Genomic DNA, 135,655 nt, shown 5'->3' with positions numbered 1-135,655 from the left:
CCACTTAACTTGATTGATTGTCTGATCGGAAAGTATTTTCATTATTGCATAACTGGAATTGTCAGATGTAAATGCCTTATTCCCTATTGTGTAAATAATGTATATATGGGATATCAGGGGTTAACTTATTCTTTGTTTCTTAATGTATTCATAATTCACCACTCCTACTCTTGGCTCCACCCTTTGTATATATAAGGAGCCACCTTCGCCATTTTCCTTGCTTCTATCTGTGAATATTCAGTGAATATAGAATGCCTACTATAATTAAAGAGAAATATATTTGAACCTCTAAATCTAAATATTATTATTGAGTCTGATCCTAAAAATATTGCAACAAACTGGTAGCAGAGGATGGTTAATTGACTCAATAAATAACTAAAAATGTCTAAGAAAGATAGGCCCAACACCAGGGCCTACAGCAAAGAAATAGAAACTGAACAAGAAATAATCAACGAATCCACAAACGCGATTTCGAGAGAATCCGAAGAATACACCACTGAAGAAGAAGAACTAATAAATGAAAATGATGGCCAGGAAGAAATCGATATAGAAAATAACGAACTCAGGTCAGAGATACTAAAGATTTTAAAAAGCCAAAAGAATGATGAAAGCCTCATCGCGAACCTCCAAGAAATGCTGAAGAACAGCGGAGCAGCGAGAGAGAAAAACATCGCTAAAGAGAAACCCAAAGACCAAAAAACTGTGAGTGATGTGACTACAGAGAAAGTCGTTATGAAAAAGAAAAGATGTGATCCCGCGCGAAATTTTGAATGGCAGCCATCTTGGTTTCAACAAGCCTCCAAAGTGAGCGAAGCAGAGCCAATCAAAATGCTCAGTTCAAAATTTCTGGCGCCAAAAACGTTATCAGACAACGAAAGTGAAAAGGAGGATTCAAACTCTTCGGAAGAGTCAGAATCAGAAAATGAAAACGACTTAACGAAATCCCAAGTAAAGTCAGCAATGAAGACGCTTTTTGCCGCATTCGGGCCAAAATTAAAAATTTCCAAAGCGCCAACGAAGAAGCAACCGAACAAGCCGATGCTTCAAGACCTGCACGCTCCCATCCTGACCTCGAGAACGACGACGCCCGAGCCCAGAGAGCCATGTCGATTCCGCCCTACACCGCAGACCGAAGCAAGTGCCAACGCACCCAAAAGAAAGAAAAGAACAGCCGCCGCCATCAGAACACCTAAGACCGAGCCAGAGACCGACTCGTCTGAAGAGGAACGGAGCGAGCGAGCTGCAATGGAGAGAACCTTCCACGACGAAGTCAAAGAAGAAATGAACAACGCGCATGTGCGAAACTACGTAGACGGTCCGGAAAGACTTGAACTGGCCAGAGAACAGCGCAGACTCGTTGCGAGCATTCCCATGCCGTTTTGCAATTTTCTACACTTGCGAGACCACGGACTGCCTCAGGTTGTAAGTAATGGACAAAATAATGTGGGTAACTTACCCAGTGACTTCCCAAAACTTAGAGTTGATGGCATTAATTTACAAGAATGGTATCAACAGCTCCAGGTTGTCTTTATGAAAGAAAATTTACTATTCTTTATCACTAGTCCCCCAAGAAGACCTTGGACTTTAAAAATAGATTGTTTACACCATAAGGCATTTTTCTTAATAATATCTAGCGTGTCTCCTGCAATGTATCATAGCATCAAACCAAATCTAACTGTTTCAGAAATAATTCAATGCATGTTTAATTTGTTTCACAGCGATAGTGTAGCTACCACCACAAGAATGTCTAAGGACTTCTTTTCTTCCAGAGTAAAACCAGGGGTTTCCATAAGTGAGCATTTAATATCTTTAAACAAAATAAGAGCTGAGCTGCATTTGAGGGGGGAAGTGATTTCAGATCAAACAATGAAAAGTGTTATTATCAACTCACTTGATTCATCATGGGATAGTTTTATGTCACACTTAGACACCATTAATCTAGGATATTTGTCAATAGAAAGTCTATCTAACAAATTGATAGCAGAAGACAATTCAAGAAAAAATCGTTATAGCAATCACACAGAACACAAACCTTTTAGGAAGGTAGCTTTCCAAGAAAAATATAATGAAACCTTTAAATGCCACAATTGTGGGTCCAGAGAACACAATAGAAGAGATTGCCCCAAAATCTCAAAAGAAAGACATAGGTCAGAATATAGGAATAAATACAATTATAGACAGTCTTCCACAGACAGACATAAATATAGAAGCCCACCAAATTACAGAGAAAGTAGAGGGGGCAGAGAAAATTCAAAAGAGAGAAAATCTGGTTCACTGAATGGACTAAATAAACAAGATAGCAACAAAACGCAACCAAATGAGAACAATAATTGGCTTATTGATTCTGGAGCAACTAATCACACCACTAATAACAAAAATATACTGTCTTCATTTACAGAAGATAAGTTTGTAATAAAAGTAGCTAATCAAGAAAAAGTTCAAGTACTAGGCAGAGGGAATGTGACCTTGCCTGGTCTAGGAAAAATAGAGGGGGTATTGTTAATACCAGAAATACCTCATAACATACTAAGTGTCATAAAATTAAGCAGAGATTCTGACATCAATATAGTTTTCTCAAAGGGAAAAGCAACTTTAGAGAAGAACAAAACTAATGTAGGCACTGTGATGATTAAAGGAGGCCTACCCTATCTGATAACAAAAGAAAGATGGTTACATAACATTGATTCAAATATGGAAGATTGCATTGAGGCAGATGATGAAAATATTAGTAACAGTGACAATGATGAATGTAAAATATCTCATGATCACACAGATACACACAATGAGAAGAAACCAAAAATAGGTAAACCAATACATGACGAGTGTGCTCATATCTTACATAGGAAGTTAGGACATGCAAGTTTTCCTGTAGTACAAAAAATGATTGAACACGCAGAAGGTGTCAAAATAAAAAATTGTGAAAATTATTTGGAATGCTCAGTATGTAAATCTACTAAATTAAAAACTAGTCCCAGGCCAAAAAAATCCACCAGATCAACTAACAAAATTTTTGACTTAGTACACATGGACTTAGTTGGTCCATTAACTCCATCAATCACTTATAGAAAACGTTACTTCCTAACAATAGTAGACGATTACAGTCGCTATGGTTTTGTTTACACATTAAAACACAAGGATGAAACCTTTCAAAAATTTAAGGAATTTTACAAACGCATAGAAACACAACATAATATCAGAATAAAACAAATTATGACAGATAGGGGATGTGAATTCATGTCTAAGGAATTCTCCCAATGGTTAAAGGATAGAGGAATGTTACATTACACATCTAGTCCATTTTCTGCGTTCCAAAACGGGATTGTAGAGAGAAAGAATTCCACATTACAAACCATGATTAGATGCACATTAGAGGATGCTGGTTTAGGCAAACAATTTTGGTCAGAAGCCCTACATTATTCAAATTACACTCAAAATAGAACTTGGTCCAGTATTGTGAATAAGACACCATATGAGGTGATGTATAATAGGAAACCAAAATTAGCACACATGCACATATTTGGGGTCACTGCAGACGTACACATACCCAAACAATTGAGGAGAAAGGGAGAAAACGTATCCAGAAGATTAAGATTTATGGGATATGAAACTGGCACCAAAGGGTACAGATTCATTGATAATAATAATAAATTTATAGTTTCCAGAACAGCTGTGTTCCATGAACAGGCCAACTGGTCTAAATTACATCTTAATGAAATATTTCCGAATAAATGCAAGGATACCAAATCTCGTGAGGAAGGGACGATAGAAAATCAAAATATTAACAGAAGCAAAAACAAAACCAAAACATGGACAAATAGTAAACACAAAATAAAAACAGACACATTAACAAAAAAGGAAGCAAGATATTTGCATGACTACCATAGCAAACCAGAAAGAACTATTAGGAACAACAGAAATCAAATACCAAATAAATACAAAGATTACATAATGCATATGGATAGTGAACAAATAACACCTAATACATATGAGGAAGTATTAAAACTACCTCGTGAAGAAAAAGAAAAATGGGAACTAGCTATGAAAAAAGAGATGGAGAGCTTACAAGGATTAAATGTATTCACACCTGCGATTGCACCCAAAGATAAAACAATTATTGGTACCAGGTGGATTTATAAAATTAAGAATCTAGAAGGAGGCAATACCTTATACAAAGCTAGATTGGTTGCACAAGGTTATGCACAAAAATATCCGGAGGACTATACTGACACATACTCCCCCACAGTAAGAACAGAGAGTGTTAAAACAGCTCTAGTAGTAGCATCCACACTCAATCTTGATGTATTCCAATATGACATACAGACTGCGTACCTACACGCAAAACTAGATAAGGAGATATACGTAAGAGCACCTCACAGTCAATACACTAATAAAAATGAAATTTGGCTATTGAACAAGAGCTTATACGGATTAAAGCAATCTGGCAAAAGATGGTACGATTGCTTGGTAAAAGTACTTAAAACCATGGATTTCAACGCTACCACTGCTGATAACTGTTTCTTTGTAAAAAAGAGTGATGATCACGTTGAGTTTGTATTGATTTACGTAGATGATATTTTATATATAGGAAAACACAGAGAGAGAAGAGAAATCTTTGTAAACAAGTTAAATGAACATTTCTCGTTGAAATCTCTAGGTAAAATAAACAAATACCTTGGAGTACAAATTAACAAAACTAGAAAGGGTTTCAAACTTACTCAGAAAGATAAGATTATTGAACTTCTAAACAAATGCAATTTAAACAATGCCAAACCCTGTGACACTCCTATGCAAACTGATTTCCTTAGAAATACTGATGAATCTTCCCCTGAATTCAAGGATAATACATTCTATAGATCAGTAATAGGTTCACTTCTTTATATATCTAATTGGACCAGACCAGATATTGCATTACCACTCAATTTATTATCAAGGCACGTTAGTAAACCAACAATGTATCACTGGGAAGCTGTCAAAAGAATTTTAAGATATCTGAAAAGTACATTGGACTTTTGTCTAGTATTAGAGCCTAGTGATAACAAAGAACCAAGACTTACATGTTACGCAGATGCGGATTGGGCTGGAGATACATCATGCAGAAAAAGTACTTCTGGTTATATCTTTCTGTTAAATGACTGTCCAGTTTACTGGTACACTGGTAAACAAGAATTGGTAGCCACTTCAACCACAGAAGTGGAGTATGTTTGTTTATCTAAAGCTGCAAATAACCTTGTATGGTTTAATGATTTAATTTCAGATGTTTGGAAAAAACCTACTTTGCCTTTTGTTATGCATGAAGACAATAAAGCGGCCATTGAAATATCTAGATCCGATGCCATTGGACAAAGATCCAGGCATATAGATATAAAATTTAAGCATGTGAGACAATTGTCCCAAGATGGATTTATCAAAGCAGTACATTGCGATACCTCTGAACAATTGGCTGACATATTGACGAAGCCTTTACCTTCTAAACAGCACAAATACTTAACTTCCAAATTGTATGTATTATATTGTCCTGAATCTGAATGTAATTGGTGTTGTATAGCGAACCGGCATTTAGAGGGGGATTTGTCAGATGTAAATGCCTTATTCCCTATTGTGTAAATAATGTATATATGGGATATCAGGGGTTAACTTATTCTTTGTTTCTTAATGTATTCATAATTCACCACTCCTACTCTTGGCTCCACCCTTTGTATATATAAGGAGCCACCTTCGCCATTTTCCTTGCTTCTATCTGTGAATATTCAGTGAATATAGAATGCCTACTATAATTAAAGAGAAATATATTTGAACCTCTAAATCTAAATATTATTATTGAGTCTGATCCTAAAAATATTGCAACAGGAATATTATAACCGGTAGGATTGAATAAGACTGATAATGGGGGGAAAATACCCTGAGCAAGCACAAGGTTAAGGGATATAAATAATTTAATAAAATTAAATATATAAAAGATGAAGTTGAGTTTTCAGAATTTACGAGACAAAGTATTTTAAATGTGTAACCATTATATTTCAATAGTTTTACATATTACATGTCCCCATCTACAATATTTTCTTAAGTTGGAAAAGAGTTTTTCTTGCTTATGTTATCAACAATCCAGAACAATAGTAACATTAAAAAACAAAGTCATCTTTTGCTTCTTCTTGCACCAATTTCTTATCCCAGGGCCCAAATTCATGGTCTACTGGAAATAGTAAATATGTACTCCCTGGTTAACTTGATTTCTGTTATTGAATGACGCTTTGCAAATGCATAATGCTGCATTTTCTTCACTTTTAAATGATGTTCAATCGTGAAGGTCAAATGCTTCATTCTGCAGGGTCTTTTTGAGAGTCTGTTTATCTAAGTAATAAATGTGTGTATACAGTTGCCTTTTGAAAAGCACTTTTGGGACAACCATGATCTCTATTATTGAGAATCTCCATAGACATTGTGGACTCTATATTGTAACTTAGTAAACTCCCTTTAAAAAGGTATATCCATGAGGAAAGGAGTGGAGATGGTTCCTTCAAGCTAAAAATGAATGAGTACATTCATTCAGAAGTCTATAAATTGAATAGGAAATCTCTGAACAAAATGTAAAAGTTTTGGAAAAGTTGAACTGCATCCAAGAGCCTCACCTTGGTGAACACAAATGCCACCTCTTCATTTCCTTTGAACAGTTGCCCCTGCAGGATGTAACTGCTGGAGGGCAAGCAGATACCTTTTGTTCAGTTTTGTCTTTCAAAACAATTTCATCACCCCCAGGCATGACAAGAAGTACTTAAGTAAACTCATTTCACTGTTTTAAATGTAATCACTACAAAAGAATTATGATTCCCAGGATGAAAAAAATAAAGGACAAAGAGGTTGTTGTACTTTGCTTGGTGTATTTTATTGTACATGGTGATTAATAAGAGGCATTTCTGGGATTGGTCTGGCTACAGTATATGCATATCTGTATTTTCATTTTACTTTGATTCAAGAGAACATTTTGTATTTCACCATGCATATCATTTGTTCTATAATGTACAAAAAAAGCCTCCCCCTCTATTTTGTTATTGGGAATAGTAAACTCTAAAGACCTTGAACATTTCAGAATAATGAATAGAACTAGTTTTGTCTCTGAAGCAGATAAAGAGAGTAATGCCTTCATCTGGAAAGTATCTACCTTGATTGCATGAACAAGAAAAAGTGCACTTATGACTTGTGGTTTTGATGATTAGGGGGAAAAAATTGGATAACAGAAAAAAGTAAGCTTTTTTTTTTAAGCCATAGAGTAGTAAGTGGTAATTTTGTAATTATATTTGCTGCAAAGGAAATTGGAAGCTTCTTTCTATTCTTGCTTTTTCTTTCTACACTTTTGTCTCTCTTTTTCTCTTTTTATTGCTCTTCTTTATTCTGTATTAGTTTATGTTAGTTTTTATGTTCCCTTTTAAACATACTCCCCTCACAATTAGAGCGTGTTTTACTACTGTAAAATAGAATTATTAAGCATGTTGCAATCAAATGTTGTTCCAGGAGAAATGGAATAAAGAAAAAAATTAGTAAGCAAAATATGTTAATTCCTCAAATTACTTGAAATGTAGAATATAAATGCTGTCAGGTGTAATTATGTATTGGTTCATTTACTACAGCAAATTTTAGAACAAATCTCACCACAAGCTAGCAAAGCAGGGGTGCTATTCAGCAGGTTCTGACAGGTTCTGGAAAACCGGTAGCAGAAATTTTGAGTAGTTCAGAGAACCGGCAAATTTCACCTCTGGCTCGCCCCAGAGAGGGGTGGGAATGGGGATTTTGCAGTATCCTTCCCCTGGAGTTGGGTGGGAATGGGGATTTTGCAGTATCCTTCCCCTGCCATGCCCACCAAGCCATACCATGCCCACCAAGCCACGCCCACAGAACTGATAGTGAAAAAAATTGAATTCCACCACTGTAGCAAAGTATGACAAAATCATAACGCAGGTTTCAAGAATGCTGCTTCTAGTCCTTACTGAGAAGGAACAGCGACAATCTGTAGATCATTGCCAAACTGTGCAGAAAGGCCTGTGACCTCTATGAGATAAAATGAGTCACTAGATGATGATGAATATGCTAATACTAGGCTGAAATCCACTCTCCATTTTTCCTTTTGAGACAGAAGCATGTGATTTTTTTACCTCATTCTCATGTTCTTTCAACCTTTCTGTTGATGTTTTCTTTGCTTTGTTATTCTCAGAGGAAAGTATTTGTTTCCCCCTCAAATACTTTTCCAACTCTTTATAGTTCTTTTAGGAGAGCCTTGGTTCAGTGGTGCCTACAGCAACCACAAAGACTGACATATGCAATGATACATAATGATCACCTGCAGAGACAAGGACATGCTGTAAGTTGCAGTGTTTAGATTATGATTTCATGACACATTTTACCACGTGGCCCCTTGCCTACTGCAGATATCCATTCTCTGCTTCCTGATCTGAAAAACCTTCATAAGAAAAATTGTCTTAGAATGAATGACTGCACAATAAAAGGCATGACACTAGCATTCATCCCTTCACTAAGACCCTGGATGGCCAGCCCAGGTGGAATAGGTACCCCTGGGTGAGACAGGTGGTAGTTTTGGCTTAACACTATGATATCTCAATCACTTCTTAACTTTTAACCAGGAAAAGCACCAGGCCCAGACAATATAACTCCTTGTTGCTTAAAAGTCTGTACTGATCAACTGGTCCTCATTTTCACCCACATCTTTAATACATCACTAGAGATGTGCTATGTTCCTTCTTGCTTCAAATGCTCTACTATCATCCCAGTACCAAAGAAACCCTCCATTGAGGAACTGAATGACTTCAGACCATTGCTCTAACATCTGTAGTTATGAAAACCTTTGAAAGGCTAGTGCTAGCCCACCTGAAAACCATCACAGATCCACTGTTAGACTCCTTGCAATTTGTCTATTAGGCAATTTGATCAACAGATGATGCTGTTAATATGACTCTGCACTTCATCCTACAACATCTTGAATCTCCAAAGACCTATGCAAGGGTCCTCTTTATAGACTTCAGCTCAGCATTCAATACCATCATTCCAGGTATTTTTCTAACTAAACTAAATCAGCTAGCTGTACCTGACCACACTTGTAAATGGATCATAAGCTTCCTAACAGACAGGAAGCAGCAGGTGAAGCTAGGCAAAATCACATCAGATACCTGTACAATTAGCACAGGGCTGTGTGCTCTTCCCACTTCTCTTCTCTCTATACACCAATGACTGCATCTCAAAAGATCCCCCTGTAAAAGTACTGAAGTTTGCAGATGATACAACAGTGATTGGCCTCATTCGAGACAATGACGAATCTGTATACAGACAGGAGGTTGAACAACTACCCTTGTGGTGCAACCGGAACAATCTTGAACTAAACACACTCAAAACCATAAAAATGGTGGTAGATTTTAGGAGAAACCCTCCTATACTAGTAGAGTAGTAACAGTAGAGACCTTCAAGTCTCTAGGTTCTATCATATCTCAAGACTTAAAATGGACACCTAACATCAAAAACGTCATCACAATAAAAACTGTTCTTTCTGCGCCAATTCAGAAAGCTCAATTTGCCCAAAAAGCTGCTGATACAGTTCTACAGAGGAATTATTGAGTTTGTCATCTGCACCTCCATAACTGTTAGGTTTGGCTCTGCAACCAAACAAGACAGACACAGACTTCAACAGATAATTAGAACTGCAGAAAAAACAATTACTACCAAACTGCCTTCCATTGAGGACCTGTATATTGCACGAGTCAAAAAGAGGGCTGTGAAAATATCTACAGACCCCTCACATCCTGGACATAAATTGTTTCAACTTCTACCCTCAAAACTAAAGGTCACTGCACACCAGAACAACTGGACACAAGGACAGTTTTTTCCCAAATGCTATCACTCTGCTTAACAACTAATTCCCACAACACTGTCAAATTATTTACTTAGACTGTATTACTATTCTTCTTCTCATCCTTCCTAGTACCTATCTCCTCCCACTTATGATTATAACCATGTTGCTTGTATTTTTATGATTTATATTGTTCTATTTGTTTCCTAGTATGATTTGATTGCTTATTAATAACCTATGACTATCAGTAAGTGTTGTATCTTATGATTCTTGATGAATGTATTTTTTCCTCTCTTTTTTTTTCCTTTTATGTATACTGAGAGCATATGCAGCAAAGACAAATTCCTTGTGTGTCCAATCACACTTGGCCAATAAAGAATTCTATTCTATTCTATTCTATTCTATTCTATTCTATTCTATTCTATTCTATTCTATTCTATTCTATTCTATTCTATTCTATTCATTAGAGTTTGAGATCCCCAAACAGAAGAGGAAAAGGTCTGCTAGCTTGTAGCTGTTTCTCCCCCAATAGCGGAATGGTCTTCCCAGAGAAGTCCACCTAAGATCTATTTTATTTTTATTTTTTAAAATAATATTTTTATTAAACTTTTTCAACATTTAAAAAAAACAAAACACAATTTTTCACTCATTACAGCATTTCCATATCTGCATCAATATCACCCATAACATCCTTATTTACATAGATTCTATTTCTATGATTCACTATCTTATATTATACAATCATTTGTATTATAATAATATCTACACACATATGATCATATTGTCAATATTATATAATTCGTATACATTAATTTTACTCCTATTCTCAAGCCAGGTATACCATCTACTCCAAACTTAATAATACTCCAATTCTTCTCTCTCTTTCAATTCCATGAACAACCTATCCATCTCTGCACACTCATATACTTTTCTTACTATCATCACCTCTAAAGGGATATTAGTCTGTTTCCAATTTTGAGCTAACACGGTTCTGGCATTCGGGTGAATGGTTTGAAAACATTTTGGCCAATCTGGCTGGTGGTAAATGCCAACAGTAGAACATCTTATAGAGAATTTCCTTATAGGCTACTGATCTCATTAATTTATAATTTTTCTCCCATAATTTATCCCAATGGTCTAAATCAATATTGTATCCGAAATTTCTAGCCCAGCTTATCATCGTCTCCTTCCATTTTCTATCTTAGGAAGAGATTATATGTTTTGGTAATCATTTTTTCCCCTGTTCCTAATAATATTTTATCTAGTTCCAATTGTTTTCCATAGATGCCATATTGTTCTAAATCTTTTTTATATCTTATCCTAATTTGGAGATAGGGCCACCAATCAATCTTTATTCCTTGATTTTTTTAATTCCTGATCACATTTTAAATCTCCTTGTTCATCTAATAGTTCTGAATATTTCATCACCTTATTTAAATCTAATCATTTGGGTAAATCATTGCCTCCATTGTTGATAGCCAACTTGGAATTTTCATGTAATGATTTTTCTTAATTTTTTCCCCAAATGTTTATCAAGTCGTCTCTGAAAGTATCCGTGGGTTTTGTTTTTCCCTTCCCAAAGGAATGCGTGCCAGCCGAGTTGGAGATCATGGCCCTCTAATGTTAATACCCTTTTATTGTTCAATTGAATCCAACTGTTAAGCCACATCACTGCTGCTGTATGATAATATAGTTCCCAATCAGGAAGGCCAAAACCCCCTTTGGTTCTAGAATCTTCCAAAAGTTTAAGTTTTATTTGGGCTTTTTTCCCCAACCAAATAAATTTTGTTATTATTTTATTTAATTGTTCAGAAAAAAAATCCCCCAATTTTATTGGTACCGTTTGGAAGAGTTACAAAAATTTTGGCAGTATATTGATTTTTATTGTGGCGATTCTGCCAATTAATGATATTTGTAATTTTGCCCAATTATCCAAATCTTTTTGTATCTGTTATACTAATTTATTGTAATTGTCCTCTTTTATCGAAGAGCATTTCACCATTAACCAAATTCCCAGGTATTTCACTTTTTTGGTAGTTTGGATCCCCAATTTCTCTTTCAATCCCTCATTTTGCCTATTAGTAAGATTCTTAGTTAGTATTTTAGTTTTCTCTTTATTTATTTTAAGCCCTGCTACCTTGCCAAATTGTTCTATTTCCTGTAATAATATGGTTCCCGTCTTTAGGGGATCTTCTATGATAAAGGCCATATCATCTGCAAAGGCTTGTACTTTATATTCTTCCCTTTTAATTCTCAGTCCTTTTATTTCCTGTTTTTGCCTAATTTGTATCACTCTATCCAACGATAGAATATATAAAAGCGGGGATAGGGGACAATTTTAATTCTTTCTTTAATTCTTTCAGCAGGAGGCAGAGATCCATCTTTTTCCGCAAGCTTTTAAATAATCTCCATATATAAGTATTTGTGATTGCTAAAGAACCTTCCATTTTCATATAATTTTACTGTTCGTTCCAGTGCATAAAACAGGAGCTGCATTTCAGCAGATGCATGAAGAGACCACAGGAAGGCCTTTGCATATATTTGATTATTTGAAAGAGAATGACAATAGTTACTAAGAAACAACAACTATGCATACGCCTTAGTTTCCCCCTTATTCTTGGTTGTAATCCTTTAATTTTTTATTGTTTTAATTGTTTTTAACCTGTAAAAACGAAGTGTTTTAATACTGTGTGTGACCAGCCATACGCTAAATAAATAAATCCTTTAATGAATCAAATAGAGCAATTAAAGAGATCTTTGAAATCTAAATTGGCATAAAAATGGTTTGGATTGTTTTTGCCAAAGTATCTAATGTGATAATTAAAACAAAGACCTCAGATTTAGGAATGCTTTGCCACACCTCTTTTACCCACAGCTATTTCCACTTTGATAAAATCCACATTGGAGATTGAGTTACCATTTTCAGCATGGACCTAAATCAAGTACTGGCTGAGTCATGCCTCAATACACATTTGGAACAACTGTGGAGGGCCTCCATCCTTCAAAGCAGGATAATTCCCATCATCAGCCAATAGAATATGTAGTCCCACATTGGAAAGCTGTAACAGTATATATAGGAATGATTTTAGGAAACAGTAAAAAGAGCCACAGTCGGCGGAACAGTAGGCAGTTACAATTTACAACTGGATTTTTTTTTTAAAAAAAAATTGATTTATATGCCGCCCTTCTCCGGAGACTCAGGGCGGCTTACAATGCGTTAAACAATAGCCTTCATACTTTTGTATATTTATACAAAGTCAGCTTATTGCCCCCACAAACTGGGTCCTCATTTCACCTACCTTAGAAAGGATGGAAGGCTGAGTCAACCTTGAGCCTTGGAGAGATTCGAACCAGCAGTAAATTGCAGGCAGCTGTGTTAATAACAGGGTGCTTAGACCACTGTACTATCAAGGCTCTTTTACTACTATCCTACTATCCTATTATCAAGGATTATGGGCATGACAAATGTCTCAAGAGACACCCTCTGGTTTCATGGGTTGTAAAGGTGATATGAGAAAAGGTTACTTCAGACTTGCAAGATTTTGTTAATGTAATCTTATAAAATAAAATATAGTTAGTTCATCTGGGCATGCTTTCTCTCTGGACTATCTTTCATGGCTGACAGTAAAGAGTGGCCAAGCAGCTCAAACAAACAAATATTATATACACAGAGACACAGGTTTTTCTGTAACTTTTGTAATTAGAGAAAAATTACAATGTCTTTATAATTATTGATGTTACTGGGACATGATCTGATATATTACAATTATCAATCCAATCAACTAAGGATCAAGTTACCAACAAATAATCTGAGAACAGATTTTTATATGTGTATCCACTTTTTATAAAACAGATGTACATGAGTTTGACTATTTTTACACATATGCATTTTGTAAATGTATTGATTGTTTGGAATGCCTTTAATATTCATAGCTGTCTTACTATTTGTATGTCATTGAAAAAGAAAACTGTAAAGCTTTTCGAAGTTCAAAGGTACCTTTGAGCATAAATGAAATATGATCTGTACGAAAATTATATAAAGCTTTTTTAAAGTTCTGAACTAAGACATTAAATCCCTTTACACCTTTGAAACAGAATATTCACTGAGTTACAAACATCAGATATATTGGGAACAAGATGAAAGACCAACAAATTACTAGCCTTTTGGCTGAAACAATAGGAAAAATGTAATATTATCTCTTCTATTAAGGCTGTTCAATGTAAAATATATAGTGACTTAATTAATCCACTCTTTTTTTTCTCTCTTAATGGTATAATACTGAGTTAAATAGAACTGAGGAAGAAATTAGTCTCTTTGATATCATATTTGTTTGGTGGATTTATGCATGATCAAACTGCCTACTTAACTACACTTTTATCTCAATATGTAATAATAGATATCATTACATCTATGAAATCAGGAAAAGCTCCCAGACTAAGTGATAATCCTACTGAGTGGCATAAGATATATATTGGGTTCTCTCACTCAATACATTTGGAAGTCTATAATGAAGTCTTTTAAAGTAAGGATTTCTTGTTTCCTTCAGTAAGCTAAATTCTTCCTGGCTGTACAGCCTTATTTGATTAGATTAAACACTAATACAAAATATTTGCAAAAATCTTGTCAATAGATATTTTATTACCACTTTTCACAATCTGGTTTCGTAAAAGATTATTGTAATAGTTATAACTAATTGGGTTTCTGGGTGCTTATTCAGAAAAATTGAAATCTGTAGTGATGGTTTCATTGCATGTAGAAAAGGCGTTTCCTATGGTGCAACAGAATTTTTTAAAACAAGTCTTGCCTAAATATGGATTTTCTCCTTTTCTACTACAAATGCAGTTATCTCTTCTTCTATCAAAATGTCTCACAGAACCTATTACAGATCTTTATCTCCTCTTGTTTTTCTTTTGAAATTGGATCCACCTGCCTGCTTATGTTCTTTTAAGGTAGGCAGGGCATGGAACAGACAATGCAAGGAATACAAGAACTCTATTGTTACAAAGCAGTATTTGTTAACCTCAGCAACTTTAATTTCATCATTCATAGAGAAAGGAGATGAATCAGTCATTGAGACTCCTTGCAGGGGATCCCCAAAACCATTTTTTCAACTTCTAAGAACAAGAAGCATTTTAGAACTTGAACGTTCTGTATTCTTTCCTCCTGCTGCTGCTAGTCAGAAATCCTGGCCCCTCTTTGCAAATCTGGTGCAAGAAAAAGTACTAATATTTTGAATCAGTTTATTACTAATACGTTTTAAGCAGGGGTGAAATGTAAAATTTGTTACTACCGGTTCTGTGGGCGTGGCTTGGTGGGGGGTGGGTAATGTGACTGGATGGGCGTGGCCAACTTTTTTTAAAAAAAACTTTTCAAAGCATTTTTTCTAATGCTTTGAAAAGCCTCTGCCATCAGGCAACTCAGTTGGGATCATCAGAGAGGCTTTTTAAAAAATACCTCTCTGCCGATCAGACAACTCAACTGGGATCGTCAGAGACTTTTCAAAGCATTTTTTACCACCTCTTCGGCCAAGAGGTTGCAGAAAAAAATGCTTTGAAAAGCCTCTGACTATCCCAGCTGAGCCGCGCGATCATCAGAGGCTTTTTTAAAAAAACTTTGAAAAGCATTTTTTCGTTGGGAGAGGTTGTAGAAAAAATGCTTTTAAAAGTAAAAAAAAAAAAGCCTCTGATGATCGTGCGGCTCAGCTGGGCATGGTGGGGGTGCAGGGATTTTTGCTACTGGTTCTCCAAACCACCCACCGCCATTGCTACCATTGAGTGAGCCGGTCCGAACCGGGAGCATTTCACCCCTGGTTTTAAGCCATTTATGTAGTAGTGGGTTTCAATTCCCATTGCTACTGGTTTGCTTGTGGATGCGTGTGCGCTTCCGCATGCGCAAAACGCTTCTGCACATGCAGAAGAGACGTCCAGGAGGTTGGGCGGAGCCTCCCGCCACCACCGCTACCAGTTCGCTCGACCCAGGGTGAACTGGTAGCAACCCACCACTGCATTTATGTCATTGCTAGAGAATTTAATTTATTACCTAAAACTGAGAAATGGTTGATAATCGCTTCGAAACAAGATTTTAGCAAATAAATTAAATAAATAAATAGTAAAAGTTAATTAATTAATTAATTAATCAATAATCAGTTATATCAACAGCATCTGAAATTCCCAAATTGCTATCAGTTTTGGAATGTATCTTGGGTAACTTTTCTGTATTTTGAATAAACAATGAAATGTCACAAACCTAAGAAAGACAAATAAAACCAACATTTCTTTTTCACATTACTGATAAGCTTCGAGATGCAATTCAAGATGCTGGTAAGGACATATAAAGCCCTTCATGACATCAAGTCTAGTTACCTGAAGGAGTACCCTTCTTCCACTACACCTGGTAAGAAAGGGCATAGTAGGCATGTTCCAGGGCTCATCCTTGAAATACATTGCAACTTCAGATCCCAAGAAACATGCTTTCTATCTTAGTGTTCTCTCCCTGCCAAAGGTTGGTTTTGCCCTGATGCTACTACCATCCTTTAAGTGAACTTTGAAGACCGGGCTCTTCCTCCAGGGCCTGAGATGAGACATGATTTTCTTTAGTTGTCAGCCTGCCCTTGTTCTTTTTAGGATCTTAATAGGTTTATCAGGTCATGACATCTTATTGTTTATTTGTTTTTTAATTAATCATTTTAAGCCATTCAAAGTTGATTTTGTTTGGCATGTCTATTCATTTGCAAAAAGAAACAAATAAAATATCCAGGTGCTTTAGAACAGTGTTTCTCAATATCAGCAACTGTAAAATGGGTGGACTTCAAGTCCCAGAATTCTCCATGCCGCTTAAGATCCACCCATCTATAAAGTCGCTGAGGTGAAAAACACTGCTTTAGACAATGTTTGAAAATGGTTGGCGGTCAATCTCAAAAAATTAAAAATGTAAAACGGGCAAGGGGATATGGGCTAGCCCTATTATTCTTCTTTTTTCATTTAATATCATTACATTTATTAATATGGTATTACAAAATCTTGTTGAAAGATATGAATGTACTTTAGATATCCAAAACCTAGAATAGATCTCTGTATGAAGAATTGCATATTTATTGATATGGGGTAGCAAAGTAGACTATATATTTGGAAAAACAATGTAGACACAGGTTTATAATCTTGGATCCCTATTGTGTATTTGTTTTTATCTCATGAATTAGTTCTTCCTGGAGGTCCTGGAAAGATTGAGCAATATTATTCTGTGAAGTCAAGGTTTCATGATGCGATAGGAAATAAGGCTGAATGATTAGTTATAAATGGCATATTTTCTGGTTTCCTTTCCTCTCTCTTTTTTCCTTTTATGCATGTGTGCGTATGTTTGTGTGTTCTCTTTTGTTCTTTTTCTCTTATTTCTTTATTCTGCCTGAAGAAGTTGTGAATGCCCCAACATTGGAAATTTATAAGAAGATGTTGGATAACCATTTGTCTGAAGTGGTGTAGGGTTTCCTACCTGGGCAGGGGGTTGGACTCCAACGTCCCTTCCAACTCTGTTATTCTATTCTATTCTATTCTATTCTATTCTATTCTATTCTATTCTATTCTATTCTATTCTATTCTATTCTATTCTATTCTATTCTATTCTATATTAAAGCCATAAAAGTACTTTTTAATTATAAAAATATCTATACCATTCTTTCTCTAAGGGGAACCCGGAACAGTTTTACAAACAATAAAAACATTCATAAACCAACTAATCAGTGTTAAAACCAACAGTCCTAAAAAGTGATATTCGAGACGATAGATAGATAGATAGATAGATAGATAGATAGATAGATAGATGACAGATAAGAGGGACAGGGAGAGAAAGGGAAAGGGAGGGAGGGAGGGAGGGAGGGAGGGAGGGAGGGAGAGAGAGAGAGAGAGAGAGAGAGAGAGAGAGAGAGAGAGAGAGAGAGAGAGAGAGATGCAATATAACATGCTAATGCTCTAGCTTGTTACTGTAATAGTTCTAGGCCTGAAGATGCTCTATCGTCTTCTATACAGAGTTTGGCGAAGTTGACTAAAAGATTAGCCACAAAAGATTTAGGATCAGATTATTGAAAAGGCCCTACTGAATTGTTGTTTTTTAAACTGCTGTTCCTATTTTCAATTGTTTTTATTTCTTTACACTATTTCATTACGTACAATTAAAAGAAAGCTATATAGGGATACAATACCAACAAAACAATAGTAGCAAGAGCTTTATAGAAGACAAGCAACACAGCAGCTACAGAACTCCTGAAAAAACAGTGTCTGAGGACAGACAGACACCCCTTAGGAAAACCAACATTTTAGATTGTTTTTTTATTTGAAATTTTTGTTTCTGTGCAGTATTAGAATGAAACAAAGGAATAACAATAAGATGACAACAGCAATAACAGCAACATTTGCAGGGTAGTCAATAACTTCCTGAAAGTCATTAGTAACTGGATATTAGTCTTCTTTTATAGCTGACACTGAGAATTACATACAAAAGTAGTTCTTAAGTTACAGGCTTCATGGGTGGCCTTTTCACACTTAGAGAACCTGTGCCCTATGCTATAGGGGTGTCAGGGGTGTCAAATGCAAGTCCGGGGGCCAGATCCAGCCCGCAGGGTGCTTAGATCTGGCCCATGGGTCCGCCCTGAAAATAGTGAAGGACCGGCCCACGGTGCCTCTGCCAGCGAAAACGGAGCTTGGGAGGGCCACACACACACAGGCCTCCTGGGCTCCGTTTCTGGCCATGACGGCCTCCTGCAGGCCTCTGCTAGTGAAAATGGAGCTCGGGAGGGCTGGGCTCCATTTTCACTGGCAGAGGGCTGCAGGAGGCCGTTGTGGCCAGAAACAGAACCTCGATGAGTAACGTTGAGCTGGCCACACCCACCCTAGCCATGCCCACCTGGTCCCCCAATGCGGCCCTCAACGAAATTGAGTTTAACACCGCTGCTATAGATGAAGTAACAAAACAATTATTCTTTTATCTTTCCATTTCTAACCTTGAAAAGACGATATGTTATTTTTTCAAAATAAAAATTAGGTACCTCATTAATCTTCCACCTTGCTCCTTGTGTTGCAGGAACCACCTCTGGGTGATCAATAGCATTGTGTACCCCAAGGTTTTTCAACCTGAGCAACTTTAAGATGTGCAGGCTTCAGCTCCCAGAATTCAGGGAGTTAATGTCCATACATTTTAAAGTTGCTAATGTTGAGAAATATTGGTCTACACCTACAGTTGTAGTTGTCATTATTGCTGAGCACAACAAAGGTGAACCGCTTTGCCTTGTGGGCAGTTTGCAAGAATCTGCCCACACCGCTTAGCACTGGTAAGAAAGGCCTGAGCCACTCTGACAACTGCTGCCAAAGAGAATACAGGAGAACAATAGCAAGGATGCACTACCATGTCTGTACATGCCCAGAGAACCTGCTTGTTCCAGGCTGTGTAAATAAAGGTTGTGCCTCTCAGAATGTTATGTGCAGATGTTAGACATCTTTATTACTGAATTTCCCATGATTAGGCATTTAATGTTATTTATATATATGTGCATTACTATAACTGGCATGATTTCTTTTGACCCTTTGCATATGCATTCTTTTATTATATGCCTCTCTTTAATGTAGATACAAAAGGAAACCTTGTCTCCTGTCCATCTCACACTTTCAAGTTTTCAGTGGGGAATCTTTGGCAGATCCTGAATCTGACATCCAGAATCCAGATATTTCTGCCTTTTCCAGGGCGGAATCTATAGAGTTACAACTAGTACATTCTTTGCTGTAGTTACAGGATGTATAAATATAAATATAAATCTCTAGTAGCAATAGCAGCATTAGTAACATATACTCATGTAATGCACATATTCATGATAACAGTATTTTTAAGATATTTTCTTGTCCCTCCCAATGGGTGTGAATGCATTCACAAAAAAAATAAGTGATGACTGTTAGGACTTTAGAATGGCATTATTGTATCATTTGGCTAAATGAAAGTAGACAGATACCTACCTACAGTACAAGAATTCTTAAAGGAGCCTTTCAAAGATGCTTACCATTGAAAAAGTATTCCATATTCTGATATTTCTGTAAGGTAATTTGCCATCCATAATTATTTTACATTCCAGCCTTCTATTAAAGGAAGGTAGTAAAGAGAAGAGAAGCAATTATGAAGTGAGCAGTTTTGTTTTGCTCCAGTTTCACAAAAGATCAGAAATGGCAATAGAAGTGAAAATCAAATTCAGGAAATGAATTCCAATACTTGATTACAATTGTATTAAAAATAAGTACCATACTTTTGGTAGAGACTAAAGAATTATGGCAAAAAAACAATTTGGAATACATTTGTTTAATCTTTGTATTAGAATCTCATTTGCTACTCAATGATGTTACAGTAATAATACATAGTATTTTGTATTTATTCTGTAGCATCCAGTGCCCTCCAGTTATATTTGAAAAATAGTTTGCACTTAATTATGAAAGAGCACAAAGCTCAGAGTATATTTCTCAAGGTATTGCTTTAAATGACTATCTGAACATTCCTCTACTTTTGGCACAGAACATGACAGGACAAACTATACAATTTCCTTATGAAATGGATTTGTAAGTGAGAGGGTCCCCATTGCAAAATACATCCCAGTATTTGGACAAGTATGAATATCAAACTACATCTTGCATTCTGATATATATAAGTTTCAGGAGATGATAGATAGACAGACAGACAGACAGACAGACAGACAATGTGCCAAATGTATACTCTTAGCAGCCACATAGATTTACCCCCAAGATTATCTGTCCTCTGTACTGGTTCTTCAAATGATGCATGCATAGCCACAGTAGCTGAATGCATCCACCTTGCTGCCAGTCAGAATAAAGATCAGGTTAATAGAGAATGTTACCTGTAAAACCTTAGACATGTCAATTAGGACATGGAAAATAAGAGGACTATCAAATGGGGAAACAGAAAGTCTGAAATTTTATTTGAGCTGTGCTTCAACAGTTTAGCTGCCTATATCTATATCTATATCTATATCTATATCTATATCTATATCTATATATCTATATATCTATATATCTATATATCTATCTATCTATCTATCTATCTATCTATCTATCTATCTATCTATATATATATATATATATATATATATTTTCTGAGGTTTTCGCGGGTGTTTGTATGTAGGTCTTTGGTTATTCGGGTTTTCTCCCGCGTAAAATTGGAGGTTTCTTGGCAACGTTTCGACGAAGTCTCATTCGTCATCTTCAGGCTGGTGTCTTCGGCTTCGTGCTTCTAGGAGCAATGTGTGTGATCGTAGCTGTTTCTTCCTTTTAACTGCCAGTGGGGGTGTGAACTGATTGGGTGGGAGCTTGGCTGTGTTCTGATTGGGTGGAGGTGTGTTCTGATTGGTTGGGGGTTTGGCTGTGCTCTGACTGGATGGGGGTTTGGCTGTGCTCTGACATACAAACATGTGCTCCCACATACAAACCCCTAAACACCTACCTGGAAAAAACCACTAAATAAAAGCCTCCCCCATCAGCGAAGAGATCCAGCAAAGAATCATTCCTAGAGAGAAATCATCCAGATGCCCTAAGCTCTATGGTCTCCCCAAGATACACAAAGAAGGAACCCCACTTAGACCCATAGTCAGCTCCATAGGCTCACCTCTACAAAACCTAGCCAAATTTCTCGCCAAACAACTACAGCCCTATGCAGAATCCATCAACTCACATGTAAAAAACTCATTCCAGTTCATAGAGATCATAAAGAAACAAAATTTACAGCCCAGCGACCTACTCGTGAGCTTCGATGTCATATCCCTCTTCACCCAAGTGCCAATCAAAGAAGCCCTGGCAGCTATCCAAAACAAATATAACCCCCCCAAGCACATCCTAGATCTGACCAACCACTGCCTATCCAACACATACTTCATCTATAACGGACAAAAATACAAACAAATAGAAGGAGCACCCATGGGATCACCCCTCTCACCTGTCATTGCTAACCTCTACATGGAACACTTTAAAACCCAAGCTCTAGAAAAATTTGATCACAAACCCAAACTCTGGCTCAGATATGTAGATGACACCTTCATAATCTGGCCACATGGGAAAGAAAAACTGGACAACTTCCTCACACACCTCAACAGCCTACACCCCAAAATACAGTTTACCATGGAAACAGAAGTGAACAACCAACTTCCCTTCCTGGATGTCTTAGTCTACAAAAAATCCAATGGCTCCCTAGGACACACCATCTACCAGAAGAAAACACACACAAACCGCTATCTGCACGCACTCTCACACCACCACCCAGCACAGATCAACTCTGTAGCCAAGACACTCATCTCCAGAACAAAACGCTTAGCTGACGAACAACACCTAAAAACCGAACTACATACTCTCACTAACGTACTAACATCCAATGGATTCCAAAGAAATAAGATTACCAACCTAATCCAAAAAGAAACCCCCACTAAAATCCAAGACAGTGAACAAGAAAACGGCAAAGCCCTCCTCCCATACATAAAAGGCACCACAGACAGAATCAGCAAGATCCTCCACAAACACAACATCAAGACAGCATTCTGCACAAACCGAAAAATATCCACCATCCTGAGAAACCCCAAAGACAAAATTGAGTTAGAAAATCAAGGAGTATATGAAATCCCATGCACCGCCTGCCGCACCACATACATCGGACAAACCAACAGAAGAATAAGTGCACGCATTGAAGAACACAAGAACTCAGTCAGAAAAGAGGAACCAACTTCTTCTCTGGTCCAACACCTCAAAGCCACAGGACATGATATTGACTTTAAAAAGACCAGAACTATCGCCAAAACTGAACACTTTAACAACAGAATAATCAGAGAAGCCATCGAGATAGAAAAACGTCCACACAGCATGAATAAACGAGATGATACCTCCCGCCTACCAGCCATTTGGAAACCCGCCCTTATTGACAAACGAGTCCCTAACACAAAGAATGACACCAGACCCACACTCACGAGAGCCACACAGGATGTAACCACCACACATCCATGCAGAAAGCAAACTCAAACCCACACTGATGATGAGGCACAACCGCGGACCAGAACCCAGACCACAGCTGCACCATTAGCCCCTTTAAACCCTTCCAATCCATACATGAAGCAGACTGACACCCACCATGAAGAGGTAGCATGGCCACGAACACGAAGCCAAACAACAACAACACAGCTCACCAGCTCAAATCCCCCTGCTACTCAGACTAACCCGAGCACAACCAAGCCCCCACCTAAACAGAACACACACCCATCCAATCAGAGCACAGCCAATCCCCCATCCAATCAGAGCACAGCCAAGCTCCCACCCAATCAGTTCACACCTCCACTGGCAGTTAAAAGGAAGAAACAGCTGCGATCACACACATTGCTCCTAGAAGCACGAAGCCGAAGACACCAGCCTGAAGATGACGAATGAGACTTCGTCGAAACGTTGCCAAGAAACCTCCAATTTTACGCGGGAGAAAACCCGAATAACCAAAGACCTACACACACACACACACACACACACACACACACACATATATATATAAAATAATAATAATAATAATAATAATAATAATAATAATAATAATAATAATTTTATTTATATACCGCCTTTCTCCCGAAGGACTCGGGGCGGTGTACAGCCAAGATTAAAAACATAAATATACAATATCATAGTTAAAATTAATTAAAATCATTAAATAGTTAAGGCCAAATTTTAAAAACGCAATATTAAAACCCAATTTAAAATCATTCAGTTAGACAGCCCGCCTGTCGGAACAGTAGGGTCTTGAGGGCACAGCGAAAGACCCGGAGGTCAGAGATGTTACGAATATCTGGGACCAATTCATTCCAAAAGGCAGGAGCTCCGACAGAGAAGGCTCTCCTCCTGGGTATCACCAGCTGACATAACTTGGCCGACGGTACCCTGAGAAGTCCCTCTCTGTGGGAGCGGACTGGTTGGTGGGAGGCTATTGGTGGCAGAAGGCGGTCCCGTAAATATCCTGGTCCTATGCCATGGAGCGCTTTAAAGGTGGTGACCAGCACCTTGAATTGCACCCAGAAGACCACTGGGAGCCAGTGCAGCTCACGCAGGAGAGGTGTTACATGGGTGTAACGAGGTGCGCCCATAACCACCTGCACGCCCGCATCCTGGACCAGTTGGAGCCTCCGAGTGCTCTTCAAGGGGAGCCCCATGTAGAGAGCATTACAATAGTCCAGAGGGCGTGAGTGACTGTGTGCAAGGCTTCCCGGTCCAGAAAGGGACGCAACTGGCGGATCAGGTGAACCTGATAAAAAGCCCCCCTGGCTATGGCCATCATATGCTCTTCTAAAGACAGCCGTGAGTCCAGGACACCCAGATTGCGAGCCCTCTCTGTGGGGGGCAAAGATTCACCCCCAATAGTCAGCGACAGCACCAGCTGACTATACCGGGACGCCGGAAGCCACAGCCACTCAGTCTTGGAAGGGTTGAGCTTGAGCCTATTTCTCCCCATCCAGACCTGCACGGCCTCCAGGCAGCGGGACATCACATCAAGGGCATCATTGGAGTGGTTTGGGGTGGAGATGTACAGCTGGGTGTCATCAGCGTACTGATGGACTCTCACCCCAAAACCACGGATGATCTCACCCAGCAGCTTCACATAAATGTTGAACAGAAGGGGCGAGAGGACCGATCCTTGCGGCACCCCCCAACGAGGCGCCTCGAGGTCGACCTCTGCCCCCCTGCCAACACAAACTGCGAGCGGTCAGAAAGGTAGGAGGAGAACCACCGTAACACAGTGCCTCCAATTCCTAACCCCCTCAACCGCTGCAGCATAATACCATGGTCGATGGTATCAAAAACTGCTGAGAGATCTAATAGGACCTTTGATAGGACCAGGACAGAGGAGCAACCCCTGTCCCGAGCCCTCCAGAGAGGGCTATTTTTAAAAGTTTAAACAATTCTACCAACTCTAAATATAGTACATTCACTCTTATGCAGTTCAATATATTCCTGTGTTTGTTAAGGGTCTCTTTTTGGCTCTGATTCTGCGGCAGTCATCCTATGAGTTCACACTTACTGGGAACACTATCATATTTAAATTGGATGATTAAGAGATCTTTTTCAGAAACGCCAAAGATGCAGTTATGGCAGTATTTGCTATTCTAAAAAGTTGTCGGGAAGTTTTTATCATCCCTTGAAGTACATAAAAGAAGAATGATTTAATTTCTGAATCCTCATGATGTGGATACAAAGATTTCCGTGAAACTCACATCTTTCTGCCTCTTTCATTATTCTATTTTTTGATGCTCGGCCATATTCAAGACAAGCTGCAGGGATACTATCCCAGTGGCAAAATCTAGACATTACATAAGAGTTTCAAAAACAGATGGAGATTGATCAGCTGAAGATGAGCTAATGGTTTACAAATACACAAGAAATACTGATGGACAAATCATCTCATGGTGGGTTATTTCTCACCTGTCGCAGTCTGAGAGAATAGTAGTCATGATCCATCCTTCTGTCACAAATCACTTTTTACTAAAAGATTGTGATTCACTTGCTAGATGAGTGCCAACTCATTAACTGAATGCATGAGTGAGTTCCCTACCACTTTCTTTGTTTGCCCAGAGTTTCCTGAAGCATCTCTTATCAGGACCCCATCTGCTTAGAGGAGGAATGACAACTATCCTCAGCGTGACACTGGCATCTCAACTTGTAATAAGCCTTCTGTTTCACCATGTTCTCAAAATCATCATGGAACCAGATGGCTCCATATAGGATGATTTCATCTCTTTTAAATACAGTCATTTCTTCTAGTGAATTCTGGGAACTGGGTATAAGTGAACTGTTATATTAAGTCCACAAAATGCTCCTGAGAATATATCAGCAAAGATCAATAATCAGGATAATTTCATCCAAAATATGACCTATATAAATGTTTGATTGGAATCTGATCAAAGGAAATACAAGTAGTTCGATCTTTGTACCAATGGAAAATACTTTTGCTTCACTTTGTATTTTAATTTTCCGAAATAGCTTGTGTTATTGCTTATATATGATATACATCTGAAGAAGTGGACTTTTAATTCACAAAATCTTATGCATAATAAGTATATCAGTCTTCTAACCCTATAAGACTTTTCTTTTTACAAAAGTAGGATATTCTAAGTATGTACTGTAAGTTATCTAAAAAGGCATAATCTGCAATTCTGATCCTGGAATGTATAGTGTGAAGAGAGAGGAAGCAATATTCAACATTACTTTTTGTTAAAATTTTCACTTTCACAGACTCCTACATCTCCTCCAAAAAAAATTTCAGACAGACCACAGAAGAAAGGCTAATACCTTCCCTTTATATGGGAATTATCCATATAAAAAAGACATTGCCTGAAAGAAAATGTTTCACTCATAAATTCTCAAATTGTAGGTTTGGTTATTAATTGTACCAATACCTATCTGCTATTAGCAATTAATGGATCGTTGATACTTTGTTCAGTGATGAAAATGGTTTCCTGTAGAACCTTAAACTACAATGTATTAAACAAAAAATAATATTTAGAATTATTGAACTCCATTAACGTCTGTGTAGAAAAGGATTGAAAAGAACACCATTTTGTTGGACATATAATGAGGACACTGCTTCTTTAAAACACATGTGTTTTTACAATGTCTTATACTTACTAAGCTTTGGAGAAAGTAGTGACTATATAAACATGATTGTGCAACAAAAGCTAAAATTTTCAAAGATTGTTCTCCTGAACTATATATCTAGTATATGGAATTTGACAACTGGACAATGTAAATAGATTCTCCATCCCCTTATTATGGCTAAAATACTAATATTGCAACATTGGAAAGATAAATGTATGCCCCCCCACACCATTTACTCAATGCATTGAAGACCTAAGTATACTTGCTACCTATGAGTGTATTGCCTGCAGATATAGACCCTACATGGATAAGTGTAATGAAATATGAGATTCTTTCATGCCAAATACAGGTGGTTACAAAGCATGATAATTATATACATGTATTAGATTTGCAACTGTTTTAGTGTTGTAATGACAAATACTCTACTTTTTTCTGTTGCATATTTTCACTTATTTTTAAGGACTTGGTAATGCATGCATCTCTGTATTTTGTTCCTTTTGTTTCTGTTTTCTTTCTTTTTCTGCTTTATTTTAAAAGCAAAAAACTTGTTTAAAAATTACTTCCTGCGGACGGCATCCAGGTTTAGAAAAGGGTAGGGGAAAATTAAAAAATATATATGAGTGATATCATTATATAAATGTTGCTAACAGACCTAATGCATAATCTGGAGGTCCTGCTGGACTCACAACCTGCTCAAAGGGCTTTTGCACACATTAGTATTGCGCACCATTTGTGCCCATGTCAGGATTGAACCACTTTGCTTGTTTCAAACCTTATCTCTATTCAACTTGTCAGTAAACTGAAGGGAGGGAAGGGTGAAATGCAGGGGTGGGCTGCTGGGGATTTGCAGGGGTTCGAGAGAACCTCTTGCTAAGATTCTGTGCAGTTTGGAGAACCCCCAAATCCCACACCTGGCTGGCCCCGCCCACTCCTCCCCTCTCAGGCAGTGGTGGGTTGCGCCCGGTTCGGACCAGTTCGCAAGAAACGATACTAAAACCAGCGGGAGGCTCCGGCCACTGACCCGGACTTCATCAGGAAGTTTCTGCGCAAACCCGTTGCAAACTGGTAGCAAAGGTAAGTAGAACCACTCCTGCTCCCAGGAGTCCCTACGCGGCCTGTTTTAGATGCAGGTACGTGCAGGGCATACATGGAGACTTGGGGAGGGTGAAAAACGGGCCTACTGGAAGTTCGGGAAGGCCCATTTCTAGCCTCCAGAGGGCCTCCGGCACCTGAAAGGCCATTTTCACCCTCCCGCAGCCTCAAGAACACCTCCAGAGCCTGGGGAGGGCAAAAATGCCCCCCCCTGCCATGGTGCAGGAGGCCAACTAGCCACAGCCACCATGGCCACGTCCCCCCAGTAACCGGGCAGAGAACCCCTTGCTAAAAATTTTGAAGCCCACCCCTGGTGAAATGGAATACTGAGAAGTTATGCAGAGATTGTGAGAGCCTGGAAACCATCAAGGTCATCACTGTAGATGCTTGAGAAGGAGGTACACTGTTCCCATAACAAAAGGACGTCTCATAATTGGACAATGTGATCACCCATGGGTGGGGAGAAAGGGAAACTATTGTTTAACTAGGCAAGCATTTATGCAGGAAAACCAGAGATGGTTTTGATTCTTCAGTACCAAAATGGTATTTCAATCAAGTTTTACTTTTGGGAATTCAAACTTCCAAGAGTGTTTCCTTATTTTGGGTTCACTAGTTGGACAGTTGACAGTAGATCAATGGGCCCCATTCACAGTCACTCATGCAACTGGACATCTCCCAGTTGAACTACTGTAATGCATTCAACATGGGGCTGCTCTTGAAACTTTAGCTGGTGTAAAATGTAGTGGCATGTGGTAGAACACACATTACACCCAGAGGTGGGATTCACTTATCTTCCCTACTGATTCGCAAATATGAACGTGCGCTGAATCCCACCACTGATTACACCTCTGCTTTGGAAGCTGTGTTGTTGTCAGTTTGCCTTCAGGTCCAATTCAAGGTGCAGGTCTTTAAAGTGCTTCATGGCATAGAACTGGATTACTTAAGGACCGCCTCTTCTGGTTTTAAACTACCCATCCCACCAATTCCAAGGAGAATATTGTTCTGAATCGAGAACGGCGGATAAGAGACCAAGATAAGCAACACGGTTTATTCCAGCAACAACACAAGGGTTAAAATATGTAACCTGACATCGGTCGCGTGCAGCCGCTATTTATATTGCAGCTGAGCTCGCGCGGCCAATAAAACACTTTAAAACATTCACACCTCCTGCCGGCCGAGCTATCAGCTCAGCCGATCAGGAAGCCTCCTGTTGCTGGGCGGCCGCTCATCAGATTGTAACACTCCTCCCCCTTTAGATAGTACAATAATCGTCCAGATAACCCGGGCGCCTACATGTACGCCCGGACCGGTGCAAATCGCAGTCCAAGCGATCAGGGGATGACGCCGTCTCCGGTACTTCCTGAAATGTCATAGACGGAGGTAGCTGGTCTGAAGACGGTGGAATATATGATGATCGTGCAAGAACATCTACGGGTACCTCTGGCAATGAAGGAGCTGTAATTACAACAGGTGAACGTGAAGACCCCAACGACGGAGCCTCTAAAGTACTATCGTCCACCGGATCAGCCGTCGGAAGTGCACCAAACATATCTGGCTCCTCATTACCCTGGGTCCAAGCCGTAATGCGACTGCTTAGCTGGTCTATATGGCGCCACCAGGTCCGGCCATCCTCAAGTTTGACCCTGTAAGAACGGGGTCCCGTGACTAAAATGATACGTCCAGGAAGCCACAAAGGATCACCCCCATAATTCCTGGCATAAACGCCATCACCAACCCCGAACACCCGGGGCCGGCTAGAGGAATCCACAGGTGCCTCAGGTGTATAGTCCAGATGTAGCCTGGCCCACAGATTCCTGGGTAACTCCCATTCCCTGGGTATGGCAGCCGGGGGCCCTGGCCGGGATGACTGACAAACTTGACACCTTGCTACCCAATCTATGATGGCCTGATCAAGCTTAGGCCACCAAATATAACTACGGCCTAAGGCCTTCATTCTCTCGATACCAGGATGGCTATCGTGCAGTCGTTTCAGAATAGTTGGCCGCAATACAGGAGGAACCACCACTCAGCAGCCCCACAAAAGGCATCCCCGGGAAATAGAAAGCTCGTGTTGGCGGATGGAATATGGCTTAACTCCGTGGGTAATGGCCCACGCGGCCATCCCCTACGCACCCAATCCATGACCTGTACAAGGGTAAGGTCCTTAGCGGAGTGTTTAGCTACATCCGCAGCCGTCACAAGGGAAGGAACATCGTCTATCAAAAGAACCAGCTGGTCCGGAAGGGGATCCTCTACGGCCAAAGGAAGGGGGCAGCGGCTAAGGCCATCCGCATTTCCCAAGGCGCTCCCAGGGCGATAAATTAGCTGATAGTTATAGGCAGCCAAGAAAACAGACCACCGCGCCAAACGCGGGGAGATAATCTGGGGAGTAGGCTTATTTCCAGCCAACAAACCCAAAAGTGGTTTGTGGTCCGTGACCAATTGAAAGGAACGGCCATAAATATAATCGTGGAACCGCTTTACGGCAGCCACGAGTGCCAACGCTTCTTTATCCAGTTGACTATAATTCCTCTCTGTCATCGACAGAGTTCTGGAATAATAGGCGACTGGAGCTTCGGACCCGTTGGGCAAAACACGATTCAGCACAGCGCCGATGCCATATGGGGAGGCATAGCAAACCACGGTGAGGGGTATATGGTCACTATACTGGACCAACACGGCATCAGAAGTAAGTAGATCTTTAACAGCCCTGAAAGCAGTAGCTTGGGCTTGCCCCCACTTCCAGGGGGCCGTTCTGTCCAATAGCCGATGGAGTGGTTCCGCCACAGACGCCTTATGCGGCAAAAATATACTATAGAAATTAAGCAAGCCCAGACAAGCCTGAAGCTTGGCCCTACATGATGGCGTTGGAGCATTCTTTATGGCATCGACCTTAGAAGGTGTATGATGAATGCCAAACTTATCTACAAGGAACCCTAAAAATTCGACCTGGGGAACGCCAAACTTACACTTAGATTTTTTAAGTTTCAGGCCCTTTTGTTGAAATCTGCGTAGCACCTGGTGAACACGTTTGACGAGGTCATGTTTGGTGGTAGCCGAGATCAAAACATCATCGAAGTAAGGAACGACACCAGGGATTCCCTGGAGCAACCGCTCCATAAGGCTCTGAAAAATGCCAGGAGCTACGCAGACCCCAAATTGTAATCGGCAGCACTTAAAAGTGCCCCGATGCATGACGATTGTTTGGGCGGTGGCCGTGGCGTCATCAACAGGAAGCTGTTGATATGCCTGGGACATATCCAATTTAGCAAAAATAGACCCTTGACCCAAAGAATGTAAGAGGTGCTGAACTACCGGGACCGGATACGGGTTGGCCTGCAAGGCCCGATTAAGGGTACATTTAAAGTCCCCACAAATATGGATGGAACCATCTGCCTTAGTGGGGATAACAATAGGGGTCTCCCATCGAGAATGATCCGTAGGCTCAAGTACACCCTGAGACAGCAACTTATCTATCTCAACATCCACCTTAGGGCGAAAGGCAAAAGGGACCCGTCGGGGCTTAAGGCGTATAAGTGGCACCTGGGGGTCTAAATTGAGAGATATGGGGGTACCCTTATATTTATCCAAGGTGCCGTCGAAAACCTCAGCGAACTCTGTCGTCAAGGTTTCGAAGTCATCACTAGACGTGGTATGGATGCCGGCAATGGAAAGCCCCAACGCCCCGAACCAGTCTAAACCCAAAAGGCTAGGGAGCCTGCCCTTGACTACCAAAAGTGGGAGGGGACCTGCAAACTCCCCCTACTCCACCATAAACTGGCTGCAACCCAAAATGGGAATGCCATTTCCCTGGTAGTCGTGAAGACAAGTAGAACAGGGTTGCAAACGGTCACAAGCGAAGGACGGCACCAGCTCTTTAAGGGTCTGCCAGGCGATGATGGACTTAGATGAACCAGTATCCACTTCCATCCTGCACGGTTTTCCTTCGATACAAACAGTCAGAAAGATCTTCTTGTGACCCAAGACAGCATGGCTGCCAGACGAGAGAGGATCACAGCGGGAAATAGCGAAACAAGAGTCCTGAGGACCGTTGAACCCTTCCCGGCCTAATTTAATGGAAGATGGTACACCCATGACGTCCGCGGAGGATCTCGAAGAGCAAACCTTTGCCAGGTGACCTTTCTTTCCACAGTGGCGGCAAACGGCATTTCGAAAACAGCAAAAGGCACGAGGATGTGAATCCCCACAACCCAAACAAAACGCTGGAGCCTGTCCTTTGGAGGGTGGGCGTCGATTGAAGACCAACGCCTTGAGGTGGTCCACCTCCTCTTCGCTATCAGCAACGGTATCAGAGCGTTCGTAGGACTCCCCTAGCTGTATGGCTGCACAACGAGAGGCCGGTAGAACGTGCGGAAAGTTTCGAATTTCCGCCGCAGACTGGTCAGACATCTCAAACGCATCCACTTCCTCAACAGCAGTCTCCAAATTGATGACAGATTTGGCCAAAAGGCGGCGCTGCAACCGCAAATCGTGCACGCCACAAACTAGTTGCTCGAGGAGGGAGTCATCAAGGTTTTCAAACTCACAATTTATCGCCTCAGTCCGAAGGGCGGCGAGATAGTCATTAATGGACTCCCCTTCCTTTTGCACCTGTTGTCGAAACATGAAACGGCGAAAAATGCGGGAAGGTGCGGGTGCATAATGGCCCTTCAATTTAGCCAGCAAAGTAGGCCAAGAAACGGTGGACAGCTGTTGGGGCGCTACAAGCGCCCACGCCATTGCAAAAATCTGCGGCCCACACACGTTGAGAAAATGGGCTCGTTTCCGGTCATTGGAAAAGTCAGTATAGTCATTTGCCTGCAAAAAACACTTGAAACGCTCAATATAAGTGTCCCAAGTTTCTGCGCTGGGCACAAAAGGCGCAAAGATAGCCAGATTACTCATTAGAAAGAGTTGCAGGCCCACAAGGAACAAGAGAGAAGAGGAAAAAAAATGTTTGCCTCACGTAACTACCTTCCGAAATGCCAACAACAGAACAATTCTTCTCTCGTGGCCGTACTCAGTGGGAGTCATCCCATCCTCGTCGCCAGTGTTCTGAATCGAGAACGGCGGATAAGAGACCAAGATAAGCAACACGGTTTATTCCAGCAACAACACAAGGGTTAAAATATGTAACCTGACATCGGTCGCGCGCAGCCGCTATTTATATTGCAGCTGGGCTCGCGTGGCCAATAAAACACTTTAAAACATTCACACCTCCTGCCGGCCGAGCTATCAGCTCAGCTGATCAGGAAGCCTCCCGTTGCTGGGCGGCCGCTCATCAGATTGTAACAAATATGTTACAAGTGCATTCAGCCTGGGAACTACATTTGGAGGGCACTAGTTGGTGGGCCTTTTCTGTAGTAAGACATGTGTTATGAAATCTTCTCCCATCTGAGTTGAGATTGGCCTCAACATGGTTGAACCCCCCTGCATGTGCTCCCCCCACATCTCCCCGCATGTGCCCCACCGTGCATGTGCACACACCTCCTGCATGTGCCATGCCCCCCACAGATGCATGGCAGAGACCTGATGACCAGCTCCCAGCGGGAGGCCCGCGCGCATGTGCAGCCCAGCTGAACTGGGGCGATGACTTGTGTGTCACACAGAGAGGGCGCTGCATGCCACCTGTGGTACACATGCCATAGGTTCACCATTACGGATCTATATCATCCATTATTTCCTTGTTTGCTTTCATTTTTAGTTTTTAATGTTTTTGTTATAATTTTTTTTTTAATTTGATTTATATGCCGCCCTTCTCCGGAAACTCAGGGCGGCTTACAATGTGTTAAGCAATAGGCTTCATACTTTTGTATATTTATACAAAGTCAGCTTATTGCCCCCACAACTGGGTCCTCAATTTACCTACCTTAGAAAGGATGGAAGGCTGAGTCAACCTTGAGCCTTGGGAGATTCGAACATGCAGTAATTGCAGGCAGCTGAATGTTAATAACTATTAACATTCTATTAGGCTATCAGGCTATTGGTCTGCTGCACCACCAGGCTCTTTTTTATAATTAATAGTGACATTGCCACCCAGAGTCACTTTTGGGTGAGATGAGTGGCTATATTAGATAGATAGATAGATAGATAGATAGATAGATAGATAGATAGATAGATAGATGGATGACAGATAGACAAACAGACAGACAGACAGATAATAGATGATAGATAAGATAGGGAGATAGGGAGAGAGAGAGAGAGAGAGACAGAGAGATTTATGTCCTTGTGTCAAACAAGTATGTAATGACAACATCTGAATGATTCTTCACACATGCATATTTTGGCTACACTGTGATTTCCTAAGGACTCTAGTGAGCCCCAATTTTTGCTCATCCTGCTATAACACTGAAATAGCTCATCTACCATTTAGCAGATCCAGGTCATCCTAAAGCACCAGTCCCCAACCTTTGCCGTTTTGGTGGCCTGGCTGGTGGGGAGAGAAGGGACTTGCGTGATCAGTGGGCTGGTACACATGCACGAGTGCCCACCGGCCTGCCGCTCATGCAAGTTGAGCTGTGCACGCACATGCGCTCTGGGCAGCTGCTCACATGGCCCAATTACAAATAGGGAATTGTGGGCAGATGGAGCCACAAATGGATGGGCCACTCTGCACAAAAAGTTTATGGTTGTTGATTCCAAAAATGTATATTACTCCCATCAATTAGGGCAAGTACTTCCCAGGACCACCAAGATGTCCAAGAAGGAAACAAAATTTTGAAAACTGGTCCTGTCTCTAGAAGAGTTCAAATCACCAGGACCAAATGGATTACATTACAGAGTCCCTAGGGAGTTGGGCAGCATAGAAATGCGACTAATAAATAAATTCCAGAGTTCTGAAGGAGCTGGCAGACATGATCTCAGAACCACTGACCCATATCTTTCAAAAATCCTAGAACACCGGAGAACTACCAGAGGACTGGAAAAGAGCTGATGAAAAGAGCTGCTCCCATCTTCAACAAAGGAAAAAAAATGGATCCAGGAAACTACAGGCCAATCAACCTGACATCAATGCCTGCAAAGATCCTTGAAAAGATAAACAAACAATGGACCTGGGAACACCTAAAAAAGAGCAAAGCTATTACTGGAAGCCAACATGGTTTTGTTAAACAGATCATGCCAGACAAAACCTTGTTGCATTCTTTGACAAAGTGACTAAATTAGTGGATCAATGAAATGCTATGACATAGTATACTTGGAGTTCAGTAAGGCATATGGCAAAGTAGACCACAACTTAGATCAGAACAGAACAGAACAGAACAGAATAGAAAATAGAGTTGTAAAAGACCTTGGATGTCTTCTAGTCCAACCCCCTGCCCAGGCAGGAAACCCTACACCACTTCAGACAAATGGTTATCCAACATCTTCTTAAAAATTTCCAGTGTTGGAGCATTCACAACTTCTGCAGGCAAGTTGTTCCACTGATTAATTGTTCTAACTGTCAGGAAATTTCTCCTTAGTTCTAAGTTGCTTCTCTTCTTGTTTAGTTTCCACCCATTGCTTCTTGTCCTGCCCTCAGGTGCTTCGGAGAACTCCCTCTTCTTTGTGGCAGCCCCTGAGATATTGGAACACTGCTATCATGTCTCCTCTAGTCCTTCTTTTCATTAAACTAGACATACCCAATTCTAGCAACTATTCAAGTACTCGATAAAAGGTCAATATTGGAGATGAAGGTATGAATAACCATCACTAAGTCCAACTAGTACAGAAAGGCTCAGAGTTTCCTCATAAGCTGTACTTGTTCAAACAAGCTCCTTGCCACAGTCATCACTTGAAAGTCTAGTGACAGGCTGTGGGCTCAAAGAGCACTTCCTCTTTCTGTGTCCAATCCTTGAATCCAGACATTCCTTTTATCAATAGCAATTCTATATTGTCTAGATATAATTTTTGTTTGTTCTCCTTTTATCAAGTTTGTGCATTGTTCAAGGGTGCTATTTACTTCCATGATATTAGGTGGTGCTCCACTTCAAAGCTTCAGCAGCAGCTGCAAGCAGATGTTTAAAAGCATAGAGAGCAAGATAAGAGGCTTGGGAATGCCAAGAATCAATGATCTGGGAGTCAAGCCTTGGTCCCCCAGTGCTAAAATCTGGTTGCAGCCTGAAAGGAAAGATTGGAACCATCCTACAAAACCCAATTCACACAAAACCCAACTCCACCAGATAGCCCAGAAGGATGCATGGTTGATGGGCTTGAAAGCCCAGGGAGATTCACAACAATAAAGGAGAATAATTATAGCTCAGGATTGAAATGGTGGGTCCTTGGTGCTGAGCTTGGTTGTTTTCTTGCAGACATTTCTAACTAGCACTGATGATGTTACCTAGTTTGGGTTAATGAAACATCCACAAGAAAACAACCAAACTCAGAAAGTACCAAAGTTGCACATCTCTACTGAAAGTTTCCAACCTAAATCATCTGCCAAGGTCACCAAAGCCTTCCGGACCAAACCCAAATTGAGAAATGGGTCAGATTAGCAATTTCAACCAGATGCACCTGGGGTTGCAAAGGCACAGCCTTATCAGTCGCCCCGGACCAAGAATTTAAGATTAGAGACCAGTAAATAATTAACAAAGATTTTTCAAAACAGTTGAAAAATCCCTCCCAACCCTCACTTTGAGGGGGAGTCCACCCCTTTGCTATTCGAGGCTAAAAGAAAAAAGAAAAGAAAAGGGAGCCGTTTGCGGAGAAGATGGCAGGGCAAGAAAGAATCCTCATTCTCCCCCCCCCCACCTTTCCCCCTCCCCTCGGACTCCAGTGTTTGGCATTTTTTCCTCAAGAGGAAGATAAGCCACTGCTGCTAGTTCCCTCTCATTTGCGCTCCCTCAGAAGCAGGGTTTTTCCACAGGTCCCGCGAAGATCCCTTCGCGCCTTTCCACCTTCGGGCGCGCGCCCAGAACCTCCACAACCCGCGCGACACACAAGCACCCCTGCGCGCGCTGTTTCACTACCTCTCTCCCCATTTGCGCTCGACACCTTTTGCTTACACCCGAGCGCTCAGGCACCCGCCACCCCACCCCACCCTTTTGGCGCTGCCTCTTTCTCCTCCCCGGCAGCCTGAGGAGGAAAGGAGCGAAGAAAGGCGCGAGGGCGGCTGCCCCTCCTCAAGCTCCTTCGGCAACTTTTCAGCCGCCTTGAACTTCTCGGAGGAGCCGCCGCCGCCAGCGGCCATCGTCATGCGCTTTCCCCAACCGGCTCGGCGCTGTACACCGTCCTCCTCGGAAGATCCAACCAGACAAAGGGAGAGCTGGTAAAAGATTTGGAGAAACGCTCCTTTCCTGCAATACCAGGTATGTAGAAGGAGAGGCCGGGCGGCTTCGCTTCTGGGTTTTAGCGCGCAGGAAAGGTAAGCGCGTAGGGAAGCCCTTCTCCCCAATTCATTTTGTACGGGAAGCCCGGCGCGTTGGATTCGGGCGCCCCTTTGGAAAACAAATGGAGAAGCGTAGGGCAAGCGTGGAGTGTGAGAGGGAAAGCGATGCGGGTTGAAGCAGGTTTCTCAGTCGCCCTCGAAACCTCCGGCGAGTCGTCCGGGCAGGATTTTAGGCGGGTAGCGGCGGCTGAATCCGAAGACAAACGGCGCCTGGGCTGCGTTCACACGGCGCGGCGCGCTAAAAGCAGAGTAGGACGGAGTTAGGACATAAACAACTTCAGTTTGGTTTCTTTTATTCCTTTTATTTCTCACAGCGTTGAGTTGGGTTTCTTTCGTGTTGGTTGTATTTTGTGGCTTAGTGATGATTATCACATAGCCAGCCCGTCTGATATATTGATACTTTCTTCTTCTCAAATTCGGTATTCGAATGAAACGTGTTCTGCAAACCCAGTCGTGTTGGTTGGTGGGTGCCCTAAACTTTCGTGGGGTCGAGTTGTCAAGTTACACGTCTCTGCTTTTCAAAAAATGATAACCCTACGTCTTATTATACCAACTGATACCAACTGATCTGGGAATTATTTTGGTGAATCTTGGAGTTGTATTTAGCTAATCTTCCGTGCTGCCGCAACTGAAACAAACCTAAGAGTTGTACACCTACAGAGAAGTGAAAAGTCTTCAATTGAAAATCAAACAAACAAAAAGAGATGCGATATGGACTATGAAATTTCATGCTCCCCCCCCCCACCAGGGACCTGCTAGCTACTATTGTTTCAGCCTCCTGACTCTTCTGTGGAGGTAAAACTATTGGCCTGTTTTAAGGATTGTTTTGATAAGTACTGAAATCATAGAGGGAAGTGCTTTTAACATCTGGGATGAAGCACAAAACAGTACTAAGCTTTATTTAAAAAAACAAACAAACCAGTTGACTGTTGAGAATGTTCTGTTTATTACTTTATTCCACACCTTTGCTGTGTTGTCCAAGTTCTAACTCCAAGAATATCAAGATGAGTCAGAGTGGAGTTGGTTCTTCATCTACAGTATAATCAATGGATTTAATCTGCTGGCTTTAATGGAGCACAATCAAATTGTCCATTTCCATTTTGAGAAGACTATATCTTTCCAAAAGATACATGCTTCCATGTGGATAATTTCATGACAGTTTGCAACTGAATACAGTGGATGACTAGTAAGAGAGATAGAGAGGGAATAGAGAGATGAATGTTTTACCAAAACATATAAGCAGGTGGGAGTGATCCTCCCCAGGTTCCTCTATCCTACTCATGGGCTTTATGTCATTATGAAATTGCAACTAATCTTCCATTGGAATTTAGAACTTAAAATGAAATTGTGCCAGAACATTCAAACAAATGAGTAATTTTGCCACTACAGATGTTTGAACAAGATTGTAAAATATTTCTATCAGCCTGACTGCTTATTGCTGTCATCAACAAATTGACAGCTGTGAGAAGCGTTGAACAGATAGCTCAGTGGAGCCAAGGCCTCCCAGTTGTTGTCTTTCCATACAGGTGTGATGTGTGTGCACATGTGTATGTCCATACCTTATTAATAAATATGCATATGTGTGAAAAGATATACCGGATTCTTGGTGGACCAGTACGATCGACTGCTTTAGATAACAATCTCTAAACAATCTCTAAACTGAAATCATGACTGGTGTACATTTTGTTTCTTCTGGGACAAATGAGAGAAAGATAGAAGGTGAGTGAGGAAGGGAGAGATAGGAAATATGCAGACATTGACAGAGCAAAGGTAACACAAGCAGTAGCAGTTATCAGAGAATTAAGCTTGGGGATTTAAGAGCAGACTAATGACAAAGATCAGCTGCTCAATGGTACCTACTTCTTGGAATAATGTGACATTTCAAATTAAAATGATAGAATTCTAAACTTTCCTTGAAAGAGCCACAGAGTGGGGTATCAGGAGTGTGCATGGATCAGACAGCCAGCATTTTCTGATACTTCTACTATCAGGTAGAACCTTACATTACAAATTATTAGCCAATTGTTGCCTGAGTAGAATGTAATGGCACTCGATCTGATACAGCCAATGTTTTATCTGTTAAGATTATAGTACCATACATATAAGGTAGGGTTTATTTACTTCATTCATGCTCCTGTCGATGTAGAATACAGCTGTGTTTACATGCAGTTTAACTGGAGAATTCTGGTGCCATTAATTCTGGTTTAGTTTCTCCTATCGACAGGAGTGGCTTAACTAACCAGGAATTAAAAGCTTAGTGTTACATCCAAACTTTTTTGTGAGTGGCTATTCTTAAAGACTGTAAGCCAATTTTTTCATGGTTTTTTTTTTGAGGGGGGCTGCTTTTGCAATCCAAACTTCTTGCAGTGGCAGCAAGTCAAAGCTCCACTTTGAATTGTACAGTAAAGTCTTAAATTCTGGTTCATTAAACCATTCTTTTTGGTAAGAAGAATGAAACAAGAATGTAGCAGGACGCAACTCTATCCACACAGAGTTCAGTGTCTTTGTATGGATAGTGAAGAATTTACGTGGCTTCCCACTCCCAAGTATATTGTAATTAATTCAGTATAATTAATATTCCTTTAATCAATTAATTATTGGCCGTATATTTTCAATACTTTACTTTCACATGAGCTTTAATGTAGAATATTTAGGCTTAAAATAATTATTTCAATAATTTAAAATGGAAAGAGTAAGTTCAAAAGTCCTGCCCAAGGCTTTCCTGGAAGTTTTGCAGATGAGCAAATTTTGAAACCTTTTTTTTAAAAAACATCATACAAGTTCAGTTTACGTTAAATGAAAAATAAATAAATTAGTTTACTATTTACATTATTCCCAGCTCTCTGGTGTTAAGAGACTGATACTCTTGTTCTGTTAATAAACTTTTGTCGAAGACCATCGGAAGTGTTAAGTAAATAAGCATTGTTCTTATGAAGAAAGGGAGGGGAAATAAAAAATAATTTAAGCACACCTGGAATGCAGCATCAGCTGCAGGCAACAAATACATTTTGCATTATGATGTACAGAAACAACTGTTGGCTTCAGTACATATTACATTTAAGAAAATAAATGTTAAACTACTGTTTCAGTACAGATTGTATAGGATCATTCATGCTGGTTCTTTGCTGCAGAGTGTGGTCTTTTTTTCTGCCTCTCATGAATTGTGTCTGTAACAGCAAGTGAATACAGGCACAAATGTTCCACACATATCAACAGGCACATTTTAATCTTCAGAAATGCATGGAGATAATAGGATTAAAAGTAAGAGACTTTTCTTGAAACCTGGGTACCATTGTGTTATTAGAATAAACCCAGTTTTGCTGAACAGACAGGATTTTTCCCTCTCCCCCTTTTTTTGTGGTTTTTCTGGGGAGGTGGAGTAGAAAGAGCAAGCATTATGCGGTAGAGACATTTTCTTTTCCTGGTTCTTCAAGGTGCAATAGGGCCCTTTTAAGCACATGGAAGAACCATTTTTTTAAAATGCAGAAATCAAGTAGTATTATAGACAGAAACAGTGAGATAAAGTTACCTGTGCCTTCCATTTTGTAGTACAATAGTAATAACTTTTTCTTTGGACATCCCTCACAAAAGTGCATTCCTACAAATCATTAATGGTGGCTTTTAAGAATAGCTACTCCACCCTAAAACTCATCACCCCACATCTATATATAATTGTTAATGGAACACAGAAAAAACAAACAACGTACCATGTGTATATGAAATTTTACACATTTTCAATATGGGTTAAGCTTATTTTGTAGTACTTATCCATACATAATATACATCTTATACCCTACTTATCTGTGGGTTACAAGTAACATCAGGTTTTCAGTCCATTGAGTACTTGAGACCATACATTTATATTTCTAGTGTTGAATGACTTACTTCTTAACAAGAATAGCACAAAGAATCCATTTTGGGGTGATTCAGTTAATTTCCATGTAATAGAAATAGTTCAAAAGAATATAGATGTCAGAAAACCTTGCCCCAAACTCATATTAATATGTAATTATTTTCCCCAGAAGAAGAATAAATTTAGGATATTGGAAAAACATACACTTTAAAGAAACTTTTAATGTTTTGCGTGCAGAGAATATTATTCCCTACATAGCAACATCCAGGTGAGAAATTAAAAAGAAAAGAAACCTAATAACAGAGGGAGGTCTATTTATTTATTTATAACCTGCCTTTATTATTTTTACAAATAACTCAAAGTGGAAAACATATTCAGCACACCTTTCCTCCTCCTATTTTCCCCATAACAATAACAACCCTATGAGGTGAGCTGGGCTAAGTGAGAGAGACTGGCCCAAAGTCACTCTGTTGGTTTTCATGGTTAAGGTGGGCCTAGAACTCACAGTCTCCTGGTTTCTAATCTAGTGTCTTAATCACTAAATTAGCCTAAACTGGCTTTCTGTGCTGCATAGAGGGACAATGATAAAGTGCTCAAATGGGATAAATACATTACACTCCAATTTTTACATCATTCAATCAACCAATCAGGTCAGCTGTTTTATTACACTTTCTTTTTCCTTCAATAGCAAACTCACAAAAGTCTATTGACCATAATGTAAGAAGTTAGACATTTTATTTTTTTTATTTCTATGCTGTTCTTCCAACTGAAGTTTTCCATGGATGGTTTTCCATGGATAGATGAAAATCAATCAAAATTATAAAATAAAAATACATACTCAAATATGATTATTAAACGAATAAAAGCAATAATTAACACACATTATTTTAACAGAACAATATTAGTCAGTGAGGACTGACAAAAGCAATTCCAAAATTCATTTTTCTCCTTGGTGGCTTTGAAGTTCTGGACCTTGTGAAATTTTCTGCCAAGGACTGAACCCGCCAAGAATGTTTTAACCACAAATCTTGTTCCTAAGCGAACATGTCTCCTGATAGTCAGTTGAGGAAGAAGGGTGCATCCTTTCCCATGCCTTCTGGTCCTACTTGCCCTATCTTTTATATGGTGTGGTTGTCAGACAACTTTCTAGATACATCCTACTTCACCATCTTTTGTTTTTTAAAGATGCTTTTTAATCCATGCAGATGTGTTCATAGACAATACAATCCTATGAAATCCTTGTCAATGTCACTTGTATCTAATGATCCATTGCTATACTGCCTTTGAAAGAGAAAACAACAGAACTTGATGGATTTGAAATAACAATCCTTCTCTATGCCTTAATGCCTACATCTTTGTGTCTTTCAATCTGGAAGTACCTGGGGACAAAAATTAGGAGACCAGAGTCAAGGATTTATTGACAAAAACTAATGAACGGGGAAGTCTGTAATCAAATTTCAAAGTTTTCCCATAGTTTTTCAAGGACACTAAATTTGCTAACACGAGATAACATCTTAGGCTACATGAAAGATGAACACATTTAAGATTTAATTCTTTTTGCTCCAAAGTACTCACATGCCTGTGTTTGAAAACTGCTAATAAGCAATAAAGTCAAAGTAAATTCAGTACACCTTTGTCAATAGAAAGAAAGCATACATACTGTCATTTGTGATATTTAGTCAATTATAGTAAGCTTTTCCTGCTTTTTTTTTAAAAAAAAAACTGGCCTAACATTACTTATATATACACTGCTCAAAAAAATAAAGGGAACACAAGCAGAAGACATCCGAGATCTGAATGAATGAAATAGCCTTATTAAATACTTTGTTCTTTACATACAGTAGTTTTGTGTTCCCTTTAGTTGTTTGAGCAGTGTATAAACTACTGTATGTAAAGAACAAAGTATTTAATAAGGCCATTTCATTCATTCAGATCTCGGATGTCTTCTGCTTGTGTTTCCTTTATTTTTTTGAGCAGTATATTTAATTCTACAACTATGTTAGTGATTCAAAATAGAGCAAGCCGTGAGGGCCGCAGTTCAGCCTGCCAAACTTTCAGAAAGCTATAGGGGGTGATCCAGTAATGTCTCAGGACGGGTGGGATGTCTGTCTGTCTATTTCAGAGTAGTAATGGGAATAGGAGGCTTGTTAGAGGCAAAACAATCCAATTCCAATCTTTGATCCTTAAATATCAAAAGAGTTGACATTTGTGAGGAAATAAGGGTTTAAAGGTGAAGAAAGAGCAGTTTACTACTCACCCATTTTACTATCAGATTTTGTGGGCATAATTTGAAGGTACTGAATGATTGTGTGTTGCCCATCCATTTTAGACAGCAGATATGTAAGTGTAGTTAAAATGCTATCTGCTACATAGAATTAAAATGAGACATGTGTATACTACAGAGTCATGACTGACTGATTTGTGATCCTCATTAGGTAATTGCTAAAAGTTTTTGCTTTTTTTCCTCGAATCTCAGAATCTTAAATTCTATCATGAATTAAGAAACCAAGAAAAAAAATGTGAAGTCAGATAAACTAGTATAGAGTTTGTCCTATATGTCTGTGCTAATTTGCATAATAAAATTAATAAAATGGAGAAAGAAAACTTGAACTCAGCAAAAGAGATGGAAGAAGACTAGAATTAGACCTGTTTTTCTGATGGTATATGAAGGGGACACAATGTAGCATTACCTAAAAGAAAGGGGGAGAAAGAGAGTTACACAGCTGATCAAGTCAAAATAATTGATCAAGTCCAACTAGTTAAATATTTGTAAAATCCATTCATCTATATGTGATTAGGTAGTTGGTTTGGTGTAACAGTTAAGGCATCAGGCTAGAAACCAAGAAACTGAGTTCTAGTCCCATCTTAGGCACAAAGCCAACTGGATGACTTGAGCCAGTCACCCCCTCTCAGCCCTAGGAAGGAGACAATGGCAAACCATTTGCAAAAAAAAAAAAAGCCAAGAAAATTGCAGGGATTAGGCAATTGCCAAGAGTCAACATAAAAACCAATCAAATCTTTATTATGGCCATAGACCAGAATAAGGAGGGTAGGGTAGAATTAATTTAAAAGCATAAAAGATGCTAAAAATTGTGAAAAGTTAGAATATATTGAAACAGAAAGCATTAAGATAATCTAAAAGAAAGGGTAGGCATTAGATGGGTGCACAAATGGTTAGTTTGGAAGACTATATCAAATTACAGAGCCCTCTAATATGGCGAACTAGGTGCTTAGTTTATGGCACAGGTAATAATTCAGTGAATTTTGAGCACTGCTGCACAACATTGTATGTTGTAACAATTGGTATCTAAAACCAGCAGGGAGGTATAGAATAGTTCTGTGTGGCCTCGGTATTTATGCAGCAATGGTGAGACAAGGCTAGTACAAAGATCTGTGAAGTACAGGAACTGGAGAAGCACACACTCTGTTGTTTCTGTGTGTCTGGAGCAGGGGTGGGTTCTACCTTTAGGCTTCTTACCTTTACTACCGGTTCACAACGGGATCGCCTATGACAACATCTGGGATGGTGGGCGGAGCTCCCACCGGTTTTACTACCGGTTCTTGCAAACTGGCCCAAACCGGGGGCAACCCACCACTGGTCTGGAATCACAGGGACATTGTCTCTCTGGGTAAGGAAGCCTCCTGCATCAGCCTTCAAGGATAGCTGAGGGGAGGGCATGACATCATGCCACAGTAAAGGCTCCTGATTAGATCCAATTGGCACTCTCGGTCTAATACACGCTGCTTAATAAATGTTTGGGCTGATAGTATCCCATGCTAAATAGAAGACTTGAAGATCAGAGGCCCCCAATCTTTTGGGCACCAGGGACTGGTTCCATGGAGAAAGATTTTCCTGCGGACTGGAGGAGGCATGGTTTTGTTTGTGCTGCCCGGTTGCTGGCATGCCATGGCCCTGTGCCAGCCCACGGAGGAGGGTTGGGGCCCCTATTGTAGTGAACCCCCATTATGAGATTTAAGTTGCTATTGCCTGTTTCCATGTAGATTGAAAATTATCACTCAGTACTGACATGAAGAGACCAAATTATTTATTGATTGATTGACTGATCAAAATTTATATGCCGCCCTTCTCCCATAGGACTCAGGGCGGCTGACACAATAAAAGAACATAATAAAATACTAAAACCAAAAACCAAGTTAAAATCCCCACAATTTAAAATCACACGGCCGATCAGGGGATTTGCCAAAAGAGCCATGTCTTCAGGTCAGCGCAGAAAGTGCGGAGGTTGGGAGGCGTCCGGAGCCCGGTGAGTAACCCATTCCAGAGGGTCGGTGCGGCCACAGAGAATGCCCTCGACCTGTGGGCCGCCGGCCAACATTGTCTGGCCGCCGGCACCCGGAGGAGGGCAGTTCTATGAACGCACTGGGCAGTGGGAGGCCGATAGGAGGTGATCCTGCAAGTACCCCGGGCCTATGCCATGAAGGGCTTTATAGGTAAGAACCAGCACCTTGAAGCAGATCCGAAAGGCCACCGGCAGCCAGTGCAGCTCGTGCAGGAGAGGTGTTGCACGGGAGTAACAGGAAGCTCCCGTAACAACCCGCACGGCCGCATTCTGGACCAGCTGGAGCCTCCAGGTGTACCCTAAGGGCAGCCCCATGTAAAGGGCATTGCAGTAATCCAACCGAGAGATAATGAGAGCTTGAGTGACCATACGGAGGGCATCCCTGTCTAGGAAAGGCCGCAACTGGCGCACTAGGCGAACTTGTGCAAAAGCCCCCCTTGTCACGGCCATCAGATGGTTCACCAAGGACAGCCGTGAATCAAGGAGGATGCCAAGATTGCGAGCCCTTTCAGAGGGAGCAAGCAGCTCCCCTCCCATCAAAAGTGATGGGGTCACTAGAGCAGGAGATAAATAAATAAATAAATAAATAATTTTATTTCTATACCGCCCTTCTCCCGAAGGACTCAGGGCGGTGTACAGCCTATTTAAAAACACAAAAAACACGACAACAATTTAAAATTTAAAATCATTAAATAATTAGGCTCCAATTAAAATCCCAGAGATTTAAAATACCCCAATTTAAAACGTTATGTTAATAGCCCTGCCTGGCGGAACAACAGGGTCTTCAGAGCGCAGCAAAACACCCGGAGGTCGGAAATCTTTCGTATTTTGGGGGGCAGTTCATTCCACAGGGCTGGGGCTCCCACAGAGAAGGCCCTCCCCCTGGGTGTCGCCAGCCGACATAACTTGGCTGATGGCACCCGGAGGAGACCCTCTCTGTGGGAGCGGACTGGTCGGTGGGAGGCTATTGGTGGCAGAAGTCGGTCTCGAAGGTACCCGGGTCCTATGCCATGGAGCGCTTTAAAGGTGGTAACCAACACCTTGAATCGCACCCGGAAGACCACTGGGAGCCAGTGCAGCTCGCGCAGGAAGGGTGTCACGTGGGCGCAACGGGTTGCACCCATAACCACCCGCGCGGCCGCATTCTGGACCAGTTGGAGCCTCCGAGTGCTCTTCAAGGGGAGCCCCATGTAGAGAGCATTACAATAGTCCAACCGGGAGGTGACAAGGGCGTGAGTGACCGTGCGCAAGGCGTCCCGATCCAGAAAGGGCTGCAACTGGCGAATCAGGCGAACCTGATAAAAGGCCCCCCTGGCCACGGCCGTCATGTGCTCTTCTAAAGACAGCCGTGCGTCCAGGAGGACACCCAGATTGCGAGCCCTCTCTGTGGGGGGCAAGGATTCGCCCCCAATAGTCAGCGATGGCACCTGCTGACTATATCGGGGCGCCAGAAGCCACAGCCACTCGGTCTTGGAGGGGTTGAGTCTGAGCCTGTTCCTCCCCATCCAGGCCCGCACGGCCTCCAGGCAGCGGGACATCACATCAAGGGCATCGTTGGGGTGGTCTGGGGTGGAGATGTACAGCTGAGTATCGTCAGCGTACAGATGACACTTCACCCCAAAACCACGGATGATGCCAGAATCCACAGCCACTCAGTTTTGGAGGAGTTGAGTCTGAGCCTGTTCCTACCCATCCAGACCCGTACCACCTCCAGGCACTTAGACATCACGGAAAGGGCATCCCTGGGTTGGTCCAAGGTAAAGATATACAGTTCAGGGTATATACATACCCCGAAACTACGAATGATCTCACCCAGCGGTTTCATGTAGATGTTGAAGAGCAGGGGGGAGAGAACCAACTGCTGTGGTATCCCACAAATAAGGGGCCTCGGCAAGGATCTCTGACCCCCCGCCCAAACAAACTGCGTACCACCCGAGAGGTAGGAGGAGAACCACTGTAACACAGTGCCCCCTACTCCCAACCCCTGGAGCCGTCGCAGTAGGATACCATGGTCAATGGTATCGAAGCTGCTGAGAGGTCAAGAAGCACCAGAATGGAGGAACAACCCCCATCCCGGGCCCGCCAGAGATCATTCACCAGGGTGACCAATGCCATTTCCGTGCTGTGGCCACGCCTGAAACCCGATTGGTACAGGTCTAGTAATCCGTTTCCTCCAGGAATTGTGGGAGTTGGTATGCCACCACAGCCTCAACAACCTTCGCTTCAAAGCATAATTAATTGTTTCCTGGAAAATAGGGGAAAAATCTACGTTTAACTTGACTGCAACATGGTGATATATGCAAATTTTCATATTGTATTACAGTAAACCCTCACTTTATTTAAATGAATGGTTTATTTTTTCACTTTTTGTAAGATATCTTGGAAATTACTGAAGAGGGTATAAATCAATCAATAAAGTAAGAAATGTAAGTGTTTAAAACAGTGTCATTGCTTTTGCTATTTTCAAAATGGGAATTTTTATAGAAAGCATCGGTTTATCTGAAGTATCCTAGGAGTCAGAATTTTAAAATTTTGGCTCATTTTCTGTGAAAACAGATTTAGAAATTGTTTCATCAGTGGGTATTTTGCCTATTCTGAAATAGTAAAAAGTATTACTTTAAAATTTAAAGAAGAGTAGCTCCTTGTAAAGTCAGTGCTTTGCATGTGTAATGTCTTGTGCTTGTTCTAGCACCATGATGGCAAATCTATGGTACGTGTGCCAGAGGTGGCACACAGCGCCCTCTCTGATGGCATGTGAACCGTCACCCCAGTTCAGCTTCGCTGCGCATGTGCACGCACCTCCTGCTGGTCAGCTGGTCTTCAGGTCTCTGCTGCGCTTGCGCGTGGGGGGCGCATGTACATGCAGGGGATGGGGCATATGCAGGGGAGCCGTGTGTGCATTGCATTTTGGGGGTTGGGGTGCCCGCACACACTTTGGGCACTCGGTCCAGAAAAAGTTAGCCATCACTGTTCTAGCATTTCTGGATAAAAGGTTCAACTAGCAGAAGGCAGGAAACCTTTGAGAGATGTTGCCAATCAAAGTAGTCAGTACTAAGCTTTCTCTCTTCCAAGTGGTATATCTTGTGTGTATCACTTTATTTTTCCACTTATATTTTTAATATAAAGTTCAAAATGTATCTTAAAATCTAATTTAAAATTTATCTCCATGATAATTTGCACTTGGAAAAAAAATCATTCATACAGCTTGTTTTTTTTTTTCACCTTTCACTCTGTGTCTTAGTTTACTATTTATTAGCTTTGTTTTTCATCAGATGGAAAATTAGAAGAGAATATTTGTAGGCCACATTTGAAGTATGAAGTCCTTGGTGCTCTCTGATCTTGGTTGTTTGCTTGCAGATAGGGGTTTCATTACCCAACTAGGTAGTATCTTCAGTGCTGGGAAGGGAAAAAGGGGTTTACTTTCTGTTTACTGCTTGCCCAGTCAGTGTTGTGTTTTCTCCTTTTAGTTTCTTGATTAGGTTGTTGTTTACTGCTTGTTCTTTAAGTAGGTTGTTCCTTAATTAGGATATTGTTTACTGCTTTATTATTTGTCTGGTGTTAATCCTGGTGTTAGTCACTACTTATTTGGATGTTGATTGTTGGTGAGATGGTGTATTGGTCTTTTGGTTTCCTTTTTGGATTTTTTACTGTTTTTTGAATTATGTGCTTGTCTCCGTGTACCTGTTGATGGCTGATTTGTCTGAGTGCCAAGCTTCCAGGAATTCCCTAGTGCTTTTGAGATTTAACTTGGTCTAGGATGCTCACAGTTTCCCAATTGAAACTATGACTGAGTCTGTCCATGTGTTGTGAAACTAAGGATTTTCATTGTACCTTCTGACTGCTAGTTGTTGGTCATGGATGTTCTCTGCTAGCCTTCTGCCTACCTAGTGGTTATTACAATCCTGACACAGTTTGTTATAGGTGACTCCTGTATTTTGTTTTTGGGCTGCTGTGTCTATTAATTTACTTAAGATGTTTTAGGGGCTTTAGTTGATTTGTATGCTGCAATGATGCTATGTGTTTATAAGAGTCTGTTGGTTGGTTCTGAGATGTTTTTGATTTATGTTTAGATGTATGTTTAGATGTTATCCTTTCCATATTGTGTTGGTTGTGCTGTAGTGAGTTGAATAGTTGAAATTCTATGGGTGTAGGTAGTCTACTTCCTTATTTAAAAAACATGATGGGCTTTAAAAAAATCTGAACCCTGGTCTGCAGGTAGGCAGATAAGGTGAACAAAATTTTTGAGGTATATTTTGGAACCTAAAATTCTTAATTTATCTGCAAGTAATTTAACTGTCTATCTCTCTCATTGATTTTTTTGTGTTTGTGTGCTTTTTAATCAATTTTTGATTCTTGGCAACTGCTAGATAGGTCCCTACAGTTTTCTTGGCAAAGTTTCTTTTTCCATAAGTGCCTTGCCATTTTGCTCCTTGCTAGGCTGATAGAGATTAATGGTATAAGGTTATCAGTTAGCTTCATGCCTAAAGCAGGACTAGAACTCATGGTCTCCTGGGTCCTGTCCTGATGTCTTAAACACTACACCAAACTTAATCTCTAGCTGATTGGGAGCTAGAGAAAGCTAGAAAGACTAAAAATTTAATTCAGTGCCTATGGTTTGACTTTGCATATGTTCATTCATACCTAGAAGAGAAATACTAGGATCGTTATGTATGCCACACAGGTCCTGATATATAATAAGGAGGACTTCCTTGTTAATTCCTACATTATCATCCTGGTTTGTTAAGCCAAGTTTGACTTTTAGGCATGCTGGATCTCTGACAGTAGCAATGGGAGGAACAAGAAGAGAGGCAGGAATATGCACCCATTGCCTCGTCTACATCATGCTTTACAGAACATAGACTAACTTCCAAACACATCATATGAATGCTATATGGCAATTTTATCTGTTTCTTTAAAGAAATTTGTTTGAATTTCCTTTGCTTCAGACATAAACATAATGCTCATGAATTCATAGTCATGAGCAATTTGAATTTGATCATCTTCGTTTTCTTCATATCACAATACTGTAGCAATTGGGAGGGATTGCCAAGTATTCATTTCTCACTAATATCACTTGTAAGTGAATGGTTACAGAATCAAAATCTTCATGCATTTATGTAGTGTCCTTGATGCTTTCTGAAAGAAGCCATAGTTACACCTAGAGCAGGGGTGTCAAACTCAAGGCCCGCCAGCCTATCTGGCCCATAGGGTGCTTAGATCTGGCCCATGGGGGCCACCCTGGAAACAGCGAAGGACCAGCCCTTGGTGCCTCTGCCAGCAAAAACAGAGCTTGGGAAGGCCATGCGCCTCCTGAGCTCCATTTTTGCTGGCAGAGGCGCTTGGGCCACCACAGGCACCCCTGACACGAGTGATGTCTACGTCCACCTTGGCCATGCCCACCCAGTCCCCCGAGGTCAAACACAACCCTGATGTAGCCCTCAATGAAATCGAGTTTAACACCCCTGACCTAGAGTATGCTGGGCAGGAATTGTATACCCCATCTGCAATATAGAAATCATCTCTGAAAACCCTAAAATGCTGAAGGTTTTCCCAAGTCCCATCTGCAGCTTCTTTAGGCAAACAGAGACAAAATGGTATTTCTGCAGACAGCCATCTGCTATCTAATCTCCTAATGTATTAATTTATCTTTCTTTATTATCCTGGGGCTCATGATAGTACAAAGCCTCATCCTGTGTGTTTACTGTATGGAGTTATACTTCTCTTAGGTAACTTGATTGTTTACAGAATAATATCAAAATGCACATAATTGGAGTGTGAGCCATTTCTTATCTCCAGGGTTATAGCCTCCATTATAATGGCTGATTGTAGATTGAGAAGGACAGACGAAAAATATAAAAAACAGTACCCCAGTTTAGCCACTGCTTTTCGACTTGATTATAGGCCCCTCATGACATTGGTTGTGTTCACATATTAAGTGACAATACAGTTTGCTAAGCTTACTGTGGTTGAATATAACTACTGCTATCACTACTAATATAGCTTACTAACCATATTAATTCACTGTGGTTCAAATTCAGTACTTTCCAATATTTTCAGGAACAATAAAAGTCAGGATAGATCCACACTATGTACTATATTTTTTGCTGCACATCATTTTTTGAATGATGATAATACTATAATGACATATATTTATGTATATCATACTTTGTATGACAACTTCTTGCAAGGCCATGCTCAAAGTATATACTTATCTGAAGAAAGGGTATGATTTTAAAAATCACATTTTCTGTTAGAAAGGCAAAGCAATGGGTATTGTGTCATTTTTGAATGCTGGTATGCCAAAACTAATGAAATGATATTTTTGTAGTCCTCTGTTCATTCTGATCAATTTTATTTAAAAGGGGGGGGAGGGTTCTAACTAATCAAAAGAGGGTAACGTTGAATATGTCTGCTGTGTATTTGTATATTCAATAAGCACTTTATCAGGGACTGCACTTAATTGTACCACTACCAAAACAAACCCACAAAAATTAAAGATCTGCACTAAAGGAATTAAATCTCTCTCTGATCTCTTGATCACTTACAGCCAAGTCCATTGTCTACTGTTGAGTCTTTGATGTTTTTTAAAAATACCTATTCAGTCACAGGAACATAAAATTTCCAGTGATTCTCCCAAACTCTAATTTTTCATCATAGTGAACTACGCTTCTACAGTATGAATGACTTCTGTCTGTATGGCTGCTAACCAGCTCCCTGACCAGCAGATCACAGAAAGCCCTAACATTTTTTTTCCAAGGGAGATTGATGGCATGCTCAATAAATCTTAGCTGAATGTTCAGAAGGTTTAGTTCGTGTCTTCTGTAGCAGCCCTCTTACGTTTAATCCTCTGTTAATCTCAATTTGAATCTCTTTTTTTGGAGGTAAGTCCTAGTTTTGTTGTTTATTACCAGATTTTCATCTTTTTGAAACCCCTATGTTTGCCTATGGGAGAAACTGTGTCAGCTTCCCTCAAGTTTAGCGAAGTGAGAAGATAGGGCAGTTTGCAAAGGTAGATATCGGTATTCACTGTGCCAGAATTAATGCATCCTCCACCCATGAGAATTTCCCCAAAATTCTCTTTAAAAGCAGTCTCAAGAATCAATACTTTTTCATCAGATTAAATGTGAACTGATAGAAACTGATGTGAGGGGATTTATCTGCTGTGCATTACTATGTACAGTAATTGGATTCCCAATGGAAAAGGTAGGCGTTATAAATGTAAGAATAACTGTCCTTTTAATTCTTTGGTCTTCTGGAGAAGTAACCTCCTGTGATTTCTTGTATATTTGTTTATTTAACCTGCTATTTTCAAGTGACCTTTTCAGAGAATGAAGCAATGTGTACGGCAAAGCCAGATTTCTGGTCAGTATTCTTTTTCCCCTCTTGCATGAGGTTGTAGATAGGCCTTTTCTTGTTCTACCTTAAGGCTTCTATCACAGAGATCCACATGTAGAAACATGTTTATGATCTTGTTAAAGAGCACTAGAAAAAATAAAGAAAAGGATGCAGGTGGAGAAATCTCTTCCAGTTTTTCAGGTGACTCACAACAGGGTCAGTTTTATTAGTATGGTAAAGTACAAAGCTCGGAAAGGTGACTGGGATGAAGATTAAGAAGCATACTTTAAGCAAATGTATGAAAAGAACACACAGATATATAATCAGTCTTCTCTTGATTCTCTAGTCAAGATAATATTCTATCAAATTCTCCCAAGTTTATCAGACAATGATTCCAACATTCCTGTGCATACACCAGGGGTCCCCAACCCCCAGTCCGTGGACTGGCATCGGTCCGTGGCATACTAGTAACCAGGCCATGCGTAACCAGTAACTAACCAAGCAAAGCCCCATCTATGGGATGAAGGCAGTACATGAAACCATACCCCCTCCAGTCTGCGGAAAAACCTCTTTCTATGGAACTGATCCCTGTTGCCCAAAAGGTTGTGGGCCACTGGTCTACATTGTGGAAAGACGAGGACATGCAGGGAAATATATATCTGAGAGATGAATGCAGCAATGTTTAGAGATGGTTAAGAATGATTATGCACTGGTAGATATTGATCATTCTTTGAACTGTGTATTCTTCCAGCACAGTTGTATCAGGGTGAGTTCATTTAAACAAAGAAAGCTAAACCACTTCAACATAACTTCAGTATAATAGATTCTATTTTTCCTGCACCTTGTTTTCCTCTCCCAAACTCATACATTTCCTCTTTTCGATGTGCATTTTATACTATATGAACCTCAGAGCAGAAACTGTATAGGTGACAATTCCTCCTGGTCACAAAGGAGGAAGCCTCTTTGACCAGTATGGAAACACAAGGTCTAAACCTCTTAGTAGAAAATATTGCTGAGAGCTTAACAGTTCTGTTTCAGATAATTTATTAGTCCTGCACATTTTGCATGCTGCAGATCTGAAACCATAGCAGTACTGAAAGGAAGAGAGAAAATAGCTTTCCTTGTTCATCCCTTTTTGCTGCAGCTGTAAGCTTTACTAAATTGTGCTGTGCAAGAGTATAATATAGTCTTGGGATGTTCCAATTTATGTTATTGATGTTTTTTGTGCAATTTAATCTTTAGTTTGACTATATGCATGTTAGAATGCTTGTACATTGTCACAATCCTTCTACCCTCTCGAGCAGTTTCATGCTATTTCTTAGAAGAAGTTACTGCTGCTCCCTGGAATAAGGAAAGTGAGGAAAGGGAAAGGTTAGGAAAGATGTTCAGTTGCAAGTTGTCAAGCCCTATGTAGTTGGCAAACCCAAGAACGGAGAATTAGTTGGACTTCAGAGAAGAATTTCAAAAGCTAGTCAGAGGTAAGAGCTAAAACTGCAAAAGGAGTTTCCTAGCATTATTTGGATATCTGAATAATTGCCACTTCAGATTTACATATAGCAATAGCAACAGCACTTAGACTTATATACAGTGTTTTACAGCCCTCTCTAAATAGTTTTTTACAGTCAGCATATTGCCCCCAACAATCTGGGTCCTCATTTTACTGACCTCGGAAGGATGGAAGGATGAGTCAACCTTGAGACTGGTGAGACCCGAACTGCCAAACTGCTGGCAGCCGGTGATCAGCAGAAGTAGCCTGCAGTATTGCATTCTAACTACTGCACCACTGCAGCTTGTATAAAGTAATATATGGTTGATCTTGCTTCTCCATGTGCTATTATGTTCTTTGTCTAGTCTCTAGATGATCAGTGTACTCCAACCTAGTGCCCTGATAATATTGGACTGTAGTTCTCATAATTCTTAGCAAGTAATTCTTAGCAAATTTAATAAAGAAAAAGTAAGGCCAATTATGGGAGTCCAATACATTTGGAGAATATTTAAGGGAAACTGGTACAGACTAAATATAACATACAGTGGTGAAATGGTTAGAAACTAGGGGTGAAATGCTCCTGAACCGGGCCGGATCGCCCAGTCCGGTAGCGATCTTGGCTGGTGGTTCGGTGGTCCAGTAGCGATGGCGGAGCAAAGCTCCACCCACCCGCCCAGGTGTCATTAGTTCCTGGTTTTAACCAGGAAGTAATGTGTTTTTTACCTTCTGCGCATGTGCAGAAGGTTTTGCGCATGTGCAGAAGGTCTGTACATACGCGGCACGTGCACTTCCAAACCGGTAAGGAAGGTAAATAGATTTCACCCCTGTTAGCAACTGACAGCTATACTGTATGCCAAATGAAAAGGTATTTTAATATAACATGTTTTTCTCATGTTACTGATTAGTGTGCTTGTAGGGGTCAGAGAATAATTTCCCAATTATACTGTGAAACAATACTGGATTAACTATTAAAACGGTTGCTTTTTATAGAAAGAAATTGGTACTTTCAATTGCTGTATGTCTCTTGATATTACACACACACACACACGCACACACACACACACACACAATTTATGTAGCACATCAAGCCTTAATGAGATTTATTTGATTTATAGATTAACATGATGTATGAACCATGCCAATTATATTAACCACTTACTAAGACATGAGTCGTGTGAAGAACGTTTCTACAATTCAGTAAGGAAAACGGTGACAACTTCCTGAATACCACATTATGTACAGCTCAAAATCTCCATATTGTATGTAATTTTACCATAAAATGACATATTAAGGCTGCAGTGCTTTGGCTTCAATTCCAGAAAGGTGCTTCAGCCCAAATGAGTTGCAGCTTCATCTTTTCTTGGAATCATGCAGCTGCTGTACAGTCATAACATATATTTTGTTGCTATCTAAAAAGCATGTCATTATGGGATTCTCTCAAATTGTAGACTAATTACTACTAACCTAAACAAATGGATCAAGAAAAAAGAATCTAGTAAGCTTTTAAACTACAAACATTTTGTTTCAGAAGAAAAGAAATGGAAATCAGTTTCTTGCCTGAACTGGAAAAGGCATATAGAGCAGCAGATGACAAATCTGGATGACAATATGCATCTTACAGGGTCACAATTCAGCATTCCTAAACAGTCCAATATGTGCAGAATGAGCTGTCTTAAAAATTGAGATGGTACAGTTAAAATTTTGTTTTAAACTGGGATGTCTTGAATTATCTAGGACCAGAGTGTTTAGTATATTTTAATTGGTTTTTTTAACGTTTGTATTACATGTATTTTTATCGTTCGCTGTTCACGGCCCTGAGTCCTTCAGGAACAGGGCGGTATATAAATTTAATAAATAAATAAATAAATAAATAAAATAGAAAATAAAACTATTTCTGATTTTTGATCTTGAAAAGGTTTCTGAAATAATAAATCTATGTTGTTTAAGATTTTAAAAAATGACAAAAAGAAGAACTTGGTAAATAGTAAACATGTAGCTTAGGTGTCACATTACGTTTTTATATCATGCTTTGTCTAAAGCCATTCACTCTCTTGTTTTCATTTTCTTCCATTTAGGATCTGCAATGGATACAAGGAAGCTTTTTGTGAACTTTGCCCTTTGCCTAGCATTCTTTCTGGCTTGTGAGGGAAATTCGGAGAAAGGCAATGGATCCCTTTTACACTTTACCTATCCTCTTTATAACACTTCAATCTATGAAAACTCAGCACCCAAAACTTATATGGAGAACTATGTCAAAATGGGTATATACATCAAAGACCCAGCATGGGATATCAAATATAAAATAGTTTCTGGGGACACTAGTGGTCTCTTTAAAGCTGAGGAATATATTGTTGGAGATTTCTGTTTTTTAAGAATTAGAACCAGAAGCGGTAACACTGACCGGTTGAACCGGGAATTCAAAGACAAGTATCTTTTAATAATCCATGCCACAGAGAAAACATTTGCCTACGAGACATGGGCCAAGGTGCTGGTCCAAATTCTTGACAGAAATGACCTAAAGCCTCTATTCTCACCTCCTTCTTATAAAGTGACTGTTGAAGAAGACACACCTCTGAAAACCACAATTGGCTTGGTCAGTGCCACAGATGCTGATATTGGCCAGAATGCAGAATTCTATTATACGCTAAGTACGAGGTCACAATTGTTTACCATTCATCCCACCAGTGGAATAATCATGAGTGCAGTGAGACTGAATGCTACCCACAGAGGAAAGCACCAGTTAAAGGCCTTGGCTGTGGACAGAATGAGGAAGATCTCTGAAGGAAACGGTTTTGGAAACATGGCCAGTCTTACCATCCTGGTGGAACCATCTACCAGGAAACCACCTGTTATTGCTTCAGTGAAGCCAGTTGATTCTGCTGAAGATCTCCTCTATGCTACTTTAAGTGTAAAAACTGATGGCTCAGGAACTGGGGTAGATTCTGTTGATATTGTAGATGGAGACCCAAGAGGGCATTTCAGGGCCATCAGATCATATATGGAAAGTAATGACTTCATGATAGTATCAGACAAAGAGATCAATTGGAGCAACAGCCCACTTGGTTTCAATCTCAGCTTGCAGGCTAAAGACAAGAACAAGCCACCTCTTTTTTCCCAGACTGTATTTGTTCAAATACACCCTTCTAAATATACCTCTGCCAAATTTGAAAAAGATATTTATCAAGTCCAACTCAATGAATGTGTGCTCCCTGGAAGTCACGTTGCCATGGTTCAAATTACTCCAGTTCTCCAAAATATAAAATATATGCTGAAACTAAGTTCTGATAGTATTAACTTTAAAATCAACCCACAAACTGGTCTGATAACTACAGCAAAACAAATAGATTTCCATGAACAGTCTCATTTTGAATTTCAAGTTACAGCCAGTTATAGACACCTTTCTACCACTGTTATTGTTGACGTTGTTGATTGCAACAATCATGCTCCTAGCTTCACCCAATCTTCATACCTGAGTAATTTTGATGAAAATCTGCCTCCTGGCTCAAGTGTCTTCTCAGTAAAGGCTACAGATAATGATAGTGGGGAGAATGGCTTCGTTACATACAACATAGCCAATCAGAGGACTGTTCCATTTGTCATTGACCCATTTACAGGTGTCATATCTACTACTAAATTAATGGATTATGAGTTAATGCAGAGGTGGTATTATTTGCGTATCTGGGCATCAGATTCAGGATCTCCTTTTCGTCATCAGACTGAAGTTTATGTTTCCCTCATTCTGAATAACCTAAATGATAATGTGCCAGTATTTGAGAAGATTAACTGCAATGGAAGCATTCCATGGGATTTACCTATTGGGCACTCTGTGTTCACAGTTTCAGCCATTGATAGAGATGAACTAAATCCCATAAAATATGAAATCAAGTCTGGCAATGAAGGACAGTTTTTTGAATTGAATCCTGTGTCTGGTGTTATTTCCCTTAGAGCACATTTCAAGGATCTCCACTACCACTCACGCCTACCAATCTCCTATGCTCTCAAAATTAGCGCTACTGATGGAAATAATTCTGCATCCCCAGCATGTATAAATATTACTGTGGTCAACCAGGAAACTCCTCTCTCTTTTCAATGTGAGGAAACGGGGGTGCTCAAGGAACTGGCTAACACCATAATCCATTTTGCTGACTCCCCATCTCCAGACCACCAGGATGAAGATTCCTCCTTGAATACATATCTTATAAACCATCATGCACCACAGTTTGATGACACATTTCCACGGTCTATTGATATACTGGAGACAGCTCCAGTTAACTCTACCATTGCTCAATTCACAGCAATAGACAGTGATACTGGCTTTAATGGAAAAATGGTCTATGTCATCTCTTCAGGAAATGAGGAGAGCTGTTTTGATATTGACACAGAAACAGGTCTGCTGCTGGTACTTTCTCCTTTGGACCATGAAAGAACAAGTTTCTATGTGCTTAACATCACAGTATATGATCTCGGCAGTCCTCAGAAGTCAACATGGAAATTATTAGCTGTGAATGTTCTGGATGCAAATGATAATGCACCTACATTTTTGCAAAACACATATTTAATAACTATACCAGAGGACATAAAAATGGGTACAACAGTTGCTGTGTTGACAGCTAATGATGCTGATACAAATGACAACAGCAGAGTGAAATATTCCTTTCTCACACACAGTGATAAATTTGCTATCAACAGTGTTACTGGAGAAGTAGTAGTGACTGCTACTCTTGATAGAGAATTGGAGCCTCAGTACATATTAAAAGTTGAAGCCAGAGACCAGCCACAAAAGAGTCATCAACTCTTTGCAATTGCTGACCTGGTTATTTCTTTGGAAGATGTAAATGACAATCCTCCCTACTGCATCCCAGCCTTGAACAAGATGAATGTTCCTGAGGACTTGCCTTCAGGGACCACCCTACTCTTCCTGGAAGCCTTTGATCCAGATATTACCTCTGAGGGAGAGCTGAAATACAGTCTGATCAGTGATAATGAAAATATGTTTCATCTGAATGAATTTACAGGGTCTTTAACATTGGAAAAAGAATTAGATTATGAAAAAATGGACTTTTATAATCTCTCTGTGAAGATCAGTGATGCTGGGATGCCCTATTCTCTCTCTTCTCTCTGCTACATTGAGATAAATGTTTTGGACATTAATGAAAATCTGCACCCTCCTTCCTTTGATTATTTTGTGTATGAAGGATCAGTGAAAGAAAACATCCAAGAAGGGACACCTGTGATGAGGGTAGTAGCTCAAGACGGTGATAGAGGAAAAGATGGACAAATCCAGTATTTCATCAGAGAGGGATCTGGCATGGCTCTCTTCAACATTGAAAATGACACAGGTAATAATGGGGCATTGTAGAAGAAGGGAGAATAGAAGAGGAGTGGTCAAATGATAACTTATTATTTGATCTAAGATTTTGATTTATCATTATTTTATCTCGTATTAACCATCATAAACCTTCTAGTATACAATAAACATTGCCTATCTGCAACAAAAAATAATTTTGCAGGAGGCATACATTACTTGAATGCATGCTTCTTTGTAATATACTAACTAGAGTTAGTGGAAGGCTATATTATATACATTTCACAAAAGAACACATTGGATTTTCAGTTGGATCTGATTTTATAGAACATTTTTTTCTTTACTAGTTTGTTTAATGGTCAGATTGGATCAGTTATATAGCTTGCATTATATTGGTTAGGATAGATTTAAGTCCGCAGAAACTGAAAATATAGTCATTGTGAAGATGAAAAGTACATTTCCATAGATTAAGTTGCTTAATCTATGGAAGAGAAACTCCACTTTAATTCTCCCAAAAAAAAAAAAACAACCCACAACCCACCACCCTGTATTTAATTTTGTTCTTGCCACTAGAAATCATATAATACTCTGTTTCTCTCAGGTCTTATTTTTACCATGGGGCCATTCGACAGAGAATTGTGTTCTCATTATTGGTTGACAGTACTTGCTGTTGATCAAGGATCCGTCCCCCTGTCTTCTGTGGTTGAAATTTACATTGAAATCAGTGACATCAATGATAATCCACCTCAGCTGTCCAGACCTGTCTTTTATTCCTCTGTCTTGGAGAATTCACCAGCCAATACTTCCATCCTTCAAGTTGAAGCTGTTGATCCAGATACTGATTCACAGGGGAAACTGACTTTCCACATCATAAATGGAAACCATCAAGGATTGTTTGCCATTAATCCATTCACTGGTAAGGTGCTACATTCATTTTTTTTTTTTTTAAAGACATACCTAGTGTATAAGATCTGTGCTTTAGTTTCTCTTGCTCACTATTTTGACATTCAAATGTATGTTCCTATTGGTCGGGAAAAATATATACTGTTTTTAGTTTAGATTTCTCTGATCATTGCAGAAGGAAGATTAATTAACACAAAAGCATTAGTGCTTACTACAACTTCTATTAAGATGAGGAGGTTGTTATCTCAAATAATTATAGGATATTGAGAAATGGTAATTAATCTTGGTTAAATTTCTATGTTACCCATATACTGTTCTTTAAATTTATCTATTTGTGTCTGGCATATTAATTTTAAGACAAATGTTAACACTGCATTTTCCTAATTTAGCACTGGTCAGATTTGTTTGAAGTGTAATTCCTACAGTTCATTTTTTCCCTTATGGATGTTTTCATTTTATGATGAGTTTGGTAGCTGCCTAGAGCCTTCAGAATTAGGTTTTATTGAAATGAAGAAAACAATCTAATAAAGTCAGCATTGATTTTATCTAGAAATTCTGAGAGTTGTATCCATATGGTACAACTCATATGGAGGGTTCCAGTCTGGAGAAAACTATTTGAGTTAGAGGTTAGCAGCCTTGTTCTGTGTCAGGACCAGTGGGCATGGTGCTGCTGGTAAACAACACTGTTTTCCTCTCCTTGTCTGCCTAGAAGAGCAGGCAAAAGGTTTAAAATTAATTTGGGAATCAGATTTAGGAGAAATAAATGACAACAATTGGAAAAATATTCAAAATAGAAGAATATATAAGAATATGTCAGTTAGAATTAAGGAAAATGGATATAACGTGATATGGAGGTGGTATTTAACACCACGTAAACTAAATCAAATAGATGGTAAATATACAAATAAATGTTGGAGGTGCAAGAAAGAAGTCGAAACATATAAACACATGTAGTAGGATTGTGATAGTGCAAAAAAATATGGCACATGGTGTTTAGAGAAATTAGAGCACTTTTGAATGTAAATTTAGATATATCACTATGAATTGCATTATTATTGCTGGTGGAACAACGGGATATAAATGAAACAAAAAAAGAAATGATTGTAAACTTGTTAATGGCAGCTAGATATGTGATGGCTAAATACTGGGGATGAAATTAGGATATTCAAAGATATGAATGGTATAATGAAATTTGGAGCATGGCAACAAACAATAAATTAACAGAAATTAAATTTTAAAAAGGGATAATTAAAACAAACAATTATAATGAAATATGGGGGATTTTATAAAATCAGTGTTGGTGGAAGATGAAATATAAGGGGGGGAAATGGTCTCCGGGGGTGGGCGCGCATTGTATTATTTGTATTTTTTTCTTTTTCTTTTTTGTAATTAGATGTGTATATATATGTTCATATTGTTTGCATTACTTGTATTTAAAATAAATTAAAAAATTAAATTTAAAAAAATTTAAAAAAAGAAAGGAAGAGTTGTGGAATCTTAAGATGTACCTATTACATGCAATGTGGGGACAAAGAAAGAAGTCATGGTACTGTCTAATAGAACTGCTTTTATCACAAAGGGGATTCTGTACTATAGAATGCTGGCTATCATTCTGCAAACCTTGGTCATCCATTGAAATGAATTTGTGAAAATATAAAACAGAAAGTTATTTTTATCTGTTTGAAACCTGATACTACACTTTTAACAGTATCTGTAGGGTCATCCAGTGCATAGTCAGGTCTATTTCCCCCCAAAATGCATTTCCAGCCTCGCCTATTTTAGCTATTAAGATCTGGAAGAAGTAGACGGACGAGGTGGATCTAGAATGTTGGAAATGCTTCCTTATATCAGGAGTTTGTTCTCTGTATGTCAAAAGAGATGGTTGTATTTATTTAGATAACTTCTTTGCAAATATCCATTTTTCATCAGGGTATTTGAGAGAGGTCAATCAGTTTTATGCATTCATTTGGATTATCCAAATTATTGTAGTGGGTTTCAGCCCTGGATTTTAGCCCCAGAACTACCTGGGGCATCAGATCACATGCTCTGTAGTTCAATTCTGTTAATCTTTCTGAATATAGCTCTGATCATGGTATCCTTCTCAGTTAATTATCTGGGTCTGACATTATTCTTATCTCCGGGTTTGCTTCCAGAGAGTGGCTTCTAGATGTTTGTTTTTTAGAACCACCATTATTGTTTAATATTCTTAGGGCAATGCTGAGTGAGGTCAACTGTGGGTCTGGGCTGGGTGCCATTAATATGCTGATAATATGCAAATCTATTTCCCTCTGATATCTGAGTTAAATTATCATATTTTTCAGAATATAAGACATACCGGAGTATAAGACGCACCTACCTTTTTTGGTGAGAAAAAGACGAAAAAGAAATCTCCCTCTGCCTCTGAGCAATTTTGCCTCGTTGCAGCAAACAGCAAACAGCCTGCTTTACTTTCATTTTCATTTTCAGCATAGCTTGATTAGCACAAGAAAAAAAAATCTGCTCCAGCAATTTATCTCTTTGCAGCAAGCAGCAGAGCCCTGCACAAAACAGCTGAGAGCAAATCAGCTGAGAGTCGGGAGGCCGATCCAATCAACTTGTGCTAATTAAGCTGTGCTGAAGCTGAAAGGAGCTGTTTTTTCTTGCTGTTTGTTTGCAAGGAGGTAACTGCTGCAAGGCAGAGGCCAAAGGGTGGGAGCCAGTGGGTGGGCAGGGCTACATTCAGTGTATAAGATGCACCTAAATTTTCACCCCCTTTTAGGGGGGGAAAGGTGCGTCTTATACTCCAAAAAATTCGGTAGGTGATGCAGGTCTTTAACTAGGGTCTAGAACAGGGGTGTCCAACTCAAGTGCTTAAATCTGGCCTGCAGGGCCGTCCTGGAAATAGCAAAGGAGCGGCCCGTGGTGCCTCTGCTAGTAGGCACCCCATCCCTATGGCCCATTTTTGGCCTGGACAGCCTCCTGTAGCACTATCTCGTGGCCTGTTACAGGCCGAAATTGAGCCTCTGGAGGCCTCCCGGGCCTGTTACAGGTTGAAATGCAGCCACCGGAGGCCAGATTTGGCCCTCCCCACCCCATTTCCCATGGCTTTACTGAACTTACTTTGTGAAGATCTCCAGAAGAGGCTGACCCACGTGACAGAGAAGCCAAAGCCTTTTATTCAGAAGCCTATGAAGCTGTAAGAAGGTGAGATGTAAAAAAAACAGGTTTCCCTATCTGAATAAAAGACTGGCTTCTCTGCCATGAGGGCCTGCAGGCTTAGTTTGGGCCTGGGCCTAGGCCTAGGCCTGCTGGCCACAGGGCCCCAGCCAAAGTCTTTTACTCAGAAGCTGATGAAAATGTTTTCCTTAGATTTCACGTTCTTACAGCTTCACCATCATCTGAATTCTCTGCCAGTGGGTCAGCCTCTTCTGGAGCTCTGGAGATCTTCAAAAAGTAAGTAATCCATGGGAAATGGGATGGGGAGGAGTAAGTGGAATCTGGGATGCTAGCAAAGCAGGCCCAGTCTGTGGAGACCCTGTGGGGCAGAATGCCGGAGGGGGGGGAGAAATTGTGGGGACCTCAGGGGAACATGAGGTATCTCAGTGGATTGAGGGAGGCCTTGGATGGCCTGCTGCAGCACTAGGCCCAGCGTGTTCTTCCCCACACTGAGATACCTCCTGTGCATTTTAAGTCCTTAATGATTTTGGGCTTTGGTGTATATAGTGCCTGAAAAATCACAAAGAAGGCACTCCTATGTGTCCCATTGCTGAAAGAAGTATATGGGACAGACATTTGGTACACAATATGTTTCACAAATCACACTAACTTATGGTTTGATTTGGTTTTAATTTACACAATCTGTGAACCCACTCGTTATGGTTTAAATTTATATGTGTACCCAATCATTATGTTTTGTTCAACAAATTAGGCTTCGAAAATCAAGGTTCCATATTGTGAGAACACCCAGAGTCTAGCAAAATCGCTAGCATATAAATGCTGTAAAATAAGAAAATAAATAAAAGTAGGCATACCGTCATTCTATCCCCATCCAGCAAAGAAGCAAGGCTTTGATCTTCCAGGCAGTCTGAATTTCCAGTTCCTTTCTTTTTGTAAGTTAAGCATTTAGGTTAGCTTCTTGCTTTCCTATATTATCTTTCAGCTTCCTGGATTTGTATTGTATTTTCTTACAACTTTTTTCATTGGGTACTTCTTGTTTATTTTGTTTTTCAATTAAAATTTGCAGCTGTGGCTGATAAAATAGTTTAACTTTTATCTACTGTGGTTGATGAAATTGTTCATTGTTAGACATCTCTTTAACCAAAACATATTCACTCATTACAGTTTGTAAACTGTCTTTTTTCCTATCCATATAACTTGTTTTTCTACAGCAAATGTCAACAGTGCTGATTGCAAATAATACTTTGCTTTAGAACTGAGTTTCGTCCTGAGACAGAAGGTGATAATAATGAAATTTTATTTAGTTTTTTAAGAGAAGAAAAATAAAAGTGACTGGTTTCAGAATGTGGAGACACAAAAAGTGTTGCAATATGAAGTACACCAGTTAGTGAACTAAAAACCTTTATTCTGTTCTTTTTTTTCTCATCTCCTATCCCAACCATCTGTATTTTGAGTCTATTGAGCATTATAACTGAACTGTTTCTCTGTTTGCTTTTTATCTACCGAAGGATAGTTTTGTAATAATTGGGATTCACCCAAGCTTATTAAAACTTTCCTTCTGATTTTAATTAAAGCATTTTGGCTGCAACCAGAACTTTCCTGTGTGAATGTTATAGATGGTGTGTCTATGCATGGATTTTCCAATCCCCCCATTTTAATGCATATCTTTTATATTAATCATGTTTACTTAATTAAAAACTTACTGTATTTTGATTATTTCTATTTTCAGATTTATGCACTGTTTTGAATTTATTGTGTGGTATGAAATATTAAAGAAAAATGAATTTGCTGGTAGTTTCAGGATATTGTGTGGGCAGCCTGACATTTTCTAAATATTTTGGACTACATTACTTGCCACTGCAAGTTTGCATTGCTACATTACTTGCCACTCAGTAAAGCAGAGGGAACTGAGGTCTATGTGGAAAATACTCCAGGATACTCAACCCTTATCATGTTCAATGGGCAGAAGCACAGAGAAATAAATATTTAATAAGGAAAAGAAAGATGGTTCTAGTGTTGTTAGTGAATGGAATAAAAGTGCTGCCTTGAAAAGATTGAAGACTATTTGGATGATAGTAGAAATATAGTTAATAATTGTGAAATGGAGGCAAATATATTGGATCATGTTTTTTCCCCACAAATAAAATGCTTACTTTTTCTTAACTCTAGTTATTTTGAGGAACAGGGATAGTCTTTCTACCCCTAACTCAAATACCCTTGCTAGTTTTTGAGATCTTTCAGTATGGTTTTCATCTATGTGAACTAAATAGAAAATGTACCTCATGAATACATGATCCATGTCATGAATGCAGACTGACCCACAATCTGTTACCAGTGAACTGTAATAGGCTGCCCTTGTGTCCTATGTTTCAACAATGTGTAGGTATGATACTGTGTGAACAAATTAGCTATTAACAGCATGCATGTATTCATGAATATAACATATATTTACGATGAATACCTAAATGCTGTAATTATTTACCACAGTAATTAGTAGTACTAATACACCTAGTCTTAAGCACCTGCACATAAGCATTTTGCACTTCAGCTTGTCATATCACAGTAACTATTTTCTAATTCTGTAGTAGTTTAAAGAAGAGGGTGTTCTCTGTGGGCGCACCAACCCTCTGGAATGGTTTACCCACTGGGCTCCGGATGGCCCCCGACCTCTGCTCTTTCCGCGGTGACCTGAAGACATGGCTTTTCCAACAAATTTGCTGATCTGATGGGAGTTTTTAATTTTAATCCTTTGGGGATTTTAATTGAGTATTTTAGTTGTAATTTTGTTGTTTGTTGTTTTGTCTTTGTGAGCCGCCCCGAGTCCTTCGGGAGAAGGGAGGCATATAAGTATAAATAAACTAAACTAAACTAAACTAATTGTAGCTAAAGCATTAGGTGCTATGAAGTTGGAGATGGGATTCTGTGAGGAATTAATTTCTCTATTTGTGGCATTAGGACCTGAGCTGAAACAAGTTACAAATTACCTGATATCTGGTACCTATCTTCTATTAAACCCCAAAGTGCTGTTTAGTATTTCAGTGAGTTAACTTACTGTATTTCCCTGAAAATAAGACCCAGTCTTATTTTTTTGAACCCCAAAATAAGTGCATGGCCTTATTTTCGGGGAGGTCTTATTATTTGGGGGCACGTGGAGGAAGATGGGGCTCCTCTTGCCATCTTACCTGATTTCCAGCGTTTAAATATTTTTGGGAAGGGCTTATGTTTGGGGGGAGGCTTATTTTAGCGCATGTGCTCAAAAGCCTGATTGGGCTTAGTATTAGGGGATGTCTTATTTTCGGGAAAATAGGGTTTTTCTTGCTGTTTCTCTGAGCCTTCCAACAATATTGGCATAGTCCCCCCTGCCTTAGGAGCCTTCTAGCACTACCTTTTTCTACTCTTGATGATAAGCCCATGCCAGAAATTCAGATCTGGAAGCAAGTTTTAATTTACTTTTTTTTCCAGGATTGCTTGCTCTCACAATCTGAATGTATTCATGCAACCAACTATGAACATACATTCATTCATTCATTCATTCATTCATTCATTCATTTATTTATTTATTTATTTATTTATTTATTTATTTATTTAATTTGTATACCGCCCTTCTCCTTTCGGACTCAGGGCGGTGAACAGCCAAAATAAAAACATCTGTACACAAAAGTTAAAATAATTATTAAAACTAATTAAATGAAATTTGGCCCATAATTTAAAACATATCAATTAAAATCAATATCAAACGTTAAAACCAACATGGAATCAGGCCAGCCCGGCTAGCTGAAAAAAGTAAGTTTTTAGGGTCCGACGAAAAGTCTGGAGGTCTGAGATCACTCGTATCTCTGGAGGTAGATCGTTCCAGAGGGTAGGTGCCACCACAGAGAAGGCTCTCCCCCTGGGGGTCGCCAGCCGACATTGTCTGGCTGACGGCACCCTGAGGAGGCCCTCTCTGTGGGAGCGAACCGGCTGGTGGGAGGCAATTGGTGGCAGAAGGCGGTCCCGTAAATACACTGGCCCTAAGCCATGGAGCGGAACATAGGAACAATCTGTTCTTACACGCTGGAGAATATCTGACCATTAAACCCACTACTCCGATTTAAGACTTCAGAGACTTTGAATAGAGAAGATATCGCTCTCTCAATCATAAAGGGATTGGGAAGATAATCAGTTCAAATTGTTTTGAAATGAAAATTCTTTCATTAGGAAAATATACTTCATCTTTATTCATAATATGGATGTAGTGGGATGGGAAAATCTTATGTTTTTACTCCCTTTTTCTTTTAATTCTAAACTTCTCAAGCTAGGTAGGGTAGTTGTAGCTTTGTCCTTTTAACTTTTTTTTCAGGCCTTTTTTTTTACTTTTACTTTTTTTTCCAGGGCTTTTTTTGTTTTCAGGGCTTTGTCCTGAAATCTGCCTTTACCAGAAGAAATGAAATGAAATTGAATGTTTTTGGTGACTACAAGAACAAGGGTGTTCTTGTTCAGGCATGCCCTTGGTTTTCTTTACTGACAAGAAGCAGAAGGAAGGTATTCCACAAGTGCAAGTGTTTTAATACTTTCAAACAGAAATTCCATTACACATGGGCAATATCTGTTTTACAGGAATTGTGCAACTAATATTCATTAAAATACAGTAAAAACATTAAAAACATAACATCTTTAAAAACATTTACATTAATCCAAGAAGTACACTCAATTAAATCTAGTAAAATAAATAAATCCCATTCAGACACAGATCTTCTGATAATATTTTTCAGTGGTGATTCACTGGGATTCATTTGTAATCCCAGCGGTGATAAGCATAAATATGGTTGTTCTGGTCCTTTGGGGATTTTAACAGTGTGCTAAAGGTTATTGCTTAAGAGTGATGATCAGCTGAATAGGACAGGTACAGGGCATCTAAGAGATGTCAATCCAAGATAATTTTCTGTTTGGGCATTTCCACAAATAGCACTACAAGACATCATGGTTTTAATCATTTTTAGCTTGTAGTTATATGGATGCCCAAATTATTTATTTATTTATTTGTTTAAAAATAAATAAATGTTTTAGAACAAAAATTAGAATGGTAGCATTTGCCTTTTTGATAACATGTTTTGATTGAGTTCCCAATATGCACATAATCTCTACACCAAAAAGGGCATATAAATTGTACAGCTGAGGCCTGCATGAATCTGTCATGGATCTTAAAGTACTAATTTGCTGCATCTAATATGGAGATTGGTGATGGATGAAGCAGAAACGTACTAACCTGACATTGCATTGCGTAGACAACCTGTATAATTGTTACCATTATAATTTTTCTGGAAACTTATCTGCCATCAGAATATATAAGTCAGATTTCTAGATACATAGAGTAGGTGAAGAGGGGAAAAATGTACTCCCAGTCACTTGAAGAAATTTTTTCATTCATATATGTGGCATTTTTTACAGGGCTTATTTGTAAAGTAATTTGTGAAGATTAGCAGTGCATGATTGAGCTCTGGGTATATCTCTCAGTCAGTGCAGTATCTGTGACTTAGTAACATGTTAAATTTCCTGACTAGTGAAATAATGTAATTATACCATTCTGAATGCCTAGTTGTCATATTTCTTATTTTTAATAGATATTTAGAAGTTGTGTAATATAATTAAGAAAATTAAAAATTAGGATTTTTAACAGAATAACAGAACAACAGAGTTGGAAGGGACCTTGGAGGTCGTCTAGTCCAACTCCCTGCTCAATCCTTAATGTATTCCCTTTAGGGGGGAAATAGGCTCTCCTCTCTTTAGCAATTTGCATCTCCAGTTTCTATCTGTCTGTCTAGCAGATAGATAACTTGATATCTGCACTTCCTTCCTTTTGACAAGAAACTGTAGTAACAAATTATTGTATTCATTCCAGTTAGCTTTATTAGTCTAAAAGGCCTTTTTTTCATGCCTCTTCTAAGATTTGCTACTGGAATCCACACAAATACATTTCATTTTTGCATGCCTTGGCAGGAACAGAAACACCGCAGCTCTATTTTGGAATTAGTGTAATTAACAATTAACCTCAATTGCTCTAAGATCTCATTATGGGCTGTTTAACTGACCTTGTAAGGAAATCAGTGGTGGATATGTGTGTGTCTGAGGCATTCTGGAGTCACAAGGCAGCCAAACCAGATTGCCTCCTCCCTACTAGTACACAATAAATATTGAGGCAAATTAAAAAGGAGGCTTTTAAAACTCTCCCCCAAAGTATTCTTCCATGTGTTGATTTTCTCCTATGAACTCTAGGTTGTTTTAAACAGTTTTTTACTAGCCAGTGCTAAAACTAAAACTGTTTGGGTGTTTGTTTGTTTTTAAAGTCATCTAGGAGGTATTTGCCAAGAAAAGTATGCATGTTTGAATAAAACACACTATAAAACAAGTGTTTGTTTTTTAGTATAACAAAATATACTTGATTGTTATAGCTGCAACCATCCAATACACCTAACCCCTGTCCTAACCCTCTCAGACCCTCCTGAGACCTTCTGTGACCTATCCCAGCCCTCCCCTGATTCTCCCAAGCTCTTCTCCACCCCACCATCATGGCACCCTGTTCTCCTGGGACTCCCACCTTTGCCAACTAAAATGATCCATGTGTCTTGACTGGTTCATGACAGCAACCAATGACATCAAACTTTACAAACACATTACTTCACTTAGCAATGGCAATCCTGATTCCAATTGTTGTCATAGCTAGAACTACTGATAATGTGACTTACCTGTCATAATAGTACATCCAGTGTTTACCGCTTCATAATTTTTCTGCTTATTTTCTACTCAGACCCTTTGGATACGAGATGGGTGGCAAATAAATTTTATAAATAAATTCTAAACTCTTTATCTCCATTCCCATAATTGTGCCAGCAATTCCATATTTTTCAGAGAAGTGCCTTTATAAATCAAACATGCAGTAAATTTTCTTTTTCACATTCATGCTTTTCTCCATGACCTGTTGAAGAGCCATGCCATTCCAGAGTTCTGCAAAATATTTTCTGAGACACACGTGAAAATTCTCCTGTATATAATTACATGTGTCAAGACCATTCATATAACACACTTCCCCAATTTCGATCTACATTACTGAAGGAACTTTTCAATTGTAGTAGATAAACTACAGTTGTAACTTTTGTTTCTGGATCCTTTAGTTGTGCTGACTGGTAGTTCTGGGTGTCATAATCTGGACAAGTATGATGGCAGACTATTCCTAATAAATAAATAAATAGAGCACACTATTTTGAGAAGCTGCTGGCATTTAATGCTGTCAAGGAATCAATCCCATTGTTATTTATTGCTAATGAATTTATCTCTCTGCAGCTTAGAGTAAACCTTAGAAATAAAGGGAAAACAATAGAGAATTACCATGGTAATGATAAAAGAATTTAGATAATAAATAAAACATTATTGACTGCTTTAAGCAACTACTACCAAAATTGGGTGACTTGACAGTCGCACATTAGATATGTTTCTTTGGTCTCATATGCATAGCAAGTTTAATTCTGCTGTCAGTTTACATACATGCATTGGGAAAAACATAGAATACTTGACAGGGAGTTTTTTGTTTTCATGTTGAAGTCCTACCTCTGTATTTTCACACTATATACTGTACTTAGATCATCAGATCATCCTCTGTTGAGTCTTTCCTCCACTGAGTCATGGCACACTATTTAGAACCATGTTTAGCAAAGATCTTTAGAGCTAATATATATATATAAACATTTCTTTATAGTTTCGTTGTTGCCCTTGGGATCTTCTGTTCATGCAAAGATGTAGGATGAAAAAAACAACAACACATCATATAGAACACACAAGTCCATTAAATGCAGCTTGTCCTAACACATTGCTATCTTTCGTCTTAAAGTAGTTTATAATGGGAGCCAAAGTGAATACACATAATCCCTAACAGGGAGAAAGTAATGAACAAGTGATGCCTGCAGACTGCAGCCCTGTTCCAGATATTTCTAGCACAATCCCTGGAGCAGTATTATATGTGCTTTTTCCCATGGAATGTTCTGTCAATAGCAGGTCTACATACCTGATGTCTTTCACCAAATCATATGGCCATTTTTACAGCAATGCAGACTCTTGGCAATGATCCTGCTTTGGCAGTGCCAAATACTCGCCAACAATAGGGTTATGCTAGGCTGTTAGGCTTCCATACATACAGTGAATTCTGTTTTCTTGATGGGGAGAGAAGAGAGATGGGTGTAAAGTTCTTTGCAAATTCCTCTTCAATTAGCAATTCCTTGATAATTTGCAAGAATTTCTATTGCACTTGTGATGCTTGATAACAAGGTAATAATTTGCACAATCACTTTTAAAGACACTTCCTCATATACGGTAATGAAAACAGAGAAATTGTTTATAGAAAGGGATCAATATTGTTATAACAGGAGGGATTCCTCGGATCATTTTTTGCTTGTTCTTTTCTGATTTTGTTATTTTTTCCTCATATGGACTATAACCAGAAGTTTTCCTTTATTTGAATCTCACAGTACTGAATCTCATAGGGGAAAAGAGGTAAATGGTCAGTAGGCTTCTATCTTTCGTGCTGATCAGTAACCAATAAGACTCAGAATTTTTCTTCAAATATCTTTGAATCTTGCTAATATTTACTGCTTTATCCCAGGTCAAAAGTTATTCAAAGCATTACAGTGGTGGGTTTTTCCATTTACTGTAATTTCAGTTGCAAAAACTGAACAACCGTTATGACATTTTCCAGCCCTCCTTTTGCCTGAGAAGATAAGATAAACTGCAAACTATACATATGAGGAGAAAAAAAATTAAATCCAGTGGTTAAATCCAATTTTTTTTACTACCGGTTCTGTGGGCGTGGCTGGGCGTGGCAGGGGAAGGATACTGCAAAATCTCCATTCCCACTCCACTCCAGGAGAAGGATACTGCAAAATCCCCATTCCCCACTCCTGGGGGAAGGATATTGCAAAATCTCCATTTCCACTCCACTCTGGGGCCAGACAAAGGTGGTATTTGCCAGTTCTCCAAACTACTCAAAATTTCCGCTACCAGTTCTCCGAACTGCTCAAAATTTCCGCTACCGGTTCTCCAGAACCTGTCAGAACCTGCTGGATTTCACCCCTGATTAAATCTATGTTTTGGTCTTCCAAATGCAGCATAAAAAAACTTATTTTTCCAATAAAAAAAGTGTTTGGAATTATCTTTGAATGCATGTGGGCATTTATTGTACTGTTGTTGGCATTCTTTTTATAAATTCTTTTTATGAAAGTGGGCAATGTGGGTAATAGTGTCATCTTTTAGGGAAACATTGTTCATTGTTGCATGTTGCAAATGACAAATAATGGGACAATTCAATAAACAAGTGATGTAGTTAATATATAGAGAGAGATCTATTGCCAAGCATGTTTCCCATTTATTTAACAGGTATGTGACCTCTTTGCATTTAGCTGACTGATATAATCCCTCTGAAATATAAGAATAAGCCATAACAAGTGTTCCAAATTCTCAGCTTTGGAGACATAGATTGTGTTCAAAAACAAAGCTTTCAACTTTCAAAAACATTTTCAATTAAAAAAAAAAGTTTCAGTAGACCTTTGCATGAACTATACCCCCAATCCAATTCCTGATTGATTGGATTAAAAAAAAAGTTGAAAATTTCAGGGACCTACAGCTCATTAATATGAGTCATGTGACAGTGTGTGTTAGTGAAATGGGCAGCATATAAATTTTAGAGAGAGAGAACATCGCAGAGGGGCCAATATTTATGGGTTTCGATATACAATCCTAAAGTATCTTCTCCTACACAACCCAGTCTATTTACTTTGACATTTAAATGATTTGTCTGATGATGGAGGTTTAACAATCTGGACATTATAATACAATGAGATTGCTGTGGAATATTTGGGAAGGGGGTGAATTAAATCACTTTAATTAATTAGGACAGGCGGAAAGCTTCCATGCTTAGGCAGCAGGAAGTATTTTTTAACTATAAAGTTCTTTTGCTTATAGCATTGACTTGCTGCAGGGTAGCCTCATTTTGAGGATTGGCTGGCATTAGTACCACAGGTGAGGATCACATGGTCTACAGTACCTGGATCTCACAATGCTCTTTTTTCTCCTAATAGGTTTGATTTACACCACTTCTCAGCAGCTAGATCGTGAACACAAGGCTGAACATATTTTAGAGGTGAGTAATGATGAAGTTGCAATTAGTTTTATTTACTTGTAAGTAGTTTTTTTTAAAAAAAAAATCCTCAAAGACATTTCCTTACAAGTCAGAGCATAGATAGAGGAGAAGGAGGAAGACTCATTCCATCATTTCCAAATTGCTTAGGAAGATAATTGCTTGTTCTGCATTTTTGTGTTTCTGTACCCAGTGCCAGCTTAAGAAATATCTCATGACTTGACTTCCTAACTGAAGACTAAAGCAGAAATCTTGTGCCAAAGCCAAGCTGATGCATCCAGATGTTCTGGATGTCTGTTCCCACATGTTGCTTTTATCTAGAACATTAATGCTGGAAAATATCATATTTAAATCACCCCATCTGGAGGGCACCATTTTAAGGATGTCTTCCCTAAGCCATGAAGAATAGAACATGGTCATTAATTTCCTGCCACTTGAGAAAACATGGTATAAAAAATATTGACTTACTTAATTTAATGATCACATGGTTATTAAATGAAACCTATGAAGTGAGTAAAAATACATTTTAGATTAAGATAGTTGTTTATGTCATGTCCTAACTAAGAAAGGGCTGATTTAGACCAACTTTTATTTCAGTTTACAAATGCAGACTCCAGTAGGTTTACTTTTGTGGATTTTTACTAAATTTCTTCCTGCTACATACATCAAACTTATTAATGTGAATTCCTGTTTTCTTCTCCTTTGCTTAAACAATCCAGCAGCCATAGCTTAATGAAGAAGCCTACAATCTTTTGAGCTAGTGGGCGTAGTTGGATGTTTGAAAACATACTGTATTACGGGCACTCTCACAAAATAGCTTATGTGATGCATGCAACTGTTTGGGTTTTTTTTAAGCCATTTATTATGGAATTAAGATAAATGACTTTTTTAAACAAAATAGAGGGCTTCAACCTTCTATCATTTCTATTTTGTGAGAGCGTTAGTTGTATGTCCAGAGTGCAAAAGCATTCTTGGAAATAAAGATTATGTGGGCCATCAAACAAGTTTTCTTTGGGTACATTGGTGCTTGTGGGTTCCATGATACAGGCCGATGACTTAGTAAACTTTTCCAGCTTTGGGTTGCAAATGTGGGCTGTATTAAACACACAAACACAGCAATTGTATTTCTTTTTCTACTGGTAATCTTTCTTCTTTGCAACAATAATACTTGCCTTTTCCAACAAAAAAGTTTTAGACTTTTAAGGCACTTGTTCTTGACTGATTGCCTTCCATATCTGAGTCTATGACTCATCTATCAATCCAGTCAGTGTAGTCCAGCATGCAACAAACTGTTGAAGACTGATTTCAGTCATCTTTAGATGAATCATATTTGAAAACGAGTTTCTGGCATGCCTCTATTACAAACAGGTTCTTGCTTTCCGTTGTGTTCTGATGGGACTCCCTACTGGCTTTTTCTTGCAGGTTTCAGTTTCAGACAATGGGGATCCGGTTTTGCAATCTAGCAGTAGAGTGGTAATCCAAGTCCTCGATGTGAATGACAATCCTCCCAGCTTCTCCCAAAAGTTGTTTATGGTTCAGCTGCCAGAAAAAGCAGCCTCTGAAACTCCTATGCCAGTCTACAGGGTGATCGCTGCAGATCGCGATGAGGGACTGAATTGCCAAATCACTTACAGCTTAGAAGAAAACAGCGAGGGACTGTTCAGCATTCATCCAGTGACAGGCATAGTATTCTCCCAAAAGGCTTTTTCTGCCCAAGAATACAACATACTTACAGTGAGTATCATTAGAAGCACAAGGAGACTAAAGACAGGTGGTCGTCTTTCTGAATATGGGAATTATATGAAATAGTACTGTTCCTTGTGATTTATGACTTTTTTCCTCTTGTGGTTGAAGTTAAACTGGACTCTGGTAATATTTTTAAAAAAACCTCTTTTAATAACGATTTGACCCTAGCCCATTTTGAAACAATTCAATAAAGATAATTTTTTAACTCCCTTATAAATATAACATGCTTCTCCAACCCAGTTTAAAGGAATATTGGAAAAGGGAATTAAAATGGCATTGATGATGCATGGAGTAGTTAGGCAAAGCAAGGCCACATTGAAGAGTGGGAAAAGGTTTTTTATTAGTAGCATGTATTGTTTTTTACTACATAGTAAAATACTAATTAAACGTTTTTTCAGAATATGCCATCTGTTCAGTTAATTAAAGTTGAATTTTTGAACTAGATATTGTATTCACAATAGAATCTTTTTATTGACTATTGCAAACGAAAACAGCCTGACATGGAACTCATCCTAAACATAATAATACAGTATAAGTAGAATTAAGTTAGAGTTTAGTTCATTTATCAAGCTGAGTGCAAACTGAGAGACAGGTAGTCTTTGTTTTAACAACTACAATTTGGGTCAGCAACTATATATGGTCATTAAGTGAGACATAGTGTCATCATGATGGGCTTACAACCTGACTCCCACCACAGTTGTTAAGACATTGTGTGATTATGGCCTGAGATTTTAGTGCTGGCTTCTCCATTGACTGCTTGAATGCATAAACACCCACCAGTTGCAAAGTGCCCAAATCTCAAACGTGACTATGGGGATGTTGTAAATAAAGTTACTTTTTTTTAGCACTTAAAGTTAGTTTTTTATAACTATAAACACTTGCTAAATAGGGCAGTTGTTAAGATGGGATTACCTGTAGTAGCACAAGCAAGACTTGATGGAGCACAATAATAAAAAGAGAGGCCAATGAAATGTAAGATGTACTTATTATAATCATCCTGGAGGCACCTGTGTAGAGGAACCTTTTATCAAGGATAGAAGGGTTCTTATGTTTCTTTGTGTTAAGCAATAAATTGGTTTAAGCTGAGCATTCATATCATGGTTCAATTTTTTTTTAATTGCTTAGCGCATTGTAAGCCACCCTGAGTCTCCGGAGAAGGGCGGCATATAAATCAATTTTTTAAAAAAAAAATTAAGGAGGATTTTTTTGACCAAATTAGATACATTCGTCCTACCAATAACCATCATAATTCAATCCTTGACATGGTGGTGGATCACTGGTGGGTTGCTACCGGTTCACCCCGGATCAGGTGAACCAGTAGCAGCAGCAGCGGGACGCTCTGCCCGGATGTCTCTGCGCATGCGCAGAAGCATCGCAAGCATGCGCGCACCCATGAGCGAACTGGTAGCAACGGGATTTGAATTCCATTACTGGAATTCAAATCCAGTAATTGGTGGATGCAAATAAATCTGTGTGCCTTGATTAATTAGTTAAAAGAACATAAAAATACAGTTCATCCTGCATGTATAGGGTTGTATAAGCAGTAGACATCAATAAATATATTAATCCTGAGATGTTACGTTTGTCTAACTTGGTTTTGTATGTTCCCATCCTAAAAGTATAGAAGTTTAATTTAGGCAGGTATATGTCACAAGCATGGCAGAAGCTCATCAATATGAACATATTATCTTTCGGATCCCTAGATCTATATGAACTAGTGTTTTTCTCTCTTGGCAGGTCAAGGCTACTGATGGTGGCACCCCACAGCTTTCCTCCAGTGTGAGGCTTCACATTGACTGGATCCCAAAGCCCTTCCCCTCCTCAGAGCCATTAGCTTTTGATGAACTTCATTTCAACTTTGCAGTCATGGAAACAGATCCCGTGAACCACATGGTGGGAGTGATCAGTGTTGATGCTGGGCTCAGCCAGATCTGGTTTGATATCACAGGTAAGAACATGTGCAGTTGAGAAAGGAGCTTCACAATGTTTCTGAACTGAAAATAAATGTTATTCATATTGTCCTGGTATTTCATATCCATAGGGGCCCAAGCTATCAAAGGTTGTCCATATTGTAGGTGGCAAGAGTATTATAAACAAAGCTTCAGCACTGATATGAAGCAGCATTCAAGCTGATAAGAGTTCCATGAACAGTGTGGTGTACCTTTTGTATTATGGTACCTATCACAGCTTGCAGATGCCATTGCTTGGCAATGTTCCAATCTTAATAAAAATTCTAGTGTTTTCAAACAGGTCAAAACACATATGGTGGCTTACATGGAATATGTAATAACCATGCCTATTTCCCACAACAATAAAAATAAATCTGCCCAAGGGGCAAGGGAGGAGGAGAGAAAAACATATTTGGAAGACTTTATTGAGTTGAAGTCTCAAAACACTTGGTTGTTCCCATGCTTCTTGTTCCCCTTCTCCGTTCTTTTGGCCAACTAGTCTGAAATGCTCTTTACTTTTTCTGTAAACGGACAGAAACAAACATCTTCTTACAGCAAACTGATTTCTTATAGAAATGTATCAATCAGTGGAAATTGTTTGCTTTACGTCTTTTGGTGCATAATTTTGTTATCAGCTGAGATCTCTTTGTCACTAGGTAGTGATTAATGATTTTAAAAAATTAAGAACTCAGTACTCTAATAATGACCTGAGTTTTACCCAAAATCTATGTGATAGCCATCTATGATTATTAGTCCAGCATGTTGAGGCAGCAGCCACCCAAAATCCTTAGGCAGTAGGCAGTCTCAACACAATTAGAAGGAGCCAGGTTGGAAAAGGCTGTAATTGACCAACAATGTTCCCATTGTGGAAGGATTATTTTACTATTGTGGATGAAAATTAGAAGCTGGGCTGTATCTGATTTCAGTAAATGCCATGAGGTAATGCAGGAAATACTGAATCAAAGTGGAAAATTCATTTGTATAGTATAGGGATGGGCAATATTTTGGTAGCCATGGGCCACACTTAAGGGGAATATGGTGTTTTCTTGGCCTTTAATTGTGAAGTGGATACTTAAGGACTTATCCTATAATTTTCCTTCATCAGAATGTCTATTTTCAGCAAGTACGATCATTGGATCTTCCAGGGATATAAAATAGCATATAACATACGCAGTAGAATGGGAAAACCAGGGTTCAAATTTTTGTCTAAGAAGCTACAATAACTGGATGGTTTTATCGCTAATCACTGCCCAACTTGAGCCATGGAATTGATAACAATAGTAAAGTGAATTACTTAACTTCATTTACTAAAAATGAAGTAACTTCACTTTTGAGATAAGAATAAATAAGTAGTTTTGTAAGAAGATTTCTAGACTGAGGCTGAACTTTTAAAAACACAGTTTCAAGTAGTTCCATACTAAATAAATTAGACTGGTTTGTATTTTGTTTTTGTTTTAGAATCTGGAAATAAAATACAAATTGTAGAATTAAATACAGTCAAGGAAACAATTCTATGTACCTGGTAAAAACTAAGTCAACATTCATGGGATGACCTCTCCTCCCAACATAAAATGAATGTAAGAAACTTTATAATCAAATTGTTTCATGGAATAGAAATAGGAATTTTAAAGTATATGTATACTTAGTATATAGTATAAAGCGTTCTCTATGGCGAGGTCCCCAACTCCCAGTCCACAGATTGGCACCAGTTTGCGGTCTGTCAACCGATCCACGCAAGTGAGTGAAGCCCCATCTGCGTGCATGTGCAATCCAGGGAGTACTTGAAACCATCACCACCCCGGTCCATGGAAAAACTGTCCTCCATGGAACCTGGTCCCTGGCACTCAAAAGGTTGGAGGCCGCTGCTCTATAACATATAGAAAGTCCTATCATTGGTCTTCCACAAACCCCAGCTTTACATTACAATGTTCTGTAGTATTCATTCAGTTTACAGTATGTGTTTGCTTTAAGCTGCGTACTTTTACTAAAGGATTTGTCTCAAAGAGACAGTTTTAGCAGAGTGAATTTGCTCTTATTCCCAGAATGGGACTAGATCAGTTTTCCTCAGTTAGGACCTTCCAGGAAGATTGAGACTCCAACTTCTAGACCTCTAAGCCAGCATGACTTGGCCTTTGTGGAAGGTGCATTTCTGATACTTCTGGAGAACGAAAGGATAACGAGGGCTAGGCTATATTTTCTTTGAAAATTGGAATTTGGAACCAGAATTTCCAAATTTCCATTGCTGAGAGAAGGCAGTTGTTAAGTGAGTTGCACCTGATATTACAACCTTTAAGGGAATTGTTGCAATTGTTAAGTAAATCATGCAGTCGTTAAGCCAATCCAATTTACCCCACTGACTTTGCTTGTCAAAGTCAAAAGCCAGCTGGGAAAGTTGCAAATGACCCCGGGACACTGCAATCATCATAAATACATGCCGGTTGCCAACCGCCCAAATTTTGACCTTGTGACTGTGAAGATGCTGCAATGGTCATAAGTCACTTCTTTCAGTAATGTTGTGATTTCAGATGATTACTAAATGAATGGTTGTATGTTGAGGACTACCTGTATTTTATTTTGGTGCCCGTCAGTATCATCCTCAATGAGATGAACAGTACTTACCCATCCACATCTGCCTTTTTTATTCATCCAATTTAATGTGTGTGGCTACAGAGGGGTATGAAAGCCAACATCTCTAAAGGAATCATTTTTGTAAACTTTCTCTGAGCTTTTGCCTTCACCATAGAGGTCAGAAGGAGCAGTGAACCTTTACATAAGTAAATTGTGCGGCAAAAAGGAAATTTAGTTGATTGGGGAGAATTGGTTTGTTTGTAGCAGAATCTAATGGTTAATTGACACAAAAGCAATAGCACTTAGACTTATATGCCGCTTCATAGTGCTTTACAGCCTTCTCTAAGCGGTTTATAGAGTCAGCAAATTGTTCCCAACAATCTGGGTCCTCATTTTACCGATCTCAGAAAGATGGAAGGCTGAGTCAGCCTTGAGCTGGGGAGATTCGAACTGCTGGTTGCCGGCAGTCAGCAGAAATAGCCTGCAGTAGTACATTCTAACCACTGCACTACGACTCAATATTGTAGTTTGCATTACAGGTAGCCCTTGACTAACAACACTTTAGTTAGTGATCATTCAAAGTTTCAACAGCACTGAAAAAAGTGACTTATGACCATTTTTCACAGTTACAACTTTGGCAGCATCCCCATGTGATCAAAATTCAGATGCTTGGTAACTGATTCATACTTATGACCATGGCAGCATCCTCAGAGTCACGTGATTCTGTTATGTAACCTCCTGACAAGCAAAGTCAATGGGGAAGCCAGATTCACTTAACAATCAGGTTACTAACTTATCAGTTGCAGTGATTCGGTTAACAACTGTGTCAAGAAATGTTGTAAAATGGTGCAAATCTCACTTAACAACATAAATTTTGGGCTAAGTTGTGGTCATAAGTCAAGGACCACCTGCATTTGCTTATTCCGCTACCCCCCCTCCACAATCCAGATAAACGTATGATGTCAGTAGACCCACTTCTTTAAATTTAATCCCTTTTCAGTCAGCTCGAAAACTCAGCACAATCTGAATCTAAAACACACCACTTTTAGAGTATATTTAATATTTATATATTACAAATTTTTATATATTACAAATTTTTCAAAGCAGCAAAGAGGGAAAGAGAGCATGCCTGTTACAAATTAATTTTATCTTTGTGATAGTTTCTCAAAGCCTGAAATTGGGAATACAGAAGGGAATGTAACCATTACCTGCATGCTGTGTATGAACTGAAGAATCAATATTCTTTTACAGGATAAAATGAACTTAATGGTCTTTTGAGGGACTATTTCTTAGAGTAAGCACATTTTATTGTAGAAATATTACGTAGTGTATCAGTATAGTATATTTTATAGCACATTAGTATAGTATATTTTATTTTAAAAAATTAGCCTATATCATAGTAGCATCTGGATGCATGCCGTCCCATTCACCCTCTGATGTCAGGATGCTAGGTTGATTTTCAACTATCCCGCTACTTTTTGAATAATTATTTTCTCCTGCCTCTTGACCTTTTGACCCTAGACAAGCCTTTCATTGCATGAGTATTTCTGTATAAAAAGGTGATATGCGACGTAGTTCTGCAAAACAGAATAAAATAATTATAACCTGTAAACAGGTGTACATACAACAAAGTTTTTTTTCTAAGTGTGCCTTTGTGTCTCTGAAAGAGAGTGTTGCATGCCACATGTAGTGTGCAATATAAATTTAAATGTAAATACAAGGGCAGGGAAATAAATAATCTTTATTTCAGAAATTGGCAGAGCAACCCTTTGTTTTTTCTTCTCCATTCTGTCAGGATCACATGGGAGGGAACAAAAAGTTTCAGAATATAATCTGTTCAATATTGTATGGTTTTTACAGGAAATACAGAACTTTCTTATTATTGCTATATAGGGGACCGCAAAGCTAATTCAACACATTGACCATAATTTCCAAATGTTGTGCCTCCCTTTACCCTTTCTTCCCTTTCACTAGCCTTCTTAAGCATTTGTACAAGTTAATGTTCTTACCTGTCTGCTCAGATAGGTCAGCTGCACAACTTCATTCTCACAAATCTCACAATGCAACATCCTTTAGTCTCCCCCCCTCCACATTATTTCTTCCTATAATGAACATTTTGCTTGATGTTCACTTTCTTGAGTTTTTTCCTTTTTCCACCTTAAATCATTACTGAAAAAGCAAAAAGATTTTGCACAGGGGGCATATTTGTTTTCCCAGCATTCAAAACAATTACTTCTCTCCCCTATGCGTTATGCTTCCATGGTGGTTTGAATTATATGAGACATGCATTTGTGACTCAAATAGATAATCATTGATTATGACTGTTTTCTCTCCCCATGCCCACTGTTATTTTCTATACGGTACTTAGCACATTCCATTTGAAGTATATATGTATATTTAATTTAGAGGCTATGCACTCCCCCCTCCTTTTTTTTTTAAGGTAAGGCCATGTTCATGATCAAGAAAGACTGCTTATACCATCCTATTTCTGTTGTGGGGGGCATTTAGCAGGAGTGTCTTCTTCCCTCTCTCTCTCTTCAGGAATCCATCAACAGGGCAGCTCAGTGGTGAAATTCAATTTTTTTTACTACCGGTTCTGTGGGTTCTGGCTTGGGGGGCATGGCAGGGGAAAGATACTGCAAAATCCCATTCCCTCCGCACTCCTGGGGGAAGGATATTGCAAAATCTCCATTCCCACCCCACTCTGGAACCAGGCAGAGGTGGTATTTGCCGGTTCTCTGAACTACTCAAAATTTCCGCTACCAGTTCTCCAAACTACTCAAAATTTCTGCTACCAGTTCTCCAGAACCTGTCAGATTTCACCCCTAGGGCAGCTGATAGTAATTCTTCAGGTTGTCCTTCAGCTTTATTTTACTGCTGCAACTATGCTCTTGGATGCATAGAATTTGGGTTCTTGTCTCAGTTTGATTAAGAATGGGAAAATCAAGTGCTGCCAATGCCTGGGGTATTCAGAAATAAGTCAGAAGTTGCCTAGTTTGAATAATGAAACGTCTGCAAGAAACAACCAAGCTCAGAGAGCACCAAGAACCCATCATTGGACAGATTCTCTGCACACACACCCCTAAATGTCCACACAAACACACACACACAGAGCCTAGTATCATCCATTAAAGAATTACAAAAAAAGGAAGTGAGCAGGATGGACTGAAAAAGTCCTCCAGGAAACAGGGCAAGCCTCAACAGGGCATAAGCAAGAGAGCGGAACTGGTTTAAGCATTGCACCTTGAAGTGGAGCCAGAATATATCCTCTCTCTGCCAATTTGCCCCAATATTCCTTGCTCTCCTGTCTTTCACTTGTTGATGTCAATCTCCTCCCTTTACCTTAAGTAACACTGCATTACAAGTAGACATTACCTTCTTAAGTCAATACTGTATATAAAGTAAATAAAGATCAGTGGTGACAATAGAAACTTTCACAGAGATTCCCCACCCAACTTTAATGCCATTCTGCTTCCTCCCTCTAAATGTTTCTAATCAAACTCCATGAGTGAGCTTGTTAGAAATGCTGCCAAGAGCAGGGATTATTTTCCTCTGGTCCTCCCCAGGAGAGAAGGATGTTCAGACATCTAGCCTCCATCATAATTCTTTATTTCTAAAGTCCTCCCTCTCTTCTAAGGTGGTGATGATGCTATGAATTTTGACATTGAGAAGAGCACTGGCAGCATTGTTATTGCAAGAACTCTAGATGCAAAGGAAAGATCAAACTACAATCTCACCATAGAGGTCACAGATGGATCAAGCATCATTAAGACACAGGTCAGTGCCACAAAGTCTAATTCAAAGTCCAGTTCGGTAATATGAACAATGTTTTCATAATGGTCTGTATATAGTGTTCACTGTAACATCTGTTTTAGAAAAGTACTAGATATTCAAATGTCAGTTGAATTATTGCCTCAAGTTTTGGGTTAAACATTCTCTAAAATTATCAATTCACCCAGTTCTCCTGCTCTGGTGGATTAGAACAGGAGTGAAATCTAAAATTTGTTACTACCAGTTCTGTGGGCCTGGCTTGGGGGGGTAATGTGACTGGGTGGGCGTGGCCAATTTTTATTTTTACTTTTAAAACCATTTTTTCTACAACCTCTTCGACTAAGAGGTTGTAAAAAATGTTTTCAAAAGGCTCTGAGGATCCAAACTGAGTTCCCTGATCGGCAGAGGCTTTTTAGCCTCTGCTGATCAGGGAACTCAGCTGGGATCGTCAGAGCATTTAAAAGAAAAAAACCCTTGTTTTATTTTAAATGCTCTGACGATCCAAGCTGAGTTCCCTGATCAGGGTTTTTTACTTTTAAATGCCTTTGACGAGCCACACGATCATCAGAGGCTTTTTTTTTTTACTTTTAAAAGCATTTTTTCCGGCCGAAATTGTAGAAAAAATGTTTTTAAAAGTAAAAAAAAAGCCTCTGATGATTGTGCGGCTCAGCTGTGCATTGGGGGGGGGGATTTTTGCTAAAATCTGAACCACCCGCCTCCATTGCTACCCGATCAGGCGATCCAGTCTGAACCGGGAGCATTTCACCCCCGGATTAGAATCAGTAAACAAAATATTGTCTATAATGTGATCTCATTTGGGGAAGAAGGGTCCAAACTACTATTGGTCATTTAGTGAGCCAAATAAACAACAGAAGGATATCCTTACTCAAGAGATACTTTCCTAAATTTCTGCTTCAATAATTGATGATTGGATATCCAAAAGGATTGCAAATCTACTACAAATCCACTTCTAATTTCAGACTCTGCCAAGATCCATTGACTGTGAGGAAGGTGAAGTATAGAGCTGGTTTCTTATTTTACTTCTTTCCTCATATATGACCAATGTATGTTCCAATAAGCTGCTTCAATAGAGTCTTATGTAGCTGGAATTATAGACATGGGTTCCATCTCTGACTATTGTCATATTTCATGGCAGCTGAGGACTGAAATATATAGAAGTTTACTTGTATAGAGGAGCTCTTTTAAGCAAAGATCTAGTCTGATTATTAGTTCCTTTAAGCAATAATCTAGTCTGATCATTATTTTATTAAGGACTATGAATATAATGCCCTCCGTACGGTCACTCATGCTCTCATTATTTCTCGGTTGGATTACTGCAATGGGGCTGCCCTTGGGGTGCACCCGGAGGCTCCAACTGGTCCAGAATGCGGCTGTGCGGGTAGTTACGGGTGCTTCCCGTTACTCCCATATAACACCATTGTTGTGCGAGCTGCACTGGTTGCTGGTGGTCCTCCGGATCCGCTTCAAGGTGCTGGTGCTCACCTATAAAGCCCTTCATGGCATGGGCCCGGGGTACTTGCAGGACTACCTCCTACCGGCCTCCCACCGCCCAGTGCGCTCACATAGGACTGCCCTCCTCCGGGTCCCAGCGGCCAGACAGTGTCGGCTGGCAGCCCCCAGGATGAGGGCGTTCTCTGTGGTCGCACCGACTCTCTGGAATGGTTTACCCACTGGGCTCCAGACAGCCCCCGACCCCCGCACCTTCCGCGCCGACCTAAAGACATGGCTCTTTCAGCAAATCCCCTGATCTGCCGTGCATTTTAATTTGGGGATTTGGGGTTTTTTTAAATTCAGATTTTAACAGTTTAATTCTATTTATTGTTGGGTTGTTTTATCCTGTGAGCCGCCCCGAGTCCTTCGGGAGAAGGGCGGCATATAAATATGACAATAAAAAATAAAAATAAAATAATATATAATGTAGAAAAAAATATAAATGTATATAATGTATATATAATGTAGGGTAATCAATACTGAGAGTGCCTTAGCTCACCGTCATTTTGAATGTCTTAGAACTTTATTCTGCTACCAAGAGTCATCTTTCGATATCTTGGCTAACATAATAATTCCAATCCCAGGAACTTCTTTCTCTGCTTACTTTAACATTTATTATTGGATAGGAAGTGAACCTGCAATTGCAAAACCCATGGGCTTGGGTTTTACTGAAGAAAGGACATGCTTTTCCAAGATGGGTCCCAGGAAATGTGGTTTCTTTGAAATGCCTCTAGAATAATATCCTCTAAATTCACACTGCCCCAAGCTTGTTGCCTTTCAAGCAAATCTTGAAGACCCGGCTTTTCCCTTCCACCCTGGGATGAAATTATATTTCCATTGGTTGTTTCTTATATAATTAGGCCTTATTCTTTTTAGTTTCCATTATTTTTACTCGGGTGTAGTCATCTTATGATACATAAGGAGCGGGGAGCGGAGGCATTACCAGTTGTTTTTATCATGAATGCCTAATGCTAGTTGAGTTGGGCAACTCCATACATTTCATAAAACAAATAAGTATTCTTTAATTTGATACTTGCTTCAGGGTAAGTATATTGAGGCAGCCAAATCAGTCACTGCTCTATATTCATATTGTTTCTTCACCAGCTGCTGCTTTCTGGCATCATTTCATTCTTCCTCTTTCTACTTTACTATTACCATCTCAGTCTAGTTTGGCTAAGTTTCCATTTCATTTAACTAGCTGTAATAAACTAGATGATTTCATTTTGGGATGAAGTCCTGATATCATTACAATATATATTGTGCCATCAAATCAAACCAAGTACTAGCATTTGGCATCTTGGGATATCTGCCAGACCACCAGAATTTGAATCTTGCTCTAGGCTCATTTTATTACCTTCTTATGCAACCAGCTGCTTACAAGTACAGTAGAAGTTATTTATTTATTTATTTGATTTGATTTGATTTGATTTGATTTGATTTGATTTGATTTGATTTATATGCTGCTCTATCTCCGTAGGACTCAGGGCGGCTCACAAAAGTTAGGTTTAGCTGCAATGGTAATGTTTGACCGAGATATAATATTGTTAGCAATTTCTCATGCAGATTCTCGAACCATAAAGATGACTTACCACAAGATATATTGTGTAAACTCTCCCCTCTTCTTCTAACAATCTGGAACTGCTTTGCATTAATTCATCAACAAAAATCACAGCAGCAAATAAGTTTACATGAATTTGTAGATAAATAAGCATGAAAACTGTGAGAATAAGAAAGAGCAGGGTAAACATCTGAAAAGGTGGAAGTGTCAACATTGGGCATTTGTTTGCATAGCGCTTCCCTAAAATACACCTTTGAAGCAGTTTGTTCAAGGTAATGGATACCAAAGAAGACATTTGAAGGCTCTAAAGTGAACAATAGAAACACAACAGGGGTGGGTTCTACTTACCTTTACTACCGGTTCACAATGGGATCGCTTCTGCGCATGCGCAGATCGCTGATGACGATATCCGGGGGGGGAGGGGGCGGCCGGTTTTACTACCAGTTCTTGAAAACCGATCTCAACCGGGGGCAACCCACCACTGAAACACATGTTTTAGGAATTAATTTAACTCATGGAACAGACCATGCACACAAATTGTGTATCCAAAGCCATCTTAAAAGAATTTTAAAAGAGTTATACAGTATTTGGCCTATGAGAGATGGCCACACTTGGCCACAGCAAGATCCTTCATTCTGGAATGATGACTATTCACCTTGTTGAATCATTCAATTTGTAGTAAAAGTATCAGAATGATAAAAGGAGTAAAGAAGTAACAGAAAGGTTGCTTTCTTAAGCAGCACTTCACTTGTACCATCATAGAAAGGAGACGCTTGCATAGCCCTGTAACTGACCTTCTCTACTGCTTGCTTTTTGTCCACTTCTCATAGGCTTACATCCATGTGATTGACATTAACCAGCATCCACCACGGTTTTTGGAGTACCACTATGAGGCTCGCATTCCAGAAGACACGCCCCCTGGGACAGTATTCCTGGGCGTCAGTGCAACCGACCAGGATCATGGGAAAGGGTTGATCTACACCCTCCATAGCAGCTTAGATCCTAGAAGCCTGAAACTCTTTCAAATAGACCCAACCCGTGGCACGCTCGTGACAGTATCAGACCTTGATGCTCAATCCATGCCATTGCATACTTTGACAGTGATGGTACGTGAGGAGCAGAAAATAAATGATTTATTTATTTAATTTCTGTCCTCTTTTGTCTTACCTTATGGACTGTGGGCAGATTGCAGCAGAGTTTCTAAAGTGTGTTTGTTGCATTTAATGATTTTTTCTTAAAAGAAAGTGGATAAAATAAAAAGGAATGCATTCAGAATTATACTGCAAACTTGAATCTTATTTGTGATGTAATGTTGTTTAAACAAAGTATCTGTGGTTGATTCATTGGCTGTTCAGGTACGAGACCAGGATGTCCCTATCAAGCGAGACTTTGCCCGAATTGTCATTCATATTGAGGGCTGTAACAGCCACCCTCCACAGTTCACCAGCCTCCATTATAAAGCAGAAATTCTGGATGTGGCTCCAATCGGCACAGAAGTTGTCCAAGTCCGTGCCCTGGATCCAGATCAAGGAGTTAATGCTGAAGTCCACTATTGCTTTGAAGCAGGTAAGGCACCTATATGCACTGCCCTATGAAGATTTTTTTTATGTATGTGTTTAACTACATCAATAATATATGTCAGCTAAGCATATTGTTCTGAATCTAATATATATTCAACATTAAGTAGAATAAAAAAATTAGAGCCAACTGGTCCATGAATACTTTCTGTTGCTTCCCTTCTTCTAATCCCTAACACTCGTCTTGTGAACCAAAGGGCACATTTGCTGTTAATATTTGGGGGCTTTTTATCTTGGGCTGATGCTTCTTGACTCAAAGCATCAAATCATGTACAGACTAAGTCTCTTTGGTATCATTTCCCCTGGTTCTATGCCCCTCTCACCTTTCTGTATCTGGAAACCAAACACCAGTCACTTTCCTTTCGGTGGACAAGTTTTCCTGGACATAAATGCTCTGTGTGTGTGTGTAAGAGACAGAGAGAAATTAAAGTTATACATAAGTTGAACTTATATGACAAAGTTCAGAGTAGAAGACTTCAGGCCCCAAATAGACCATAAATTACTTGAGCTACCTGAAAGCTGAGGGTGAAAATTGAGTTCAGATGACTGGAAAGTCAATGAAATGGCAGAACTGCACTATAGGAAATAGATAGATAATATAAATAGAAAAGGGAGAAGTTCAGAAAGAAAATCAGAATTTAAACAAAAAAATCCAGATTCAAATCAGTGATGTTTGGAATACAAAATAAACGTTTTACTGTAGCAACGGGATAAAAAGAGAAGTCGAACAGCTATTAGAGTTAATGCTAAGGATTGGCTCAGTTTGAAGAGATGATCTTTCCTTTGCAAAGTATCCAGTGAATAGCTGATCTTCAGCTGCAGAAAAATCAAAGTGTTTTGCTCAATCAAAAAGGAACAGTCAGGGCAAAGGAGGAAAACTACATTTGAATTAAAGCAGGGAAATATGTGAGGAGCTTACTTTCAGAGTGACTGAAGCAGGTAAGCATTGACAGAGGGCAACGCCATTTTTTTCTGCCTTCCAGAATTGTTTGCTAGACAGTTTTGAGAACAGGGTAAGAAAGTGAACAGACCTGCTTAAAGACAATCGACTCTGATAGCATCAGTGTCTCCAAAGTCATCAGCTGGTACACTTTAATTTATTTAAGAGAGAGTTTAGGGAGTGTGGCACAATGACATCATCAAAGTGCTAGAGCCAGAATATTCAGCTTGCATTGTTGTTTTTGCTTTCAGAGGAAATGGGTACATTCATACAGGAAAAATGTAATATACCTGTTTTCCATGTCTTTAGTTTTAAAAAGACCAAATTGACAACAACAACAACAACAACAAAAACCAAGGCAACGCAAGACTTTTTAATCTACTTTTTTAAAAAATCTACTTCTTCCCAGGGACTTAAAAAAGAGGTACATTTAAGTATAACAAACTAGTGTGATGGAAAACAATAAACGTAGAATTCAATTATGCTTTTTCATTTAAGATTTGTTTGTTTGTTTTCAGGGAATAGCGGAGACTTTTTCATCATCAACAAGTTATCTGGAATTATTACAGTTTCTCAGAAGTTAGATCAATCCAAGCAAGAAAGATTTACTCTCACAGTAAAAGCAGAAGATCAAGGATTTCCCCAGCTGAAAGATTCAACGACTGTGAACATTTATATTAAACCTTCTGATGCTACTCCCCCACAGTTTACAGAAGAAGAATATATTGTAGAGATCAGTGAATCTGCAATCATTGGCTCTCCAGTAATCCTTGTTTCAGCTATAAGCTCTTCATTTGTTACTTACGAAATAAAAGCTGGAGATAAAGACAGCTTCTTTTCTATCAATTATCAATCTGGACTTATCTCTACCCAGAAGAGCTTAGATTTTGAACAGACTTCATCTTACCAGCTGAAAATTCGAGGCACCAACATGGCAGGATCATTTATGGATGTTCCAGTGTTTGTTTATCTCATGGACCAAAATGACAACCTTCCTATCTTTGATAAGCCTTCTTTTATTGGTTGGATCGATGAGAATGTTCCATTTGGTAGCATAGTTATGGATGAAAACAATGTACCGCTAGTGATAAATGCAACAGATGCTGACCAAGATTCTAATGCTTTGTTGATTTATGAAATTTTGGAGACTGAAGCCATGACTTTTTTCAAAATAGACCCAAATATGGGCACTCTTACTACATGTGCTGATATAGATTATGAACGTAATACAGTTTTTCACTTTGGTGTCCATGTACATGATAGTGGCAACCCCATTTTATTTGCCTCCAAACCTGTTCAGGTCACCATTTATATCAGAAATATAAACGACTGTCCTCCAGTATTCAGCAAAAGTTTTTATGACCTTTCTGTGATACTTCCTATTCATGATGGTATGGAACTTTTAAAAGTTAATGCAGAAGATGCAGACTCTCAAGTAATCTACAATATAGCCGAAGGGAATCCTACAAATACTTTCTTCATCTACAAAACAACCGGTGTTATCTCTGTGCTTAATCATACTAATGTAGGAAACTATCATGAACTTACAATTAGAGCTGGAGATGGTTTATACGTGGTCAGTACATTGGTCAAACTACATTTTACTGAGCCACAGGACAGCATTTTAAAATTTGATCAAGATTTATATTTAGCTACAGTAAAGGAAAATTCCACAGAAGTTCAAATGATTATTGTTATTGGTGTTATTGGGAATCAACTGAATGAACCCCTTTTTTACTCTATCTTGAATGGCACAGAATGGTTCAGAATGATCCCATCTTCAGGAGTGCTACAGACCAAGAACGTGAAGTTTGATCGTGAAATTCAAGATGTGTATGAAATAGCAGTGGAAGTAAAAGATATTAGAAATCCACCGGGGGTATCTCAAGCAATTGTAAGAATAATAGTGGATGATATTAATGATAATCCACCCCAGTTTGAAAACCTACCTTATTATATAGCAATACAAGCTAGCACTGAGCCAGGTGATATTATCTTTAAAGTTTCTGCAACAGATCAGGACCTGGGAAATAACAGAGTCATTTTTTATTCCTTTGGAGAAGACTACCAACATTTCTGGATTGACCCCTATTCAGGAGACATCTCACTCAAACAACCACTTGATTTGCAGACTTTAAATAAATACACACTGACTGTTATTGCCCAAGACGCCGGTGAGCCTCCGCTGTATGCTGAGGAAGAGATTACCATAATGGTGAAGAACAAATCAAGCCCTCTGTTCCAAAGTCTCTTCTATGCTGCAAAGGTGCCTGAAAACAGTCCACCGTACACAAACATTCTCCACCTCCAGGCACGAAGTCCTGAAGGCTTACGCTTGATATATAACATTGTGGAAAAAGACATTCTCAGACTGTTCCATATTGATTTCAAGACTGGCATGCTTATGACCACAAGCCAACTGGATTATGAATCTGATACAAAACATACATTTACTGTCAGAGCTACAGAAACAGCAGCGGGTTCCTACTCAGAAGCAATTGTGGAAGTTCACGTTGAGGATGTTAACGATAATTTTCCTTTATTTTCACAGACTGTTTATACTGTGTCTGTCTCAGAAGATGTGCCAGCTCAGACCCCTGTAATTCAGCTCTTGGTTAGTGACCAAGATTCAGGGTTGAACAAACTCGTTACACATCAGATTTTAGAGGATCGCTCAGATGCCTCAAAGTTCTTTAGCATTGATGGCAGCACTGGTGAAATATCAACAACTCGGGGTCTAGATTATGAAATGAATCGCGAATTTCATATTAAAGTGAGAGCCACAGACCATGGGCTGCCTCCACTCAGCAGTGATGTTCTTGTGATAGTCAACATGCTGGATATCAATGACAACCCACCGAAATTCAGTCAACTTCAGTATCAGGCTAATGTGAGTAAAATGGTCAGCTGTGATCAGGTTGTCGTAAAGGTACAGGCTTTTGATCCTGACAGCAGAGATACTCCTAGACTGGAATATATGATACTTTCGGGAAATGAGAAAAGGCATTTCACAATTGACAGCACTTCTGGTATCATTTCTACGCTAAACCACTGCAAAAAAAATCTGGAATCTTTTTACAGTCTAAGGGTTTCTGCTTCAGATGGAGTTTTTAAGACCACTGTGCCAGTATACATCAACACAACTAACGTAAACAAATATAGCCCGGCATTTCAGCAAGATGTTTATGAAGCCGTATTAGCTGAAAATGCAAAAGTAGGAACTAAAGTGATTGAGCTGTCAGCTATTGACCCAGATGATGGTGCTTATGGCACCATAAATTATATAATCATAAACAAGCTTGGTCAGGAGAAGTTTCTAATAGACGACAAGGGGCGCATTGAAACATTGCAGAAACTGGACAGAGAAAATTCTACAGAAAGAGTTGTTGATATTAAAATCATGGCCAAGGATGGGGGAGGAAAGGTGGCATTTTGCACTGTCAAAATAATACTTACAGATGAAAATGACAATCCACCTCAGTTCAAAGCTTCTGAATACCTCTTGTCTATCCAGTCCAATATGAGAAAGGGATCTTCAGTCATTCAAGTTTTAGCTTATGACGCCGATGAAGGAGTAAATGCTGATGTCACCTACTCTGTTGATACAGTGGAGGAAGTCATTGCAGAAGATGTGATTGAGATTAACACTGTCACAGGTGTTGTCATAGTCAAGGAGAGTCTCAAGGGATTAGAAAACAGAACAGTGAAATTTAGAGTCAAAGCTGAAGATGCCAAGCCTCCCCACTGGCATTCAGTTGTCCCAGTGAAGCTTCAAGTTGTTCCAAGGGAAGTGTCTTTGCCAAGGTTTTCTGAGCCACTATATACCTTCTCAGCATCTGAAGATCTCCCAGAAGGTTCAGAAATAGGATTAGTTCGAGCTATAGGAAAAGAACCCATCATCTACAGTCTGGTAGAAGGAACCTCTGCTGAAAGTAATGAGGAAGAGATATTCACTTTGGATAAGCAAACAGGGGCCTTGACTGTTCAGAAGGCAATGGACTATGAAAAGATGAAATGGTACCAAGTAGATGTCTTGGCTCATTCTTCATATAAGAATACCAAGTTGGTCTCTTTAGTATCCATAAACATCCACATAAAAGATGTCAATGATAACAAACCTATTTTTGAAGCAGATCCTTACAGAGCTTTCGTTATGGAGAACATGCCAGCAGGGACTCCTGTGATTCAGATAACTGCTAATGACCAGGATACTGGAAGTGATGGGCAAGTGACCTATAGCCTGGGATCAGAATTAAGCTACATCAGAGAATTCTTCACCATTGATAGTGAAAATGGCTGGATTATGACCCTTAAAGAACTAGACTGTGAAGTTCAGAAAAGCTACAAATTTTTTGTTGTGGCTTCAGATCATGGAAAGAAGATCCAACTTTCTTCTCAAACTCTAGTAGAAGTCACTGTCACTGATGAAAATGATAATGCTCCAGAGTTCTCCAAAAAAATTTACAAAGGATCTGTTGTTGAGAATGCTGAGCCTGGGCAGATGATTACCATTCTTAATAGTATTGACAGAGATATTTCAGAAGAAAATAGACAGGTCGTGTGTTACATCACTGGTAAGTATCTATATTTTTTTAAGATTTGGTAAAAAGGGGAGAGGGTGCTTTGGATAAATTTACTTAACTTTGAAAAGCACCCTTTTCTATAAATTAATCTTGCTGATATCTCTGCAATTGCAAACGTAAGATGATTTTCATTATTAACAAGGGCCATTTGATGCATCATACGTCTTATAGGGAGATATTTTGAGACTAATTGTGTAGAGAAATAGCTACATGTCAATATTCCTAGAAAGAGTACTTTCTATTGGGTCTTATTACATAGAGATCTTCTATACCAGGCTCAATAATTGTTACAAGAAAAATTCTGATCTAAAATGCATTGTGATTTAACTATGTGATATTTATCTGATTCTAAAACATCATTGCTGTTAGTCAAATGCAGCTACATTATTTTGACCCTGCAGTTTTAATTCCAGTCCTGAATTAAATTTCTGATCAACGATCAAAAGTTAATTATCCATCTTTTTTTTTTTTACTTTACTTTATTTTGGATTTATATACCTACTCCCGAAGGACTCAGGGCGGTGAACAGCCAAAAAATAAAACACACATAATACAAAATTTAAAAACAACGTAAAAGCACATTAAATAATTTGGCCCGTACAGATTAAAACACCCCTATTGTTTTAAAACAAATTTAAAATTAACAATTAAAAGGAAGTTAGGCCAGGCCAGCCTGTTGAAATAAAATGGTCTTGAGGGCACGGTGGAAAGTACATAAATCCGGGATCCTCCGTATCTCCGGGGGGAGCTCGTTCCAAATGGCAGGTGCCCCCACAGAGAAGGCTCTTCCCCTGGGGGCCGCCAGTCAACAGTGTTTGACTGACGGCACCCTGAGGAGCCCCTCTCTATGGGAGCATACTGACCGGTGAGAGGCTACTGGTGGCAGAAGGCGGTCTCGTAAGTCCTAGGTCCTAAGCCACTGAGCGCTCTAAAGGTGGTAACCAAGACCTTGAAGCGCACCAGGAAGATCACCGGGAGCCAGTGCAGCTCGCGCAGGAGAGGTGTTACATGGGAACGCCACGTCGCTCCCAAAACCACCCGCGCGGCCGCATTCTGGACCAGTTGAGCCTCCGGGTGCTCCTCAAGGGGAGCCCCATGTAGAGAGCATTACAGTAGTCCAGGCGGGAAGTGACAAGGGCAGGAGTGACCGTGTGTAAGGAGTCCCAATCCAGAAAGGGACGCAACTGGCGGATCAGGCGAACCTGATAGAAAGTCCTCCTGGCCACAGCCGTCAAATGCTCTTCTAAAGACAGCCGTGAATCCAGGAGGACGCCCAAGTTGCGAGCCCTCTCCGTGGGGGCCAATGACTCGCCCCCAATAGTCAGTGATGGCACCAACTGACTATATTGGGATGCCAGAAACCACAGCCACTCGGTCTTGGATGGGTTGAGCCTGAGTCTGTTTCTCCCCATCCAGATCCGCATGGCCTCCAGGCACCGGGACATCACTTCAAGGGCATCATTGGGGTGGTCCGGGGTGGAGATGTACAGCTGAGTGTCATCAGCGTACTGATGGTACTTCACCCCGAAACCACGGATGATCTCACCCAGTGGCTTCACATAAATGTTGAACAGAAGGGGCGAGAGGACCGACCCCACATACAAGGCGCCTCGGGGTCGACCTCTGCCCCCCTGCCAATACAGACTGCAACCAGTCGGAGAGAAAGAAGGAGAACCACCGCAACACGGTGCCCCCCATCCCCAACTCTTCCAACCAGTGCAGCATGATACCATGGTTGATGGTATCAAAAGCTGCTGAGAGGTCTAATAGGACCAGGACAGAGGAACAACCCCTGTCCCAAGCCCTCCAAAGATCATCAACCAACTCGACCAATGCCGTTTCCGTGCTGTACCCAGGCCTGAAGCCCAACTGGAACAGATCTAGATAAACCGTCACATCCAGGTACTGGGGAAGCTGTTGCGCCACCACACTCTCAACAACCTTCACCACAAAGCGAAGGTTGGAGACTGGACGATAATTTGCTAACACTGCCGGGTCCAGGGAAGGCTTCTTGAGGAGAGGCCTCACCACCGCCTCTTTCAAGGCGGCGGGAAAGTCACCCTCACTCAATGAAGCATTAATAATCCCCTGGAGCCAGCCTCGTGTAACCTCCCGAGAAGTCAGCACCAACCAGGAGGGACACGGGTCCAATAAACATGTGGCCGCGCTCAGTCTACCCAGAATCCTGTCCACGTCTTCGGGAGTCACAGCGTCAAACTCTTCCCAGATAACATTCTCAAGACCTGCCTCCATCATCCCTCCTGAATCTACCCAGTCAAAGTCAAAGTCTTCCCGAATCTTAGCGATTTTGTCATACAGATACTGCACAAAGTCCTCGGCCCTGCCCTCCAAGGGGTCCTCCCGTGCTCCCAGGTGGAGCAGGGAGCGGGTCACCCTAAACAGGGCGGCCGGGCAATTATCTGATGACGCAATAAGAGCGGAAAAATAATTACGTTTTGCCACTTTTATCACCACTAGGTAGGTCTTAATATGAGACCTTACCAGTGTTTGGTCAGATTCAGAAAGGCTGGCCCTCCAATCTATGGTAACTCTCATGTCAATTGTATACTCTAATCAACTTATATATGTGTCTTTGCATGATGAATATAAACTATGGAGGCACATTTTATAATTTGTGATTTATTCAGCACAGATATAGAATAGAACTAAGAAGAATTGCATTTCACTGTAATATAGCAAATAAGCCATTTCGCAAATTGTCAGTGTAGATTGAAACATTGTCCAGCATATTAAACAATGGTTTAGTCAGTTCTCTATGTATCTTTGTAATTAATCTATAGTCAGTATCTATTATAAAATCGTCCTTACCTGTTAAATCGTGGGCGATTGAAGGAAAACTCGAAACAATGTAACTGTAACTCTTTTATTTAACTCCAGAAATAGCAATGGCAATTCAAACCCCGGGCAACCCTTTATATAGGAAGGGGCTGTCCCCGGCTGCAACCACTGACGTGCCTTCTAATTTCCCGCTCTCAGGACTAATTCCTGATTGGCTCATTTGAACTGTACTTGATATCTAACACTCCTCCCCCCTAGTTCAGTGTCCGCCCGTCCGGGGTCTCTATGCTACGTAGTCGCGTAAGTAGGCGGGTCGCTTGGAGGTTCGACCGGACCTGCGCAGTTCAGTCGTTCCGGTGCCTTCGGGTTGAGAGGTTGAGGTCCGCTGCTCCCTCTGTGTGGGCTCCGGAACTCTCTTGAACTCGGTCTCCGGCATGGATTCGCCTCCTTCTCCCACTTTACTTGGCTGTCCCCGCCGGCTCCTTTCGGCGCCTGTCGCCTCCTCCGTGGACTCAGGTACGTGCTCGCTGTTATCTTCTTCCGGGATGGTGTTAGGCATGTCCAGAACTGGCGTTTGTGTATTGGCCCGCTCTGGTACCGCTTGCGTGTCTTTTCCTTCCCCCTGGTTGTTGTGCTGGGTTTCCCTCTCGACTCTCGTTAATCTTCCCCTGAGCTGGTCGATGTGCCTTTTCCAGTGCTGGCCGTCTGTTGTCTGGACCCGGTAGGACAGGGGCCCCGTCACCTGGGTTATTGTTGCTGGTACCCAGAGTGAGTTTCCGCTCAGGTTTTTTGCGTAGACTCTGTCCCCTGGCTGGAACTCTCGGATTCTGCTCGTGGAGTCGGTTGGCTTCTCTGTGCTGTACTGCGGGTGCAGTCTGTCCAGAGGGGATCTCAGCTTACGGCCCATTAATAATTCTGCTGGGTGGGTCGTGGCGCTTGGTGTAATGTGCTGGATGGCTAATAGTTTATCTAATTTGGCCTGAATGTCCCCTGGGCCTAATCTCATAAGCGTCTCCTTTGTAGATCTCACCATCCGTTCCGCCAAACCGTTCGTCGAAGGTTTTTTGGGGGCCGATAAGGCGTGCCTTATTCCTTGGTCAGCGAGGAACATCTCGAAGGTGTTTGATGTGAACGGCGGCCCGTTGTCGGAGACTATGAGGTCGGGAATCCCATGTGTGGCGAATAGGCCTCTCAATACTTTAATCACTGTGTCTGCTGTGGTCGTCGACATGAGCACTACTTTGAGCCACTTTGAATATGCGTCCACGATGACTAGGAACGTATTCCCTTTGCACGGCCCTGCAAAGTCGATGTGCAATCTGGCCCATGGTGTTCCCGGGTTTTCCCAGTCGTGGACGGGGGCTGAGTTTGGTGCCGCCCTCGACTCTTGGCAGTTTGCGCAGGAGGACACCCACGTCTCAATTTCCTTGTCCATCCCGGGCCACCACACGTAGCTTCTGGCCAGGGTTTTCATCCTCACGATCCCCGGGTGCCCGTTGTGGAGTAATCTGAGTGTCTGTTGTCTTAGTGTGTTTGGAACAATGACTCTATCCCCCCACAACACGCACCCCCTTAGTCCTGACAGTTCATTTTGCCTCCGTTTGTATGGCAGGAACTCTGTGCTTATGTCTTTTTCCTCCGGCCACCCCTTCCAGATCCAATTTAAAATTCGCGCCAGTATTTTGTCCTTTGAGGTGGCCCTCGCGATGTCGGCTGCAGAAATTCGGGCTTCCTCCATCGTCTCGATTAGCAGGGTGGTCATCGCTGGCGCTGGATCCTCCCCCGTTTCTGGAAGTGGGCACCTGCTGAGGGCGTCTGCATGGTCGATTGATTTTCCTGGGTGGTGGAGCAGTGTGTAGTTGTAGGCCGCCAGAAACTCCACCCATCTTAGCATTCTGGGCGACAAAACGGGGGGTGTTGGTTTGTCCCCTGCTATGATGCCTAACAATGGCTTGTGGTCGGTTATTAGTTCAAAACTCCGACCGTAGAGATACTCATGGAACCTTTTTATTCCGGCTACTGCGGCTAACGCCTCTTTGTCCAATTGGCTATAGTTCCGTTCGGGTTTTGACAAAGTCCAGGAGAAAAATGCAATGGGGGCCTCTGTTCCGTTAGGCATCTTGTGGCTCAATACAGCTCCGATGCCGAAGGGGGATGCATCGCAAGTTAGTCTTATGGGTAATGTCCCGCTGTATTGCACTAAAACTCTGTCTGACGTTAAAAGGTTCTTTATGTCTTCGAACGCTTTCCTCTCTCGCTCCCCCCATTTCCATTCTGCCTTCCTGTCCAGTAGCCGGTGGAGTGGTTCAGCAGTGGTAGCTTTCTGCGGTAGGAAGATATTATAAAAGTTAAGCAACCCCAAAAATGCCTGCAGTTCGGTTTTATTTTTGGGGGGGTGCTTCCTTGATCGCTCTCAGCTTCCCGGGGGTGGCTCTAATTCCCGACTCATCTATCAAGTATCCCAGGAACTCGACCTGAGTCTCTGCTAGTTGGCACTTGTCCCTTTTAACTTTGAGTCCCACTTTCTGGAACCTTGTCAGCACCTCCCTCAGCCGCTGCTTCAATTGAGTCGTGTCCCTTGCTGATATTAATACATCGTCGAAATATGGGACGACTCCCTCGATTCCCTGTAGGAGTCGTTCCATCAGGCTTTGGAAAAGCCCGGGCGCTACGCTCACCCCAAATTGCAGTCTCTTACATTTGAATGTGCCCCTGTGTGTAACGATGGTTTGTGCTTCCGCGGTGGCTTCATCTACAGGCAGCTGCTGGTATGCTTGTGCTAAATCCAATTTTGCGAAGATTCTTCCCCTCCCCAAGGAATGCAAGAGGTGTTGGACTACTGGTACAGGGTATGCGCTTTGTTGGAGCGCCTTATTTAATGTACTTTTATAGTCTCCGCACAAGCGTACTGACCCGTCCGGTTTAATCGGTGTCACGATGGGGGTTTCCCATCTCGCGTGGTCTATTGGCTCTAACACTCCCTGCACGACCAGTTTATCTAATTGTTCGTCTATTTTTGGCCGTAGCGCAAAAGGGACTCTCCGGGGTTTGATTCGGATTGGGGCTACCTGGGGGTCTAAATTGAATGAGATTGGGGACCCTTTGTACTTGCCTAGCTCGTTGTTAAAGACCTCTGCGAACTCCCTCATCAGGTCGTCCTCCCAGGTGTCGTTTCCGATGTGATCGACGCCGGTGATGGCTAGCCCCAATGGCTCGAACCACTCCATGCCCAGCAGGCTGGGCCGGTCTCTGTCCACAATCGTGAGGGGTAACATGGCTTTGAATGTCTTGTAGGCTACGTTGAACTTGCCAATGCCTACCACAGGAATTCGGTTCCCTTGGTAGTCGATGAGGGTGAGGCGCTGTCGTTTGAGGTCGCGGGCTGTGATGTGTGGCAGGAGCTTCTTGATTGTTGTCCAGGATACCATTGATAGGCTGGATCCCGAGTCCACCTCCATTCTGCAGGGTCTCCCCTCGATCAAGACTGTTGCTGCCATCTTATTTGCCCTTCCCATGCTGGCATGGCCGATCACGATGGTTTGATGGGTCTCGCCTCGATCCGCCCGATGGTCATCGTTTCTTTGTCCTCGCCCAAACGGTTGTCTCTTCCCACTTGTCTGGAATTTTCTGTTGTTTGTTAGCGATCGGGGGGGTCTGGTCCTCCTTGAGGCTGGCTGGGATGCCCTGCAGACCCTCGCTATGTGCCCTTTCTTTTCGCATCTTTGGCAGATAGCATCCCGGAATCTGCATTCGGCTCTCGGGTGGTTCCCTTCGCATCCCGAGCACCAGGCCTCTCTCTTCCCCTGTTGTCTCTCCTTGCGATCGGCTCGGAGGTGATGGACTTCATCCTCCTCGTCCTCTTCCTCCGAACCCGATTCCACTCTTTCATAGTGCACGGCCGCCTCCTCCTTTACGGGCGGCCCGCTTTTCATTTTCTTCATAGCCGCCGCCGATTTTTGGGAAGCTTCGGTTGCGGATGCTTCTTCCAAGGCCTCCTTGAATGTAATTTGAGGCCGGGCCAGCAACCTACTCTGTAACGTGAGGTCCCTCAGTCCCAGTACTAGACGGTCCCTCATGGCCTCTTCTAGATTCAGGAAATCGCATGCGGCAGCTATTTCCCGCAAGGTCGCCACGAACGCACTGATTGTCTCTCCCTCTCTTTGGTCCCTCTGATAAAACTCATGCCTTCTTACCAGGGATGATGCTTGCGGTGCGTAGTGTGCCTTGAGTATTTCTTGCAACGTTGTCCAGGTCATGGTCTTCAGATCGGCTGGGGCGGCAAGCGCTTTTGCCATTTTAAACACTGCCGGGCCGCAATGGGTGAGGAAAAGGGCCCTCTTCCTCTGCTCTGATAAGCTCAGCAGATCGTTCGCCTCCATGAACATATAGAATCGCTCCATGTAAGCTTCCCAATCTTCCCTGGTTGGGTTGAATGGAGCGGGCGGTATGATTGCAGACATCACGATAGCCGATGATCTGACCGGTGTTTCGGTGGATCGGATGGGTGGCTGATGATTGCTTGGAGATTGATGTGCAGTCCTGTTCCTTCAGATCCCACCTTCGTCGCCAATGTTAAATCGTGGGCGATTGAAGGAAGACTCGAAACAATGTAACTGTAACTCTTTTATTTAACTCCAGAAACAGCAATGGCAATTCAAACCCCGGGCAACCCTTTATATAGGAAGGGGTTGTCCCTGGCTGCAACCACTGACGTGCCTTCTAATTTCCCGCTCTCAGGACTAATTCCTGATTGGCTCATTTGAACTGTACTTGATATCTAACATTACCCAGAGAGTGAAGGAGAATAAAATAGCTGCTTTAGCGCATACCATAATCAGTCCATTCAATCTCCTGGTTAAATGTTATGAATTAACTTAAAATCAGTTATCTATATAATATCATTTGCCACAGAGCAAGTAAATTTTCTGGTTCTACACATAACATGGATGAGCAATATCCAGAAGACTCTAGGTATATGCCTCTTTCTGTTATCTTGAAATCTGAAACACTTCTTTTTTTTCATAATCATATATTCTCTATTTTATCAGAAGGAGATGTTCTGGGGCAATTTGGTGTCAGTGAAGTTGATGGGAAATGGAAGGTTTTTTCTAAGAAGCCTCTGAACAGGGAAGAAACAGAAAAATACCTGCTCAAAGTCATGGTATCTGATGGAAAATTTCAAGCAGCCACAGAAGTGGAGATTTTAGTCCTTGATGTTAACGATAACAGCCCTGAATGCAAGCAGGTAATTGTAGATGTATGTAAAAGACTTCATTCTGAAATTATACAAACATGTATGCGCAGGCTGTATATTGATATGGTGCCAGAGTTGACCTGGACAACTCACAATTATGGAGCAATTATTTGAATAATTACACGTCTGCACGAATCTTCTATTAGTTGCTCATTTTGGAGGAGTCATGAATTATTATTACCTTGGAATAACATAATGTTGGATAGCATTAGGGTAGCAGGAAGGAGCCCATCCGTGACACTTCAGAGTTATTGGTTAACAAACAAATATATTGTGCACGTGGCTGAATATTAACCTTTTAACTTGGTAAAATAATTTTCTTCCTTTCCAGACACTGTACGAAGGGAAAGTTTCAGAGGATGCATCCCAAGGATTTTCTGTTCTTAAAGTGTTGGCTACAGATGTTGATGCCGGTAGCAATGGTCAGATCACTTACAGCCTTCATGGAGTTGGTGCTGAGGATTTTAGACTGGACTCTCATACAGGTAAAATTATTACATCCTTTTAAAGGAACAGTTTTGCTGTTCATACTCATTCCTTCACCACATATTAGAATTAATAATATAGTTTGCCCCTGTTTACTATAAAGCAGAGGTAGGCAGGCTTTTCGATGTTTCTTGAAGACTTCTTCAATTGAAATACTAAGACTTGTATTTCTCTCTTGATTGGCATAAATATGTCCTCATATTGCAAAATGTTGATAGGATTTTCTCTGGAAAAAGTATTTAATTTAGTGTAAAATATTATTCACTTCTCATGGAACAAAACTCACTGCAATAGTCTTGCCTGGTGTTTTCCTTCTTGTTCTTAGGATGCAAGAAGACTTTGCATTAAGAAATCAGGCTTCCTTGGGTACTGCCTTATAGAACTCCTATAAGACTTAAAATAGATTCATTCTTTATGTGAATGAGTATGCATGAGTATTTTTATTTATATTTTTGCAAAATAGTCTTATAAAAGATTAGCCCAAATCTGAAAAGTTATTATAATTTATTTAAATTTACTGGCCACCCAATTCCAGTGGAAAGATGAAGATTCCTTGACAGGGGTGGGCTTCAAAAATTTAAGCAAGGGGTTCTCTGCCCAGTTGCTGCCACACCCACTATGGCATGACCATAGTGGGAGTGGCCTAGTTGGCCTCCTGCACCATGGTGGGGGAGCGTTTTTGCCCTCCCCAGGCTCTGGAGGCCCTCTGGAAGTCTTCTGGAACTTCTGAAACTACCGTTCTGGAATGGTAGGCCCATTTTTCACCCTCAGCAAACCTCCATGCGTGCCCTGTACTTACCTGCATCCAAAACAGGCCACATGGGGACTCCTGGGAGGGGTTAGGTGGGGTGGGCAGGGCCAGCCAGGAGTGGGATTTGGGAGTTCTCCAAACTGCACAGAATCTTAGCTAGAAGTTCTCCTGAACCCCTGTGAACTCCCAGCAGCCCACCCCTGCTTAGATAACAATCCATAGAATATTATAGTTTTTAGATAATATAATTCTAAATTGTTCTGTGGTGTCCATGAACAGGGGAGTTAAAGATATATTTTTTTAACCTTTGGTAAGCATTTATATTTGCATCCTTTTTTCTATTTGCCTGGTTCTATTTCTTAAAATGTTTCAAATGTACAGTTGCATAGAAGGAATCTAATGGTACTGAAATCCTTGCATCAAATCTTTGTCTCCCAACTATACTTACTAGGAGAACTGACTACGTCTACATTATTGGACCATGAACTGAAATCAAAGTATCACCTTGTTATCAAGGCAACAGATGGAGGAGGGCGTTTTTGCCAGATGGAAATTACTGTGCATGTAGAGGATACAAATGACAATGCTCCCAGTTTCTATCCCAGTCATTGTGCTGTAGCCATATATGATAATACATCAGTAAAAACGCCCATTGCTGTTGTCTTTGCAAAGGATCCTGATGAAAGTAAGTCATTCCCAAATCCTAAGTCATGGCGGTTGTTTTCAATGCTTAAAAGAGATGGCATGTTCTTGTTTTTGAAGTTACCTGTTAACCTTTTCTCTTAAGTGAATAGACGGTGGGTCAGCTTGATAGATGCATCACAGATTTCCACATTGGTGACATCTTTATATGTAAACATAGTATTTTTTTAAATAAATAAGGATAGGAAAATAATAACAAGTTGTAGACCTGTTACGTAAGGGGAGGGGGAATTTATCAGGTGTTCGAGATATATTTTTCAGCATTCAATCAGGGTGGACATTTTATGTTGAATGTTAATGGTATATTTGTTATTTGTTCCACACGCTTTTTTCTTATTGTACTTTGTTCAGTTGTTTTTTTCTTTGTTTTTTGTTTCTAGTTGATGCGTTTTTTTTTCCTTTTTCTTTTGTATTTTAATTTTGGAGATAAATAAAAAAAAATTAAAAAATAAATCATGGCAGGTACTAATTTCCCTTCAGTCCATCCCACTTCTAAAAGAATAATTCCCGAATCAAATGAGTTCTTGCATGACGTTTCTCATTTGATATTTTCCAGGTCTCAATGGTGAGGTGAGATATCTCCTTGCTGAGTCAGCTAATGACCATTTTTCAATCGATGAGGTAACTGGTGTAATCCTTCTAGAGAAGCCTCTGAAGGAATCCCCTTCAGTTCTGGAGTTGACCGTATTGGCCAAGGACAGGGGGGTTCAGCAGTCCCTCTCTTCTTTTACAACTGTGACTGTCTCCATTGTGGATCTAAAAGAATATCTGCCAGTATTTCTCAGCACAGAATACTTAGTTGAGGTAATGGAGAATGTGGCTGTTGGGACAGAAGTTTTGAATCTATCTACCTTGACAAGAAGTACCGTTGCAAACACAGAGATTAGATATGAAATCACAAGCGGAAATGATCTCGGGAAGTTCAGGCTCCATTCAAGCACTGGTGAGTTCTTGGTTCAGCAAATAATCCAATTGTTTTCTTATAACAAGATTTATTTTATCCCTGATCTATTTCTTTACTCATTTAATTATGAACATAGAAAGATTTCAGTCAGAGAAAAAAATTAGAGAAATGTCAAACTTATTGTTCATTCCTTGCATTCACTTTTTAACGTTCCTACTCAAAACTCAATAAACGTTGAAATTTCTAGTTAAAAATATCGATTTATCTGAGACAAGTTGATGTGCCCATAAAGCAGCCCACATGGCAATCCTATTACCACTAGATGGCACCAATGACCATCAAGTTTTGGTTGCTTGTTTGTTTTAAATGGTTAAAAAAATTCAAAGTAGCCAATTTTCGTAAGAGTTTGGGCTGTTTTAATTTTGTGTTGTTGTTTTTAATTCTGCCTGTATTCGTAGGTATCCTGTACGTTAATGGAACTCTGGATTTTGAAGTTGCCCATGAATATTATTTAACCATTGAGGGTATAAGAAAAACTTCTACATCTTTCAGTGACATCACAATGGTTGTGATCAACGTCACAGACATAAATGATAACATGCCAGAATTTGGCCAAGATCTCTATATTGCCGACATCAGTGAGGATGCAGCCATTGGTGAAAAAGTGCTCACGGTGAGACATAATCACAATCAGGGTGGGCAGCATTCTGTGGGCTGCAAGCCACATTTAACAATGTTGCACACAGAGTTGCATACCTTTCATGTTTTTCTATCTGGGTTTTTGAGGGATGTTCAGGAAGACCTCCTGCTATTAAAAGTTACAATTATTCGTACTTTATAACTTGCAGTGTAGTTTGCATTATTTTTGCTCAAAATGACAGGAATCTACACTACTAATTGTTGCACCATTGATAACAGTGGAATCCAGGGAACCTGAAAAAAAGCTTCAGGGTCTGCTTGCCCAGGCAAATCTGTTCCTGACTAAAGTCATGCCAAATTGATGAAACATACATGATAACATTATGATGCAACTTTCAAGTGTTTATAGTTACTTTTATTGCAATACTGCAGGCAAGAGCCTAAGAGGCAGAGCTTGCGTCATGTCATCATAATATACATTTTGTCAATGCACTCCTACTCCCCTTACTCTGTAGTTCCTATGCCTGCATATGACTTTAGGTTGTCCAAGCCAGGCCTATGCTGTAGCTTCATTTCTCCTGCTCTCATTTTGTGTTTTGCTATCTTGGAAGGACTGTGAATTGGAGGATGCATAGAACAGTTGACTCCTATAAACAGAGACATGGGAAAGCAAAAACAGAATGGCATTGTTGAAGTCAAATTGGCTATCTCCAGTCTTTTCTATAGTCAGACCAGGCTACTAGAAACCACTTTGACATTAAAGGGAGGGAGGGAGTATTACATCTGCATTGAAAAACCAATCATTGATGGGATTTACATTAATAATCAATCCCAAAATTAATATCTTCTTTAAAAAATTGGAACTGGGATGGTCAATGGTACTGGGCCCAAAAAGAGGACTATATGTGCTTGTTGTTATTACTGCATTTTTATCCTTTTGACAGGTTTTAGCTAATGATAAGGATGGCTTGATGAACAATCACATTACATATTCTATTGTGGAAGGAAATCCATTAGGTCATTTCATGATTGATCCCAAAGCTGGAGAAATCTATACTGCCAAACACTTGGACAGAGAAGAAGTGAGTAACATGGTTCACTTTGATACTGAAAATAAAATCTCTGAGCCATATCTCCAAAAGACATGTTGCAAGAGAAATTCATAGTGCCCCTCTTCTGACATAAGAATCAAGAAAGACCTACTTGCCATTTTTTGACCTTAGAAAGATTCTAGATGCAGCTCTAAAATGATAGGAAGTGCTGTTCAGTGGGGCTGTGCAAACATATGAAAAAGATCCAAAGAATCTTTATAGTGGTCTCATACAGTTGATTCAAAAGCTGCTCACAGCTGCCTCTACATGTGAGTGTGTGGACAGCATATCCCAGCAATTTCTGCACATTGCAAAGAACCCTTTCAATTGCTTTGCACAGCCCTAATAAATGACAAGGAGTGATATTTGTTGTTGATAGACTCAGTCATGAGTTTACTGATTTAGTGCATTTCTTCTCCATTTGAGAAGTGCCTTGTGTGGAAAACAGAAAGAATCCATTATTGGAGTTGATCAATGAGTTATGGGTAGGAAACATGTCATGTAATAAATTGTCATTATTTGTCTGGTAGAATTTGAGGGGAGGTCAGAAAGAAACTAACCATCTGTATTAAGTACTAGAATACTTTATTTAATCATCTCTACTTGGTTAATATGTTGTTTCTCAAACTTGGCAACTTGGGGAAATCTGGGATTTGGAGTTCACAAATCTTAAAGTTGCCCAGTTTGAGAAACACTGGGTTAATGATTGTTGGAGTTATAAATCTTCCAAACATGTGTTATATTTTTTAGATATCCAGCTATTCTCTCAAAATCCAAGCCATGGACAATGGACAGACAGCTCTTTCCAGTGACACCATTGTACTCATTCATGTGTCTGATGTTAATGACAATCCACCTAGGTTTTTTCAGCTCAATTACAGTGTTGCAGTTCAGGTAAGGTAATCATTTACAGAGACCAAGCTTACCCAATTATCATATTTTTCGGAGTATAAGACATACCTTTTTCCCCTCTAAAAGGGGGTGAAAATTTAGGTGTGTCTTATACACTGAATGTAGCCCTGCCCACCCACTGGCCCCCACCCTTTGGCCTCTGCCTCGCAGCAGTTACCTCCTTGTAAGCAAACAGCAAGAAAAAACAGCTCCTTTCAGCTTCAGCACAGCCTAATTAGCACGTTGATTGGATCGGCCTTCTGACTCTCAGCTGATTTGCTCTCAGCTGTTTTGGGCAGGGCTCTGCTGCTTGCTGCAAAGAGGTAAATTGCTGGAGCAGATTTTTTTTTCCTTGTGCTAATCAAGCTATGCTGAAAATGAAAATGAAAGTAAAGTAAGCTGTTTGCTGTTTGCTGCAACGAGGCAAAATTGCTCAGAGGCAGAGGGAGATTTCTTTATCTTCTTTTCCTCACCAAAAAAAGAAGATGCGTCTTATACTCCGGTGCATCGTATACTCCGAAAAATATGGTAGTCTTTTACAGAGATAATCTTGAAAGTTGCCAAGTTAATCATAGGGTTGCCAAAGACCCAGAGATAGTAGAAACTTAATAGCAGTAAGAAATCATTCAGTTGCAATCCCATTAAGGTTTCATTCATTTAAAGGTTGCTACATATAACCATTGAATTACAGACAGGAATGTACACTTGTGATCAGCAGATATCTTATAGCAATAGTAGACAAATTACCATAGTCCCTTAACATTCAAATAAGTAAGAAATGTCTGGGACATGTTTATTATGCACATAATAATGATCTTTAGATTAATTTACAGGCCTTTCTTCTGTTTGCATCTTTTTAATCATTCTGTCTTCTGTCACTTTCCCTCCTAAACGAGGGAGACTAATTTCTGTTTTCTAACTAATTTGCTTTTCTTCAACTAACATTTCAGGAGAACTCTCCAGTTGGCACCAGTGTTCTGGAGCTAATCATGAGTGACAGAGATTCTCCAGAGAATGGACCACCATACAACTTTCAGATTGTCGAAGGAAATGAAGGAAAGGCGTTCCAGATTAACCAGGCTGGAGTGTTAGTGACATCATCCATCTTGAACAGAAGAACAAAGGAACAATATCTTCTGCAAGTCCAGGTAGACTTATGTCTGGATCAAGTTGAAACTTAATAGGAGAAGAGCTGATTGGATCTTCTAACATTTTCTTTTTGACAAGGAGTGACCAAGGAAGGGTAGATAAGGGGCTGCCAAATTAGTCAGCCATTATGGAAAAAAATTGCTTAATTCTGTTCAGGGAACATCTCTGTAAACTACTGTTCACCAAATACTGGCTTGCACAGTGAAACCCTATGTCAAAAAAAAAGAAATCCCAGCCTCTTTTCAGAGATAAAATAGTAGAATCCAAGTATAGTTTTGACATTAATTTTCTAAAAAAAACCAGTCTTAAATAATGCCAGTAGACTCTATCAAAATCGAATCTCATTACAGACCCTCTGGAATGTTGTTGAAACATATAGATACCAATAATATTTAAAAATGAAGGCAACAGAATATGAAAGCTCCTAAGTGTATTTTGCAGATATGGCATTGGGTCCCTTAATTCCCAAAGATATTTCCCTGTATTTCACTATAGTCATGCAAAAATGCAGCTAGTATCTTTTCAGTATTTTAAATATCCAGTTTACTGCCTTCTTTCCTACTAGTACTGAAAATATGCAAGGAGAACTGTCAATATGGTAAACATGCAAGGGTAGCTGTTATATTGAAATAGATGTTTCTTGAGAATTAGCAAGAAATACATTTTGTTGGTTGATGGAAGAAATGGCTATTGGCCTAAATAGCAATAGAACTTAGACTTACAGTATATAACACTTCACAGTGCTTTACAGCCCTCTCTAAGCAGTTTACAGAGTCCCAACTATCGGGGTCCTCATTTTACCCACCTCAGAAGGATGGAAGGCTGAGTTAATCTTGTGAGATTAGAACTGATAAATTGCAGGCAGCCAGCAGGCAGCCAAAGTAGCCTGCAGTACTGCATTCTAACCAGTAGTGGGTTGCTACCGGTTCGCTCCAGTTCGGGCAAACCTGTAGCAGCGGTGACGGGAGGCTCTGCCCATCCACGCGGACATCATCAAATATACTCTTCTTATGCGCAGAAGTGGCACGCATGCTCGCTTCGCTCGTGCATGCACACGAGCGAGCAAACCAGTAGCAAAGGTAAGTGAAACCCACCACGGATTCTAACCACTGCCCCATCGCAGCTCTAAATGGATCTTTGACAGCAAAAAGTTTGGATTTCTTGCCTTGTGACTTAGATAAACAAATCAGATATACAAGGAAAATATGTAGGTTCTGATGGTAATAAAGATTTTTGCAATTTTGTCCAATAGGTTGTTGATAATGGTCACCCTCCTCTTTCTTCTTCGGCATTTATAAGCATCTATGTGATACAACAAAGCCAGTATCCTCCTTCCGCACTTCCTCTCGAGATCTTCATCACAACTAATGAAAGAACCTTCCGAGGTGGAGTTCTTGGGAAAATCCATGCCACTGATCGAGACCCCCATGATACTCTATTATATAGCTTTGTGTCAGTAGTCCCTGAAAAGAAACAATTCTCTGTGGGACTTTCAGATGGAAAAATAATTGCAACTGATGGTCTCCAACATGGCCACTATTCTCTGAATGTAAGTGTGAGTGATGGGACCTTTTCAACCATAACCAAAGTCCAGATTCATGTGTGGTCCTTCAGCCAGGATGTCCTCGATAAAGCTGTGATGCTGCACTTCCGCCATCTTAACCCAGAAGAATTTATAAGTGACCACTGGCGCAACCTGCAGCGGTTTCTGGGGAATATCTTAGAGACAAAGCGACAGAATGTCCACATGGCTAGCTTGCAACCTTCAGAGGCTTCTAATGGGGTGGATCTTCTGTTAGCAGTTGGGGAACCCCAATATTCACTCTATAAGCCCAGCTTCATTGCTAGCCGGATTTCTCAGTCGACTGAAGAAATGGACCAGCAAGTTGGGCTGCGGGTAAAGAAAGTGACCTATGTCCCATGCCATGAGGCCAACTGTATCATTCAACGCGCTTGCAAAGAAACCTTTCAACTTGATCCAGGCACAGTGTTCACTTATAGTACTGCCCGATTCAGCGTGCTCACTCCTCGGCACAATTTGGAACAGATCTGCTCTTGCAATGGTGAGAAAATATTGCTGTTTGTGATCATCATTTCCCCTTGCTTTGTAAAATAGATATTGCAATATTCTCTGGCAGTGCTTGTTATGGTACAATGTCTGGAATGTATTTATTCTAAACTGGCATTTTACTGCATTTTGTTCAGATTGCTAGGCCATGTAGATATTTGCTTAGGCAGTTAGAAAAAAAAACTATCCCACTCAGTTTCAAAACTGAGTTTTTTTTAAAAAAATGAATTGCTTCCCAAAACTGAGAAAATAGCTAATTTATTACAAATACAGATTTAACCCTATAGAGGTCCCAGTGGTATCCTAGTAACTTTTACTGTCTTTTGTCCTATCTCATGACCTTCAAATGAACTCTATCCTGCACATTTATCTTGATTACATAAATAATGGAATAGATAGGAATGGAAAAAAGCGCCTTCTACTTCTCTGACATCTGGCAGAGCAGCAAAGCATGGCATATTTGATGGGAAATGTCATTTATTCAGTGCTACTAAGCAATCTTTCTAAGACAGAGAAGAATTTCTGTGCCAAATACCATAATTATTATTGCTGAACAATCTCTCCCTGCTTCCTGTCTGTGGTGTGGTTTGATGGGCATAATAAAAACCTTTGGGGTTCTCCTGGGCTCATAGTTCCTGCTCAAAGCGCAGGTGGCAGCTATGTTTAGAAGAACCTTTGCACAAATACATCTTGTGCAGCATCTGCACCCTTTTCTAGGTTGGGAGATACTAATCATGGTTGTTCAAGCCTTAGTCATCTCCCTATTTGTCTGTTGCAAAATGTTGTACACGGGGATGCTGTCGAAGAGCATTTGGTCACAGTGGTGGAATTCAATTTTTTTTACTTCTGGTTCTGTGGGCATGGCTTGGTGGGCATAGTGTGGCTTGGTGGGCGTGACAGAGGAAGGATGCTGCAAAATCTCCATTCCCACCCCACTCCTGGGGGAAGGATATTGCAAAATCTACATTTCCACCCCACTCCTGGGGGAAGGATATTGCAATATCTCCATTCCCACCCCACTCCTGGGGGAAGGATATTGCAAAATCTACATTTCTACCCCACTTTGGGGCCCACTCTGGGGCCAGCCAGAGGTGGTATTTGCCGGTTCTCCGAACTACTCAAAATTTCCGCTACCGGTTCTCCAGAACCTGTCAGAACCTGCTGAATAAAACCCCTGAATTTGGAAGCTTTAACTGGTCCAGAATGCAGGAGCGCATGCAATAGTGGACACACAATGGTATGCCCATGTAACACTATTGTTATGTGAACTGCACAGGCTCCCAATAGAGTTCTGAGCATAATTCAAGGTGCTGGTCATTATCTCTAAAGCCCTACATGTCACGAGTCCAGGTTATTTATGAGACTATCTATCCCTGATGGTTCCTGTTCATTCTACTAAATTTAGCATGGTGGTTAAGCACTTCAGCAAGGAGGCTAGTCTTCGTGCTGAAGTAGTTCTGCCTGATGGGGTCTAAGAAGTGTGCTATGATATGGCACATGCCTTATGGACTAGCCTTCCCAGAAAATACAGATGGCCCTTATTTTGCTGGCTTCAGACAGTAAAATTCTGGCTTTCCCCCCAGGCAACAGGGCCAGGATATGGATGGAGCCAGCATGGTATGATTAATAGCTACAAGTTTTATCACAGCCTTAACATTGTTCTAATATTTTTTTTAATTATAATGAAGTTTTGATTGTTGTTTGCTGTCCACAGAGTTCCTTCTGTTAGATGAGAAGCTGTATGAAGCTTAATAAACAAAAAACATAAAATAAGTTTGAATAATAAAAAGTTTTTAATGTATTAGCCATGAAGTGCAACTGTTTACAGCGGTTCTTTTTTCAGACTGTAACTTCCTTTGCTTATGTTGTCAGGCACAGCTTTGAGGTTCAGTGGGCACAGTTACATATGGTATCACCATCAAGGCAAACGGGATTGGCAGATGCACTTCCATTTACAAACCTACCAACTCCATGCCATACTGCTTACTACCAATGGAAGCAACAGTGCTGTTCTACAGGTAGGATTTGTCTGTCCTCTGACCGTACAATTCAGCTTTTTCTTGGTCTGCCATAAAACCCCACTCCTCAAGACTGAAACCAGCACACTGTTTCCTTGCCTCCTGGATAAGAGTGTTTACTTAGATATAAAATTGCAATTCACCAAATAAAAGGGTAAAGGGAGAATTTCTGCCAAAGATGATAAATTCCTCTTAATCTGGTTTCCTGCAAAACCACATTTCTTGAACCTAATGATGCCACCATTATCTCAGTAGAAATTTCTGTCTTTCAAATGGAGGGTTTAAATTGGAGAACCCAAAGTTAATTTGGATGTGGTACATGAGATACATGATCAGTAAAAATAATATAAATGACACAATAAATACGTAGGAAATACTTGATAAAATAAGTACAGGTAAGGTATATTACAGGGAAAAGATATAAAATGTCTTAATGTAACAATTTTACCAGTAAAGGGTTAAATAAAAGGATAAGGGCATTCAGAAGGAAAAAAGTAGTGTAATGATTTCTCTGTTTGAGTGTGTTCAGATCACAATGTCTGCATCTAAATTCAGTAGGCAGGCCACCTGCATTTGCCGTTGCAGTTTTCACCAGCAACACTTTAGCATTTTGGGTTCTTTCCTCACCCATTTCCTTTCTTTCTCAACTTGAATAATATCATCTATTGTCCAGAAAAGTCACTTCTGATTTACACTTTGCTGATTCTTTTCTTTCTTTATACTTTCTTTTTCCCACTTCCCTTCCCTTCCCTTCCCTTTTTTTAATATTTAAATACCTGCTGTTAAGCATTACATCACCACCATCAAAGTGCTTTAACTCTGGCCATAGGCATCCTAACCTAAATTTGGTAGAATATCACCTTTGGAGACATTTAGAGACACCTGTAGAGACATTACAATGCAAATCCACCCCTTTAATACCTGGTCCCAACATAGGACATAAACATATAAATTACAAGGTTGTGTCGTGCCATTTGTCCCTCTGCCCCACCCTTTTACATATGCATTTCCAGCTACGAAGTTCAGTCGTGAGTTTTAACAGCTATTACCCACTGCAAAGGTTTGGGGAACTGCAGATCAGTCAATCTGTCAACTGGGAAAATTCTGGGTAAACAATAAAGTAACCCTTCTGTAAGCACCTTGAACATTATGCCATTATGCCTACCAGTACTAATAATATTATTATGCTATGCCTCCTGCTAGTTAGCATGAACTAATAAAAACCTGATGAATTAGGCTTATCTTATTTATTGATAGGAAAATTTTATTAGTAGATTCTGGGAACATAGTATAACTTGTGGGCATATTTGATCTCAGCGAAGGACTCCTAAGGTTATTTCATGACACTGTTTAAGTGAAGGTTGAAGGATACAACTATTAAGGGAAGTATAGTTTACTTTAAAATCAGACTTACAAACTGTTTAACTTCTGAATCAAATTGGAAGGAGATATTAAGTGGGATTCCACAGGGTTTGATGCCTCCTTGGTTCCCTTGGTATGTTTATTTATGACTTGAGGGATGATGAAATGGATGATATATATTATCATAATTATATGAAATTTAACAGAGGTACACAAATGAAAAAGAAGTTAAATGTACAAATATTGGGGAGAGAAGTAGTACATTGAAACAGTAATAGTTAACTCTTTTTGTCGTCACTGTTCATAATTTGGCAGGCAGTTCATTTGTCAGACTGAAATTTCCCAAACTAACTGTCAGTATAGTTGATTTGATCTGTTATAGTTGATTTGATCTATAGTTGCCAGTCTCTGCTCCCTTGAATTTAAATTGTTAGTATTGACTAGACTACTAGAATTGGGGTACAAAACTTTGGACATCCATTAGATGACAGCAAAAAAAAATCCTGAAAACAAATTTGATTTTATCATCTGATGGTCAATCCAGGTTTTTTACCAAAACAATCCAGATCTGGCAAGCAATATTGTTAACTATTATTGCTATATTTTTGTTCTTTTTTTTTAATTGATTGCAAGCAGAATTGAATCATCTAAATGCATTAACTGTATGGGATATACCTGTTTTTAATCAATCAATCTCTGTTTGCCAAAGACCGTCAGGTTACTGCCCAACATCTCTACATTCTATATCAAAGCTACTCAAGTAGAATGCATCTTTTTCTTTTATGTTTTATCCATATGAAATTGGGTACAGTAGTGATTTGAAAGCCATACTTCCTGCATTCAGTGGAAAGAATGCTGTAACGGGCCTGTAATTAAATACTTAAATATATTAATACATAACTGGAAAAGGCAGTCACAGGAATCTATGTAGGTATCCAGTGATTAAGAAAATATATATAAAAATAAAGAGTGAAACCAGTTAGTTAATAACACTGTTCGGGCAGGCTGATGACAATTTGCAGTTACTTTGCGTATTTTATTAATTTTCTCAGCACTTCTGGGTTGTTTGCATTCTAAATCTGGGCTAAAAATAATTTGTGTTGCTGTTTGTTTGCCTTGGCTATGCCCTAATTGTTCATACATTTTCTCATTTCAACTGAAATGTTTGTGTAGAGACTATTATTTGTTAGAGTAGAATTCCCAGTTTGCTCAGATATCCATACAATGATGATAAAGGAACTGGGGCAGTGCTGAGCATTATTTGAAACCTAGTGTCTTTTGAAAGACAATCTCTGTTGATAATGTTTGTCCTGATTAGAGGTAGAATAGAATAGAATAGAATAGAATAGAATAGAATAGAATAGAATAGAATAGAATAGAATAGAATAGAATAGAATAGAATAGAATAGAATAGAATGGTATCTTCTTTTATGTACACTGAGAGTATATGCACCAAGACAAATTCTTTGTGTGTCCAATCACACTTGGCCAATAAAAAAATCTATTCTATTCTATTCTATTCTATTCTATTCTATTCTATATCGCAAGGTATTTTACTTTTTACATTTTCTAGTAGCATTGTGTATTTTTAGATTATAGAGATAAATCTTATTTTATGCATTGCCAGAAGCCTTAATGACAGAAGACTGAGTACAAGTTTAATAAAGTTAAAGCACATACAATCTTACTAAAATGGAAAATGTAAGACCTACAATATAAAGTCAATAAGATCAAAGCATTTTGTACTAAACAAAACCAAACCTCATCAGCTGCCTAATGAGGTAACTCTTAAGTATGATACTTTCTGCTTTCAAGTTAATTATTCAAGAGCCTTTAAGCCACCCACTTACTCATCCAAGTTTGCAAGTTAATCCAACTGAGATCTGGAACATATGTTACACATTGACCTGAAGGAAAATATGCTTTCATTCACAGACCATAAAGCTTTTCTTCTAATAATAGAGGGATGAATGGCTGCCATTGTCTGCCATAGGTATATGATTTAAAGTACTTCACAGAATTTAACACGATTTTTGAAAGTCATGCTACATCATTTAGTTGTTGTTTTTTTAATTTGATTTATATGCCGCCCTTCTCTGGAGATTCAGGGCGGCTTACAGTGCGTTAAGCAATAGCCTTTTTGTGTAAGCAATATACTTTTTGTATATTTTATACAAAGTCAGTTTATTGCCCCCACAAACTGGGTCCTCAATTTACCTACCTTAGAAAGGATGGAAGGCTGAGTCAACCTTGAGCCTGGCAAGATTCGAACTTACTTTAATTGCAGACAGCTGGTGTTAAATTACAGTGCCTTGTCCACAGAGCTATCCAGGCTCCTGTTTTTCATGAACAGTTTGGGTAAATACAGAGTTTATGAACAGGATACCAGATTAAAATATAATCACATTAATATCTTTGAATATCTTCCACTACCACCTGGCAGATGCAGTGAAATCTTAATTACACACTTTCTCATAGCATCCTCTCTTTTTTTGGCTGTGTGTTTAAAATCCATGTGAAATTCAAAGAAATGTGCAGAAGTAGTCACTTGTCAAGAAGTGAAAAATATACATTTATTTTTTATGTTAACTTATTTATATGGGTGCCCATCTACCAAAGGAACACTAGGTGGCAACATCATTCCCCAGATACAGTTTTCTACTATTTTGTTAGTGACTCATTGATTTTAGTACAAATTGATAGACAAGTGAGATTTTATAATTGGTTAGTTTTCAGAATTTTAGTACTTATTCCCTCTTTGCTGCTGTTAGGTTTTAAGCACGCTTGCCATTTACAAATAGATCAGCATTCTAATGCTAGGCAGGACATAAATACAATACGTTTCAATAGATAAATTAATTGTAAATTACTTTTAAATCACTTTCCTTCAACCTATTTATGCACTTAAGTTGCAATTTTGTACACCTTAGTGATGGCATCTCAGAAGATTATATGGAAGTATAGATTTCTCCTTCCTGGGATGTAGAGAAAGCTCTTCCCTATATAAGGTGTAACAAAACTAGGATTAGGAATGTTGTTGTCAGAACAATTTTATGTAATTGAGCTCTAACTTGTTTCATTCTTTTGAACGATACTAGTAAAACATCTCGCTTCTGTTTAATAAACTCTTCCTGGATTTGTTACTAAGTTTTGCAGTATGGTCACTAGATGAAGAAGTTTTCAGAGATTCATTCATTTACAGATGATCCCTATATGTCCCTATCTATAGGTTCTGTCAACAGTTTTCCTATCTGTCTTTCTTTGCATGAGATGACCAATTCACTATGCTTCTATTTACGGATAAATGACTCACTTTGTGATAGAATAATCAGTGGAATCCAGATGAGGAGAGGCCCCAATATTTTGCCTATTCTAGGCTACTGCCTGAAGCACTGATTATTTTTGAAGCAGGCGTGGAGGAATATAAAATCTTTTCTCTCAGAGAGAAGGAGAAAGGTCTGCTCATGGTTTCCAAACTGACAGGCATAGGGGGGAAAATAGCCCAGTGCTGTCTGATGAATTGGGGGTTTGGATCAGGGGTGAAATGTTCCCGGTTCGGACAGGATCGCCCGATCCTGGAGAACCAGTATTCGGAGAACCAGTAGCAAAAATCCCTGCCCATCCCCCCATGCCCAGCTGAGCCGCGCAATCATCAGAGGCTTTTTCTTTTTTACTTTTAAAAGTTAAAAAAAAAGCCTTTAAAAGCTTCTGACAATCCCAGCTGAGTTGTCTGATCGCCAGAGGCTTTTAAAAGCATTTTTTCCTGCAACCTCTTAAGGTTGTAGAAAAAATGCTTTTAAAAGTAAAAAAAAAAAAAAGTTGGCCACGCCCACCCAGTCACATTACCTACCACCACCAAGCCACGCCCACAGAACTGGTAGTAACAAATTTACATTTCACCACTGGTTTGGATCTATAAATTATTCTATAAAGTAAGCTGCATGTTTTCCTTCACCATCATGATTTGTTTCAAATATAATTATCCCCGTCTAACTCATCCCCTTAGGAATAGTGGAAGAAAATACTTTTTCTTGGTATCTCTGTAAAGTTACAGTCTTATTTTCTCCCACCTCCCATAGCCTTTTATTGTGTATATTGTATTTATTGAATTGTACATTATGCAAACAAAGCACCCTCCTTCTCACATGGGGTGAACTATGATTCAGAAATACAGTGGCACATAATTCCAGGTATTAGAGGCTTAAGCTGACCAACCACTCAACCCAGTTTGGCTTCCCCAAAAAGGCTGTTTCTTCCACTGATTCCATTTATCGAGATGCTGCTTTCTGCTGCTTTCTCTTGTTTGAATCCTGCCGCTGCTACAGCTTGGTTGCAGTGAGGGAAAAGCCATTCCAGAATAGGCAGCAACATCTGTAGCATTAAGAGAGTGAGAACAGAATCATTGCTAAGATTGTCTTGCCATTTGATTCACTCGAATCCAAAGGCCAGAAAGTATTCTTAAATGTCAGTGTATTTTCTTCATTTCTGAATGGATAATAGGCAGGAATAGAGACAGCCGGATCAGGCCTCCTGCTGTCATGCATGCTACTTCACATGCAATAGCACAGCCCAATCTTTTCCGCATGTCCTTGTGGCAAATAGAATTGCCAGTGTAGCTGAAAAGAAAAAGAGGAAAGGGGATCTGGACAAATCAGCTCACTTTGAAACCAGTTGTGTTCCTCCCTTTAAAAAAAGAACAAAGGGCAAAGGTGAAAATGTGTTCCATTTTTTTTCATATGTGTATAAAATATATGTATATCACATATATTACAGAATGTACCTAATCAGTGTCACTAAAAACTTCATAAACATAGTCCTTTAATATCATTGCCATGAAATGGCACAAACTACAGGTAGTAGCAATAGCAACAGCATTTACACTTATATACCGCTTCACCGTGCTTTTACAGCCCTCTCTAAGCAGTTTACAGAGTCAGCATATTTCCCCCAACAATTTGGGTCCTCATTTTACCCATCTCAGAAGGATGGAAGGCTGAGTCAACCTTGAGCCTGGTGAGATTCGATCTGCCAAATTGCAGGCAGCCGGCAGGCAGCAGAAGTAGCTTGCAGTACTGCATTTTAACCACTGCACCACTGTGGCTCATGCATTGTAAATAGTCCTCTATTTACAACCACAATTGGGACCAGAATTTCTGTTGTTAAACAAGATAGTGGTTCAGTGAGTCATAGCCAATTTTACAACCTTTTTGCTAAGGTTATTAAGTGAATCATTGTGGTTAAATATCACATGGTCATTAAATGAATCCAGCTTTCCCTATTGACTTTGCTTGTTGGAAGCCAACTAGGAAGCTCACAACTGGCAATCACATGATTCTGGGATACTGCAACCCATTATAAATATATGCTGTTTGCCAAGTGCTCAAATTTTTATCAATGACTGTAAGGATGCTGCAATAGTCATAAGGGTGAGGACCAGTCATAGGTCTGGTTTTTTCAGTGCTGTTGTAACTTTGAATAGTTACTAAATAAATGATTTTAAGTCTAGGACTACCTGCACATTAGTCACATTAATAAAAAAATTATCCTGGTCCTTAAATTTCCTTAACAGAGGGAAGAAAAAGTATTGCTTTACTTCACATACCGTATTTTTCGGAGTATAAGATGTACATTTTCCCCCCAAAATAGAGGGTGAAAATCTGGGTGCGTCTTATACTCTGAATGTAGCCCCACCCAGCTTCTCAAATGGAGGTTTCAGAGGCTGAAAAAAGCATCAGAAAAGAAGCTTCAGAAAAGAAGCCCCCAAACAGAGCTTCAGAGGCTTTTTTTCTGAAACTCTGTTTCAGAGGCTTTCAGAGACAGGAAAAAAATTTTTCTGAAACAGAGTTTCAGAAGTTTCAGAGGCAGAAAAAAAAGCAAAAAAAAAAAAAAACAAGGCACAGAGCTCACAACCAAGGAACCTGTTGCTAAAAATTCATCTCTGGGAACAGCTGATTGGGGGTATTCCTGGAGGCCGATCCACTTGCCAATCAGCTTTTTTCTTATTTTCCTCCCCAAAAACTAAGGTGCATCTTATATTCTGAAAAATACGGTAGTTTTTTTTTTGTTCCTCATGTAAGAGGATTGGAGATGGAAAAAATAATGAACTTTGAGTAGCAAGGACTTGATTCATCAGAAACTATAGAAGCTATTTGAAGTCTAGTTGGAGACTTATAACTTGGAGTGTACAAACTGTCCAATGTCAAAGAACTATTATTTTGGAGTGATAATTACTTAGTGATGCAAGTAGGGTAGTTAGATGTGGAAATTTCAGTAGATATAGCAAAATGAAGTTGTCATTTATTTGGCCAATACAGGGGGAAAAAGTCTAAATTACGTTTTGGATTCTTAGATCTTTGCAACCTAAATCAATACAAAACGCTTATTTTAAACATGCTTTTGTATATCTTATGCAGCTTGTTAATGGAGTACCTCATCTTGGATACAGATGTCGGAGTGGCTTTAGTGCGAACCTTTCATCTCACCATTTTGTGAGTGACAGTGTGTGGCATTCAGTCTTCCTAGAAGTGAAAAGCCATTCCATCCATTTGCTGGTTGATGACATGGGAAATGCCTCTCTCCACCTCCCAGAGAACTGTAGCATTTCCCACTCCACTAGAGATCTGTTGATTGGAGGACTAGTGCAGCATCATCAGCTTCAGAGAATCACTGGTGGGTTCAGGGGTTGCCTGAATGCTATTACTGTGGATGGAAGAAATCTGGTGGTTCTACCCAAAGAAAAACGATCCAGAGGGGTGGTTGAAGAATCAAACATTAGGCAGTGCTGTCCACACAGTGGTGCCTGTAGCAGCAACCCCTGCCTTAATGACGGACTCTGCAGTGAGGTACAACATGGAGGTAAGTGTAGTTTGGAGCAGCTCATCCTGGGGAAATTACAAAGACTTGTGAAATATCTAAGTAACTGATCGCAGACGCTTCTCCTTTCTCTTTCTAGTTAGTTAACCTCTATATTCCAAAATTGTGTGTTCTGAAAAGGCATGAATTTCTGGGGGATAAAGAGAAGGGACAGGCAAAGTGAGCAGGTTGAATGTTTTCATGTTTTCTTTGTTATGCATCAGTGAACTACATGTTTAAACTTCCATATGCAGGATGTTCCCTTCATGAAGAAACTGATAGGCTCTAGCAGTAATGAAATATTGTTGTAAACTGCCTTACAACAGAGTGGTTCTGGTGGAAATAAAGGTTTATTATGGAACTGGGTGAAAAGAACTATGCATGAGCTTCCAGCAGAGTGGATAGAATTTAAAATAAAAATGATTATGCTCATGGGTGAAAATGATGTGTTCAGTAAGGGAAGAAGAAATTCAGTTGCACTAAATATTTGTGTAAATAATTTCTCTGCAATGGTTCTTCCTTTATCCTGGTCACATGGAAATGACTTTAATACTAATGTCTGGCAATGGAAGGCGTCTATCAGGAAACTCTTGGAAACACCTTCTCTAGGGTTAGATTCAGTTGTGCACTTTGTTACATCTGCCTAAAGCCTGCTGCTGCAACTGAGTGGCATGTCTTGACAAATAAGGAACTAACACAAAGTGGACTACATCCCTCTTGCTTTCCTAGAGCTCACAGTGACAAGATCAGAATCTCAGCACCTTATTTAATTCATCTGTCCTTCATAAACAAGGTTCACCAAGAGAGAGGGTGTAAGTATAAGTCCACCCAGATTTCTATACAGGTCAACAACATATGGCTGAACTGTACTTGTGAATTTACAATACATTTCACATCAGTGTTGCCACCTGCAGTGTCAGTTGTGCATGTAATTCTAGTTAGCAAAGTGATTTAAGTGGAGACATCATATTATCCCCAGCTTCTTAATGGAGATTTCAATGCATTAAAAAAGGTTATTCCTTGTGAAGAGGAACTATACGCCTAATTCTTATAACTTGTCATAACATCACCTGAATTATATTCTAATTTTGTATATGGCTGCCCTATCCACTTTTTAAAAATAAATCTATTTTTACTTTTATTTGACCTATTTTCATTAGGTTATGTTTGCACCTGCTCCACACAGTTTTCTGGAGATCACTGTGAAGTGGCTGACGGCCGTTGTGAAGGAAATCCCTGCTTACATGGAGGGACATGTGAACTTTCTGAGAAAGGTGGCTATACTTGCCGTTGTCCAGAGAGATATTGGGGGGGAAGGTAAGACTGTTCTCTCAATGCTGCTTTTGTCCTTTTGAACTTCATATAGGCACATTATGCCTATATTACCTGCATTGCACATATTCATCTCACAATGAATAGCGCAGTGCAATAGCCATGTCTGTTTAGGAATATATGAATAACCAATTTTAGAACATTTTTTAAAAAATTTGCTCACCTTATCTCAAATGTTAATTATAATTAAGATCTATTTGCTTATCCTTTTATTCTTTCAATAGAAAGATTGATTGATTGATTAAATGAATGACTAAATGAACTGCTATGTAGACAAATTAACTGTTGTGATTGTATAAATAAGCAAGACTGGAGATACACTATCAATGAATACTTAGAATTAATTGCTTTGTTGCTGCTGTGAACATCTAGCACATGACTTTAATTGTATTGTGATTGTGTGATTTCGTGTCTCTTACGTGGCATGCCAATTTTAACTTGAGATTTTACGACTCTGTTTATATAGATGAATGTTTTATAAGAAATGCTCCCCTAATTATACTATATTTTATGTTTGCTTTCTCTACTCAAAGTTCACACTAATATATCAGGATCTTATGGAAGAGTTAGGTGAGGTCCGGCTGTTTTGAACAAAGCAGCAATCATATATTTAATATCTGCATGGCCCCAAAGCTCTGAAGATCATGTAGTTATATTTTCTGAACTTTTTGGGTTTCCACTTAAATTCAGATTCACTGGAACAGCAATCCTATGTGTTGAGCTCCACAGATCTCTGCCAGTTGAGCAGAAATGATATGATCATTTCAATTTTTCTCCCACTTCCCAACCCATGATTCAGACCCAGCAATCATCCTTGAGGGTTTCCTTAATAAGATTAAGATTTCTAACATTTGGATATTGCTCTTCTGAGATCAGAATTCTCACTTTATTTCAGAGGAGGAAACTTGGAAAAAATTCTATGGACCTGGGATCACTTGATAGGGCCTGAAAATTTCTATGTATCTAGAGAGCAGCATTGATTTCTGCTTCCTAATTCTTTCCTAAACTTCATTCATATATTGTAAAGGAATGAACTGGACAAATAAACTACATTTACAAATGTGCAGAAAACAGCAATATACTTATATGTCCTTCTTTTTTTCTAAAGGTCCTGCTTTTTAGTTTCATAATTAGAGTTATTGGTATTTGCTTGTCGATTTATCATCTGTCTTCTATCACAGGTGTGAAAAAGTTGCTGAGAAATGTTTGAAAAATCCATGTGAGAACTCAGGACGTTGTGTGAATAGTGAGGGTGCTCTTCACTGCATCTGTACAGATCACTTCCAGGGAACATTCTGCACCCAAAGAATTGGGATTCCAACTATTAATCCATCCAGTGAGATTTGGAAGCCTGAAGGGATTGCCAAAATCTCTGCTGGGGTATTAGGTATAGTCATCCTGGTGATAGCTATTACATTCATCTACAAACGCTACTGCCACAAAGTCAAAGCTCACAAGCCAGTGGCCAAAGAAGATCCAGACCTGCTCTCCAAGAGTGAATTCTCAAAAAGTGTTGGGGTTGGCACTCAAGGTCTTCCACCCATTGAACTCAATACTCTCAACAATGGTCATCACAACCATTTCAGTGCTCTAGACCCAGCCAAGTCTTCTGTTGTGCCAGAATTCACCACCTTCCATTCAAGCAATGTGCAGAAACAACGGGGTGCCATTGTGTGCAGTGTGGCTCCCAATCTCCCAGCTGCTGCCCCCTTATCTAACACTGATAATGACTCTACACTGAAGAGTTCCTGGACTGGAGAAAAAATGGGTTTGTTTTATCTTTGTTTGTTTCTCTTTCCCCTTTCCTCTGTTTCATTGGATCTTTCCAAGTAATGGTGTTTCTATGCTCTAAAGCCACACTAGTTACTCCTATATTTTGGGGTATCTAGCTCTCCTTTTTCATAACAGTATTATGTTATGGTGGTATCAGTCTTGTCACATTTAAAACAGAAATATACATTTCTTCAATTCCCTTTCCAGTTAGTGTACTGTTGCCCTACACATTGAATGTAGTTACACAAGTATTAGCTAGTTATCAAAATATATCACATCAATCATCAAGAGCAACACAACATAGTGATAAGTAAGCTCTAAGTAAATAAATGTAGCCATGTTGGTTTCTCAACTAATTTTCAAATGAGCTAAATAGACCAGTTATATGATTGATCTCTTCCAATAACAATATTCTTCAATATCAAAGTTATAGTAATGGGTATACACCTCATATTAAAGACAGCTCATGTTAAAGAAAGATATGCTTAGTCACAACAGAAAGAGAAATTTCATAGACCATTTCTATATGAACTTGGACAAAGCACAAAGTAATAAGGATCAAAGAATTAGAAACAAGAATCATATTCAAAGGAAGAAGTCTATATATAGAGTTAAAGAACATTCAAATATATAAGAGACAAATTAAATTTGTACCGAATTACAACTTTTAATATGAGGAAAGAAGAAAAACATAAGTATTTGAGATATTATTATATTAAGTGTCAAAATGGTGATGCACAAAATGATACACAGCACAAGATGTTTTTGTGTATCTTCAGAAATAGTGGAATTGTAGGATATAGTGAGCATGAGTAGCTGTTGGAAACAGCATTTGTATAGTAAATAAGAATAACAAATAACAGTAGTGCTAATGACGAAACCTGATAGGTTTGAGTAGTGATAGTATTGAGTGTAATTCACTTCTGAAAATATCCATCAATATACTTTGTTTATCCTGTCCCTAATTTTATCACTGTTTGATTCATGAATGAAAAATGTTTGTCAAGAATTTCCTCAAACCAGGTATTGTATTGTTCCAAAATTAGAACTATAGTAGCTTGCTAGGCCTTTAAAAATTGTTTTAGTTCCTGGTGAGATGTTCTCTGTGAGTAGATAATTTTTTATTCATGCTTGGCAGACTTTACAGTTTCATATAGTTCAGATTCTTAATTATATACTATTTAAGAAAGCAAGTTTCCCCGTGGCAGACCTTCAGTCTCCACATTATGAAAAAAAAATATGTGGTTAATATGAAGATGTAGTGAAATAATAGTTATTGCAGATTACACATTTATTGAGAGATACTCATAAGCTTCTGGTTTTATTTCAGTGTATCCAGGAGAAACAACCTACTGGCCACCAAGATATCAGTCAACAGACACTCAAGAATATCATCAGTATGAAATTATTGAAACTCCCCTTCCACCTTCCCCATGCCATCGACCTCCTCCTCCTCCTCCTGTAGACGCAGATCCAGCTGGCCTTTATGGTGGCTTTCCTTTCCCACTTGATCAAAACAACAAGCGGGCTCCTATTCCGCCTCGCTACAGCAATCAAAATCTGGAAGACTTCTTACCCCCTGGCTCTGCTGAACTACCTTCTTCCCAGTGTCAGAACGAATACACTGCCATCAGCTACTACCCTTCTCAGTTGGTAGAAAATGAAGGGCCACTTTACCATCCAGACAATGGGTACAAGAGGGTTAGCATGAGACTTAGTGTGGCCCAGCCCTCCTACGCAGACTGTGAAATCAGGCCTGTACCCAATGTCAGAACTCAGCCAGCATTGCCTTCTAACTATGAGGGCTCCGACATGGTGGAGAGTGACTATGGAAGCTGTGAAGAAGTGATGTTTTAAAAAACAAAACAAAATACAGTGTATCTGCATTTGCAATGTGCCTGAAGGAGAGGACATTTAATTCAAGTATACATTACTGAAATGTGCAACGTTTCCATTTTAACAGCAACATCTTTCCCTCCAGGGTAACTATGCTAAATGATAGCATTGATGGTTCTGCCCGCGGTCCAGCCCCATTTTTCTGACTTGGGTAGGACTCCAAATGGATCATGTTGCTGTTTTATAGAGTTGGATTGTTATCTGGACAGAAAGATGGAATTGCAGGATGAAAGCACTTTTAGTGAGTGCTGGTAGCAACTGTTTTTCTCGGTGTCACAGTGATTCCTTGAAAAGCAAGTTGCAAACTACAGCAGTTCTGTTTTGTTCATGTATCTCATTCCAAAAATGGTTACATTTTATTGTAATGATGCAACAGAAGGCACTTATTGGTTGTCCACTGTAAAAGTAGCAAAATTGATAAAGTGGATTCTTGCTGTAAACATCAGAGAGATTGGAACTCAGATATTGAGTAGCAGTCAGAATTTTTTAATGGTGCTTTTATTCCATTTCCCAATTTATTATATTAGAGCCAAGGTAGTGCAGTGGTTAGAGTGTAATACAGTCAGCTGACTGCTAGCTGCAGTTCGGCAGTTCAAATCTCACTGGCTCAAGATTGACTCAGCCTTCCATCCTTCCGAGGTGGGTAATATGAGGACCCAGATTCTTGAGGACAATATGCTGATTCTGTAAACTGCTTAGAGAGGGCTGTAAAAGCCGTACATAAGTCTAAGTGCTATTGCTATTTCCTAAGAGCCAAGATTTTCATTGGTCTAAAAACTCCCAGAATAGGACAGGCTATCCTTGAGTTGTGTCAATGGTCATTGACAGGGGAAAGCATCTGACTGAAATATCACAAAAGTTTATGAAAGGTGAGTGTTGCATTGGCTTTAATCTAGGAATTTGTTATTTCTAGTTAGAAATAATATACAAGGGTTCCATACTAATCCAGAAAAGGCATTAATGGATTTTGTTTGATGGGCACTACCTTTTTTCTGATACTCATAATTTTCTAGAAATTGTTATCAAGAAGCTATATATTCCTATTTAGGAAATAATGAGAAATTTTAAAAGGTTGACTTTATCTACATTGATTTGAATATATTCCACAAACCACTGCCTTGAACTATTCATATTATGGATATGGTACATATGCATATATTGTGCAAAGTTATGTATGAGAGAGAATGTGTGAGAGAGTCCATTTATGGGTTTACATAGAAAAGAACCAGACAAAAAGAGGAATTATTTAATACAAGGCTGGGCCGTATTTTAAATACACTGTATATCTTTGGTTAAATTTCTCTGTGAGAGTTTATTGTGAATATTTGTTTATAAACAGCAATAAAGAATTTTAAAATGTTATACGTGTACTGGTAGTAGAAGAATGGGTGGTATTGGAGATAATCAATAGTCTTTATAGCTCATTGTTTACTTAGGGGAATGGATTGTGGAATTTTTATTTTTACTTAAAAGTCTCATCTCATTATGCCATGAATCATAGAATCATAGAGTTGGAAGGAACCTTGGAAGTCTTCTAATATAACCCTCTGTCCAAGGGAGGAGTCCTTATACCATCAATAAAGTAGTAATCCTGATCCAGCTATAAGAGCTTTCCAGACATAACAATTGGTGGTGTCTTAAGTTTGTTGCACATCTCTATCTCAGGAGATGTATGTGCCTAGTTCATATCATGTGCAAATAGATTATGATGAAGATGAATTTAGGTATCTGATTTTAAACTACAGGACCATGACAAATACAGTGCAAGAAAGGCAATTATTCATTTGTCTGCTGATAACAAGTTATAGCTACAAAAGCTAGCCAATTTCTTGACTTCTATAAAATGATTTCAGAATTATATAAACTTATATAAAGTTTATAAAATGCATATAAAACCTTTATAGTATATAAATATTTTATAAACTTTATAATATATTGTAATGTATATATTATATCATATATAAACTTTATAATTTATGTATAAACATATAAACTTTATATGACATTATATAAAGAATTATATAATTCTTGCACAAAAGTGCTTTAACCCAAGATTTTCTCACTCCAACTACAGAAAAGACAAATGCAAACCATCTATGCTGCATTTCTGATATTAATATATTCTGCATGGGGATAATCTCAGCTAATTCTTTAGTGTGTTCAATGCTATGCGCTTCAGTGACTAAAGCTGATCTCATGTATTCTAGCTAGAACATTAAGCTCAGTAATATCATGGCCACCTTCAACAACGAATTTGTTTTTATAAGGATGATGGCCATTATGGTGTAAGATTAAGAGGCTTTATCTGTACAGACCCTATGTTATCTTTTTAAAAAACCTAAATTTTATCTTGTCATCCCATGATAATAGTATAAAGATAGCAGTTGATCTGCATCACTGGCCTTCTATTATATTATTGAATGACATTATTAACCTGGCTTGCAAGAGGGTCTGAGGTAAAAATGGCTCCAAGCACCAGACGTATTGTCATCACCAGCATCACTTAAGTTGCTTTAGTTAGAGTTTCCTCCGTAGCCTTAGTTTCTTTCCATGGATGGAAAAAATTAATAACCGCCTCGCTTAGGTGGCAATAAAACCACAGGAGAAGCTGCTTTCTCAGCTTCACTCTGGAACTTCACAGGGACAAGGGAACCAAAGGCCAGAACTGGGGATAAATCTGAAATTGAAAAAAAGCAGGAACTTTCCCTAAGAACAAACAGAGCGAAAAAGTGCAAGTGGAAACACACCTCGACTTTACACCTGACCTTGATTTGTCTGTTCACTCGCCTTACTACAACATCGTGGGGGGGAGCAGCAAGCCGTGAGCACGACCAGTCACGAGAAGACCCATGGAATGGGCAGGCAACTCCACAGGACTAGCTCCTTTGCGCGCGACTGCTGGAAGGCAATTGGGTCAATCCCAGGTGAGCACGGGTCTGCGTCGACTACAGCAATGGGGGGGGGAGCACTTGGGAATGAATTGCAGAATCACAGAATAGGAAAGGACTTTGGAGGCATTCTAGTTCAACTCCTGCCCAGGCAGGAGACCCTCTACCATTCCAGACAAGTGGCTATCCAGTCTCTTCTTAAAAGCATCTAGTGATGGAGCACCCACAATTTCTGAAGGCAAGCCATTCCACTGGTTAATTGTTCTCACTGACAGGAAATTTCTCCTTAATTCTAAAAACGTAGATTAGTTCGAAGATCTAGAATGGACTACTCTCCTTTCCCTTCCCAGAAAAATCCTCTAGCTGAGAATGACCGGATGCCATACACAATTCTGAAAGGTCCAGCACTTGGAAAAGGCAAATGGTTGATATAGCTTTGACCCCTTCTTTTGCTTTGCCTCCTTGAATTGGCAGGTTGGCTCAACACTCTTTGCTTCCTCCGAAATTACTATAAAAAAACAAAAGATTTGAGAAGTCCAGCCCAGGTTCCCATGTCAAGCTTCTGCAAAGAGTGAAGCAAGCTTTCTCCCCTTTTAAAGGGGGCAGTATGGGGACCTTGTTTTTGGCATGTACCTAAGAATGAGTTCCTCAGTTCCTCGCTTCCCTGACCCCAGAATTGCCAAGGTGCCTGCAGCATCCAAGTAAATGGGAATGGAAGAGGAAGAGTTGCAGAAGAACCGGTCTGCTGGGTTGGGAAGGGAAAGCAGCCTCTATCTTCTGTGTGGTAACTTTCCTTGCCTTTGTCCTCCAGATCACCATTGCTAGTCATCCTGGGGAACTTTTTGGTGATTCAGTTAGTCTGCAATAACAAGAACTGGGGAAAGCAGGTAATGGAAAAGCTGCCCACAGCCCTTGATTTCCAAGGCTGCCCCATAGACTAGAACCCCTGTCTAAGTGGGCCCTAGACAGTTTTTTGTCCCTTCCACTCACTACTACAATCTGAAGAAACAAATTTCCCACTTGTTTCAGATCACAGCTGCCATAATGCCCTGATGGCACAGGGGTTAAGAGCTGTAGTCCGAAAAACACCATGTGCAAGAGTACAAATGTTGATGGTATTCTTTGCAGAAGCACAAAACTGAGAAGAATTAAGATTGATTGTTCTGTTGCATGTATGGAAGATATTGCTGACTAGGCAGGACCCGTTGTGGCCCATCTTCCTTGCTCTGGGAATGGAGATGCCAGATGGATCAGTTCCTGCTCATTGAAGAAAGTCCTATTTAGATATTCCACAAAGGGAAACAGAGGGAGGAGACCTGTACTCTAGGTTCTCCTACTTGTATTTTGCTTGTCGGGATTTCTGTAGGAATGTAATCATTGCAAAATCATTATAGAATAATTGCTTTGGATGAAAATTTCAATCCTTTCTCTGAGATCAGTATGAATTTCTTCTGCTGTGATTCCCACACACTACCTACATTCTGAGGAGCTATGAGCAGCTATGCTTGTTAGCAAAATTGGAACCAATAGAGCATTTCTAGTCAATAGTGTATAGCCTGCTTTGTTCATTGTTTTTTCTGGTATCTTAAAGAATGAACAGATTCCTTATCCTTGTCCTTTTATGGATGTATTGTCATTCTAACTGAAGCCTCTAAGAACATTAGAATTGTACCTTTCCATGATCCTGTTTCTCACAGGTCATAATCATCTTTTTCTTTTGCTGTTCCCCCAAAGATTGATACTTGGATTCCAAAGATAATATAAAACTGACATGAGTAGCAGCCATTGACAGCTTCATCCACCCCCTTAAAAGACAGAATAATATAGTTGGCAGAGACTTTGGAGGTCTTCTAGTCCAACCCCCTGCCCAAGCAGGAGACCCTGCACCATTCCAGACAAGTGGCTGTTGTGATTCTTTTTAAAAGTCTTTAGTGATGGAAGCACCCACAACTTCTGAAGGCAAGTTATTTCACAGATTAATTGTTCTAACTGACAGGAAGTTTCTCCTTAGTTCTAGGTTGTTTCTCTCCTTGATTAGTTTCCACCCATTGTTTTTTGCCTTCTGATGCTTTGAAAAATAAATTGAGCAGAATACCTTATGCCACCAAGCTTGAAATTTTGGGCTTGGACAACCTAGAACTACGCCACCTACGGTCTGATCTAAGCATAGTACACAAAATTGTCTGCTGCAATGTCCTACCTGTCAATGACTATTTCAGCTTCAACCACAATAATACACGGGCAAACAATAGATACAAATTCAAGGTAAACTGCTCCAAACGCGATTGCAGAAAATATGACTTCAGCAACACAGTGGTCAATGCCTGGAATGCACTACCTGACTCTGTTGTTACATCCTCAAACCCCAAAAACTTTAACCTTAAACTGTGTACCGTGGACCTCACCCCATTCCTAAGAGGTCTGTAGAGGGCATGCATAAGTGCTTTCGTGCCTAAGGCAGGACTTGAACTCACAATCTCCTGATTTCTAGCCTGCTTCTTTCATCACTAGACCAAATTGGTTCTTGGAAAAGGCTATTTTATCTTATTCTCATCTGTCTTTTTGTCCGTATAGCACAGAAACCAGTTTGTTTGTTTTTTTTAATTTGATTTATATGCCGCCCTTCTCTGGAGATTCAGGGCGGCTTACAGTGCGTTAAGCAATAGCCTTCATACTTTTGTATATTTTATACAAAGTCAGCTTATTGCCCCCACAAACTGGGTCCTCAATTTACTTACCTTAGAAAGGATGGAAGGCTGAGTCAACCTTGAGCCTGGCAAGATTCGAACTTACTTTAATTGCAGACAGCTGGTGTTAAATTACAGTGTTTAGTCTGCAGAGCTATCCAGGCTCCAGTTATAAGAAAATTTACAATACCTTCTTAGAAAGATATGCAGTTGTTTAGGCAATTGATGAGTATTCGTTTATGAAAAAAAAAACATTTTTATGATATATAAAATATTTTATGGTGAAATGTCAATATTGTTGAGATGAATGGTACATACAGTTAAAATGTAATGAAATGACCTATAATTTAAACATGTTAATAATTAAAAGGAAATTTATACTTCCTTGGTAGTAACACAACTCTTTTGGGTCTACTGAATGAAATTTCATATTAAATGATCCCAAACTGTGAAGCCAATCAGAAGACAAGTTCTAACTTCTCTACGATGCTACTCATATATAGTGGAATGCTGCTAGAGTTCCTTGATTCCTTGTGATATTTTTTTGAAGAACCTAGAAAGTACATTTAATTTTTTTCTAACTGCAGCCAGTTACATTACATAAATTTTTATAACGATAGGCAAACCTGACAAAAACTAAAATAAAAGCCCAGACTCTGTATGATACTTTCAGTTAGAAAGCATAGTTCTACACACTTTGCAAACTTCTACAGACTAATTCTATGCCAAGTATGGATCAGTTTATTATTTGTTTGTTTGCTTGTTTTAACACAATAAAACAGTTTTATGCAAGAAGCTGAATAGTTGAGTACTTTCAGGTTCTCACTGCCAGGAAATTTTTCCTAATTCTAGGTTGGATCTCTCCTTGATAAATTTCCATCTGTTACTTCTTGTCCTGTCTTCAGGTCTTTGGAGAATAGATTGTCCCCCCTCTTCTTTGTGACATCCCCTTAAATATTGGAACACTACTATCATGTGACCCCTTTTCTTTGTTAGAATAGTTATACCCAGTGCCATACAACCGTTCTTCATTTGTTTTAGTCTCCAGTTCCCTAATCATCTTTGTTGCTCTTCTCTGCATTCTTTCTAGAATCTCAACATTTTTTTTTATATAAGTCATTACCCAGCTAAACCATGTTTCTCCTTTTATTACCTGTGATAAGAAAAAAAAAAGTTTGTAGAAAACCGTGGGAAGGTTTCGAATGGAAAATGCCACTGTTTGGACTTTTGCAATGGAATTGTACAATAAATACTAGGGCTGGAAACACCCTCTGAGTTTTGGTCAAAGGTGAGGAGCACAGAAGGTGTTGTTTGGATCTGTTTCTTGCTCTCTGGCATATAATATTGAACTACACTATAATGCACTATTGGAGTTGTGTGTCTTCCTTCTTTAACCTGGCCTCTATAACCATGAAAATGACATGTGTAAGTTGCATATTATCCCATATCGCAAGGAAAAATGATTTCTTCTCAAGTGAACAGTCTTTTTATTGGGATCCCAACTCTTAGAATTTCTATTCAATCAGGCCCTTGATCAATCAGGGAGAAAAATGAGTGGACTATCACTCCTCCCAGTAATAAGATCTGAATTAATTTCCTTGCCTAAAAGTTATAAATAAATAGCTGATGTGTGCAAGGCTGTGAGAAGACCTGATATCAAACTTTCTTCTAGACTAATATGAACATACCTAGTCAATGTAATGGGGATGAAATATGGGAACTAGCTCCCAGAGCAAAACTATTATCCAAGCATGTATGGATCAAAATATCAATCTCAACCCTTCATGCTTCATCTTAATTAGGGGTTAAGAGGTAATTTGGGATAGAAAACTTACTTTGCAAACAGCTTGTCCCAGACTCAGTCTTCAGAATTTTCAACTGGGGCCAGCTCAAGACAACTTCTCATGTTCCTTTATGGGAAAATGGATGCCTTGGGAAGGATATAAATTCCATTGTACTCACAAACATACTTGTGTCTAAAATTACTTTGGTCTTACTCAAAAAGTGGTACCAATGCTGTATTGATTGTCCATACTGACAGTTTCCAGTCAGTGGTGAGTTTCACATTTTTTTTACTACCGGTTCTGTGGGCGTGGCTTGGTAGGTGTGGCCTGGTGGGCATGACATGGGAAGGATATTGTAAAATCTCCATTCCATCCCCACTCCAGGGGAAGTATACTGTAAAATCACCATTCCTTCCCACTCCAGGGGAAGTTACTGCAAAATCCACATTTCCTCCCCATCTGCTGGGACTTGGGAGGCAGAGAATAGACGGGGGCAGGGCCAGTCAGAATTTTTACTACCGGTTCTCCGAACTACTCAAAATTTCCGCTACCGGTTCTCCAGAACCTGCTGAAACCCACCTCTGTTTCCAGTGCAGTCAAAAGGATGGCAATACCTACAGGAAGGGAAACCTCTGTTGTTAAAACTGAAAAATACTATGTTTTGAAAAGGAATATTCAAAATATGAAGAGCAGGTTGGGAAAGGCCTCCTTTCTGTGCTTTTAATTTGTCAGTTTTTTTAAAAAGAGAGGGAACTGAAGGTGTTAAAGTGCTGCTCCAGATGTTTTGGGATTGCACCCAAGGTGCCTATTACTATTGTACTATCTTTGCTTTCTTTTGTCACAGTCATTCCATTTCTATTTGCAGGTCCTTGCATTTTGTGATTTTTTCCCCCCAGCTCTTTCTCTTTGGTTCTGCTATCACATCCACTATGCAAACTTTTTGTCTTTCTTATCAACAGTTGATAAGTCTGGGGTGTTATGTGGCAGGTGCTTGTCTGTTTGAATTCTAAAGCTCCAGAACATTTTAGCATCTTCATTTTCTATACTTTTGTCTATTTTGTGGTCCCACTAGTTCTTGCTTGCAGGCAAATGATATTTGTTGCAGATATTTCAGTGCAGCATTGCTACTACTTTGTCATGCTGTTGTTTGTAGTTAGTCTGTATGATCTTCTTGCAGCAGCTAACTAGGTGGTCCAGTGTATCTTTAACTTCATTACAGAGGTGGCATTTGATGTCCATTGCTGTTTTTCAATTCTAGCTTTGTATGCATTTGTTCTTAAGGCTTGGTCTCATGCAGACAGAATTGGTCCCTCTGTCTCTCTCTTCAGTTTTCTACCTCTTAGCTAGGTTTTTTTTTAATTGTATGCTTCACCTGCCCTTTTCTAATGTACCAATTATGTAATACTTTGCCTTGTTAAGTCTGTTTTCTATTCTTCATTTGGTTTTTCTTGTAGGCCAGTTTGGTCTGTCCTGTATTCAGTAAGCCTTCATGGTATACTAGCTTCAGGGCATTTTCATTATTTCAAATATTATTCCAATGCCCTTTTTATTCTTCAGCTGTCTGATGTACTTGCAGCATTCCACACCCAATTTCTTTTATAAGTAGGGTCAGTCAACATTCCTGCCTAGATGAAGGGCATGATTCATTGTCATTATTTTTCTGGCCTTCTTATCTAGGGCTTTTTGTTCTGTTTGAGTCCAGTCCACTTATCCAGCTTTATATCTAATGATTGAAATTGCCCAGGTGTTAATTGCCTTGATGGTATTTCCTCCATTTATTATTCAGCATGAAAACATTACAGCAATTAGGGCACTGAATCAAAGCTTGATTAGCAAAGATGCTGAAAATAGCTGGATGAACATCAGTTGAAGGGCATTCACAACATGCACAAACCCAAAGCAGAGCTTTGATCTAGACAAAAACATTTCTTAGAGATAACCTCAGTATATTTGAATTCCTAAAGTGAAATCCAAATAAATGTCTTGCATTTCAAAATATGATTAAAAAGTTGTTGACTAGATACCGTCAATAATGCCAATTCAATGGGCACTGCATTCCAGCACTTGCTTACTTGTGTCTTTAATCACAATGTGACTAAATTCTTAAGCAAAAGTGTTTGGTCTTTCCTTTAAATAGCACGAGTCTGATTTTCATCTGTGGCACTATTTCTGTCTTAGTTGTTGGATTATATCCAATGACTTGAAGAAGGCAACATTGCTGGATTGTTGTTTCTGGGAGAGATTAAGGTAGAGGGACCACAAATATTACCACTAGCTTTATTTTCTTTCTTCTGTTAATGGACTTCGGTGATGCCGACTTTGCCAGCAATGTCCATGAGAAAACTCAGTGGGTCTCTTGGTATCTTGGATTAGGTGCCATTTTGCAGAATTTGGGCATAAATAGTTGGAGGATGAATTTTTCAAACCTGCATTCCTATTGCCATTGTCTTTTCCTTTATTGTGGTAATTAAAAAAATATTTAATACTTAAAACAAATATATTTACATTGGCCAATTTTTTTATGATAAATTGGGATATATGTAGCCTTGAGAATTTGACTATCAACACCTTTCCTTTTCAGGTCTTATGACTCAAATTGAGACAGCAAGAACTTTTTTCAAAATATTAGAGTCCCCTATGACAAAACATGATTTTTTTAGCTTTGTTTTGGTGA

The 135,655-nt window shown here is 39.6% G+C and overlaps 1 protein-coding gene and 1 long non-coding RNA gene across 2 annotated transcripts; one reads left to right on the top strand and one right to left on the bottom strand.

Moving 5' to 3' along the window:
* The first annotated feature begins 36,576 nt into the window (after nucleotides 1-36,576).
* Nucleotides 36,577-126,984, top strand: FAT2 (FAT atypical cadherin 2). Its single transcript, XM_034402080.3, has 24 exons — nucleotides 36,577-36,873; nucleotides 56,004-59,267; nucleotides 59,835-60,149; nucleotides 73,393-73,454; nucleotides 74,874-75,185; nucleotides 76,935-77,145; nucleotides 83,352-83,491; nucleotides 87,386-87,661; nucleotides 87,911-88,121; nucleotides 89,591-93,646; nucleotides 101,503-101,699; nucleotides 102,040-102,193; nucleotides 103,397-103,630; nucleotides 104,204-104,590; nucleotides 105,010-105,224; nucleotides 106,135-106,272; nucleotides 107,032-107,175; nucleotides 108,123-108,320; nucleotides 109,574-110,384; nucleotides 112,262-112,407; nucleotides 120,183-120,624; nucleotides 121,782-121,938; nucleotides 123,135-123,721; nucleotides 125,057-126,984. The coding sequence occupies exons 2-24, from the start codon at nucleotides 56,012-56,014 to the stop codon at nucleotides 125,581-125,583; spliced, it is 13,176 nt and encodes a 4,391-aa protein (XP_034257971.2). The 5' UTR covers nucleotides 36,577-36,873; nucleotides 56,004-56,011; the 3' UTR covers nucleotides 125,584-126,984.
* LOC148115478 (uncharacterized) lies at nucleotides 58,466-64,549 on the bottom strand. The gene is made up of 2 exons (XR_015732585.1): nucleotides 64,147-64,549; nucleotides 58,466-60,841 (listed from the first exon to the last, which is right to left on the bottom strand). It is a non-coding gene; the product is annotated as an uncharacterized LOC148115478 (long non-coding RNA).
* Nucleotides 126,985-135,655: the final 8,671 nt, after the last annotated feature.

This window comes from Pantherophis guttatus, chromosome 2 (genome assembly GCF_059756535.1).
Source record: "Pantherophis guttatus breed Tessera chromosome 2, ASM5975653v1, whole genome shotgun sequence".
NCBI classification, from domain to species: Eukaryota; Metazoa; Chordata; class Lepidosauria; order Squamata; family Colubridae; genus Pantherophis; species Pantherophis guttatus.
Note: the sequence above shows the minus strand (reverse complement) of the source record. Positions and strands in the feature narration are given on the sequence as shown.

Excerpts from the sequence above, each read along its gene's own strand:
- FAT2 (XM_034402080.3), top strand. The coding sequence starts at position 56,012 with ATGGATACAAGGAAGCTTTTTGTGAACTTTGCCCTTTGCCTAGCATTC. Across the intron at positions 75,186-76,934 it reads AAGAATACAACATACTTACA|GTCAAGGCTACTGATGGTGG; the intron begins GTGAGTATCATT and ends CTCTCTTGGCAG. Across the intron at positions 123,722-125,056 it reads CTGGACTGGAGAAAAAATGG|TGTATCCAGGAGAAACAACC; the intron begins GTTTGTTTTATC and ends GTTTTATTTCAG.